This window comes from Schistocerca cancellata, chromosome 8 (genome assembly GCF_023864275.1).
Source record: "Schistocerca cancellata isolate TAMUIC-IGC-003103 chromosome 8, iqSchCanc2.1, whole genome shotgun sequence".
Classification (NCBI taxonomy): Eukaryota; Metazoa; Arthropoda; class Insecta; order Orthoptera; family Acrididae; genus Schistocerca; species Schistocerca cancellata.
This window is the reverse complement of record NC_064633.1, coordinates 165621586-165765764: the sequence shown is the minus strand read 5'-3', so window position 1 is coordinate 165765764 and position 144179 is coordinate 165621586. Positions and strand designations below refer to the sequence as shown.

Sequence of the window (144179 nt, the reverse complement as noted above, 5' to 3'; positions counted from 1 at the left end):
TTTTTAATTTTATTTTTTTTGTATTATTGAGACTCGAAGTGTTAATCAGAAACGATTCACTTCATGCACCGTGTGGGCAGTTAAAATTCATGATTCTTTTCGCTGTGAGTCAGAAGTCAGCTCTCACTATTTAGTCATTACTGTCTCCTCTATGAGTTGATCTTTGTGTGTGAGCGGTTACGTATCCACATTACGTTCCGGAATGAATCCAGTCCTTCCTTAACAATGATGCTCGCTAAATTATTACAATCTGTGATATCATAATGTTAGGTTTTTATGTGTTTTCTGTGTCGTACGCAGCTCAGGAGTACGTTCTATCTTTGCAAATAAACGTTTTTCATGTAGCAATTTAGTTCATTAAACTTCGCCACAATGTCCATACCAGCACGCCTTCTCCTATGATCTCTATCCTCACGTAAGAGAGAAATATTTAGTAAAGTGCAAACCTTGATCCATAGATAAGAAGTTCAGTAGCTAGATTTCCATTGCTGAAACTAGGGCTAAAATTTCACTTCATGTTTATGGAACTTTACCGATTTGGCACTCAGGTGCAATTAGACGTTGTTAAACACTGTAATGTTTCAGTACTAAGCTCACGGCTACGAAAAAACTCTGTTAAAGCATGGAAGCGCGACCCACCACAAAGAACTACAGATATGTAAGAGTTGTTAGCATCTTTTAGTTAATAAAGTATAAATACAAATATGCCAAAATCACATTGTTAAGGTAACACGTGCAATTTCATAAAACCAAAGTAAACCTCGACTTGATCACTCATCTTTTTAATACAGTGCATAACAATAAGTAAGACAAATGTAAAATTCGGTACTTGCTGTACATCATAATAGCCTCCACTGGATAACATGCTAAATCTTATATTTATTTTAAAACTTTTCCCACTGAGACTACACAAGCGGTACTGCACTTAAAGATTTTTATTACATCACTTTTACATTGAATGTTTATTTATTCTTTTTCTACAAATACAGTAATTAAACGGTTCTTTTATAAAAAGGTGTTGAGGAAGACCAGAGGAGTAGCGGGTGAGGAAATGTGCGTTAAAAGTCTCCTACTTCAATCACGGAGTGGGTACTGGAAAAGTGTAAATGGGCTCTCTTAACAACAGTGGGCGTTCAGCTTCCTTCAGATTTCGTACTTGAGCTGTCTAAGATGAGCCAGTATTGCTACAGACTCTTTTAAATTGCCTAGCAGAACTGACAATTTTTTCGCGAAAGGGTGCCAAAAATTATGACCAGCTCCAGATTTGAAACCCCCAGTATTATAATGTCGAACTAGCTATTTCAAGTTGGAATCTTAATGTCGAAATTGGTCCTGACGAGCTATATCATTTCACTAATGTGAGAAACAATCATTTTACGCTGTTACCAACTGGGAAAACAAAACTAGCACTCTAAATATGGGTGCACAGAATATCAGATCCCTTTATCAGGTAGGTAGCTTAGGGAATCCGAAAAGTGAAATGGAGAGGTGGAACTTAAGTCTGGTGGGGATTAGTGAAGTTCGGTGGCTGGATGAACAGGACTTTTGGTCAGGTGAGTACAGGTTTAATATACAAAACAGATTGAGGTAATGCACGAGTATGTCGAATAAAAAATAAGGGAAATAGGAATATGCGTAATTTGCTAGGAGCAGCGTAATGAACGCATTATCGTAGCTAAGACAGACACGTACTGAACACCCACCACGGTAACACAAGTTTGTAAGCCAACTATGAAAACAGATGAAATGACTGAAAGGATGTATAATGCGATTGAAAAAACTGTACACATACTGAAACATCCCCTTAGAAAAATTAGAGAATTACTGTGCTGAGAAACCTCTTACCTTATTTGATTTTCAAACAGCTGAGCAGAACTGAACGTACTCAGACATTTCTTTCTTTACTTATTCTGATGAACATTAAACCGACACACAATATTTTTAGCGCAACGCGATCTGACTTTCACTAATCCCTACAAAAGAATGGCCCTGACTGACAATAACCTATACCTTTCATGAATCACTTACCTCACAAAAATCTTCGTTACTCGAACTACTGCAATACAGCGAACTCCAATACTGCCAGTTAAATAAAGGATTCTGACTACTGAAGGCACTAACAACTGATAGGCATAATTAAAAATGAAAGCTTTTGATAGAGAACAAGCAATGTATTTACCTTAATAATATTCAAAAGTCATCATATATATATATATATATATATATATATCAAACACATTCCATGAAAACCCTGACATGATAATCAAATCCAGTAGTGTGTCACATAGCTCCGAAAAATCGTGACATTAAATTAACCAAAGTAATACGAGTAACGAGTGAGCAAATGGAATACCACAGACTAACACGAGAATGCCTAAATGCATGTCATACCTTCCCACCGTGAGACAGACGCAGTTCCGAGGGGAGAAACGTGAACAGAAGCCGAGAGCAGAACCGTGTTAAGCTAGAAGGCCCTACGATAAGGGACGGACACCCACGTCACCAGCTAACCACCAGGACCACCCCCCAGCCCATGTTAAAAGCTAGAGCCCTCTAGAAGAACAGTATAGATCTTATGATAACACTAAAAGGGCCACACCAGCTGCAAGTTTTAGCGTGAGACTTTTTCGCGTCTCTGTTACGTTGTAAACTTTAAAAACATTGCCCCACCACGAAAAGTCTGACGTTTCTCATTGGATAGGCAGAAGTTTTACAGGCAGAGCTTCAGGTTAACATTGAGACCCTGATTGGTCAGATGAAAACACAGCCAGATAGTATTTTTTTTAAACCAACTTCGATAAATTGTAGTAAGGAGAAGTTAGGAGAGTTGCTTCCGAGTTGGCGAGGTGCGTGGAGCTGTGCCGACCGACGCCCCCTGCCCTGACACTGCCTAACCAACGACAAGGTAATGAACGCACGCGATGCCGCATAACAGCGCATAAAGCTTCACTCAGAACTGCAGAAGTCTCATCTGTTACATCCCTGTTTTGCGTAATACTAGTGTCGATCGTCAGTTAAAGCTCATGGTATTCGCATTTGCTACGTAAGTTGAAATCTGAAACGCGATGATTTTTCTGTTATATAATTATTGAGAAGCCACATCAGACACTGTAATTTACGACAAGTTAGATCAGTAATTAAAGATAATTGAGGGTCACTGTAGACCATTTTGATACTTTTCTCTTTTGTGAAACTTAATTTAAACATAGATTATAGATGTCATATGGCATATGTCATCCTTCGATCCATTGTGAACTTGGAAACCCATTCAGGGTATATTCGTTCACATTTTTGTTGAACGCAGTTGGTTTTTATCATCCTGTATTAAAACATTTCCTTTTATCAATAGTGCAATTTATAAACAATGTTTTGTGAGTAGAATAAAATTTCCAATGGTAAACTTAACTGCTTTTTCGACGTTATTTTACCAGCTAACTAAAAATATGAAAGCCTTGAACCCCTTCCACTAAATTTAGTTAGTATTAAGATTCTTTTACAGGAAGTGCAGTGGAGCTGACGCTGAAATCATTAAGTATTTGGTTATATCATCGCTAGTCACACTGAACTCTTCTGAACTCTACATGTCATGTGTGGTCTGGCGTCTCCTTACCAGCAACAGTTCCCAGGTTCAAACTAGTCAATTCCATAAATAACACACTCAGAGCGTCGTTGCGCGAAAGTGGTAGGGAGACACGACTTAGAACAACAGACCCCACGCAGAATGTTAGAGCTGTTTACATCCAGCTGCCCAACACTACAATAGCAAATATTCCAACAATGCAAACCAGCCACAGACTGCACACAGCATAGCCAGTGATTTTCATATAGAGCGCTACGTGGCGTTGCCAACATAAAAACGTAAACAGCCTACTTGAAACACTTAAGGGAGAGGAAAACGTATCTGTGATGGCGGACTGGATTTCGGCAGTAGCAAGAAGAAGAGAAGGGAATAGATTACATGTATGGACCGGGGGAAGGGCATAAAAGAATAACCGATTATATACGAGGGCTATTCAGAAAGTAGAGAAGGTTTCCATCTGAAACCGATAGGCGCGCGCCGATCGCGTATATTTTGGTATGTGCGTGCTCGGCGGCTCAGTCGGCATCCATTTGTCACAGCGGGAACGTCTCTGCGTGTCTCGGTTTTTCGATATTCGAATTTGAAACGTGCGCTGCAATCTAGAATCCCATCAGTTGTGAGATACGGTCTGTGTTACGGCTTTTGTAGGCCAAAACCCTAAAACCTACAGAAATTTGTCATGAACTGCGCGATGTGTACGGAAACAGCGTAATGGGTGAATCTTCCGTCCGGAAATGGTGCATTCGGTTTAAAAACGGCCGAACCACCGTTCATGCTGAAGAGAAGAGTGAACACCCGAGCATTGTGACTGACGATCTTGACACTAAAGTTGGTGAAATGATTCGTGAAAACCGTCGCTTCACAACAACAGAGCTTTCACTTTGTTTTCCACAACTTTCACCGACTTCGTTATTTGAAACTGTCACTCAAAAGCTAGGCTACTACAAGTTTTGTGCACAATGCGTGCCCAAAATGCTTACAGAGCACCATAAAGAACAGCGAATAGGGACAACATTGACATTTCTGGAGGCCTACCACAAACGTGGTGATTCATTACTGGATCGAATCGTAACCGGTGACGAGACTTTGGTGAAACACGGCCATGGATTGGGGACACACAAAAACCTTGTCAGCAAGGAACATGATGGCGACATTGTTTTGAGATAGACAAGGTATGCTTCGTATTGATTTTCTCGAACGTGGAGCAACAATAAATTCTGCCCAGTACTGTCAAACTTAGCACAGCCATAGAAGAGCACTTCAAAACAAAGGCGGAAGAAAGATTACGTCCAAAATTTTGTTTTTGCACTACTACGCCCGACGTCACACAGCAAACAGCACTAAATAACTCCTTCATTCATTCAAATGGGAAATTTTCCCTCATCCGCCCTACAGCCCCGATCTTGCTTGCACCAAGTGACTTGCATTTGTTTCCAAAGATGAAGAAGTGGCTTGCAAAGGAGCGCTTTGATGGCGATGCGGAACTCCAGGCGGGCGTAACTCGCTGGCTGAAGTCTCAGGCGGCAGAATTTTACGACGAAGGTCTTTCAAAGCTTGGCCACCGCTGTTATAAGTGCCTCAATGTGTGTGGAAAAGTTGTATGTCAGTCGCTCTTTCCGATGCATATAATAAAATGTATTTCTTGTAGTTAGTTTTTTTATTGTTAAAAAGTTCCGTACTTTCTGAATAGCCCTCGTACAATCCTGAACAGAGCGTTATTTAATCCTCTGTAGTATCTGGTTTAAGAATCACGGAAGGTTGTATATGTGGAAGGGATTTTTTAGGTACTGGAAGCTTTCAGATCGATTGTATAATGGTAAAAGAGAGATTTCGGAAACAGGTTTCAAACTGTAACGCTATTCCCGAGGCATATTCGGACTCTGATCGTAATTTATCACTTATGAACTGAAGATTAAAACTGAAGAGTTTGCAAAAAGGTAGTAAATTATGGAGATATAGATCTGGACAATTTAAAAGAACTGGAGGTTGTTGAGAGTTTGAAAAGGAGCATTTGTCAACGGTTGACGGAAAGTACAGTAGAAGTATCACCTACAGAGACGAAACAATGGACGCAGCAAAGGAACAAGTACATAAAAATATTAGGTGTAGTAGAAATACTTTGATATCACAGGTGACATTGGATTTAATTGACAAAAGGAGATACTATAAAAATGCAACAAATGAAGAAGATGAAAGGAAATACAAACGACCAAGATCAGACTTTCAGAAAGTGCAAATTGACTAAACACGAGTGGCTAGGCGACAAATGTAAGTCTATGGAGACATTAGTAATTGAGGGAAAGGGAGATACCACCTACAGGAAAATTAAAGAAGGCTTTGAAGTAAAGAGAATCAGCTCAGGTGGGAAACCAGTACTAAGCAAAGATGGGTAAGCTGGAAGCAAAATATAGTAGTGCTCCAGAAGGGAAAGAAGTTGAAGTCAATATTATAGGATGAGAAGAGGACGTAGATGAAGATCAGATGGGAGATACGATACTGCGAGAAGAATTTAATAGAGCACTGAAAGGCCAAAGCCGGAACAAAGCCATTGGTGTAGATGATATTCCGTCAATACTGTTAATATCCTCTCGAAAACTATTACATCTGGTGTGAAGATATAGCAGACAGGCTAAACACTGGCGAACGCCGAGAAAAAATGTAGTAATTCATATTCCAACGAAAGCAGGTGCTGAGGAGTCAGAATATTACAGAAGTAATTGTTTAATAAATCTTGGTTGTAAAATATTAACATGAAGTATTTGCCAGAAAATGTAAAAACCAACAGAAGTCCACCTTAGGAAAATTAGTTTAGACTCTGGAGAAAAGTGGGAACACGTGAGTCAATCCTGTTCCTCCAACTTATCTTAGAATATATATTAAAGAAAGGCACACCCACGTTTCCAGTATTTGCAGAGTCGGATCTGGCCTCGAATACACACTTCAAAATTTTTGAACCTATCATGGGGAAAGTACTGGGAGAAAAAGGTTGCATATAACTTGTAAAAAAATCAGATATTACTTACAAGAGTCGAAGTGTATGAAAGAGAAGATGTGAGTCAAAGTGAAGTGAAAGAGATTTATAGTCTATCCCCAATTCAATTTGCACAATGAACAAGCTGTGAAAGAGAGTCATCAGAAATCTGGAAAGAGAATTATAGTTCAGGAAGAAGAAATAAAAACTTTAAGTGCTGCCTATGATTTTGTCATTCTGAGACAGCGAAGAATTTGGAACTGCAATTGAACAGAATGGACAGACTCCAGATGGCATGTTTTAATATGAACACTGGCAAAAGTGAGACAAAGGTAATGCAGTCGAATCAAATCAGGTGACCCTTAAGGACTCAGATTAAGAGATGAGACAGTAAAAGTAGTAGGCGAGGTTTCGAATTTGGAAGTAAACTAAGTAAAGTAATTTAAAATGACCGAAGTAGATAGGCTATGAAATCCACAATGGGAAGAAAATCGTTCCTCAAGAAGAGAAATTTGCTAACGTCGAGTTGAAATTAAAGTGTTAGAAAGTCTTTTCTACAGGTACTTCTCCGGATTGTACCAATGTGTGGAAGAGAATAGTGGATAATAAAACAGTTCATACAAAAAGAGAACAACATCTGACATGGCTCACCAACCAACTCCTTAAAAAAATTCACAGGCAAACAATTTGGATGAATTGGGTCCCAGGTTCACCTTCTTTTGCAACACCTTTCCCAGTTTTCAACTTCTCGAAGCACATACAATTTATTGAAACAATTGATGGATTTTACAAAATGCTAAACTTACACAATTAGACCAGTTAATATAAAACTACAGAATCTTTCGAAGGGGCTCTAGGGATAAACTATCAGCAACAAGAAGGTTTTTACATAACACAAAATTTATTAAATTCAATTTTACAGATTATTAAAATGAAGAACAATCAACCGAAATAATAATTAAACTACACGAATCTATGTAGTAGGTATCCAGATTAGATTTTTGACGACAAGAAGTTATTTACAACGTTCTAAATTTGTTGGATTCAGTTTTACAGAACATTTAAAATAATGAATAATCAGACTGGCCAATATTTAAATTTTAAGAATGTATGGTATTGATATTCAGAGTAGATATGAGAAAATATAAAATTTCCTTAGTGCAGTTTTTCCAAAAGCTTGAAAATCAGGGATAATCAGCCCCATTAATATTAAATACTGATAATCAGCAAGATAGGAATTTAATGTAGCTTTTCAGTAACCAATAACTCCCTGAGCCATGTGGAATGAAATTTCATCACTTGATATCTTTTTCGATCCTGAATAATCTGGCAGGAAGAGGCATTCAGCTTTCAACTGGAAAAATCCTCTAAAGAAATTGAGGCCCCATAGGAATAATTCTAAACAGTTAAAATCAATCCCAGACCCTAGAAGTTGAACAACTGTTGAACATAAACAATTAAAGCATGTATGTGCGGAATATAATCTGACCCATGAAGTGATTAAGTAGCCTCTGTGGCAACATAATGTACAGTAATAAATATTGCTTACTGAGACACAAGACAACTTAGGATAGGTATAAATGCAGTGAGCAGGTAACACAAGTATCCCAATCATAAGCTATCAAGCCATGCCATGCACCACGCCCACCCGGCTCTACTTCCACGAGAAAAATGCACATCTCAAAATCTGAAATAGGGATCAATGGGTGTTCCCCGTATTCAGATCACTCCGAACATATTGAAAGGTGGCTACACTGAGCCACAGCGCCAAAAATCGCGCCAGAGAGAGTATTGTTCCGCCGCCTCCACTGGCAGTGCGTGTTGAGAGGTAGCGGCAGACAGTTCTTGCCGAGAGTTCTTGCCGAGCAGTTGTGGTGGACACTGCTTGTAGCGGAAGTTGAGATGAGATAGTGCAGAGTGTTGTTCCATGTTTTATGCAGTGGTTTGATGGGAGAGATAGCAGATATTGATCCAATGGAGATATTGTAATGATCTGAGTGCTTTTCGTCAATATAAATTAAGGTAACTAACTACTGTTCTTTATTTTCTTATTATTGTGTGTCCTGAATAATGTGCCATTACAGGTTCAGTCAACAAAGCATCTGGCTTGTGTTCTTGTATTAGAGTGTAATTCTGCTTTCCTTACGCAATTGTAGTATTTCTAATTTTCTTTTATCACGTCAGTATAATTGGTATTTAAAAATTCTTGTTTTGTTGAAGAAGAACCGTGCCAGATGTGCGTTGAGTCACACTACCACACACAGAACAGCTACACTTGTGCTAGGTTGGCTTCGTAGATTTTATAGTTGCTGGGGACTTAATTAATTAATTGTGTTAATGAAAAGTTTCATTTCATTCTTTGTTGTGGTTCTATGCAGTCAGATAGCGTAATAATACTAGTCAGGGCCAGCCGTTTACGAGACTTGAGTAATCGGACAGACAGCTACTAAAATTATTTGCATTTTAATTTTTCATTTTATTAAGCCCCCATGCACGTGGCGACCGCTGCTTCGGATCGTTCCTTGGAATTCTTCTGATTGTGAAAATAGTAGACAGTAGTATTGTTGTAGTAATTTGTAGTTTAGTAATTGTAGTCTAGATTGCATGTGTAGATTTTGTAATGGTATTTTTCAAAATTTATTTATTTTTTTGTTGTCTTGTCTACGGGTTTGACAATTTAGTGCAATTATTTCAATTGTTCGATTAATCGTGTTTGAGGGAATCTTTTCATGTAAATGGTATTGTTGGAGATAAAGAGTCATTGGGTGTAATTTTCATATAGTGACGAGTTTTGTATGTTTTGTAAATGATTACGCGATCGATGAAACAGGCAAAAATGATGAATAGTGAGAATAACGAAATTGTTGACATGGCGAACTCGCCAACACAGGACAACAGTATGATGGATAATGAAGTGGAAAACAATTTAATAAGCAGGGAAAATAGTCCGGAAACAGTTCAAAATTTTTCACAATCGAAAAATTTTCAGAATACGAGATTAACGACAGAAGATTCTGTAATAGTATCGAACAAGGATAGCTTTACAGCTATGACGAAAGAAGTCGATTTCGCGGGAAACGTTAGGGGTGAAAAGAGTTTTGAACCAGTTACTAGGGAGCAGTTGATGAGTGCAATATTAAATTTAACATCTGAATTAGGTGCAATGATAAGAGAGTTACGCTCACAAACAGGAACAAGTAAAACCGAGATGGAAACAATGGAAACACAGTTAGACTCACGAACAGGGACATGTTTCAAAAACATGCAAGATGAATCAAAGAAAGAAATCAGAGAAGAAGTACAACCGATTTCGAATGCTCACAACAATAGTTTAATTGCAGTAGAGATTAGGCAAGAGGAACAGGACAGAGAACAGGAAGATAAAGATCGCGTGATAGTACAAAAATTTTCAGAGTTAAATTTACAACGTGCACACGATAAGGAAGAAATAATTGAAGGAATCGAGGAATCCGTACCAAATGACAGAATAAATAACGTAACGCAACAGTGTGAACAGTTAACTACTAAATGTGACAATACCGAAACCCGAGTCGCGACACTTACGGAAGACGTAAATACAAGTCTTAGTTTAAGTGGGGACAGAGATTCAGATGATACAGCACCATTGCCATTTGCAGAAACCGAAGAGTACCAGAACATAAACAAACATGTTGAAAATCAAGGAAAATGTAATGAACGCGTGAAAAGGGAATTTGAGGCTTTAAAAAAGCAAGTCAAACAGATCGAAGGCGAAATTGTAGGAAAAGACAGCAGAAGAAATTTAGAATCACAGATAGAAGGTTTTGAAGAAAATAATTTATTTCATTTACGAGATGCAACAAGAGAGCGCCAGGCGCGCGAACTTGACAATAATCGACATTTGGACTGGGACGGACGCGGTAGGTCTTTGTCGCCACGAGGCGAAAGCTTTGACTATAAACACTTTTTGACTGTTCGGAAATTTAAGATCTTTCGCAAATCTAAGAATGACATACATCCAGGTTCATGGTTAGCTCAATTTCTGTACGCACTTCCGCTAAAATTGCCATTAAGTCACAAACTAAAAATTATGTGCAGCTATTAATGTCCTCAGGGGATTCACTACTCTTAAGTGAATATGTGCCGTAGCGAGCATAGGGCCCCGAGCTGTAGTGGTGCTATTTCTCTTTTAGTTTTCTGTACCGCTGCCTACTCTTTCACTAGTCTTTGCATCTATCGAAACAACTCTTCGACTATCAATCTATCTAGAAAGCGTATAAAAAAATAACCGGATATGACTATTTTACCCAAAAGTGACTTCGGAAATTACTGTTTAGACTTACTGTATTTTCAGCAGCATTCATTCGTAGTTTAAATGAAATTTTACCTGTTTATCTTCGTGACAATATTACTTCATATGTTGACGACATTCTTATTGCTAAACATTCTTGGAGTGAGCACAACAAAATTTTGGATTCATTACTACGTATTTTTGCAAGAGTTGGCATTACAGTGAACTTAGAAAAATCTGAATTTGGTCGTTCACAGGTGAAATTTCTCGGTCACATTATTTCTGCAGAAGGTATTCTTCCTGATGCAAAAAAATTAGACGCTATTCGTAATTATGCTGCTCCTACTACAAAACGTGACGTTCGTAGTTTCCTTGGTGTCTGTAATTTTCTTCGAAGCTTTGTTAAATTGGACGATTTGGCCACACCTCGTTTTTGCGATCTATCTGGAAAGATCTTTTTAAACGAAAATCGGTCGACAACTCTGTTTGGTTAGTTTGTATTCCTGATGAGTGGGTTAATAAGCTGATTTGGTATACGCATTTCAGTTATGCACACTTTGGTCCCAGAAAATGCTTTCATAAATTACGAGAAAATTGCTACTTCAATAATATGGAAAAACGTATTCGATTTGTTCTTGCCAAATGCAAATGATGTCAAAAGGCTAAGCCGCCGACAGTTTCTCACAGAGCACCGTTGTTTCCTATCATTCCAGCAAAATTAAAGGACATGGCTGCAGTTGATTTGTTCGGTCCAGTGGTTCGTTCTACTAATGGTTTTGCGTACATTTTCGTAGCAGTGGAGTTGACATCAAAATATGTGTGTTTTACACCGTTACGCAAAGCAACAGCTTGTTCAGTATCTAATGCTTTCATCAAACATTTTCTTAAAGAAGTTGGTCATGTTGATAAGGTTATATCAGATAATGGATCACAGTTTCGTTCTAAAATTTGGCTTCGTACTCTACGGCGTCGTAAAATTAAACCAATCTTCATTTCACTTTTTCACCCTCAATCTAACGCTTCAGAGAGATGGATGAAGGAAATCACTAAATTGTGTCGTCTTTATTGTCATCAGAATCACAGGACGTGGGATCAGTATCTTCATATTTTTCAAAACATTCTGAATGAACTTCCTAACGACTCAACTTCTTTACCGCCTATACTGATATTAAAAAACAAAGCACCGACAAATCGGATTTCTGAAATCGTTCCTTTTCCGCCTTCACGGAAACTGCGGCATTCTGAAGTTGTCAACCTGGCTCTACAAAATATTGCATCTGCGGCTGCTAGAAGAGAGAAATCAGCTAAGCGTCCTGGTCGTTTAAAAATCTTGTCAGTTGGTCAGAAGGTGTTAATTAAGTCTCATCGATTGTCTCACAAAGGAAAAGGCTTGTGTCGGAAATTTTTTCTGCTTTATAACGGTCCATATAGAATTCGCAAAATTATACATGATAACACTGTAGAAGTAGAAACTCTTAAATCACGACGCTCTAAAGGAATACATCATATATCAAACGTTAAAATTTTTGTGGAATGACATACTTGTGAGAAACTAACAGCTACATGTAAACATGCGGAGAGTACAAGGACACCGCGCTGTGTTTTGGCGGCGGCGTATACTCAAAGCAACAGTCAAGTCTGCGCACAGGGCAGTCGTTGACCGCAAACAATCACTTCCTACGTCACGCGCCTACAGCTGATCGAGCGCTCAGTGCGAATGCACTGACAGCCGTAAATAAATACACAGTCTAATTTCTCCGAATAAAATCAGTATAAAGCTATAGTGACTTGATGAATTCTGTTATTAACATTCAGTATTTTTCAGGATACGGTTCTATAAGGTATTTAAGAACTTCAGGTAAATTCTGTGCGTGTCCGACGTTAAGACGACTTGCTATCGAGAAAATTTCAGGAAAAATGTCATTTCGAAGAAGAAAGTAATAAACTAAAAAGGTAATTATTAATTGAGTTTATTTTTCAGGTAACATATTTCCACTTAGGTACGTACTTTAGACGTAATTTGCTGCTCGCGATTACGTGATTCATACTTTGTGCTAATTACATGTTCTATGAATTTGCTTGTGAAGCGACGTGCTTGCGTACGTTAACTGATTTTGACAATGATTATCCATGAATTGAGTTGTAACTTGTGTATATTATGCATCGCTTGGCTGCACTGCTTTTTCACTGATGTCATATTTTTAATTATGTGCGTGCTGTGCCTATTTATTTAAATTATAATTGTCACCTGATTAATTGTGCTGATGTGGTTAGGTATGTAAGTTATACTTTGTGATTTATCTGCTTGCGCCTTCATGTTTACTTATTTGCTTGCGCCTTCATGTTTATTTATTAGCTTACATATGAACATTTATTTGCTTACGGTTATACGATGCTGATGACCTGTTTATTACGCTAAGGTATGTTTGCTGCTATGCGTATGGATTGCATATTTATACATTTCTGTTTGTTGTCACAACAACTCTTTAATTTTGTATATAGAAATGCTATTATACTGTGTATGAACATAGAGTTTAGGTTACACTATGGTACTAGTTACAGATTGTTCGCTTGGCAGAGCCTCGTTGTAAGAATTGTGCTGCATCCACTTGTTGACATTCTGTTCACTACTGGTATATTTACTCGCTGTTGCTTGCCTTGCTTACGCTCAGTGCCTTATATTTTTAAGATAAGAAAATGAACTGCAGTAATTCGACGAACGACATTAGTACAAGAAACTTCATAGAAGTCACATGAGCTGGAGGTTTGAGGAAAGCTGTATAAATGTATGCCAATAGGAAGGAAGCTAACGACATGACATACCAACACAGTTATTACACTGCATTTTTCGTGAGCAATTGAAATAGGAAGTGACACTTGACACAAGAAATACTCCACATGTTTGCTTCTGTTTGCCATAATTCTTGAAGTGGTGTACACACTGTGAAATATTAGGATCATTCACACTCCGTAATCGTACTTAATTACTGAGAGTTATTCGAACTAAGTCTGTTAGAGGTCATGTATGCATTCTTTGTTTATAATTCATAATGAGTAGAAGAATTTGGTCAGATTGATTACACAGTGGTTGTGTGTTGACAGTGTGTCTTCGGATTGTATGGGATGAGGAGGTTTGCATTAGGATTTTATCGACGAAACTGACTAGAGGAAAGAGTTATTATGGAAGTGAAATGAAACTGGCAATAAGGTTTATATGTAGCGACGTATTGAAGAGGTATTATAGAGGTATTGAGATTATATGAAGTTGATTTGAGTCTTAGTGGATAAGAGGCAAGTAAGTGAGGTGCATTTTTTTTTGTTGTTGGTCTATATGGAACAAGGAGGATGAAGATAGCAGACTAGAACACTAAAATGGAAGGAAGATTGTCTACACACACTTTGTTAAATCACTAAGCAGTATGTACTTTTTTTTGGAGAGAGGAAGCATTGCATATCTTGGCACACTGACAGTTGTTCAGCAACCATACATTTTGATCTGGCTTGGCAAACATTGGTCTTGACATGATGACTATGACGTTGACTTAACAATTATTGACTGTTATACATTGCTGTCACTACTACTTGATACACATGATGAACATGAAATTTGACAGAAGTGGATTCAGCCAGTTAACACTATACAATTACACAGTAGTACTTAATGTGGATGAAAGATGAGTGAGTGTGTTTTGTGTGTTTTCCTTTCCTAATCCTAGCCACCTATCTCCTAAATATTATTTTATTTGTTTGTAGTGGCTTGCACTGACACCCAAAAATATTAACTGATGTTTGTGTATTTGTAATAGTAATATAACAATTATCTGATATCATTTGTGTGTTTGTTATGATTTGTATGTTTAGTGTAAGAGCATTGTAAAAGCATTTGTATGTGTATTCAAACTATTGTTCATGCTTGAACTGTCTGATCAGTGATAGTAAATATTATGGACTGTTACTTGTACTTTTTCTACATGATTGGTGCCACTAGGACATGTTTAATTTCTGCTGAGGAACAGTGTGATCAGTGATAGTTGTTTAATGTCATTTGTCGGTGTCTGCACCTACTCAACAATGCTGGGTGCCACTGATGAACTGCTTCTACTGAGAAATGTGACTTGTTGCTGTATGTACCTCTTCAACATTGCTGGGTACCACAGATGGAACTGCTTCTACTGAAATGATGTTACTTCTTGCTGTCTGCACCTACTCAACATTGCTGGGTGCCACTGATGGACTGATTCTACTGAGATGATGTCACATGTTGCTGTTTGCACCTACTCAACATTGCTGGGTGCCATTGATGAACTGCTTCTACTGAGAAATGTGACTTGTTGCTGTGTGTACCTCTTCAACATTGCTGGGTACCACAAATGGAACTGCTTCTACTGAAATGATGTTACTTCTTGCTGTCTGTACCTCTTCAACATTGCTGGGTACCACAGATGGAACTGCTTCTACTGAAATGATGTTACTTCTTGCTGTCTGCACCTACTCAACATTGCTGGGTGCCACTGATGAACTGCTTCTACTGAAATGATATCACCTGTTGGAGTCTGCACCTACTCAACATTGCTGGGTGCCACTCATGGACTGCTTCTACTGAAATGATGTCACCTGATGGAGTCTGCACCTGTTCCACAATGCTGGGTGCCACTGATGGACTGCTTCTACTGAAATGATGTCACCTGTTGGAGTCTGAACCTACTCCACAATGCTGGGTGCCATTGATGAATTGCTTCTACTGAAATGGTGTCACTTGTTGCTGTAAGCACCTGTTCAACATTGCTGGGTGCCACTGATGGACTGCTTCTACTGAAATGAAGTCACTTCTTGGTGTCTGCACCTGCTCAACATTGCTGGGTGCCACTGATGGACTGATTCTACTGAGATGATGTCACCTGTTGCTGTTTGCACCTGTTCAACATTACTGGGTGCCACTGATGGACTGCATCTATTGAAATAATGTCACTTGTTGCTGTTTGCACCTGTTCCACAATGCTGGGTGCCACTGATGAACTGATTCTACTGAGATGATGTCACCTGTTGCTGTTTGCACCTGTTCCATAATGCTGGGTGCCACTGATGGACTGCTTCTACTGAAATGATGTCACCTGTTGGAGTCTGCACCTGTTCCACAATGCTGGGTGCCACTGATGGACTGCTTCTACTGAGATGATGTCACTTGTTGCTGTCAGCACCTATTCAACAGTGCTGGGTGCTACTGCTGGAACTGTGAACTACTTGTTGTGAATATTTGTATTAACTGATTTTTTGTGTATTACTGTTTGTGAAAAGTTATAAGACTCTCACCTGCTCAAATTCGTCATTGCTGACGTTATCGATTGAATTGTTTAACCACATGATATTTCTGTAAACTATTATGTAAAGTCACATGTATGAAAGAATTTGTATTGCTAAGTGTATTTTATATATTAGGCTATTGAAAGGTCAGTGCAAAGCCAAAATTTTATCTAGTTATATGATATTTACGTATTAATATTATCTTTTATTTTTGTCTGTATTTTTTTTTGACGAATTTGGTGGTATTTTCACCACCAATGCTGGCAAAAATACCATCAAATTCTAGCCCGTGGAGGAAGGGCATATGAAAGGTGGCTACACTGAGCCACAGCGCCAAAAATCGCGCCAGAGAGAGTATTGTTCCGCCGCCTCCACTGGCAGTGCGTGTTGAGAGGTAGCGGCAGACAGTTCTTGCCGAGAGTTCTTGCCGAGCAGTTGTGGTGGACACTGCTTGTAGCGGAAGTTGAGATGAGATAGTGCAGAGTGTTGTTCCATGTTTTATGCAGTGGTTTGATGGGAGAGATAGCAGATATTGATCCAATGGAGATATTGTAATGATCTGAGTGCTTTTCGTCAATATAAATTAAGGTAACTAACTACTGTTCTTTATTTTCTTATTATTGTGTGTCCTGAATAATGTGCCATTACAGGTTCAGTCAACAAAGCATCTGGCTTGTGTTCTTGTATTAGAGTGTAATTCTGCTTTCCTTACGCAATTGTAGTATTTCTAATTTTCTTTTATCACGTCAGTATAATTGGTATTTAAAAATTCTTGTTTTGTTGAAGAAGAACCGTGCCAGATGTGCGTTGAGTCACACTACCACACACAGAACAGCTACACTTGTGCTAGGTTGGCTTCGTAGATTTTATAGTTGCTGGGGACTTAATTAATTAATTGTGTTAATGAAAAGTTTCATTTCATTCTTTGTTGTGGTTCTATGCAGTCAGATAGCGTAATAATACTAGTCAGGGCCAGCCGTTTACGAGACTTGAGTAATCGGACAGACAGCTACTAAAATTATTTGCATTTTAATTTTTCATTTTATTAAGCCCCCATGCAATATTTACCAAAGGTGAAACTCAGATAAGCAGCGGCGGCGTCCTCATGGTACAAATTACTGCAGCAGCCCTTAAATACAGTACATAGTCAAAAAGTTAAAAAATATTATGAACTCAATATGATAAGATATATTCATGAATATTGTATTCCTGGTCTACATATAATCATAAGAGATTGTTTAGAGCTAATAACATAATTCCTAGATCTAAATATGTATGTAATAGAAAAATTACTGTATTGGATAAAGAACAGAAGGAAAATTATTGTAAACAATCTATAGCTTGATTAAACTACAATAATATTCAACAGGCACTCAGTAGTGGTAGAGTAAAATAGCTAGAGGTAGAGCAGATGTCTTTGATACAGAAACCAATCCGGTTTGTCAGTACCATGGCTGTTTTTGGCATGGTTGTAAAAAAGTTTTAAAACTGAAAGTTTAACAACAGAAATCGGGAATCAATGGACGATTTCTATCAAAAGACTTTAACAAGAAGTGCAGAAATACGAAATTCAGGATATAATTTAGTAGAGATGTGGGAATGTACTTGGATTAACTCAGCAGTTCATTAGAAACTTAGGAAATTAATAAAATTAACTGAAATTATCGAACCACTGGATCCAAGACACGCTTTTTATGGTGGTCATACCTATACAATAAAATTAAGAGGTAAAGGAAATGGTGTTAACATAAAAATAAGATATATTGATTTGTGTAGTCTTTATCCAACACTACAATGTTGTGATTATTATTCTGTAGTAAGCCGTGTGTACTTCCATCTTGCCACAGCTCGTTTCCTGAGCGTCGTGTGGAGCCAATATTTTTGGTAATCGACAGTGTTTGGTCGCGATCGGGCCCTAGCATCTCATTGCTGTCTTTTATTGATTCGCTTCTATTTCGTTTTTCCGCCGTTGTTCAGGGTTGGTCTTTAATGAAGCTCTTTCGTTTGGACTCCCGCCCATAGTGTACCCACTATCGATTGCGAGTTCTGTCTTTGGTGTACTTACAGGGTGTTTCAAAAATGACCGGTATATTTGAAACGGCAATAAAAACTAAACGAGCAGCGATAGAAATACACCGTTTGTTGCAATATGCTTGGGACAACAGTACATTTTCAGGCAACCAAACTTTCGAAATTACAGTAGTTACAATTTTCAACAACAGATGGCGCTGCGGTCTGGGAAACTCTATAGTACGATATTTTCCACATATCCACCATGCGTAGCAATAATATGGCGTAGTCTCTGAATGAAATTACCCGAAACCTTTGACAACGAGTCTGGCGGAATGGCTTCACATGCAGATGAGATGTACTGCTTCAGCTGTTCAATTGGTTCCGGATTCTGGCGGTACACCTGGTCTTTCAAGTGTCCCCACAGAAAGGAGTCACAGGGGTTCATGTCTGGCGAATAGGGAGGCCAATCCACGCCGCCTCCTGTATGTTTAGGATAGCCCAAAGCAATCACACGATCATCGAAATATTCATTCAGGAAATTAAAGACGTCGGCCGTGCGATGTGGCCGGGCACCATCTTGCATAAACCACGAGGTGTTCGCAGTGTCGTCTAAGGCAGTTTGTACCGCCACAAATTCACGAAGAATGTCCAGATAGCGTGATGCAGTAATCGTTTCGGATCTGAAAAATGGGCCAATGATTCCTTTGGAAGAAATGGCGGCCCAGACCAGTACTTTTTGAGGATGCAGGGACGATGGGACTGCAACATGGGGCTTTTCGGTTCCCCATATGCGCCAGTTCTGTTTATTGACGAAGCCGTCCAGGTAAAAATAAGCTTCGTCAGTAAACCAAATGCTGCCCACATGCATATCGCCGTCATCAATCCTGTGCACTATATCGTTAGCGAATGTCTCTCGTGCAGCAATGGTAGCGGCGCTGAGAGGTTGCCGCGTTTGAATTTTGTATGGATAGAGGTGTAAACTCTGGCGCATGAGACGATACGTGGACGTTGGCGTCAGTTAGACCGCAGCTGCAACACGGCGAACGGAAACCCGAGGCCGCTGTTGGGACACCTGCTCCACTAGCTGCGCGTTGCCCTCTGTGGTTGCCATACGCGGTCGCCCTACCTTTCCAGCACGTTCATCCGTCACGTTCCCAGTCCGTTGAAATTTTTCAAACAGATCTGTTATTGTATTGCTTTTCGGTCCTTTGGTTACATTAAACCTCCGTTGAAAACTTCGTCTTGTTGCAACAACACTGTGTTCTAGGCGGTGGAATTCCAACATCAGAAAAACCCTCTGTTCTAAGGAATAAACCATGTTGTCTACAGCACACTTGCACGTTGTGAACAGCACACGCTTACAGCAGAAAGACGACGTACAGAATGGCGCCCCCACAGACTGCGTTGTCTTCTATATCTTTCACATCACTTGCAGCGCCATCTGTTGTTGAAAATTGTAACTACTGTAATTTCGAAAGTTTGTCCGCCTGAAAATGTACTGTTGTCCCAAGCATATTGCAACGAACGGTGTATTTCTATCGCTGCTCGTTTAGTTTTTATTGCCGTTTCAAATATACCGGTTATTTTTTAAACACCCTGTAGAAACCGTAGGTAGGTAACACGACAGACTCACGTGTTTACTGCAGCAGACTCTTTGGCCTATACTATTTATAGGCAAGCGCGGTCACGCTGGAGGAGGTTGTCGCACAATGGCCTTCGTGTCTGCTCTGGTGACGTCGACATCCTGCCTTCCGCGTACGGGTGTTGTTATCGAACCCGCACTTCTACCCGTGGAGGAACGCCGGCCTGGTTGGTCCCCTCTGTCCGCTCTTCACTGGTTGTCCGCGGGAGGCGGATGGCAGTCTAATCATCGCCTGCGTCGACGAAGGCAAACAAACAGTAACCATCATGGGGCGTGTAGCCGCCGTTCGGCGAGGGTTTGAGTCCGGGAGCAGTTCGGCTGGGTCGGTGTCTGCCGGGACGACTGGGGACGGCTCAGAATTGTGCACAGCAGTCCCGGACAAACGACGAAGTGCGCCAAGGGAAAGGAGAAAAGAAGTTAAGTGGGAATGTTTCAAGTTGATCGTCCTTTGGAATTGAGTTCATCCAATCGTCTTTCCCGCCTTGTGCCTACCGCTGTGGTAATCCTCTGTTCTGTTCACTGGTGCAATTCTGACAGTGCTGATTCCTCCACTCATCGTTGCCAACCGGTGTAGTGGTGTATTTTGGTAGTTATCTGTGTACGTTTGCACTTCTATGTTTTGGTAGTTCATCCCCCCGCCCTGTGGTTGCAGAATTTCGGGTGGGGAGTTAGTTCCTTGTCTCCCAAGATCTAGTGCTGTATTATTAAGGTTAATTCTAGTTCAGTCTAGTGTTTTCATAATCCCTGGGTATATGTGTCCACCATACTATTTGCGCTGTATTTATTCTAAGTGAGTTGCACTGACAGTAGTTGGGGTTTCGAGTCCTGTCACGGGGCTGATAAGGGGTCACATTGGTTTCGGCTTGTCAGTTGGAGGGTGTTGCTTTAGAGGTTTGTTAACATTGGCATGTCAGCATTGTCTAGCGCTACCGGGACCTAAGGAAGAACATTGTGCTGATTAGGGAATGTTGTTACACGTTCTTGTTTTCATTTCGATGCCTGTATTTGTAAAGGCAACCGCATGAAGTAAGATCTGTTCTGAAGCTATGCTGGATCTTGCGCTCTTGGGATTTTTGGTTTTGTTTTGATCCCGACTAGTTGGGTGTCAGGAATATGGAACTGTGTTGTTAATGTTTGGCTTGAACAGCGGATACGCGGCTAGTTTAGTACGTGTGTAGCGGCATGGCGTCCTCGTGAAGGCGTGCCCATTAGATTGCTATTGCGTCTCCTCAATGTGTAATTTCCACCTTACTAAAACCCCCTTGTTAAAAGGGAGGAAGGACAAAACGTTAGAAATACCTTCTATTTGCATTAACTATCTTATCTGTCACTTAAGTAAATATCTGCTAAGTGATTACGCTAATGAGAGCACCTATCCCAAAAGCAACTAGCGCACTTCCGTTATGGTGGACCTCGTGCCTATTTTGGTCCGAAAGATTGTATAAACAGGCTTACTTGCTCCGTATCGAACTTCTGATGTTGTTTTTTGAGTGATTGTGGTTTATTAAAATTGATTATAGTATAAACGTTTGTATTTTACCAACCGTGTTTATAAGTTGTTAATGTGATTGGTGTTATGTGTGTCGACAGAAGTGCCGACACAGTGTTATTATGAAGGGGCCGAATAGGGCACGCGTCAACTCACGCCGTCCTGCGTTAAGTCTGAAACAGGATACTTCATAAATGCTATAAAGAAAAGAACGGAGCTTCTCGTATACTCAACTTTATTCTCCTGTGTGGTACATCTCCATGGTGAATACAAGTAAGACTCTCTCCAGATATGGTTAACTGCGCCTTGCTAGGTCGTAGCTATGGACTTAGCTGAAGGCTATTCTAACTGTCTCTCGGCAAATGAGAGGAAGGCTTCGTACGTCTAATCGCTAGCAATGTCGTCCGTACAACTGGGGCGAGTGCTAGTCCGTCTTTCTAGACCTGCCATGTGGTGGCGCTAGGTCTGCAAGTACTAACAGTGGCGACACGCGGGTCCGACACGTACTAATGGACCGCGGCCGATTTAAGCTACCACCTAGCAAGTGTGGTGTCTGGCGGTGACACCACAATTGGCTGGAATGGAATATGAAAGTTTTAGGAGCATATGTTGTCCAGATACAAATTTTGAAGCCATGCTGTGTTGTGAATTCATGTATTTATGTTTTATATTGTAATGACAATTTAAATGTGGTAAACCCACGCTTTGTGATTAATAATTAAGGATTTAAAATTGCGTTCACTTAGCGCTTACTTATGTGTTGTGTTAGTATTATTTTAAAAAATTATAATAGGCTTTTTAGTTTCTTAAATTAAAGCCTTTCCAATTCGTAAGTGGTGGCCCTCCCATTCTGGGCAATTGTAAGCATCGAAGTAGGATTTACGTAGTTGGTGTTATGTATTGTATGTTATGAATAAATTATTTATGTGTTAAATCACGTCTGATATACCAATTCCTTGGCCCCGTCCACACCTTGGTCGTAGTCTTTTAATATTAAATGATCAGACCACCGTTCCATGTAGGTCATCCAACAAAACGATATAAGCCTATTTGTTATTCTTCAAAATGATATGGGATTGTAAAATGTAAACTAGTGAGACCTAGAGGGTTATATCATCCAGTTTTAACATGGCGAATAAAGATTGATGAAAATGTAAAACTGTTGTTTCCTTTATGTGTAAAATGTGGAGAAGGGAAAATCAATAAATTTGGTCACAATGGTAATGAAAGAAGTTTTATTCGATCTTGGATAACTGATGAAAGAAATAAAGCTATACAATTTCATGTAAATTGAAGGTGGAGAAGGAAAGAAAGGGAAGGAAGTGGGAGTGATAACTGCTGTCAGCTGCACTACGACATTACGCGGAATCGGCGATGGCGAGTGAAAATGTGTACCGGACCAGGATTCGAACAAGGATCTCCTGCTCACTAGGCAGGTGCCGTATCCTATATAGCGCCAGCTATCCACGGTCCCTGTCCATTTCCTCCATATCCGCTCTTCCGAGATATCCAGAGGAGGTCGGACGTAACGCTCCTCAAATCACTGTAACACAGTTCTGGGTCCGAGACACAGACAGCTACACAGCTGGAAGACGATATCGCCGTCGGGGTAGACATCAAGTATGAAGGGTTGAAGATGGCTGGCAGATGTCAACCTGTCTTCGATTACTACCACAGATCCTACGCAAGCGCAGGAGTATGACTCTCATAGATTAACACTGCTCCCTCCAGCATGAGTATATGGTGCGCATCACGTTTCGAGCCGCCGATCACCTAGCTGACAGCGTTCGTGGAGACGACCATCGAACAATTGTAGCAAACATGTGACTCACCCGAAGAGCCAATACGTTTCCATTTATCGACGGTAGAATACCGATGATCCCACGCCCACTGCAATTCTAACTGATGATGTCGTTGTGTCAACACGTGAACTCACAACGGTGGTCTGCTGCAGAGCACCATATTCAACTATGTACGGTGACCGGTGCGCTCTGAAACACTTCTGCGTGCACCAGCATTGGTCTCTTTGGGCAAAGATGCCACAGATCCCCACCTATCCTACTTGATGGAGCAGACAAGCCTCATAACCCTACGTTCAGTGAAGAGCCGTGAACATCCAGCCATTTAGCGCCTAGTAGTAGTTTTACTGTCCTTATACCTCTTCACGTAGACGCTCATGACGGTAGCACCTGAACATGCGACCAACTTCGCCGGTAAGAGATACTCATTCATAGCCTCTGTGTAATAATAATCTACCCAATGACAAAGTCGCTTTCTACAATGGATTCCCACTTTTGCAGCCCATATTTTCGTTAGGATGACCTCCCGTCCGTGTCTGGTCTACTTACACACTTGTTACCAAGTCACGTGCCCGTTACGTCACCAGGAGGCATCCAACATGGCAGTGGGCAGTGGTCATAATGTTTTGGCTTATCAGTGTAGCCCCCTACCATCATGCATATCTTTATTCTAGATCTGGAGCTTCTGCACGTTATTCAGTGTGTTCCAAACCTCCTATTGCTCGCTATTATATTGCTGTTTCCTTGGTAGTCCATTTCCACACAGATGTCGTGATTTGATGTTAGATAGTCACACATCAACAATTTATTACAAATCCCAGTAAAATCTTGGTTGTATGCAGGTCAATTACGTAATATTTCCCTAGACAAACCTGTTACAATATCTCTGGCAGCTCATGCATTAAAATGGTCATTTCAAAGTAGGTCAATTCCACTTTATGTGGTATAGCTACAGGATGTCCATATTTCCTCCTAATGGTTTGCAGGGCTTCCATGCCATTTTCTCCAGAGTTGTTTTTGTTGTCATACTGTCGTTCCCATGTACAAGTAATGGAAATATCATCCTGATGCCATGTCTTGCAGAGAAAACTTGGAGAATTTGTCATGCAGGTAATTGTTACATTCACAGCAAATCTCCTTTAACATTACACATCATTCTTTCCTATTTGTTCTTGACAGTCGACTTTATCATTCAATCCACCATTATCACAAAGTAGATCTGTAATGGTTGCATGGGTGTAAGCAATCTCAAATTTTTCTTGCTCAGGGGCATACCATTTTCAGTGTACTTTGTATTACAAATGTCAGCAACACCGTTGTTCAAATGGTCACACTTTCTACTATGCAGAACTGATCATCTACTATTATAAAGGTTTGTTATAAAGATTAGATCCAAGACGTTCACACTTCTGCTTAAATGATCATGATGTCGCTTCCAGTTATACCTCATAAATTTATAACGCTGCCTCCTAAATTCACATAGTTAAAGGAATCGATACCTAGTGCATGTGTTGATAAAATGAAAGGGACAGCAATAATATTTTTAGACATTTCATTTTGTTAACGTATAGTTTATTAAATATGTGACCCTAAATTAAATACATGTTTTGAGGTAGTAACATTATGTATACAAAACATGTGCAGGTACCTAGCTTACCGTAATGTGGAAGTTTGATGACAGATCTGTGATTGCAAAAGAAAAAAAAACTCATTTTATCTTTGTACCATAGTAAACGGTGTTCTTTTCACATCGAAACTGTCTGTGTTATTTTGACATAAACTTGTCTTAAATCAGCTAAAACTGATATTAAAGTCATCCTTACATTATACTGACCTTCTCCCCCCCGCCCCTCCAACCCTTGCTGGAGTCACATCCGATGATGACATCTGTTTGGTATTACTTGTTTTCTTTACTTGGGCTGTTCTATACAACTCTGTAGCTGGGATGTGATGCACTTTAGGCCTACACATCACATAAAGGAAGACGTTATTCTGATTCTTTAATAAAAATACGATAACAACCCACCCTGGTTGAGTAATAAATTATGGTGACAATGGTCATAAATTATACTAACTGGGTAATGAAAATCGGTGCTAATGATAAGGGGCATAGCCGGCCGGTGTGGCCGACCGGTTCTAGGCGCTTCAGTCGGGAACCACGCGACCGCTCTGGTCGCAGGTTCGAATCCTGCCTCGGGCATGGATGTGTGTGTTGTCCATAGGTTAGTTAGGTTTAAGTAGTTCTAAGTTCTAGGGGACTGATGACCTCAGATGTTAAGTCCCATAGTGCTCAGAGCCATTTTGAACTGCAACCTACATCACTCTGAATTTCTTATTGTATTCATCTTATGGTCACCATCTACAATTTTTATTCCCTACGCTACCACCCCCCCCCCCCCCTATAGTAAATAGGTGATACGTTGATGTTTCAGAATGTATCCTATCAACCAGTACCTTCTTTTAGTCAAGTTGTGATACAAATGTTTTTCTCCATTATTCTCTTGAGTGCCTCCTCATTAGTTACGAGATATGCTCATCTAATCTTCATCATTTTTCAGCAGCACCACATTTCAATAGCTCCTACCCGATCTTTGTCTAAACTGTTAATCGTCATGTTTCACTGCCATACACGGCTACATTCGATAGAAACACCTTCAGAAAATACTTCCTAACACTTGGATCTATATTCTACCTACACAAATTTCTCTTCTTCTGAAAATAATTTCTTGCCATTGTCAGTCTACATTTTATATCATCTCTACTTCGTTCATCATCAGCTACTCTACTGCCCAAATTGCAAAACCGATCAACAACTTTGTCTCGTTTCCTAATTTAATTCCCGCAGCATCCCCCAGTTACTTGTATTACATTCCATTATACATTGTTTTTCTTTCGTTGATGCTCATCTTATATATTCATTTCAAGACTCAATCCATTTCGTTCACCTGCTCGTCCACGTCATTTGTTGTCTCTGATAGAATTACAGAGTCATCGGCAAACCTCATAGCTTTTGAAACTACCTGGCAGATTAAAACTGTGTGTCGGACCGAGACTTGAACTCTCTTTGCCTTTCGCGGGCAAGGTCCCGAGTTCGAATCTCGGTCTGGTACACAGTTTTAATCTGCCAGGAAGTTTCATAACAGCGCACACTCCACTGCAGAGTGAAAATCTCATTCTGGAAACATCCCCCATGTCTCCGCAATGTCCTTTCTCCAGGAGTCCTAGTTCTGCTAGGTTCGCAGGAGAGCTTCTGTGAAGTTTGGAAGGTAGGAGACGAGGTACTGGTGGAATTAAAGGCTGTGAGGACGGGGCGTGAGTCGTGCTTGGGTAGCTCAGATGGTAGAGCACTTGCCCGTGAAAGGCAAATGTCCTGCGTTCGAATCTCGGTCCAACACATAGTTTTAATCTGCCAGGAAGTTTCATATCAGCGCACACTCCGCTGTAGAGTGAAAATCTGATTCTGGAAACATCCCCCAGGCTGTGGCTAAGCCATGTCTCCGCAATGTACTTTCTTCCAGGTCTGCAGGAGAGCTTCTGTAAAGTTGGGAATGTAGGAGACGAGGTTGTGGTGGAAATACGACTGTGAGCACACGTCGTGAGTCGTGCTTGGTAACTCAGATAGTAGAGCACGTGCCCGCTTAATGCAAAGGTCCCGAGTTCGAGTCTCGGTCCGGCACACAGTTGTAAACTGCCAGTAAGTTTCATATCATTCATATCTCATCATATCATTCATATCTCATTCTCTCAAAGCTTTTATTTCCTCTCCCTGAATTTCAACACCAACTCCAAAGTTTTATTTGGCTTCCTTAACTGCTTGCCCAATGGACAGTTAGGCTACAAACCTGTCTCACTCCCTTCTCAACCACTGCTTACCTTTTGTTCCCCTTTACTGTTATAAATGCCGCTTGGTTTCTGTACAATTTGTAAACAGCCTTTCGTTCCCTGTATCTTAGCCCTGCTACCTCCAAAATTATGAAGAGGTTATTCTAGTCAAAAGATTTCCCTATCTTTGCATGCGCCTTTCCTTCTACGATTAAGTCGTAAGGTCAATATTGTCTCGGGTGTTCCTATGTTTCTCCAGACTCCCAACTGATCGTCCCCTAGGTCAGCCGCTGCCCGTTTTTTCCCATTCTTCTGTAGTTAATTCGTGTTAATATTTTGCAACTGATATTTCGATAACATTTACATCTGTCAGCACCTTCCTTCTTTGGAATTGGAACTATTACATCGCTCTAGAAGTCTGAGGGTTGTTAGCTTTTCTCATACAACTTGCACATCGGATGGAATACACTCCTGGAAATGGAAAAAAGAACACATTGACACCGGTGTGTCAGACCCACCATACTTGCTCCGGACACTGCGAGAGGGCTGTACAAGCAATGATCACACGCACGGCACAGCGGACACACCAGGAACCGCGGTGTTGGCCGTCGAATGGCGCTAGCTGCGCAGCATTTGTGCACCGCCGCCGTCAGTGTCAGCCAGTTTTCCGTGGCATACGGAGCTCCATCGCAGTCTTTAATACTGGTAGCATGCCGCGACAGCGTGGACGTGAACCGTATGTGCAGTTGACGGACTTTGAGCGAGGGCGTATAGTGGGCATGCGGGAGGCCGGGTGGACGTACCGCCGAATTGCTCAACACGTGGGGCGTGAGGTCTCCACAGTACATCGATGTTGTCGCCAGTGGTCGGCGGAAGGTGCACGTGCCCGTCGACCTGGGACCGGACCGCAGCGACGCACGGATGCACGCCAAGACCGTAGGATCCTACGCAGTGCCGTAGGGGACCGCACCGCCACTTCCCAGCAAATTAGGGACACTGTTGCTCCTGGGGTATCGGCGAGGACCATTCGCAACCGTCTCCATGAAGCTGGGCTACGGTCCCGCACACCGTTAGGCCGTCTTCCGCTCACGCCCCAACATCGTGCAGCCCGCCTCCAGTGGTGTCGCGACAGGCGTGAATGGAGGGACGAATGGACACGTGTCGTCTTCAGCGATGAGAGTCGCTTCTGCCTTGGTGCCAATGATGGTCGTATGCGTGTTTGGCGCCGTGCAGGTGAGTGCCACAATCAGGACTGCATACGACCGAGGCACACAGGGCCAACACCCGTCATCATGGTGTGGGGAGCGATCTCCTACACTGGCCGTACACCACTGGTGATCGTCGATGGGACACTGAATAGTGCACGGTACATCCAAACCGTCATCGAACACATCGTTCTACCATTCCTAGACCGGCAAGGGAACTTGCTGTTCCAACAGGACAATGCACGTCCGCATGTATCCCGTGCCACCCAACGTGCTCTAGGTGTAAGTCAACTACCCTGGCCAGCAAGATCTCCGGATCTGTCCCCCATTGAGCATGTTTGGGACTGGATGAAGCGTCGTCTCACGCGGTCTGCACGTCCAGCACGAACGCTGGTCCAACTGTGGCGCCAGGTGGAAATGGCATGGCAAGCCGTTCCACAGGACTACATCCAGCATCTCTACGATCGTCTCCATGGGAGAATAGCAGCTTGCATTGCTGCGAAAGGTGGATATACACTGTACTAGTGCCGACATTGTGCATGCTCTGTTGCCTGTGTCTATGTGCCTGTGGTTCTGTCAGTGTGATCATGTGATGTATCTGACCCCAGGAATGTGTCAATAAAGTTTCCCCTTCCTGGGACAATGAATTCACGGTGTTCTTATTTCAATTTCCAGGAGTGTAGTTTTGTTGTGGCTGGCTCTTCCAAGGCTATCAGTAGTTCTGATGGAATGTCATCAACTCACGTGGCTTTGTTTCGACTTTGTATGTCAGTGGTCTCTGAAATTCTTCTCGTTGTACCATACCTTCCATCTAATCGTCATCAGCGTCCTCTTCCCTTTCCATAGTATTGCCTTCAAATTACTCTCCCCTGCGCAAACAAATATAATCTTATTTGACCTTCAAATTTCAATTCCTTTCTTACTGTTGGTTTTACACCTGAGTTCTGGGTAATAAAGCAACTGTTTCTCCTTTCTCCAAAATCATCTTTAATTTTTCTGTAGAAGACGTCTATCTTTCGCCTATGACACACGCTCCCTAATCCTTACACCTGTCATACAGCCATTCCTGTTTTATCATTTTGCACTTAGTATCAGTTTCATTTTTTAGATGTTGGTATTTTGCCTGTTTCATCTGCTTCAATTTTACTTCTCCTTTTGTTAGTTAAATTCTATGTGGCCTCTGATATCTAAAAATTTCTGCTAGACCTTGTCGTTTTACCTATTTGATCTTCTGTGGCCGGCCGGAGTGGCCGAGCGGTTCTAGGCGCTACAGTCTGGAACCGCGCGACCGCTACTGTCGCTGATTCGAATCCTGCTTCGGGCATAGATGTGTGTGATGTCCTTAGGTTAGTTAGGTTTAAGTAGTTCTAAGTTCTAGGGGACTGATGACCTCAGCAGTTAAGTACCATAGTGCTCAGAGCCATTTGAACCATTTTTTTTTTATCTTCTGCTGCCTTTACTATTTCATCGCTCAAAGCTCTCCATTCGTCTTCTACTGAATTTTTTTTCCCTGCTTTTGTAGTCAATGAGTGCCTAATGCCCCCTCTCAAACTCCCAGCAACCTCTGGTCCTTACAGCTTATTTAAGTCCCATCTCCTTGTTTCCAACATTTTTGCCACTTCTTCAGTTTTAATATACAGTTCTTAAACAATAACTGGTGGTCAGAGTCCACATCTGCCCCTGGATATTTTTAATTTAAAACCTTGTTCCGAAATTACATAACGAATATGAAATCTTCAGGAGTCTCCAGGTCTCTTTCATGTTTACTTCCTTCTTTCATGAGCCTTAAATCAATTATTCTCTTTGCAAAATTCTACCAGTTTGCTCCCTCTTTCATTCTTTTCCCCAGGCCATGTTCAACTACTATTTTTTCCTGTCTTCCTTTTCCTACTATGAATTTCAGTCCCTCAATTATAACTCAGTTTTCGTCACAGATGTTCGTCTACTTTTACTATCTGAACGATTTCTTTTATCTCATTATGAATTATTTCAATCTCTCCATCATCTGCAGAGTTAGTATGCTTATGAACTTGTGCTACAGTGGTGGGTGTGGGGTTTGTGTCTAGCTGTCCATATTAGCTTACCCGCTCTCTTATTTTATTATTCAATATTAAACTTACTCCTGCACTTCCCATGTTTGATTTTTTATTTAAAGCTCGATATTTTCCTGAACATAACACCTGTTCCTCCTGCCACCGAACGCCACTAATTCCTGGTATATTAACCTTCAACCTATCCATTTTCCTTTCTAAATTTTCTGACCTTCCTGCCAGATTAAGTGATGTAACATTCCTAGTTCCTACTCTTAGAATACCATTTTTTTTCCTGATGACCACATCGAATGAGGGACTATTTTACCTTTGGAATACTGTACTCAAGAAAATGCCATCATCATTTGATCTTACAATAGTTCTACAAGTCCACAGGAAGAATTACTCTTATAGTTGTATCTTGCTTTCAGACATGCGCAGTACCACCACAGCATAGCTATTTGGTTCATGTTACAGGGCCAGATCAGTGCGTTATCGACATCGTTGCCCTTCTGAAAAATCAGTTATCCTTCTTCAGAAACCGCTTGTATGACTTCTCAACGGATTCTTCTTAGCAGAGGTTGAAAATATCCCTTCAGTTGTAAATTCCTTTTATTTTTGCACGACCGGTTTCGGGCTGTTACAAGCCAGTCTTGAGGTGTCGTAGCTGTTCTGTGGCCCCACTGCACCGCGGTAGACTTGTACTAGGCGCGCTGTCTACGACCGCAGAACAGGCTTCTTCTTAGTTGTCATTGCACCTTCGGTATGTTTACCTGTATCATTGAGGCACGTAAACCACCCCATTAAAGGCGAGGTCCATGGTTCATGGGAGGAGGGGGAGGAAATAAGTATCGGTGAAAAGATTTGGGTCATAAACTATGCTAACTGGAAAATAAATATCAGTGGTATTTATAAATATTATAAATATCAGTGATAGTAACCTAATCAAGCAAGTGATAAGGATATGTGTGACAGAGAGGCTGTAAGTTATTGCAAATGGAGAGATAAGGGTGACAAGTGGTAAGTCACTGCGACAGAAATCTCATAGCCCTCATACCGTCTTGATCCTAATCTACGCAGTGATTAGTTACTGTTGCTACTTCACCGGTTAACTCGAGTGTCGTATTTATGCGGCTTCACACGACTGTTCAGGAAAATTATGAGCTTTCCCTCAATTATCATCTTAGAAAATACGATAGACTGCATCCATCTGACGAGTTCAGTTTAATAAACTTTCCATTTCTTGAGTACAGCAGAATTACACTGAGGTGACAGTAGTCATGGGACACTAATATGCACGTATACAAATGGCGGTAGTGTCGTGTGCACGAGGTAGAAAACGGTGCGCGCCGGCGGGAGCTGTCATTTGTACTCAGGTGAATCACGCGAAAAGGTTCCAACGTTATTATGGTCCCACGAGGGGAATTAAGAAATTCTGAAGGGGGAAGGGTAGTTAGTGCTTGACGCATGGGACATTCCATTTCGGATATCGTTGGGCGATTCAGTATTGCGAGATCCACAGTGTTAAGACTGTTCCGAGAATACCACGGACCACGCAGTGGCCGACGAACTTCAATTGACGACCGAGAGCAGCGGCATTTGTCTAGAGTTGCCAGTGCTAACAGACAAGCAACGGCGCATGAAATAAACGCAGAAATCAGTGTGGAAAGTGCGACAGACGTATGCGTTAGGACAGTGTAGCGAAATGTGGCTTAATGGACTGTGGCAAGACGCCGCGAGTGCCTTTGGTAACAGCACAGCATCGCCAGCAGCGCTTCTCCTGCGCTCGAGACCATTTCGGTTGGACCCTTCGCGACTGGAAAACCGTGGCCTGGTCTGAGTTCCGATTTCAGCTGGTAAGAGCTGATGGTAGGGTTGGAGTGTGGCGCAGACCCCACGAAGCCATGGATCCAGGTTGTCAACAAGGCACTATGTAAGATGGAGGTGGCTCCATGGTGTGGGTTGTATTTAAATTGAAGGGACTGGTTCCTCTCGTCCAACTGAACCGATCATTGATTGGGAATGGTTATGTTCGGCTCCATAGAGACTATTACGAGCCATTCATAAACTTCATGTTCCTAAACAAAGATGTTATGTCACCGGGCCACAATTGTTCGTGATTTGTTTAAACACAATTCTGCACAACACGAGCGATAGGTTTGGCCACTCAGATGGCCCGGCATGAACCCCATCGATCGTTTGTGGGACAGTTCAGAGAGGTCAGTTCGTACACAGCACCCTGCTCCGGCAACACTTGAGTAAATCTGGACGACTATTTTGGCAGCATGGCTCATTATTTTGTAAGTAGATTGTTTAGGTTTTTATGTTGGTAACGCCACGTAGCGCTCTGTATGAAAATCACTGACTGTGCTGCGTGCAGTCTGTGGCTGTTTGGACTCATTGTCGGAATATTCGCTACTGTAGTGTTGGGCAGTTGGATGTGAACAGCGCGTAGCTTTGGGCAGCTGGATTTAAGCCGCCAGCATTGGTGGTTTGGGGAGAGAGAGGTGCCAGAGTTTTGAGAGGTCACTGTAAGCGAACGATCTGGACGTGTGTCCTCCAGAAAAAGGAAATTTGTGAAGCTGGGTGTCATTAACTGATAGATATACACTTCTGGAAATTGAAATAAGAACACCGTGAATTCATTGTCCCAGGAAGGGGAAACTTTATTGACACATTCCTGGGGTCAGATACATCACATGATCACACTGACAGAACCACAGGCACATAGACACAGGCAACAGAGCATGCACAATGTCGGCACTAGTACAGTGTATATCCACCTTTCGCAGCAATGCAGGCTGCTATTCTCCCATGGAGACGATCGTAGAGATGCTGGATGTAGTCCTGTGGAACGGCTTGCCATGCCATTTCCACCTGGCGCCTCAGTTGGACCAGCGTTCGTGCTGGACGTGCAGACCGCCTGAGACGACGCTTCATCCAGTCCCAAACATGCTCAATGGGGGACAGATCCGGAGATCTTGCTGGCCAGGGAAGTTGACTTACACCTTCTAGAACACGTTGGGTGGCACGGGATACATGCGGACGTGCATTGTCCTGTTGGAACAGCAAGTTCCCTTGCCGGTCTAGGAATGGTAGAACGATGGGTTCGATGACGGTTTGGATGTACCGTGCACTATTCAGTGTCCCCTCGACGATCACCAGTGGTGTACGGCCAGTGTAGGAGATCGCTCCCCACACCATGATGCCGGGTGTTGGCCCTGTGTGCCTCGGTCGTATGCAGTCCTGATTGTGGCGCTCACCTGCACGGCGCCAAACACGCATACGACCATCATTGGCACCAAGGCAGAAGCGACTCTCATCGCTGAAGACGACACGTCTCCATTCGTCCCTCCATTCACGCCTGTCGCGACACCACTGGAGGCGGGCTGCACGATGTTGGGGCGTGAGCGGAAGACGGCCTAACGGTGTGCGGGACCGTAGCCCAGCTTCATGGAGACGGTTGCGAATGGTCCTCGCCGATACCCCAGGAGCAACAGTGTCCCTTATTTGCTGGGAAGTGGCGGTGCGGTCCCCTACGGCACTGCGTAGGATCCTACGGTCTTGGCGTGCATCCGTGCATCGCTGCGGTCCGGTCCCAGGTCAACGGGCACGTGCACCTTCCGCCGACCACTGGCGACAACATCGATGTACTGTGGAGACCTCACGCCCCACGTGTTGAGCAATTCGGTGGTACGTCCACCCGGCCTCCCGCATGCCCACTACACGCCCTCGCTCAAAGTCCGTCAACTGCACATACGGTTCACGTCCACGCTGTCGCGGCATGCTACCAGTGTTAAAGACTGCGATGGAGCTCCGTATGCCACGGCAAACTGGCTGACACTGACGGCGGCGGTGCACAAATGCTGCGCAGCTAGCGCCATTCGACGGCCAACACCGCGGTTCCTGGTGTGTCCGCTGTGCCGTGCGTGTGATCATTGCTTGTACAGCCCTCTCGCAGTGTCCGGAGCAAGTATGGTGGGTCTGACACACCGGTGTCAATGTGTTCTTTTTTCCATTTCCAGGAGTGTATATAATGACTTTTGAACATTATTAACGGAAATACATTGTTTGTTCTCTATCCAAATCTTTCATTTGCTAATTATGCCCATCAGTAGTTAGTGCCTTCAGTGGTTAGAATCTTTTATTTAGCTGTCAGTATTGGCGCTCGCTGTATTGCAGTAGTTCGAGTAACGAAGATTTTTGTCAGTTAAGTGATTCATGAAACGTATAGGTTATTGTTAGTCAGGTCTATTCTTTTGTGGGGATTATTGAAAGTCAGATAGCGTTGCGCTAAAAATATTATGTCAGTTTAGTGATGATCAGAATAAGTAAAGAGACAAATATCTGAGTACGTTCAGTTTTGCTCAGCTGCTTGAAAATCAAATAACGTAAGAGGTTTACCAGCACAATCATTTTTAATTTTCCAAAGGGGAAGTTTCAATTTCTGCAGGGGCTTCCAACGATTTGTTGACTCCATGGCACGTCGACTTGCTGCACTACACCGTCTGAAAGGAGGGCCGACTCGATATTAAAGGGTACCCCATGATGTCTATAAACTCAGAGTAATGCTAAGAAGTGCGACCTAATGCTACAGTGCAGATAAATCTTTTCGTAAAGGCCTCTCTGTCACTTTTGGTGTAGGAAAAGATAAGAAACAGTCAAATCAGTCGCAATAGTACAAACCCCCAGACCTAAGTCTCGACGTCTTTAAAAAACATCTTCAGAATGATCTATGATTAACACCTAGAATGGATAACATTACATACATGTCAAAATATAGCTGTAAGGAAATAGTAAAAACAAATCACTTACTCACAAAGAATTTTAACACGCACTAGTTATGTATGTGGTTTTGTGGAGATACGTTAAAACGTAGCCTGAAGGAACAAATGACCAAATTCTGCTCCATAATTATAAAACCACAAAATATCAGGCTGACTGCCATTACAAAGTGCCTCACAAACGCAACTAATGAACTGACGTCATGGCGCTGTAACTTGAGTTGCTGAAAATTTAATATATGGTGGGGCAGTACATGTATGCGCGGAATAATTGCGCAAAACTGGGCGTAGGAAAAAATTGAAGTAGCTAGAAACGACATAATTAATACAGTAGTGATGCAGAAAATAAGGATTTAGTACCCATATACTAGTATAAAACTCAAACATATGGCGTTTTAATTGGTAACTGTCCAACAAATGTTTATGGAAACCAATGAATTGAGTCAGGATGAAGTACATTGCTTGTAAGTGAAGAAAAACGGGGAAAAAGCCTTATATAACCATAAAATATAAAAATTCGCTGTAAGGTAGTGCTTTGGCTTAGAATTTGCTATATAAATATGTTTTAACACTTATATAATATTAATCATTTTAAGCGTTCATCACTGATCGTCCTGAAGAAGACATTTTTGAAGACGTCAGACCTAGGTCAAGGGGTTTTTAGTAAAGCTTCCAGTACTGCAACTTATACAGCTGTTTTTCCACCTTTTACAACACGAAGTGTACATTACAGGTGCTGCTTCAGCTGTGTTCGAGATTTTTAAAGACTGAATTCATGTTATCCATTTGCCGATTTCTTTAATTTAGAAAAAATTGGTCTTCATTTTGTATTACACTTCTGGCCACCAAAATTGCTACACCAAGAAGAAATGCAGATGATAAACGGGTATTCATTGGACAAATATATTGTACTAGAACTGACATTTGATTTCATTTTCAAGCAATTTGGGTGCATAGATCCTGAGAAATCAGTACCCAGATCAACCACCTCTGGCCGTAATAACGGCCTTGATACGCCTGGGTATTGAGTCAAACAGCGCTTGGGTGGCGTGTACAGGTGCAGCTGCCCATGCAGCTTCAACACGATACCACAGTTCATCAAGACTAATGACTGGCGTATTGTCACGAGCCAATTGCTCGGCCACCAGTCACCAGACGTTTTCAGTTGGTGAGAGAACTGGAGAATGTGCTCGCCAGGGCAGCAGTCGAACATTTTCTGTATCCAGAAAGGCCCGTACAGGACCTGCAACATGCGGTAGTGCATTATCCTTCTGAAATGTAGGGTTTCGCAGGAATCGAATGACGGGTAGAGCCACGGGTCGTAACACATCTGAAATGTAACGTCCACTGTTCAAAGTGCCGTCAGTGCGAACAAGAGGTGACCGAGACGTGTAACCAATGTCACCCCATACCATTAGGCCGGGTGATGCGCCAGTATGGCGATGACGAATACAAGCTTCCAACGTGAGTTAACTGCGATGTCGCCAAACACGGATGCGGCCATCATGATGATGTAAACAGAACCTGGATTCATCTGAAAAAATAACGTTTTGCCATTCGTGCAACCAGGTTCGTCGTTGAGTACACCATCGCAGGCGCTCCTGTCTGTGACGCAGCGTCAAGGGTAACCGCAGCCATGGTCTCCGAGCTGCTAGTCCATGCTGCTGCAAACGTCGTCGAACTGTTGTGGAGATGGTTGTTGTCTTGCAAATGTCCCCATCTGTTGACTCAGGGATAGAGACGTGGCTGCACGATCCGTTACAGCCATGCTGATTAGATGCCTGTCATCTCGACTGCTAGTGATACGAGAGGCCATTGGGATCCAGCTCAGCGTTCCGTATTACCCTCCTGAACCCACCGATTCCATATTCTGCTAACAGTCATTGGACCTCGACAAACGCGAGCAGCAATGTCGCGATACGATAAACCGCAATCGCGATATGCTACAATCCGACCTTTACCAAAGTCGTAAACGTGATGGTATGCATTTCTGCTTCTTACACGAGGCATCACAACGTTTCACCCGGTAACGCCGATCAAGTGCTGTTTGTGTATGAGAAATCGGTTGGAAACTTTCCTCATGTCATCACATTGTAGGTGTCGCCACCGTCGCCAGCCTTGTGTGAATGCACTGAAAAGCTAATCATTTGCATATCACAGCATCTTATTCTTGTCGGTTAAATTTCGCGTCTGTAGCACGTCATCTTCTTGGTGTAGCAATTTTAATGGTCAGTAGTGTAACTTTACTTGTGGCAACGACAGTTACTTTCTTGAACAAATAGCAAAACTCATTTACTGCTTTTACACTCTCACTTCATACGCCATGACCTGACTTAATTTGACTACACCCCATTATTAGATTTATTTTTACTGAAGTTCATTTTACAGTCTTTTTCAAGACACTATACCTCTGGTTTACTTTTCTTCTAAGTCCTATGCAATCTCTGACAGAATTATAACGTCACGAATAAAGATTTCATCTTGGCAGATTTTTTAGTCGCTTCTTGATACGATAAGAGACAAATACAGTATTGTGGAAATTCTGTGATTTTAACGTATTTCATCAACAGGCCTTCATCGCACAAGGCTATCATCAAACTATAGCTATCTACCATCGACATAGCGGGTACAGTTCTGACGAAGAACAACTAAAAATATTTTCCAGAATGAGATTTTCACTCTGCAGCGGAGTGTGCGCTGATATGAAACTTCCTGGCAGATTAAAACTGTGTGCCCGACCGAGACTCGAACTCGGGACCTTTGCCTTTCGCGGGCAAGTGCTCTACAAACTGAGCTACCGAAGCACGACTCACGCCCGGTACTCACAGCTTTACTTCTGCCATTACCTCGTCTCCTACCTTCCAAACTTTACAGAAACTCTCCTGCGAACCTTGCAGAACTAGCACTCCTGAAAGAAAGGATATTGCGGAGACATGGCTTAGCCACAGCCTGGGGGATGTTTCCAGAATCAGATTTTCACTCTGCAGCGGAGTGTGCGCTGATATGAAACTTCCTGGCAGATTAAAACTGTGTGCCCGACCGAGACTCGAACTCGGGACCTTTGCCTTTCGCGGGCAAGTACTCTACCAACTGAGCTACCGAAGCACGAGTCACGCCCCGTACTCACAGCTTTATTTCTGCCAGTGCCTCGTCTCCTACCTTCCAAACTTTACAGAAGCTAGATGCTGCTCATCCACAGTGAAGTAAAAGCAAAGAGTAAATGTCATCGTTGATGATTTAGCTGTAACGTAATTTAAATTTTTAGACAGTTGACGAGTATTTAAAAAAACAGAGAAGCGTTACCACTAAATCTTGAAAACACACACATATGCACACAAAATTATTTCGTTATTCTGGTGTAAGAAGACAGGTGGTACTCAGTCTGCTAAGCTGTTTTCTTGTTGACATTGATTGGCCATTTTTCATCGACTGTGTTCGTCCCTGGCGTTAGTCTTCTGTTAACCTGTTGTCGGTCCCAACAACTGCAATTGTCTCCTGTATCAACGATGTTGTACAGTTTGCTTTCACTTCGAGATGATATGATCTCAAAACTAATGATTCTGTAGACTGTGAACAACACACAGAGTGAAACTGAATTCTATTATTCCACTTAGAAAGACGCCCTATTCTGGAATGGTTTAGCCAGCATGGTGTAGTCTGGAGGCACGTGTCGTGCACGACAGATGACATCCTCAACAGGTCGCTCCAGCGACTTGGTGACATCGGGTCATTCGAACAAGGATAGGGCACTACGGAAGCCCTCGGAAGATTGGCACTCCAGATATGCAGTGGCGAATGTTGCGCCGATTACAAGATAGCCCAGAAACAAATATTGTGAGGTCGATTGTAGACGAAAAGTCACTTTACCCAAAAAACTTGCTGTATTTGCTGCATCTTCGACCACTAGACCTCCAAGTCAGGTTGTAATTCCGTCAGTGGATACTAAGATGAAACACTGAAGATCATAGTTATCACTTAATTTCACTCACGAAAGAAGTGTAATCCACGCAGAACGGAATGTTAAATTACCGCATTAAGCACGTGTTGGCTGATGCTAATCCCCAGATGATTAATGAAGCAAGCTATCACCGAAGCGGCAATGATTGGAAGACAACAATTAAGGAAGGAAGGAAGGAAGGAAGTTTGGGTCTAACATTCCGTCAACATCGAGGTCATTAGGGACGGAACACAAGCTCTGATAGTGTCAAGGGTGGGGAAGGAAATTGGCCGTGCCCTATCAAAAGAACCATCCTGGCATTTGCCTACAACGATTTAGGGGAATCATGGAAAATCTGCATCTACATGGCCGGAAGGCGGTTTGAACCTGTGTCTTTCCGAAAGCGAGTCCAGTCTGCTAACAGCTTCACCACCTCGCTCGGTAACCCAGTCAATTAGTCCTGCACGCATCTATCATTTGGTTTAAAGACCCTCTATGGCACACAGTAACAGCTATGGGCTGGATCTGATTGGAAAAAAATAAATGCTATTTCAGTAATATCCATGCATCTGCGTATGAAAAATAACAAATTTAAAGAGTTATTTCGTAGTGAGCAATAGTAATTATTTCAAACTACCCATGTAGAAATGGGGATTAATTAAGATTATGCCCAAACATTTTTTGAAATAAACACATGATGCTTATGAAGTCATTCTGGTCCATTTCAACCAAGTACAGTTCAAACATTAGACCTATTTACAGTTTCACTTCAGGCTGTTTCTCCATCATTTATCCCCGCAGAAGAGGCTTGTAATGTTTTACTAGGAAGTGCGGAGGTTCACAGGCTATAAGCTCTTAGCTTTAACTATAGAATGTTTTTAGAAGCTCCGAGTTAACAAAACACTTTTGCTTGAACTAATTTGTTTCACAATCACGTTTCAAAACCATAATGAATTCTCAAGCAGCGGCTTACCGTGCGCTGACTCAACATTTTCTGGCAAATTAAAACTGTATGCTTTTCCAAGACCCATACCACGGATCTTTGCTTTTGACGAGAAAGTGTTCTACCAACTAAGTTATCCATGGGAGACTCAGGGCCCGCCCTCACAGATGCCTGCCAAAGGCAAAGGTCCCTCATGTATCACACAGTTTTCACCTGTCTGGGAGTTACATAGTTCAAAGCATTTGCATAATAGTCGTTCGACAGTAAAATATTACTATCACTTATACGTTAGGAGGCGTTATCTTTGAGTGAAATGACCGAACGTCGGATATATGTATAGATTAATACAAAGTAATAATAATACGTTGATAGGAGAAAGACTATATCGAATCCAAGTGAATGATCTGTTACCATAAAACAGTGAGAATTAAATTTGCGTTCAACAAATAAAGAACGATCATTACTTTTTAAGTATCTTTGGGCAACACGTAAAAGGCGAAACCTATCTTTTGTAAACGAGGAACTCCATAAATATGTGTGGGGTGTTACCGTTATGTTAGAATCGCTATACGCTTCACAGGGCCTTCAGCAACAACAGGGATTCAGCAGCAAAAAGAATCAAAGTAGTATCACTTCAAAACGGTCTAGCCCTTCTGTGTGAACTCCCAATCACAGAACGTTAGATTTCCTGTATACCCTTTTCAGATTCGAAACTCTTCTCACCGTACCCCTCAGAATTCCCGCAAGAGCATCCGAAGAGACATCTGTCGGCAAAATCCGCAGGAAATTGGAATTTGTCTGCAGGCACTCCGATGTTCCGAGGTCTATAACGCCTCCTGAGTGGAGTCAGACTTTTGTGACCGAAGCGGTACACAGTTGCTTCTCGTACAGACTCTTCTCCGTTCTACAGCTTCTGAAAGGCACAGTAGAGACAAATCTTGTGTTCGTTTGACGTATGTTTCTCTCACTATACATGGGCGGTGCTTCATTACGTGCAAAAAGTATCGGAAGCTGTGTGCTGATGTAATGTATTCTAATTATTGTCTTTGTAAATATAATCGTGGACGAATCTGTCTCCTAGTTACTGTGGAGGTTAGCGCTGTCCGGCTATCGTGCGACGTCGTAGATTAACTGCAGGTCTTCACTAACAAACTGTGTTGGCTCTCTCAGTGCAGATGAATGTCGTACACTGCTGACGGACTAGAAGCAGTGGTTGATTTTATTTTACACGTGATGTGAAAGAGAAAGTTTGTCGACCTGAACAAAGACATGTTAGTACAACTAAAATATTAACTGGCGTACCTCACATCCAACAATTTTAAAATATTAAGAAATTGAGCAATATGTGATGATGTAGTTTAAAGTGACTTATTTTAATAATGAATACCAAAGCACAAAATTAGTGATTATGGTCCAATAGCATTTATGAACTGTTTTAATTTCCTGAACGTTTGTTTCATGGAGATCTACCTGTCAACGTGTTAGATTAAGTAATTAACAGCTATTTGCATTTTGAATATTTTGAAAAAAAGAGGATACTAAAAATTTGAATAAGAATATTGGAAAGTGACTGGGCATGCAGAGATAATAAAACGAAAGAAAGCCCATAACCGGGAGGCTCCCTGAGTACCTTCACAGCTACTGAGAGTAATACCACATCACCTCTCGTCTTCGGGTTGTGTGTCACCGACTACGTTTAGTACTTTTCAAGTAAAAATACTACACATGGCATACAATCACTGGTTCAGCAGAGGACTGATTAAACACCAGATATCTTCCACTAACCTGATCAATGTTTTACTATTTTTTGTAGTATTCACTCTCTTTACAAAAGTAGTCTACATCATTAACTGACAGCCGTCCTGGAGATGCAGAAAGGATATAACTCATTAACTTGAATACACTGGCATCTTCATTCCACTCCCATGCGGATAAATGTTGAAAAGAATTTGTGACTGGCCCTTAATTTTAAGCGAAGAAAATTCTTCATGTTATCGAAATTCACAATTAAATAGACACAGTCACTTAAAGTACTGATAATGTCAATGGCTGACTTAAGTAGTAAAGGTGTTTTAATACATGTTATATGAATATGCATCAATAAAGTGAATCATATTTCTTCGTAGTCATACAAATTCATCTGGGATAAATTTATAGTTACTTGTAAACATACTTACGTTGGATATTATGGCAAATTTTACGGTCGTATGTATGGATAATAAGAGAATAAGACCAGAACTGAAATGTGCAGATTAGCCAGATCATGTACACATTTTAAATAACTTCGTCCCCGAGAAAAAATCTGCAGCCTGTCTTAAAAATTATTCCAGAAGTATTGTGTTTCAGTCCAGTGAAATCGTATTCCATGGTTTCTACACCATACGGTGCAAATAAAACGTGTATTTAGAGCAATCGGGTTTCTTATAGTAGTTTTAGCACATTCTTTCGCATATCTTCTCTCATCATACCTTTTCTTCATAAACATAAATGCACTGCAAGAAATTCATTTAATTTTAGGAAACAAAACTGAAAAATATAAAATAACGAAAACTTATTTTAAGTATCTAGCTATACATTTCTTCTTGCGATATCAGAATGCTTCTGGTAATTTTTATTCTACTGCTAAGTGGACCATTTAATTCTTTCCTTGTTTAAAGTTTTCATTAGTTCGTTTCCAGAATCATTTACATGAACACGCTTAAGCAAATGGTAAATAGGGGTAGCTAATAACTGTAATAACTAAAAGTAAAAACTTATATTGATAAATATCTCTCATACATATATAGCCCATAGCTGATTTTATTGTGTGACATCCTACTGACAGTTTACCTATTGGAGGAGGCGAGAGAGTACGAGAATCGCATGAAATGTTTAGTTTATCAAACAACGCAATGTATACTACACTTAGAAATATCTTTGAATTCTCATGTATTTATCATCCTGTCCCCTCACCTAATACGAAAAGTTTCCTCTGCACATCACTGCTGAATATGCCATGAGATTCATATATCGTAGTGCAATGCTTACTGCCATGATTGTCTGAACATACAGTGTACTATAGATGAACTGGTGATTTTGGCTAATGGTTTAGTTTCAATCCGTAGAGCAAGAAGATAAAAATCTCAGGGCAATTGACTTTTCTTCTTGTCCAAAGTTTGTGTCAAGGAGCTCTAGGAGCATAAATGCAAAATAAAAAGTGATTTATGATCATACTTAGCATCACCATGATATCCTTTCACTAAGTGCGCAGATCTGCTAATGTCCACTACATTTAATGAAGGAATATATAGTCTTATATATTCGATCTTTACATTCTTTGCTCTCCCTCCATCACTACTGTAGTATCGTAACTGGCATGTGGCACAAAATGTACTACAGTAAGGAATGTAATTTATACATAAGTAATGGAAATAACGCACAAGTTATAGAACAATAATTTAATAGAACCTGTATAAATATCTTTTCCAATTATCTACCATTATACACAAAGTCCAGGCAATGGTTTGGAATAAATAATCATGGAACTCAAATGACACAAAGGAAAATACCACATTTGGTTTGTACGACAGGCAGACGTGTACAGTAACAATGAAAGAGTGGCAGGTGAGATATATAAAATTCTAAAATATACGGAAAGATTAATATTTTTATAAAGAGGTTAAAAACTAGTATATAAATTTTCTTTGTACAGTTTAAGAGCGGACTTCAGAGGAATACATATATTAAAATTAACTGTAGAGTTACTTTCTTGCAGGATTTAATCGACACACAAAAGCGTACACATAAAAATTTTCCTGTCACGAATATAAGTAATTGATTCACGTGAAAATGATGCAAGACAGCGGCAAACGTATATGGAAAAGAACGGCAAAACAATATGGAGTTTTTTATACAATTACACAAACTTTCTTTTCAGAAACAGACAATATTTACTGAATCAGTATCATTCGTTATGGGTACGTTTCCTACATGGTTCATTACACACTTGCTACCAAGTTCGGATGAGGGAAATACTTCAGATTGGGCTCTGTACCTGAAGCAAATTCCTCACCATTGGCACCAGACTTGATTCCATCATACAAAACCCTTCCTTCTTCTGCCTTTCTTAAATTACATACGAGTCAGTTCTAAAATTTTCTTGGCGTACATATTGTGACACTGTCCTGGAAAGCAAAGGCAGTATGAAGGGACTATCACATCAAATGTTTTATTTCATTCCACAGGGAGGTACAAAGCAGAACATGCATTCCAATGAAAAAATCCAAATGTGTATAGTATATTTACAATTATATTTCATGAAATGCTAAGCATCTACCATTAAACATATATTACGAGATCTCTCGTGTGTTACAATGTGTAAAAATATGACTGTAATATAAATGACCGATGTGACGAATAAAACGAAATATTTATACAACTGCATGCTTTAAGTATGATGAATACTGACAGAGGTAACTCACAAATGTTTCCCTTTAAACCCCACAGTTAAAGTGACATATACTGGCAGAGAAAAGTTGTGGCCACTACGAAATGTACAGTTACGCCAGATCGTCACAGAAAACATGAAAATTTCTCAATGAAAGTTGAGAAATTGAGATAATTAGGTTTTGCGAAGCGTTACCAGGTCACAAACAAATGTATTTTCACTTGTGTAATTTACAGTGCTATTAACCGCAATGGTTAGTTAGGTGCTTCTTCGCTATATTCTCACACTTTCCATCTGAACGAAATAATGAACGTGCACACATATATTTAAATGTTTTGAACTTTACTCGACGAACAATTACATTTACACTTACGGGAGTGGCCTTTTCCATACGACTGGTCTCTATTAAGACAGTTTATGTGATTTGTCGTTGAAAATTATGTATAAGAAAGTGACAATAGTTTAGAGCAATAACGAAGGACGTAGCAATGCTCGAAGAGGTAGCAAGAGCGATAATACTATCATGAGGTAGAAATGTATAACCAACGTACGAAGGTCGAAGATGAAACATTTAAATATATCGTGCTTTCCATAATTCAGCGTCATAAATCATATAAGGATAGCATACTGATAAATTTAGGGCCACGTGATAGTTCTAGCATGCCTGATTATGGGTCAAATTTTCACCGATTTTACACTGCAGATGTTATAACACAGTCAACTGAGTTATTCACTCTAAATAACGGACAGTTGAAAGTATACATTGACGTGAGATAAATCTAGTTTCCAAAGTATTCTAACAGGAGACTCTACAAACTGTCATAATTCTCAATACTTCTTCTGTCAGCTGAAACATTTCTCATTATTTCGCAGCCTTTAGTGTCCATAACTTTAAAATTGTAAATTTACTGCGCCACCAAACACAGAAATAAACAAAAGGTAATGGTAAATAGTAAGCATCATTCTCGGAAACCTTCTACGATAAACGTAGTTTAAAGGGCATGTAACAACGTCTTTCAATGGGAAACGTTATTTTCACTTCAAAGACGCTCATTTACGATTTATTTCAGGCTTGATTGCATACAATATTTGGCAGCATTGTCAGGGCTCGATTTTTGTGCATACAATAAAAATTCTATATTTACTCTGAACACTAGAGTTCATATACGAATGGCCAGCTGTACATACGGACGAGATTGGGAGTTATTTATGTAACAATGTCAGCGAAAAGAAATGATAAAGGCAATTAAACGTCGAAGAGTGACCAATGTTTAAGGGTATATATATGATACAGCTTCACAGGAGATACCTTACAACACCATCATTCCACTGGTTCATGCGTACTGTTACAAGGTATGGGTCTGCTATCAGTTTAAAGTGAGCAAAGGGAGATTGAGAAGTTCCACGAAAGTGCATCACGGTTTCGTTTGGTTAGCTCTAGTGTATTATAGCGTAGTGCAACCAAATGCAGTGACAGACGCTACAATACAGTAATTGTACATCATAGAAAATAACTATTTAAAAATAGCACGCTTTCACGTGAGTCAAAAAACACATTACGAAATTGGGAAATGGCTACAATTATAAAATTAGAAATACTGTGGTATGAAAAGTCTCTGGCACAGACCTTCTCTATACCCACAGTTCACGAATGGGTTGGTCGAAAGTGTCGCTGAAACGGTGGCACACAATATGCATTTGGCTAGATACCACGGTGATCTTGTAAAATATAAATTTAGATTTAGTTGTTGCACGCGATAGGGGAGTGAAAAAAAAAAAAAACTTGCCAGTTTCATGTGGAGTGACGTCGATGTGAATGAGTTCATGTGAACATTGACAGAAATTGACATGTATAAGTGATTGCTATTTAGCAAATGCACAGGGTTCTGACAACGTTTTCAAAAATAGAGATTCGACACAATGGCTATATGACATTTATTGAGACTATCTGTTTCGCTCAAACAACAGATGGTCCTCAAGTGTAAAACAACCACATCAACTAATGCGTCAAATCCTGATCATGTATCTGGATCAACGTTATAGCCCAACCGCATCAAAACTGGAGAATGCAGCAAAGTACACTATTTTTACATAGTGCGATATATTGACAGAGAAGTGCATGGCTAGAGAAAAAATAGTTCAAATGGCTCTGAGCACTATGGGACCTGACCTCAGGTCATCAGTCCCCTAGAACTTAGAACTACTTAAAGCTAACTAACCTAAGGATATCACACACATCCATGCCGGAGGCAGGATTCGAACCTGCGACCGTAGCGGTCACGCGGTTCCAGACTGAAGCGCCTAGAACCGCACGGCCACACCGGCCGGCATGGCTAGAGAGGCAGACATCATAAGTTCATGTGCTTCGCACTGTTATCATTTTATGCACAAATTGTGTACAGTACTTTCTTGGTTACTGTAATTATGATGCAGTTAAACTACAACACTGATCATTAGTGCCTGTTTTTAGTGTATCTAATGTGGTTTTCTTTATGCCTCATTATAGGCTATTTTTGACTGAAACTAGATAGGTGCGCACATAGGGAGGTGGATGGCAGAGCAATGGGCAGTGGCAAGGAATAGTGCACCACGTGTCGATTTAACCAGTAGCGTCATTTCACGGTGTCTGTGTGTAGCGTGCTCTTCGGACTACACGTGTAACACGTACCATCGAGTTTCATGTCAGTTCAGGTTAAGCAACAGTAGAAGCAAACACGAAAAGTACCGAGTTAACAAGCGACGTCGAGACCTTTCCGATGGTACGCATCTTCCTAGTGAGAGAGAGCAGCAGAAATGCTGGGGCGACACGGCACTGCCACGGCCGTTGCTAGCTGCCAGGGTAGCGACAGCTGCAGCGTGACACGTACTACACACATAGTGAGTGCACTGTGACGTCTGCAAAGTGCCCTCCGTCTGTCTCCGGGCAGAACGCAAAACGCAGCCGCCTCCACACTTGCACCCTGCTACATGAGTTTCAAAAAAATCGCACCAAATCACGATATATCAAAAAATGTTTTCTGCCATATGTGCTCTACGGCTCAAAGTACTTAAGAAAATCATCACGAAACATAAAATTTTGTACCTATATTACGAAATAGCTAAAACAGTCGCCTGAGCGCAATTTCAGGTTGCCTACCTAACAGTTTCCAGGGGCGTCAGGATACATCGTAAATCGCGGTGCATATATTATTCAGACTATGCTCGTGCATTCTTTCAGAATGACAGCATGATAGCATTAGCGACTTTCAACAAACAATACACATAATTTGAACCCTTTTCGAAACTTTTCTCGCCCAGAACCAACGCCACCCCCCACCCCCGCATTAAATAAAGGGAGAAAAAGCTTGTCGTTTACTACATCTTCAATTTTCATGCAGTAAAACGTCAGTATCAAACATGACGTTTTAATTTCCATCTTCATTCCAGCGAAATACACGTACAATAGATTTTAGATATAGTAGCCACATATTTCTCTGAAAGAACAAGTAAAAGTAATCATTGGAGGATATGAAAATAAGCAGATACGCAGTCATAGACACTGATACGCTTGAGACGGATGTTATATACATCGGCGTTCGATTCATTAAGAAATCTGGGTTGTGTCGGGAGATGAGTTCGGTTACTTATTGGTCAATAAATGGACAAACTGACAATCAGCTGCTGAAGACTGTCAACGCATGCACTATGTGAAGTGTACAGAGAGATTCCGTAATGATGTTACAACCTTTCAGGGATGATGCAGAGGGGTTAATATGTCAGTTTGAGGTAAGATCCCTCATCCGGAAGCGGTTTGAGTCGAACGTTATAAGCGAAAATCGTTCTGACACCTGTGTTAATCAATCTCTTCTGCTACAAGCTCTTTGCTTTCCATATTGTGAGGTAAGGTAGTATGACTAAAACAAGAGATATTAGTAGGGTCTTCACTTACAATTTCGACTCGGTCGTTTCAGGATCAGACCATCTTACCTCAAGCTAAGACATTTACCTTTCCGCATCATCACTGAAAATTTGTAACAGCGTCACGGAATCACGCTATATGCATCAATGGAGATAGATCACCAACTAAAGACATAAAAACGAAGAAACGATATGCAAACGATTGTTTTTGATCCAGTTTTTGTTGAGGCAATATGGCTGAGTCGGAGCTTTGACGTATTACGTCAAAAGCTGGAGAAAATATCCGACTGTTTCAGGAGGGAGTGGGCGAAAACCATTCTCTATCTTACTCTCTCAATGAAAGTTAAAAACAGGGATTACTCGGAACTGAAAAAGTTCTTTACAAAATAGGCATTATAAACAAAATTCTGTAGAACACAGTTGCGTTAGAAACTGTAACTGACAAGCATCAGATTCAAACTAAGTGAACCCGAGCTGAACACCGTAAGAAAAAACAAATGAGATGATGAAGAGATTAGCCGGCCACTGTGGCCGAGCGGTTCTGGGCGCTTCAGTGTGGAACCACGCTGCTGCTCCGGTCGCAGGTTCGAGTCCTGCCTCAGGCCTGGATGTGTGTGATGTGCTTAGGTTAGTTAGGTTTAAGTAGTTCTACATCTAGGGGACTGATGATCTCAGATGTTAAGTGCCATAGTGCTTAGAGCCATTTGAACCATCTGATGAAGAGATTTTTGGGAGAAGAAGAAAGCGAGCACATCAGCTAAATATATGCAACTATGGTGTCTGACCGGGCATAGGGATGTATAGCGTACTGGTCACGTGCGAGTAACACTCGCACGCTTAGAATTACGTGCAAACTATGTACTTAGTTAATCCAGGCCGGAAATCGAAGGTAGTGACGATTTTTGCCTGTTATCGCCATTGATATTGGCCAGACATTGATCGTAGGGATTCCAAGACTTCTGAGATGATTTTAATATCAAATCTAATAAGAACTGATAAAAAATATTTTGGTCATCCTATAAGTACAAACTACGAATTTCACATGTTTCCTTTTATTTGCTCTGCGAAACCTCGCTTCTCGCAGAATTTCATGATTCTACGTCAAAGGAACGTAATGTACAGGTTTCGATGAGTGGGTTTCCGAATATCCAAACACATGATACAAATGGCCGAATATTTTGATTGAACTGAGTAAGAACCTTAAAATTATTACACCGCCAAGCACCGTAGACCTTACTATGTGACATAAGTTTCAACTTGATACGTTAGCTCGTTCCTGAGGTAAAGGGTTCTTAATAGTCGGACAGACAGACAAGGAGAGGGACGGACAGCAAAACGACGCTATGAGGGTTCCGTTTTTACAGTCTGAAGCACGAAATACTAAACAGAAATATGGACCCATGTATAAGTGAAATATACCGCTGATGGGAGTTATTTTTCTGCCACAAAGGAACCTCCCTTTAAATTGATGGAACGATATCCGCGGTTTGAAGTTGGTAGCCAACTCAAACTATTTTTCCATAGATAAACAGTGCAGCAGCTAATGGTGGTTTTATGGATCCCTTCTTTATAAGTACTTAGTACTTATGTAGGACACTAGGGCTGACGCGGAATTGGCGGCTCGTGCAGATATTGTGATTATTGCTACCTTAATATGTACCCGCTTCATTGTGTTACCTGTTTTTCTTTTTCTGCATTTATCGGTCTTCCGGCAAAGACGTCACATAATTAACTACACGATTTTTCCTGCACGCTCGTAACTGCACAGTTAAGTGGACCACACAAGTGAGTATAGACTTCCAGTTTTGCGTCCACGCGTCCACCCTTCAACGCATGACATGCTGCGCAGGGGAAAATAATGAGTTAGTGGCTTGCTCTAGGCACTTGAACTGAGAGGTACTAATCATTCTAAAGGCTTGCTACTCGTAACAGCTACAATTATTAGTCTGGAAATGAAGTAAGTACTGATGAAATGTTGTTCAGTATACTGTTCTCAGTAATCAATAAAAATATCAGCCATTATACACCGTTAGTGCGAAGATAACCGACAACCGCTTGGGAACAGCCGCAGTATGGAGACGTGTTGTTACTTGACTAGAAGGAGGCAGAAGTGGAATAGAGCGTGGACTGTGGACAGGTAACTGAAAGACCTGCTCCGCACGCCGACGTCAGCACTCGACGTCACGCACGGCAGGTGCCGCGTGTCGCCCGCCGCCACCGCCGCCGCTGCGACGACCGCGGGGCCGGCACGGCGCTGCACAGGCAGCGCGGAGCGCCGACAGCTTGCCCGCGCGCTACAGCTGCGTCACCTGCGTCGCGTTGTTGGTGGTGGTGGCGGCGGCGCCGGTGTGGCCGTTGTGCGCCGTCGTCTGCACCGGGATCCACCTGTCGAGCGCGCGCGGCCGGAACAGCTGGCAGAAGGTGACGCGGAACTGCCGGCTCATGCTGCAGTACAGGATGAAGTTGACGGCCGAGTTGAGCAGCGCGAGCGCGTCCATGAGCTCACCCAGCGGCACGTAGCACTCGGCGAAGAAGCGCTGGCCGAGCAGCCCGCTGAGGAGGCCCAGCACGCCCTGCGGCAGCTCGGTGACCAGGAAGAGCAGCAGCACGGCCAGCAGCATGCGCGTCGTGCGGTCCGTCTGGCGCTCCTTGTCCTGCTGGCGCGACGACGCCGACACCGTCAGCTGGCGCCGGCGCCGCTTCGTCTCCACCAGCGCGGCGACGATGCGCAGGCTGAGCACCGTCAGCGCGGCGCACGGCGTCAGCTTGACGACGACGCCGTACACCCAGAAGTTGACGTCGCTCAGCAGGCCGCCGGCCGCCTGGCTCAAGCGGCTCATCTGCACGAAGTGGAGCGTCGCGTTGCCCTCGGACAGCTCGGCCACCTCGAAGGCGAGGTAGTGCGGCGCGCACAGCAGCGGGCCCAGCACGTACGCCGAGCCGACCACGGCCAGCGTGCACGGCATGCCGATCTGGCCGCGCTGCGGGTGCGCCACGGCCAGGTAGCGCCACACGGCCAGCGTCACCGTCAGCAGGATCGACACCGTGTGGCACACCTGCGCGAAGTTGGAGTGGAACAGCACGAACACGGCCCACGCGTACGTGTACGTCTGCGCCCGCGGCCGCCGCAGCAGGTACATGTGCAGCGCGTACGGCACGTACTCCGCCATCACCAGCAGGTCGGCCACGGCCAGGCCCGTCAGGATGCTGTTGGTCGGTGAGATCATCTCGCGCCGCGTCAGCACGGCGATGTTCAAAGAGTTCGCCACCGAGCCGAAGATGCAGACGAAGAGGCTGAGGTACCCGTGCACTTCCTTATAGCCTGCTTGGAAGTGTTCCAGACCCGAACCGCAGAACTGCGGCTCTGACGTCGTATTTACATTTTTCACTTCGCCCATCAGGATACCATTCATGCTCGTCCCATTCACGACACTCTCGGAAACCACTAAAACTGTCTCGGCAGCCATCCTCGTGACCTACACGACTGTCACTTGTTTCAAAGTAACAGTCCTTATAGAACCCAAGTATCAAAAATATGCGTCTCTCACACACCTGACAATTCTATATCCTTCCATTCCTCTACACCAGTATTTTCTCAAAAGATCACAATCGTCAAGGACGTGTCTGTTAGTTCATACTCCCATCGTGAAAAATCCCAGCAGTAAAGTTTTAGAATAACACGACTCTTCTGTCTAAGTTTACATCGGCCTCGATCATTTTCTTCAAATCCCCACAAAGATCTGTGATTAGTCTACGGCCTGCTGAGAGGTGACAACAAGATCACTTTCATAATTCATACTCAAATTGTTAATTTTTGCCACTGTAGATTTTTCAGAATCAACGCAATAACTTATACATATTTTTATCTAGTCTAACACGGATCAGAAATATGCGCTAGATTTTGCATGTTACTGGCAAGTTTATTTCTAAATTACCTCACTTTTCTGCTGCGAGATTCCCATAACATGCAGTTGTAATCTGTGATACACTGACCATTTCTCTGTAGCAGAAAACTCCGATATAAGTAACCGGGAAAGTAACATATCTGACGATTTATTCTATTTTCAAATATTCTTCATACGCTATACACAGACTCTTTCCAATGTGTTGCACGCACGCGTCATAAAGCGTAGAGACCCTCGGAAACTCTAATAACGTTGGTCGTGAAACCGTAGTAGTAGAGTGGATGTTATATAAAGCGTTATCATGATGCACGACGCCAAATAAGTTTTTTGTAAGTGAAAGAATTTTGGTGACAATACTGTACTAACACTGTAGAATTGAAGTAAGAGTAGGCTAATAGAAGACCAGAATGCGACGTAACACGCACGGCAGCCGAGCGAAACCGCCTGCGTCGGCGCCCGTCTCTCAGACGGCCGTCCCGTTGAGGCGCGCGTGCTGTGCTGTGGTGCGAGCGCTCCCACACTACCGCGCCCTCTGCTGCTGGCGTCGGCGTCGGCTGCCGGCGTCGGACTGCCGAGCGGCGCGGCGCCACGCGACTCGGCCACAGCTGCAACCGCGCATGCGCGCCGCCTCTCGCGCCGGTGTTCCGTGGGCAGTGTGTGACGGCAGCCAGCGGCAGGGCGCCGCCGGCGGATGACGCTCCCGCGTCCCCCACACGTTCTCTTTACGCGCTCTTGAGCACACGTCTGTTTCGCACACCATGGCGCTCTCTGCTTTACAGCTGCGTCAGTGGCTAACGCCTCTGCATACCGGGCAAGTAAACAACCATTTTTTTCCTTTATACAACACATCTACATCTATGTGGTAACTCTGCTATTCATAGTAAAGTGCCTGGCAGAGAGTTCAATGAACCACCTTCAAGCAGTTTCTCTACCGTTTTACTCTTGAACGACACGCGGGAAAAACGAGCACTTAAATTTTTCTGTGCAAGCACCTGATTTCTCTTATTTTACCGTGATGATCATTTCTCCCTATGTATGTGGGTACCAACAGAATGTTTTTGCATTCGGAGGAGAAAAGTCGTATGAAACTTCCTGGCAAATTAAAACTGTGTGCCTGACCAAGACTCGAACTCCGGACCTTTGCCTTTCGCGGGAAAGTGCTCTACCAACTTTTTTTTTTTTCACGTCTTCAGCATTCAGACAGAAGAGGCTATAAAAATATTTTATGCCAGCTGCTCTCGATCCACTGACATTATGAACAGAAACAACGCACGCTACCGCTTTTTTTTTCTTTTCTTTTATTTTTATTTTTTTATTTTTTTTCAGAACATAATAAAAACGAGAATGTTAGGCAAAAAATTACACTTTTTTTATTTTTTTATTTTTTAATCCATCTTTTTTTATTTTTTTTGTTTTTTTTAATGTCCCAAAAGAAAAATCATATATAAGAAAGAAGGAAAAGAAATATAGGACTGAAGTGACATCCTCGTCACTTCACTGGGAGTACATCCTATCCCTCGAAACAACGTAAACCTGGGACTCCCCACCGCTTCGGGGGGTTATGAAACATGGTGCCTAGAAAGTTCGCAAAGTTCGTTTTATATTTAGAGTGGCGTCGGATGATTTCGTGTTGTTCTAGTAGATAATGCCAATAGTCCATGCCCGATATCAATGTCCGCGAGAGCACGTAGTGCGATGCGTGTCCACCAATCCATCGGATTGCCGAAGTTTTTTGTGAGGGGAAAAATACAGCGTCAGGGAAAAATAAAGCGTCCGTCGTGATCGTTGATTCGTCGGTGCGTCTGAGGAGGGCCATGATGCGTTGCGTCAGCCCCCAAACATCCGTTGCCTCACCGCACTGCAGAGAATGTTCGTCGGTGTCCTGCATGCCACATATAAGGCAGAGCGGGGAATCTACCATGCGAATGTCGTACAATCGTTGGCGGTTGACTGTCTTGCGGTTGATTAGTGTATACCATGACGATCGCGCTGCTGTGGTAAGGAGAGGTGTATGGACTCAACTGAGCCACCCAAGCGCGACTCAGGCCCCGTCCTCACAGCTTTATTTCTGTCAGTACCTCGTCTCCTACCTTCCAAACTTTACAGAAGCTCTCCTGAGAGTTCGAGTCTCAGTCCGGCACACAGTTTTAATCTGCCAGGAAGTTTCATATCAGCGCACACATCGCTGCAGAGCGAAAATCTCTTTCTGGAAACATCCCCCAGGCTGTGGCTAAGCCATGTTTCCGCAATATCCTTTCTTTCAGGGGTGTGGTTCTGCAAGGTTCGCAGGAGAGCTTCTGTAAAGTTTGGAAGGTAGGAGACGAGGTACTGGCAGAAGTACAGCTGTCAGGACGGGGCGTGAGTCGTGCTTGGGTAGCTCAGTTGGTAGAGCACTTGGCCGCGAAAGGCAAAGGTCCCGAGTTCGAGTGTCGGTCCGGCACACAGTTTTAACCTGCCAGGAAGTTTCATATCAGCGCACACTCCGCTGCAGAGTGAAAATCTCATTCCGGAGGAGAAAACTGCTGACAGAAATTTCATGAGAAGATCCCGTCGCAACGAAAAAACGCCTTTGATTTAATGATTGCCACTCCAATTCACTTATCATGTCTGCGACACTAATTCCCCTATTTCGCAATAATACAAAACGAGCTGCCTTTCTTTCTACTTTTTCGATGTCATCCGTCAGTCCCACGTGATGCGGATCCCACACCGCACTGCAATACTCCAGAATAGGACAGACAAGCCTGGTGTAAGCACAAGTGTTCTGCCAATGAATCGCAGTCTTTGGTTTGCTCTACCCACAATATTATCTGTGTGATCGTTCCACTTTAGGTTATTTGTAATTCTAATCCCTAAGTATTTTTTTAATTTACAGCCTTTCTTTTAGTACTCATGTGAATAACTTCAAAAGTGGCTCTGAGCACTATGGGACTTAACTTCGGAGGTCATCAGTCCCCTACAACTCAGAACTACTTAAACCTAACTAACATAAGGACATCACACACATCCATGCCCGAGGCAGGATTGGAGCCTGCGACTGTAGCGGTCACGCGGTTCCAGACTGTAGCGCCTAGAGCCGAACTGCCACTCTGGCCGGCACGTGAATAACTTCACACTTTTCTTTATTCAGGGTCAATTGCCACTTTTAGTACTATAAAGGTATCTTATTTGAATCATTTTGCAAGTCGTTTTGATCATCTGATGACTTTACAAGACGGTAAATGACAGGATTATCTGCAAATAATCTAAGACGGCTACTCAGATTGTCTCCTATGTCGTTAATATAGATCAGGACCAACAGGGGACCTATAACACTTCCTTGGGGAACACCGGATATTACTTCCGTTTTACTCGATGACTTTCCGTCTGTTACTAAGAACTGTGCCCTTTTATGGCAGGAAATCACGAATCCAGTTTCATAACTGAGGCGATACTCCGTAGGCACGCAGTTTCGTTAGAAGACGCTTGTGAGGAACGGTGTCGAAAGCCTTCTGGAAATCTATAAATATGGAATCAATTTGACATTCCCTGTCGATAGCACTTATTACTTTATGAGTATAAATAGCTACTTGTGTTTCACAAGAACGGTATTTTATGAATCCGTGCTAAGTGACATTAAATCGTTTTCTTGGAGGTACTTAATAATGTTCGAATACAGTATATGCTCCAAAACACTATTGCTAATTGACGTTAGTGATATAGGCCTGTAATTCAGCGGATTACTCCTACTCCCCTTTTTGGGTATTGGTGTGAAATGAGCAATTTTCGAGTCTTTAGGTACGGATCATTCTGTGAGCGAGTGGTTGTATGTAATTACTAAATATGGAGATGTTTTTTCAGCATACTCTGAGAGGAACCAGACTGGCATACAATCTGGACCGGAGGCCTTGCCTTTATTAAGTGATTTAAACTGCTTTGTTACACCGAGGATATCTACTTCTACGTTTCTTATCTTGGCAGTTGTTCTTGATTGGAATTCAGGAATATTTACTTCAACTTCAACTTTTGCTCTTACCTGTTAAGGTTTCCTTTTTACTTCTATTTTTCACGACACGTTTCACAACTTGCGTTTTTCGTAGGCTACAGCATTTACTCGTGATGCTTTCAATGTGTGAGGTGCTGCATCCACCTTTCGCAGCAATGCAGGCTGCTATTCTCCCATGGAGACGATCGTAGAGATGCTGGATGTAGTCCTGTGGAACGGCTTGCCATGCCATTTCCACCTGGCGGCTCAGTTGGACCAGCGTTCGTGCTGGACGTGCAGACCGCGTGAGACGACGCTTCATCCAGTCCCAAACATGCTCAATGGGGGACAGATCCGGAGATCTTGCTGGCCAGGGTAGTTGACTTACACCTTCTAGAGCACGTTGGATGGCACGGGATACATACGGACGTGCATTGTCCTGTTGGAACAGTAAGTTCCCTTGCCGGTCTAGGAATGGTAGAACGATTAGTTCGATGACGGTTTGGATGTACCGTGCACTATTCAGTGTCCCCTCGACGATCATCAGTGGTGTACGGCCAGTGAAGGAGATCGCTCCCCACACCATGATGCCGGGTGTTGGCCCTGTGTGCCTCGGTCGTATGCAGTCCTGATTGTGGCGCTCACCTGCACGGCGCCAAACACGCATACGACCATCATTAGCACCAAGGCAGAAGCGACTCTCATCGCTGAAGACGACACGTCTCCATTCGTCCCTCCATTCACGCCTGTCGCGACACCACCGGAGGCGGGCTGCACGATGTTGGGGCGTGAGCGGAAGACGGCCTAACGGTGTGCGGGACCGTAGCCCAGCTTCATGGAGACGGTTGCGAATGGTCCTCGCCGATACCCCAGGAGCAACAGTGTCCCTAATTTGCTGGGAAGTGGCGGTGCGGTCCCCTACGGCACTGCGTAGGATCCTACGGTCTTGGCGTGCATCCGTGCGTCGCTGCGGTCCGGTCATAGGTCGACGGGCACGTGCACCTTTCGCCGACCACTGGCGACAACATCGATATACTGTGGAGACCTCACGCCCCACAGTGTCGAGCAATTCGGCGGTACGTCCACCCGGCCTCCCGCATGCCCACTATACGCCCTCGCTCAAAGTCCGTCAACTGCACATACGGTTCACGTCCACGCTGTCGCGGCATGCTACCAGTGTTAAAGACTGCGATGGAGCTCCATATGCCACGGCAAACTGGCTGACACTGACGGCGGCGGTGCACAAATGCTGCGCAGCTAGCGCCATTCGACGGCCAACACCGCGGTTCCTGGTGTGTCCGCTGTGCCGTGCGTGTGATCATTGCTTGTACAGCCCTCTCGCAGTGTCCGGAGTAAGTATGGTGGGTCTGACACACCGGTGTCAATGTGTTCTTTTTTCCATTTCCAGGAGTGTACAAAGATAATTACAGAATAATAAATCATCTTACAATCACACACCTAGCATCATTTTAAACACCGTGCATTTTCAACTTCTCGCGGCGTAATGAATAATCCATTAAATGTCGGGCATGCAGCCGCGCAAATAAAATTTCTTCTACTGATATTTCGGCCGCGTATCGTCCGGCCATCTTCAGAGCGAGTCACGAGACTGACGACAAGGTGCCAAGCGCGGCCTTATATGCTCCACCGCGGCGGTACTGCGCATGCGGGTCACAGATGCTGCGCCGCCTGTGGCGAAGGCGTACGGACGTTCGATGTGCTTATCGATGTTTGATCGGCGGCGGTGACACGGTGACGACTTCTCTGCAATTTAATTAGTCCAAGAGCCGGATTCCATGCTTTGTCCAAATTAAAACCTTTATCTCTGTTTATTAAATTGTTGGCTAATCGAATTTCTATGGCTTCCTTGAATACAGATTCCCAAAAAGAAGAGGTGGATGTTAAAATCTTCACATCACTGTAATTCATGGAATGACCCGTATCAATACAATGTTCGGCCACAGCTGACCTGTCTGGTTGTAATAGTCGTGTGTATCTTCGGTGCTCCACACACCTCTCATGAACGGTGCGTGTTGTTTGACCTATGTATGACTGCTCACAATTTCCGCAAGGAATCTGGTACACACCCGCCTTACGAAGCAGTAAATCGTCCTTCACAGAGCCGAGTAAAGCCGCAATCTTCGTGGGGGCCGGAAGATCACCTTAACACAGTGTTTCTCAAGAATACGGCCTATCTTTGAAGAAAGAGCACCCACATAAGGCAGAAACGCCCTAGATCTGAAGAAATTACTATCTTCTTCCGCATCGTATACCTTCTTTTTAGGTTTTGCATCGAATGCTCTACGAATTTGTTGCGGAGAATATCCATTCGATTTAAAAATACTCTTGAGGTATGTTAGCTCTCCTTGTAAATTGTCTTCATCGGATACACAGTGCGCCCGATGCACTAAGGTCTTAAGGACACCCATGCTCTGAGAAGGGTGATGGCAGCTACTGGCATGAAGGTATAGATTTGTATGCGTTGGTTTCCGATGTACGGCATGTCCTAATGTGCCATCACTTTTACGGCGAACGACAACATCCAGAAAGGGGAGGCACCCGTCTTTTTCTATTTCCATGGTAAATTTAATGCTAGCATGGATGGAATTCAAATGCTGAAGAAATCGATGTAATTCATCCATACCATGGGGCCATACCACGAATGTGTCGTCCACGTACCTCCAGAAGACCGTAGGTTTAAAACATGCTGAGTCCAGTGCCTTGTCCTCGAAGTCTTCCATGAATAAATTAGCTACCAGAGGGGAGAGGGGGCTTCCCATGGCAACACCGTCAATTTGCTCATAAAATTCACCATCAAACTGAAAATAAGATGATAAAAGCACATGTTCAAATAAGGCCGTAATGTTCTTATCAAAATGTTGGTTGATAAGAGCTAAAGAGTCCTTTAAAGGTACCTTGGTGTATAATGATACTACGTCAAAACTAACAAGAACATCCATACTATTTAGCCTGACATTGCTAAGTCTCTGAATAAAATCCATAGAATTACGAATGTGGTGACTACATTTTCCTACCAATGGTTTTAATAAGGAAGCTAAATATTTGGCAGAAAAATATGTTGGTGAACCAATAGTGCTCGTTATAGGTCTCATAGACAAGTCCTCTAGACGCTCATCCTTACCCATCTTGTGAACTTTAGGAAGACCATAAAATCTCGGTGGTACTGCACCTCGTACTTTTAAACTTCTTATGACTTCCTTCGGTAGTGATGAAGCGTTCAGCAAGGCAGCAGTCCTTATTGTCACCTTGTTAGTAGGATCTTTGTGAATCTTCCGGTATGCACCAGAACTAAGTAGACCACATATCTTTTCCTTGTAGACTTACTGAGGCAAAAGGACGGTAGCATTTTATGAGCAAATTGACGGTGTTGCCATGGGAAGCTCCCTCTCCCCTCTGGTAGCTAATTTATTCATGGAAGACTTCGAGGACAAGGCACTGGACTCAGCATGTTTTAAACCTACGGTCTTCTGGAGGTACGTGGACGACACATTCGTGGTATGGCCCCATGGTATGGATGAATTACATCGATTTCTTCAGCATTTGAATTCCATCCATGCTAGCATTAAATTTACCATGGAAATAGAAAAAGACGGGTGCCTCCCCTTTCTGGATCTTGTCGTTCGCCGTAAAAGTGATGGCACATTAGGACATGCCGTACATCGGAAACCAACGCATACAAATCTATACCTTCATGCCAGTAGCTGCCATCACCCTTCTCAGAGCATGGGTGTCCTTAAGACCTTAGTGCATCGGGCGCACTGTGTATCCGATGAAGACAATTTACAAGGAGAGCTAACATACCTCAAGAGTATTTTTAAATCGAATGGATATTCTCCGCAACAAATTCGTAGAGCATTCGATGCAAAACCTAAAAAGAAGGTATACGATGCGGAAGAAGATAGTAATTTCTTCAGATCTAGGGCGTTTCTGCCTTATGTGGGTGCTCTTTCTTCAAAGATAGGCCGTATTCTTGAGAAACAGTGTTAAGGTGATCTTCCGGCCCCCACGAAGATTGCGGCTTTACTCGGCTCTGTGAAGGACGATTTACTGCTTCGTAAGGCGGGTGTGTACCAGATTCCTTGCGGAAATTGTGAGCAGTCATACATAGGTCAAACAACACGCACCGTTCATGAGAGGTGTGTGGAGCACCGAAGATACACACGACTATTACAACCAGACAGGTCAGCTGTGGCCGAACATTGTATTGATACGGGTCATTCCATGAATTACAGTGATGTGAAGATTTTAACATCCACCTCTTCTTTTTGGGAATCTGTATTCAAGGAAGCCATAGAAATTCGATTAGCCAACAATTTAATAAACAGAGATAAAGGTTTTAATTTGGACAAAGCATGGAATCCGGCTCTTGGACTAATTAAATTGCAGAGAAGTCGTCACCGTGTCATCGCCGCCGATCAAACATCGATAAGCACATCGAACGTCCGTACGCCTTCGCCACAGGCGGCGCAGCATCTGTGACCCGCACGCGCAGTACCGCCGCGGTGGAGCATATAAGGCCGCGCTTGGCACCTTGTCGTCAGTCTTGTGACTCGCTCTGAAGATGGCCGGACGATACGCGGCCGAAATATCAGTAGAAGAAATTTTATTTGCGCGGCTGCATGCCCGAAATTTAATGGATTTTAAACACCGTACATTGTAAATTTCGAAATGTATTTGCTTATTCACGGTGTTCTCGTAAGAGCATGCAGAGATGTAAGAGTGGATAGAGAATACTGCACTGAACAATTTGAGGTTGGGCACCTGGTTCGGAGAAGCCAGCTTGTGGCGGCATGCAAGTAAACTTGTCTACCGCTTTGTCTAGCGTTACAGTTTTCCTGCCTATTTACAGCTGACACGCATACATGTTTACACGTACTGTGCTCTTTACGTACATGCCGGCCGCGGTGGTCTAGCGGTTCTGGCGCTGCAGTCCGGAACCGCGGGACTCCTACGGTCGCAGGTTCGAATCCTGCCTCGGGCATGAGTGTGTGTGATGTCCTTAGGTTAGTTAGGTTTAAGTAGTTCTAAGTTCTACGGGACTGATGACCTCAGATGTTAAGTCCCATTTGAACTATTTTCCTGGATTGGAAGAGAAGACTGCGAGGTAACCGGACCTGAATCCCCTTGATTATTTACAATGGATTTCTGCAGGAAATGAGTGTGTATAGACCCCAGTGCATACGGAGATGGAATTAGTTGCCAGAATTGTAGCTGCCTGTCATGCCATTCGAAACGCACCAGTGATATTTGTCAGGATGCGTCAGAATCTTATTCGCCGGTATCATACTTGCACTGAGGCTGATGACCATCAGTTTCAGCACATTGTGTAGGATACAGTACAAATGCTGCATTCATTATGCCAGTGATGGTGTTTGGAGATATCTGAAACTAATGTAAATAAAAAAGTACATAGTACTGTGATTTTATTCTTATTATCTCCTTATGGTGGCTTTTCCGACACCAGGTTCCTTACCTCAAGTCGTTCAGCGGGGTATCCTCTATGTCATGATACATTTTTTCTCGCTCTTACGGAAACACACTTAATGTAAGGGTCCCAAGTTTCGTCACTGTAGCAGGTTAGGACGTCTATAACCCTGAACGGTTATGGAAAGACTACAAATTGTTATATACATTCCCGAATTTCTTCTGCACTTGTAGGCAACTTACAGTTAAGTTGTTACAACATACTAAGGCCACTATTTAAGATAAATTTTAGCGCTGCATGAACAGTGTTCGCAGTTTCGTCCGAACAAAAATTCTCAAAAATGCAGTTACTTTTAAATGAATTTTTCCATTATAACGTTACCAGACCCTTTCAGCATTATAAACAACTTCAAGGTCATGAATAAATAAATGTCTTCAGGTTGTTTTCAGACTTCCAAATTTGTGTCGCATTTGAATTTGTATGTCTGGTTATATGAAGAGCATTGATAACAAACCAAGTATATCCTGCAACAAATCCATTTCCCTCCTCTCCCCTTTTTCGTTAGGAAAAAGTAAAATAATCTCTATAAATATGAAATAAAATGAATTTTAAAAACAGTTCCAAATTTCGTACGCGGAACGGAAGTAGTTATTGCAATGGGGACCAAATTATGAATATCTCAGGGCATCTTCAGACATTACACCCCAGAAACTACCACAGATGACTGAAGTAGAGCCCAATACATGAACAAAAACTAGTGCTAGCAGTAGGAATAGTAGGTTGTTAATTTGACTGCTGTACTAACTCACCTGAGCGTAAAATGATGAGTTCCCTCATACACAGAAGCTAAACGCGCTGCACACAGCAGTCTCTCTAAAGGAAACTATGGACTGAGGTGACGCATGCACGCACAGTTACACGTTTCCTACCAGCTTTGGAAACCGGAAATTCCGAAGGGGACAAAATTAGAAGCAGGGACGACATCTGGGCCCATTACCTTACATGTTTCCATCAGTACTGGTGTATTGACGTTGCCAGGAACATGAAAAATCCTCCCCCGCTCACAAATTTAAATAAAGAAATATCTTCACAAGTGCATATTTATTTCATGCTTAGTGAAAAAGAATGAGAAGATGTAATTTATACATAATTTACTTCCAAATGGTGGTCTTGAAAACATTGCGATACACGAAGTCCGGCACTGCAGCATTTGTGTCCACATCTGCTTTCTTTCCTTATCGACTTGCCACTCTATTTCATTCTTTTGTCAGAGCAAACCTTAAAGTAGCACATGGCGTTTGCTTTGTTGGCAGTGGGTGGCTCGTTTTCTGGAAAATGATCACCAAGATTTCAATCTAGGCTAGTGTTTGGTGTTGGTTCCTATCGTCAAATTTCTCCTGCAGCTGAGGTAGCCGTGCTAACTTTTTCTGTATATTCTACTAGAGCTATCTTTTGCTTTGTGCCATCCTTGTACAAAATTAAACCCCGAAACCATGTAAACGTGAAATTAAAGTTTTTTCCACCACTTCATTGTTTTTTCTTACGAATGGACAGTAGCTGTACAGCTTACTGACTTTGTACACAACAGTTTTGTTCATGTTAAATGATGATAATGTTTGTATTTATTGTTCTTGTACAACAACCATTTGAAAGTACAGACACGTTAGTGGTTGAACGATGGTTTGCGAAGAAATAATACACATCACCCATCCTAAAAATGTTATTTTGCTTGGCAGGCCGCTTCTCTTCTTCATGACAATTCCGATAATGAGTTTATAAGTGCCTACAACATCTTCAGTAATGGCAGACCTGTAAATCGACTCCTGTGGCCCTCCCTCAGCCGACAGTCGTGTGGCATGCAGAAAAACACATTTCAGAGGATGGGAAAGCAGTGCCCTTGCGGGATGCAAGCAGCGTCCACAGGGCCGCATCATGCACGCCTGTATGACGTAGGGCCACAGTGCTGGAAATGTTAATTAATGACCGATCTTCATACAGAGTTGATGACAAATTTGAAGAAACCTCTACTGATGGGCTCCCTGTTATCTACTTGTTAAGAAACACATCTCCTGTGCAAATGAACAGTATATCATACCAAGTGAACAACCTGTAGAGCTATTTCTGTTGACTATATGTAAAAATCGTTCCAAAAAATAAAAACACCTACAGCCGTCCTTATGATTTAATTTTATTTTGTTGCTACCAGTTTCAACGCTTCATTGCGTCATCTTCAGGCTGTTTTGATGCGGTACAGGTTGATACGATCCCTATGCATAACCCATTAGTTGCCAGCATTACTGGATATGCAGTTGGCAGTTGATGGTTGGAGTGCTGACAAATTATCTGCGTATCCAGTATTTCTGACAACTGATGCATTATGCATGGGGATCGTATCAACCTGTACTGCATCAAAACAGCCTGAAGATGACGCAACGAAGAGTTGAAACTGGTAGCGACAAAATAAAATAAAATCATAAGGACGGCTGTAGGTGTTTTTATTTCTTGTCACGATAGTAAACGGCCGTCGTCCCAGAGTCCTCCTGCTCAAAGGATGGACATACAAAAGCTGTATCTAAGATTATCTTTGTAACTGTTTTGTTTTATAGGTCTGCTGTTTTCATTGAACACTACGTACAGAAAATTATGAGCGAAGTATAATTTGTTTAGCCAACGGAGCCGCCTTGGTAGCAACAGTTCCCGTCAGATCACCAAAGTTAAGCGCTGTCGGGTTTGGCTAGCACTTGGTTGGATCACCGTCCACGTCTTCCGAGTGCTGTTGGCGAGTGGCGTGCCTTCAGTCCTTGTGAGCCCAATTAAGTATCTATTTGATTGAGAAGTAGCAGCACTGGTCACAGAAACTGACAACAGCCGGGACAGCGGTGTGCTCACCACATGCGCATTCGATGAAGCCTAAGTGCTGTGGATCACACGCTGGCCGGTCGCAACCGTTGGTCTACATCTACATATACATCTACATTTATACTCCGCAAGCCACCCAACGGTGTGTGGCGGAGGGCACTTTACGTGCCACTGTCATTACCTCCCTTTCCTGTTCCAGTCGCGTATGGTTCGCGGGAAGAACGACTGCCGGAAAGCCTCCGTGCGTGCTCGAATCTCTCTAATTTTACATTCGTGATCTCCTCGGGAGGTATAAGTACGGGGAAGCAATATATTCGATACCTCATCCAGAAACGCACCCTCTCGAAACCTGGCGAGCAAGCTACACCGCGATGCAGAGCGCCTCTCTTGCAGAGTCTGCCACTTGAGTTTGTTAAAAATCTCCGTAACGCTATCACGGTTACCAAATAACCCTGTGACGAAACGCGCCGCTCTTCTTTGGATCTTCTCTATCTCCTCCGTCAACCCGATCTGGTACGGATCCCACACTGATGAGCAATACTCAAGTATAGGTCGAACGAGTGTTTTGTAAGCCACCTCCTTTGTTGATGGACTACATTTTCTAAGGACTCTCCCATGAATCTCAACCTGGTACCTGCTTTACCAACAATTAATTTTATATGATCATTCCACTTCAAATCGTTCCGCACGCATACTCCCAGATATTTTACAGAAGTAACTGCTACCAGTGTTTGTTCCGCTATCATATAACCATACAATAAAGGATCCTTCTTTCTATGTATTCGCAATACATTACATTTGTCTATGTTAAGGGTCAGTTGCCACTCCCTGCACCAAGTGCCTATCCGCTGCAGATCTTCCTGCATTTCGCTACAATTTTCTAATGCTGCCACTTCTCTGTATACTACAGCATCATCCGCGAAAAGCCGCATGGAACTTCCGACACTATCTACTAGGTCATTTATATATATTGTGAAAAGCAATGGTCCCATAACACTCCCCTGTGGCACGCCAGAGGTTACTTTAACGTCTGTAGACGTCTCTCCGTTGATAACAACATGCTGTGTTCTGTTTGCTAAAAACCCTTCAATAAAGCCACACAGCTGGTCTGATATTCCGTAGGCTCTTACTTTGTTTATCAGGCGACAGTGCGGAACTGTATCGAACGCCTTCCGGAAGTCAAGAAAAATAGCATCTACCTGGGAGCCTGTATCTAATATTTTCTGGGTTTCATGAACAAATAGAGCGAGTTGGGTCTCACACGATCGCTGTTTCCGGAATCCATGTTGATTCCTACATAGTAGATTCTGAGTTTCCAAAAACGACATGATACTCGAGCAAAAAACATGTTCTAAAATTCTACAACAGATCGACGTCAGAGATATAGGTCTATAGTTGTGCGCATCTGCTCGACCACCCTTCTTGAAGACTGGGACTACCTGTGCTCTTTTCCAATCATTTGGAACCTTCCGTTCCTCTAGAGACTTGCGGTACACGGTTGTTAGAAGGGGGGCAAGTTCTTTCGCGTACTCTGTGTAGAATCGAATTGGTATCCCGTCAGGTCCAGTGGACTTTCCTCTGTTGAGTGATTCCAGTTGCTTTTCTATTCCTTGGACACTTATTTCGATGTCAGCCATTTTTTCGTTTGTGCAAGGATTTAGAGAAGGAACTGCAGAGAGAAGGAAAGGCATGTTCGGATAGTGTTTATTAGTTTAATGTATGCGTTCCTGTAGAAGCAGAGCTCAAGAAAACTGGAAGTAGTGTTTTTTTCCTAATTCTGTCATTAAGATACAAAATAATTAACAATTGTACTTGCTTTATATATTACAGTAAGAACGACAGAACACAGCGGCACTTGAAACATCGAACACATCATGATTCAGTGGTACAACGTACAAAATCAGCCCTCGAGAATGGGATTAATTTTCCAAAACGAGTCATGCAAAATTTAAATAAAAAGAAAATCGTATGGTGTAGCAGAATAAGGTGCTTTTGCAGGTCCAGGTTTTCACTAGCCATTTTAATGGATAAAATCAACTCTTGATTTCGATTTTTTGGTTCATTAATTTCCGTGTATGCGAAGAAAAAGTTGGAGACAGTTCCTTCATTATGGATGACAAATGAGGTGCCTTATTAACACATCAGACAACAACTTCATCATTACGTTTTCATGGTCCAATAAAGGTCGAGTCATGCGTTTGTAATAATTACAATACTATAGCGAACGAAATAGCTCCTTTAATACGCGTATAACAATGATTAACAAACAGTCAACAACATAAAGAATGATATACAAATTGCCGGTTAATGTAGGGTGTAATACGCAACAAGTCGCTCTTCGATGATGACACAATTTATTTTATCACTAACTATAGTTCGAACCACTGCAGGTTCATCATCAGATCCAAGTGTTACGGGTCCATATCTTGTGGACCGTGTGCAGCTAGACGCTTTCTCGACCTGACTGGAGTACAACGCCTCTTACCATGGCTAATTACTTCCAATATATTGAGTCAGTGCACAGGTTCGTAGCGTTTTTTCACTCTGTTAATAAAATCAAACACTACACAAAACAGAAAATTAAGTCAAATGGTTCAAATGGGTCTGAGCACTATGGGACTTAACTTCTAGGTCATCAGTCCCCTAGAACTTAGAACTACTTAAACCTAACTAACCTAAGGACATCACACACATTCATGCCCGAGGCAGGATTCGATCCTGCGAACGTAGCGATCGCATGGTTCCAGACTGAAGCGTCTAGAACCCCTCGGCCACACCGGCCGGCAAAATTAAGTCATCAGTAATATATTCTCCTTCACGTCAGTCTGACAATGCTGTGGTAACTTTTCTGTTCCGCACCTGTAGAAATCACCCGGTTTTGAGTCGAAGAAATCGTCGGGACATGTTCAGAGGGTATTTTCATCCGAAAAGGAAGTTTCTTGAAGATTGTTCGACGGGGAGCGGGTCAGTTGAAAATCTGAGGGCGTAAGATCAGGTGAACAAGGTGCATGCGAAATGACTTCCAACGCAGGTTCTGTGTGGTGCTTTTTGTGTCAGTCTGGCAGAATGCGCGACGGGGGGGGGGGGGGGGGGGGGAGGTGGGGGAAGGCGTTATCGTAGAGTAGTATCCTGGTCTTGTTTTAGGCTCGTATGTGTAGGACGTCTCAGGCGTAAAAAATGTCAGGGATAGCAATTCGTGGTACACCACGGCGTTGTTTTTCCACCGGGAGCATAACATTATCTTTTGTGGATACGTGCAGGTCTTTGTGCAGAGAGTTCCTGCTTTATCTTGTCGTCAGTAACGATGCAGGATAAGAATGGTCGGTGTTTCTCATGAGCTAGTTGATGAGGAGTACTCGTGGAGGGTCACTAACGTCAAACCGATCCTCCTTAAAACGGAAAAAAATAAACAATTTATTGTTGTGCTCTGTTCAGCTGCATTATCACCACACACGGCGCAAATGTTTCTGGCATCCTCCGCTGCTCTCACACATCTACTGAACAGCAAAAGTTGAATACGTCGGAAATGGTCCGATTTCCCCACTTGGCACTCCATGTTCTAGCGTCCACAGCTCTAGTCACTTTTTCCAAATGAAGAAATGACGACACGTAAACTCAAACGAACCCCCCCCCCCCCCACACACACACACAGAACCATATTTTTTGGACCACGTGTTGCTAGAGGAGGAGGAGGAGGAGGAGGTTAGTGGTTAACGTCCCGTCGACAACGAGGTCATTAGAGACGGAGCGCAAGCCCGGATGAGGGAAGGATGGGGAAGGAAATCGGCCGTGCCCTTTCAAAGAACCATCCCGGCATTTGCCTGAAACGATTTAGGGAATCACGGAAAACGTAAATCAGGTTGGCTGGAGACGGGATTGAACCGTCGTAGGGGGAGACCAAGAGATGAATACACTAAGCAGATTCAGAAGGATGTAGGTTGCAGCAGGTACTGGGAGATGAAGAAGCTTGTACAGGATAGAGTAGCATGGAGAGCTGCATCAAACCAGTCTCAGGACTGAAGACCACGACGACGACGACAGACGTTATGCTTGTGCTGACTGGATTAGTGTCTCGTGCCAGGGCCAATTCATTCCGATATAAGGTGTGCCAACTTACACGCACACAAACACACACACACACACACACACACACACACACACAGTAAGGCCAACAGATGCACGAATCCTGTACGGCCCTCGCGAAGAGTGCTCTAGTGGAGGTGATTCGCCGTTGTGTTTTTCCGGCCTGTAACAATGCGTGAAAATGGTTCAAATGGCTCTTAGCACTATGGGACTTAACATCTCAGGTCATCAGTCCCCTATAATTAGAACTACTTAAACCTAACTAACCTCAGGACATCACGCACATCCATGCCTGAGGCAGAATTCCAACCTGCGACCGAAGCAGCCGCGTGGTTCTGGATTGAAGCGCCTAGAAACGCTCGGCCACAACGGCTGGCTACAATGTGTCATGTGTGTGCTGTGTGGTATGGACAGTATTTCGTTCCGTGTTCTTAAAGTATAAATGGAAGGGAGAAGGAGAAAATCGGTGCCAGCACATCGAACATTCCTCTCGAATAGCACTATGGGTGCCAGTCGCCCCATCGCGTCGGGTGGATCACCATCAACAGGGTCACAACACTGACTGAGGTTTGGAATATAATCCAGGGTATTGAATCTGGTGATCAGGATATTTACGCCATGACCTCTCCTCCCCTTGCCGGCCAAACACTACAGTGAAAATAATCCACCACCAGAACTCGAAGACGCTCACCACGAAGCCAACACCGCCGAAAGATCGTGCGTTAGACATCTCGCTCCGGACGCAAGTGACGAGCCTGCAGCGGCTCTAAAAGTAGTTTATTGTCCAATAAATCGTATAAAAATCAACAAGCGACGATATAAACCACCAATTTAAGTCACGTACGTCGTGAAGGTCTGTAAAGCATGTTTATTCGCCCTAACCATCACGAAAAACTACTGGGATTAAGGTCGGCAGAATAATAATAAAATCCATGGAACATACCACGTACCGTGCTGAAACACGTGTTGGAAAAATAAATTGCGTAATGGGGAAATTTTGTCCAATCAGGAAACTGAAATAGCGAGTTATCATCGGTATTATTGAATCCACGGCACTGATACTGAATACACTGATACTGAATGCACGGGCGTTTTTTAACGCAACAAATTTACGGAAATAACAAAAAAGTTTTGTTACCGCAGACATTTGGATACACTATACGTGAGATAACGCACCGTTTTATGAGGTAAGTAACAAAGGTTTTTGGATCACGCAGGCTACGCTGTGTATTGTTAACGAAGTTTCCTTTGAAGCATGGTTTATTCTTGACCGACTGGAGTCAAGTATGTGTGTCGAGAATTGAAAAGTAGAATGACAAAACTGAGCGAAACATCAAAAGCGATTACTTCGTGGTTGGTCGGCAAACGACGGAAACAGGAAAACAGAGAACGCATTGCATACATACAACAGTCGGCCTCATAAAGGAAACTCCACAAATACACATGAGAAACCAAAACGTTTTCCATTTTTCCGGTTATTATCATATGTCAAAACAATTACTGGAATATCGCCTTTCTAAATTACGTAAAAAGTTTGCATGCAGAGATTCCAATATCCGAGGAAAATAGCAGCTGGAACAAGTTTTTCATGCACATAAAGCAGCAAAAGCAACCAGGAAAAAAGTTAACATCTTTCAAAATCTCTTGTTGAAGATGCGTGAACAAGGACAAAGTACCTCTAAGAAATGTGACTGCGAAAATCTAGATAGAATATTACTCCTATCATTATTGCTAACGTTTATAGAACTACGAGTATATAGACATCCCAATTCATTTTCAAATTAAAGTTATGCAGTTGTCACAAACTTAGGTTGATCATCCTTTCTCAGAATGTAATATCATAAATTTTCCCTCTCATGATCAGTCTAATTCCATAATGTGTGTGTAGCCCGCAGCACCACTTAATTTTCCTGTTTCAAATGAAAGAGTCCAATCTAGTGATTCTTCGATGTCATATTTCGATCTGTCATAATTATTGAATTGAATTGCACTGTCAGTATCTCAGAGCATTTGATAAATCAATTAAAGTTACCTGAAATTTATACAGTAAATAGCAGTACAGCTATGTTAATGTATGACCAGTTTTTTATTCTTATCAGATACGAATAAGTCTTATCTACGTGTAACTAGCTTTCTTTCATCTCCTGTACGAGCTCGCCTGTTGGTATCTCTGCCGGCAAGTTTTTCACGTGCGTTAGAAAAGAGATACCCAAATGATTTTATTGACATACGACGATAATCAAAAATCAAAGGTGGATAATTTTTCAGACATTCGTGTATATTTATGAACTCTCCTTTGCGAGACAGATCCATAATTACCGTATGTTTCCACTACTTTCTCTGTTTTGCTGTTTCCCTCGTCTGACAACCAAACTGCTTTTAATGTTATGCTCAGTTCTGTCATCGTTCTCCTCAATTCTTATCACGCATACTTCATTCCTGACGATGTAGAATGGATCGTGCTACAGAGGAAACTACGTTGTTGAACACAACGAGAATTACACACACGAAAGAATGGTGTTTTGTCTACACACCCTATTTTCCACGTAATCTCCATCCCGTTCTATGGCCTTCCTCCAGCGCGAAACAAGGGCGTGTGTGCCCTGTCAGTACCACTCCTTGCCGTGGTGGCGGAGCCAGTGCTTCACTGTGTGAGTCATCTAATTGTCCTCAAAATGTCTTTCACGAATGGCCCAAACTCGCGAATGACAACAGCTCGCCGCAAAATTTCGGGTGTGAGAGCTGTAGATGGTCCCTCGGTGGAAATCGTGGAGTTCCGCCGAACCGCCTTCTGATGACATAACCCTCCGTGCCCAGCGACTAACTGTACTTCTGTCGACAGCAGATGCTCCATAGAATTTGCGCAAGCATTTGTGAGAAATTCAATGGCGTTGCGTTGCTTGTAACGTACATCACCTTGAAATGTCCCCTTAGAAAAATTTTACACGACTGTGCTTAACCTGACACACAATATTATTTAGCGCAACGCAATCTGACTTTCAAAAATCCCTACAAAAGAATGGCCCTGACTAACATTAACCTATACCTTTCACAAATCACTTACCTCACAAAAATCTTCGTTACTGGAACTACTGCAATACAGCGAGCGCCACTACTGCCAGCTAAATAAAAGATTCAAACTACTTAAGGCACTAACTACTGATAGGGATAGTTAGCAAATGAAAGATTTTAATAGAGAACAAACAATGTATTTACCTTAATAGTCATAATATATATAGCAGTTCATGACAAATTACAAAACTCCGCCATCTCTCTCCCCACATCCACCATTGCTGGCGGCTCACTTCTAACTGTGCAACGCTACGCGCTGTTCACATCCAGCTGCCGCTGCCTAACACTACAATGGGAGACAACAATGCAAACTAGCCACAGGCTGCACACAGCACAGCCAGTGATTTTCATACAGAGCGCTACGTAACGTTGCCAATAAGAAAATATAAACAGCCTACTTACATAGCCCCCATGGTCCCCACAAAAAAATTTACAAAATATTTTTGGGCAGTGGCCAATAATGATTAGAAAAAATTTTTCATAATTACAATAACAAAGGTATCAAATGCACACACTTATTTATACAATGTTGGTCAAAAGCTAAAATTTTCTCACAGTCCATAAAGACAGTCCTGATTATTCACCACAGTAAAACTTCCGTTTCTTTTATCAAAGTCTGAGCAGTAAAAGACAATGCACACAGAAGTAGTGGATGTCCATGCAGTCTTGAAGAAGTAGTGTTGTCCTTCCAACAGAAAGACAGTGCTGACTCTTGACATGCTGACAGGTAATGGGCCACAACAGAGCAAACCCACAGCAGAGTCAGTCGACGTTTTGAAGAAGATTGGTAGGTAGGTCATCACAGAGCAGACCCACTGCAGTCCTTGTAGAAATAATGGTATTGGTGAGTCAGCAAAGGTGTAGACCCACTGCAGTCCTTGTAGAGATGGGCAGCAGCCATCTGTTGTGACTGTGCAGGTGCACAATCACCATCGAAGAGTCTTGCGGACAATATAGCAAGTCCATGAACCACCACTTGTGCACTCACAAAGTTTTTTGGAATTGTCCTTAGAACCAGCAATGCTGTTATCCAGTCCCTTGCTGAACTATTAACACACGTGCAAACACTAACAGTCCCTACTTCTCACATATTGTGCATTACTATGACCAACAGAAATATGTGCAGTGAAATGAATGCTTACAAGTTACTTAATTTGATGAACTGGTGTCAATTACAATTTTATAACATAAGAATAAGATTACAAAGGTACAAAATACATCATTAAAGAACATAACAATACAGATAACATTTGTAGTACAGGCTTTACAAAAGAATAGAAATAGACATATACATCAATGTTACAGGAATTATGACATGAGTACATACATAAAAGATCAGAATAACTTTCGAAACATCAACTTTACACATGAGCATTAAAACAAAACAGAATAAATAATGTCTAAACATCTTTACAAGGTAAATAACATATTATTAATGCCAATTATATTCGAGGATAACAGTATTCCTCATCATAGTGAATGTAGCTTAGTATTAGAAGAAAAAAAAATTCTATGAAACTACACAGAGACAGGAAGAAAACAAATACACAAGAGTACACAAACACATAGTGGGATAACTCAAAAGGAAAGGACAGGGTTTTTTTTCAGTGTAACATTTGGTACTTCATTCCATAGATCTTTCGTCTTATTTCAACCTTTGCTTCCACCAAATAAATCCTATCCAAGCATGCTTTCTGTATTTATATGTTCACATATTTCTTACCTCATTATTTATTTTCCATTATCTTACCCCATCATTTATTTCCAAGAAAATCCTACCTATACCTGCTTTCTGTACTTTTTTCGTATAACTTCTCAATGCATTTCTCCCAATTCATCGCAACTCATTCTCTTATAGTCTACCCCCTCATAAGCTAACTTAAATCTACTGAGCTCAGATGCTAAACTAAGGGACGAGGCAATGCAGCAGCATAAAACAATTAACACAAACATCAAGGACAAAAATTTTAAATAGGCAAAGCAATTGCAGTACTACAACTAATATAAGGCACTGTGCAGCAAACAAGAAAAATAAAACAGTAGCACTATGCATGGCAAACAGCAGTAACCTATACCTAAACATGACATAGGTCAAGCAGAAAAAATATTACAGTAAAAACAACAATGCAGACAAGGGAAATGTATATTCACATCTTAATGTCTATGTAATTAAAGTGGTGCACCACAACTATTTCTACAAAAGAAATTACCAAGTACTTGAAAAGAAGATTATATATGCAGTTACTGTTATTAGTCCCTTCTTATTGTTCTTTCCATTCCAAGAGCTCCTTTTTCGAAGAATGTGGGTCATAAAATAATTATTTAATAGATCTGTTGACAGAAAGTGTTCACATTAGCAAATGCATTTAATTTTATTTTATGAAACCAATGCTGCAAGACAGCTGGAAACCAGATATCAAATGAAATAAGCAACTATGCACGAAGTAAAGCATAAGAACATCATTCAGTAGTCATGAGGCATTTCATAAGTTAGTAGAAAAATCTCTCAACTAGAGAGACAGTAGTCATAATCAGGTGTATAGACATAAAAATATTTCTCGTCATTTCATTAGGCATTTCAGTAAATATCATAAATTAAGAGCTCCACAGTGTAATCATATGTTTTCAAGTTCGACCATGTCGTTTTTGCGATGCTTTCTACAAAGGAACGTCAATAGCGAGGATAATGGCCTCCCTTTTTTTTTCTACCTGTGCCTCTGAAAAGGACACTCACTAATGATTTGTTCTCCCGGCGTCTGACACAGCTGGGTGCCCACGGCACATTACGTGCAGGTGGTCACTTAACTTTCTTACTGAAATATTTACGACAGCAGTTTCCGCTACAGTGACAGTGTCAGATAAAAATATTTCACAGGTCAAGAATTTGCGTTGCAAATGTGTAGAAACAAAATCTTATGAATATAACAGTGTCCAAAAAATTTTCGCCGGCATTGTGATACATTCACGCATTTACACACATTTCATAACTCTTAAAGTACGATTCTTGGTTTCCAACATCCTTTTCATAAATCAGAGTCCCTAACCACCACTCCTTATTCCTTACCTTACTACACATATACATATTCGTCGACACTTCTTCGATATTTCATCTTAATACATATGTAGCATAATCAAGTTTCTCATATAAAATCGGCTTATTGATCATAAACATACCTCAACAGCATAATACACATCGTTGTCGTAAAAATAACATCATAACACCTCAGTCAAATCTCAAAAAAGTCGTAGCTTTCTGCAATAATTTCAAACCATAAAAAATATTCTCTGCTCATTTCAATAGTGTCATCTGCCTCAAACGTACTTTAAAAATCATAATCTCATACCAAATACATCATTCAAAGCTCTCATAGTATCACAATGGTTCCGAAAAAATATGAACAGTTCACAAAGTACAGACAGAATACAATTTCGTAAGTGTGAAATTATCCAACTGTGTAATTGCGTAAACATGTGTCACTGACGTAGTAAAAAACATGTTTATCTCTCAGTTAAATGATCAGATAGCTGTGTAATTTATGTTTTAGAGAAATATGGTACCGATGTGTAAAGTTGTATAAGCAAATACCATATTAGCTAGGGTTCCTTGTGCTTGCCAAACACATGGTACACAAAGTAAGCATGTACCCCCCTGAGGATTAATGTAATTATACCCTCAGGTAATACAGATTACAGCAATGGAATGAAATGTATTACAGAAAACTTTCTTAGTATTTCAAAAATCTTGAAAAATAAATGTTTTAAGTACAAAATTAATCACTCAAATACGTGTCCTGTAGCGCTAAATGTGCATCTTGTTGTAAGATAATCTCTGTGGAAGTGTCGTAGTTATTTTCCTCCGAAAGCTAAGTTCTGCAGAAGTCAATGTACTTACCTCATGATAAACAAAAGTGAAATGCTTTGCGTATAGATATCTTACTTATTACGCTTATTGCCGTGATGAAGAAAGTACTGTGCTGTAACGTATTGTTGTGCTACAGAAAAGGCTGTCTCCTTGTAGCTATACCACAAAAGTTACTACTAAAGCATGTTTTGCTTTCCAGAATAATTCAGAAAAACCGTGCAGATATAAAACAGATACACCACAAAAGCAACAATGTAAGTTATGTCACACATTAGTAGTGTCGTAATATAACCGTGTAGCTGTCAAAGAAACCAAATACTAAGTCATCTTTAATCTCACAGGAAGTACTTTAAATCTCAAATGTATTTTCCAGTAAACTAAAATGTTGCATTAAAATCTCATTAGCATTACTGGTAAATGTTCTAATCGTGCAACTAACAAGCAAGAATGTACACACACAATTACACTGTGTCGTCTGTTCGCAATAACAATGCATTCGTAATTTCTGTTTAAATAAGTTCTCTTGGTTCTTGACTAGATATTTAACTTTAAATATTGTTGCATGGTAACAGTTTCTAAAGCATACTAGTAGTGTGAAGTGAAACGTTTTATGGCAAAGACAAAGTTAAAAAGCAGATTATCTTTCAATAAATGGTTTTACATGTGAGATGTGGTGTAAACCTTTACTCTTCCTAGTACGCAGAGTTTCAACTTCAACACAATTATCATGCGGTATTCGTCCGTAAAGAATACGGGAATTTTGCTCAAGGTTAGCGTCTATGTTATTTTTCCCTGAGCCAGCGGGCGCAGGTGGCTGCCTGCGGTGCGAGTCATTGTCTGTTTCTTTGTTGGCGCGCGTCGTTACTGGGATTAGGAGACCTAGCTTCTAATAATTCACGTTGTCGAAAGTGCCCTGCTCTATTTAATTCCCGCCAGTTATGATGAAATTCAGGTCTGTTATTATGATTATATCGTCTGTCGTCATGTCGGTAATTCCTGTGGTTTCTATCTTGTTGGTTAAGTAGTGGAGAATTTCTCCCTGAATTGTAACTGCGCGCTGGACCGTTGCGTCTGACGTTATTCTGTCTCCCGTGATAATAATAGTTCTGGTTGCCAAATTGTCTGTTTCTCTGATTGTCTCTGTGATAGTCATTACCACAGAAAGGTGATCTTTCCCTGTAACTATTACTCTGCCAGTGGTTGTCATATGGGTGGTGTCTGTTTTGGTCACGATTTACGTTGTAAGAATAGGCTTGTCGTGGCCATTTATTGTTTCTGTCGTCACGGAATTGTGACGGATGTGACCTGTAGTGATTGTTTTCCTGTTTTCGCATCCCGAGACAGTCTGTGTCAATTTCTAATTCTTGTAAGAGTCCCTGAAAAGCTTCAATGTCGTCTTTGCAACGTCCTGCCAAAATAATATGCCGTAAATGTTCAGGTAATTTGATTAAGCAAATGCGGATGAGTTCTGAGGGGCTGTATGGGTTTGACAGGTACTGATTCTTGTGCAAAATGTCTTCAAAATATTTGACAAGAGTGGAAAATTCAGATTGTTCAAAGTGTTTCATCATCATGATGCTATGTTTTACTCGGTCTTGTGTAGCTTGAGACCAATACGCTGAGAGGAAGGCATGATAAAATTCTCCTTCACTGTGACAATTGTGAATGACCGATGGCATTCTTACAGCTGGTTCATTCGCCAAGTAGCCACACATAAATTCTAATCTGTGTTCTAATGACCAGTTGGGAGGAAAACAATGAGAGAATTGATGGAGCCACACTTGTGGATGAATGTCATTGGCAGAATTCTTAAATGTTTTGAATTTACGTGTAGTAATGAACAGCTTATAGTCAAAGTCATCGTGTCGGCGAGTAGCATATTGGTCATTGTTACGTCATGTCGGAGGTTCCATCTCAAAATTCGGTCCACCTTGCCAATTCCTTTCATAATTACCGAAATACCTTGTGTTATTATTTTGTGGCTTTTCCGTATTTCTAAGTTCCTCTTCCCGTGTTGGAGCGCGAGTGTCCTCTGAAATATGTAATTCTTGCATCACCTGCATCAACTGATCTTGTACTTCCCGGATTTCTCTTTTGTACTGTGTATTGATTTGATTTTGATTTTGTTTGAATTTTCTTATTTGTTCATACTCTTCTGTGTCAGTGTAGGCTACGGGTCTTGTGTCATTCAGATCATCATCTACCTTTGTAGATAAGTTAGTGACCTGATCCGAAAGTTCAGCTACTTTCTCCGATAGTGAACACATTTCCTCAGTGTGTTTTTCTGAACCAAGTTTCAGAGTGTCCATTTGTGTTGAAATCGAATCTACTGTGTCCTTTAAGTTTTCCTGAGTTTTTGCAAGTTGCGTAACCGAATCGGTAGATGCAACTGAGTCAATTTTAGCCCACAAGGTCTCACGATTTTCATGAACAATGGTTTGCAGTTCTTTTATGGCTGCTTCGTGATTCTGTAATGCATTTTCATGCCGCGAAAAAATAGGTTGAAAATGCTCACAAATTTGTGTTGTTACGTCATTACAGACTTTTTGACATTTCGATTCAATGTTATGTAACTCAGTAGTTAAATCTTCACGTGTTTGTTCAAGTGCGGTGTGAAGATTTTGTTCCATTGCGTCTAACTGTTGCTGTGTTTCTCTCTGGTGTTGTTCCATTGTGTCTAACTTTTGAAGCTTTTGCTGTGTTTGTCTCTGATTTTGTTCCATTGTGTCTAACTTTTGAAGTTTTTGCTGTGTTTGTCTCTGATTTTGTTCCATTGTGTCTAACTTTTGAAGATTTTGTCCCATATGTTGCATTAATTGTAATAACAATGCATTAGTGTCTGGAATCTGTTCCTCTACGCTTTTCGGCAGTGCATTTGCACCAGCAACATTCACATTTTGACAAGCAGAAAATGTGTCTTGACTTATTTGAGAAAACGGTGAGGACGCAAAACCTGAATCTACAGTATTTGCAAGATTGTGTCCTGTCATTTCGGATTCCTGAGGCGAGCTGTTGCCGACCGATCGATCGATAATGCTTCTCTGTTCACTAATTGTTTCACTGTCTACACCATTGTTTGCAGCCCACTCCATTTCCCTATCTACAATTACCAAATTACTACTTTGAACATTAGTTAATTCATTACTCGGTGACGCTAACACACTGCTTTCCTCTTCACTGTCATTTCTCAGTTTACTTTGGAGCCTAGTATTACGTTTTTCACACGCCATTATTGTCACAATATTTCACACGACAACACAAAAAAGCACAATTTGAAGAGCAAAAATTAGAGAACACATTAACATAGAACTGAAAATAATATCTAGTTAATTGCAAGCGCAGCTGCGAAATACTTGGTGCAAATCTACATGCATGCCACAATTGTTTTACTGTGCAACAATGAAAAACCACAACTACCAAGGAAATTCTCTCTATAATTACGCGCTAGCAATAAACAAAAGCTACACTAAATACACAAACTACAAGAAAAAATCAGAAGATTCCAGTGAGGTATCCTAGGCTAGTGTCGACATATGAAACGTCCCCTTAGAAAAATTTTACACGACTGTGCTTAACCTGACACACAATATTATTTAGCGCAACGCAATCTGACTTTCAAAAATCCCTACAAAAGAATGGCCCTGACTAACATTAACCTATACCTTTCACAAATCACTTACCTCACAAAAATCTTCGTTACTGGAACTACTGCAATACAGCGAGCGCCACTACTGCCAGCTAAATAAAAGATTAAAACTACTGAAGGCATTAACTACTGATAGGGATAGTTAGCAAATGAAAGATTTTAATAGAGAACAAACAATGTATTTACCTTAATAGTCATAATATATATAGCAGTTCATGACAAATTACAAAACTCTGCCATCTCTCTCCCCACATCCACCACTGCTGGCGGCTCACCTTTAACTGTGCAACGCTACGCGCTGTTCACATCCAGCTGCCGCTGCCTAACACTACAATGGCAGACAACAATGCAAACTAGCCACAGGCTGCACACAGCACAGCCAGTGATTTTCATACAGAGCGCTACGTAACGTTGCCAATAAGAAAATATAAACAGCCTACTTACAACCTTCAGACGCCATTTTGAAACTGTTCTGCAGCTACGCTATCTGTCGGAAGTGACGGAAACATGGTGCGCACACTCAGAAGACTTCAAATAATACATACGTAACGTTTCGTATGTGTAACATTTTTTTTCAGCCGAGCGTAAAAATGCTGTTCATAACTTTCTGGCAACCCTCGTACGTTAAGGGTACGTAGTGAAGCCGGCGTGCTCCCAAACTCGCGTCACTTTCCGCACAAAACGTTGCGTTCTTTAACGTATGTTATGGCCAGCCGTCTGTGGTGAGAAACTGTTGCGGTAAATTTCGTCGAAAGTCGGCCACATAGCCGTATCCTCAGTCGGTGATACCAGGACCTGTGACTCACCTTAGAGCAGTGACGGATACAGAAAATCCTGAAGGAGGAGGCGCTAAAGATATCTTGAGCTATCTTTACTTTTACTGTAACTAAAACTGGTTATACACATATACAAGACAGTGCCATCTTATGATATAAAAAAGTAACTAGTATGGTTATCTTCCTTAAATGATGAATTCTACGCACCTATTCTTAATGGCAAAAAGGTTACTTATGTCGTCCATAGGACAATCAATGACATGGTGAGTGTCAAACAGAGCTAAGCCATTAAGTCGGTCGTCCTTCATTGTCGACCTCAGCCATGTCTTTGTGCAACGCAATGCTGAAAAACTTCTTTCCGCTGTAGCAATAGATACAGGTAGACAAGCAAATATTTTTTACAGCGTGTGCAAAGTAGTACAGGCAGATCTAGGGCAAACAGACTACGCTTGCATAACAGAATCACGATCGCTAAGGTCGTTTATGTTCATATCGAGATCACTAGAATGGCCGTAAATCGGAGAAAGACGAAGGTAATGAGAAGTAGTAGAAATGAGAACAGCGTGAAACTTAACATCAGGATTGATGGTCACGAAGTCAATGAAGTTAAGGAATTCTGCTACCTAGGCAGTAAAATAACCAATGACGGACGGAGCAAGGACGACATCAAAAGCAGACTCGCTATGGCAAAAAAGGCATTTCTGGCCAAGAGAAGTCTACTAATATCAAATACCGGACTTAATTTGAGGAAAAAATTACTGAGGATGTACGTCTGGAGTACAGCACTGTATGGTAGTGAAACATGGACTGTGGAAAACCGGAACAGAAGAGAATCGAAGCATTTGAGATGTGGTGCTATAGACGAATGTTGAAAATTAGGTGGACTGATAGGGTAAGGAATGAGGAGGTTCTACGCAGAATCGGAGAGGAAAGGAATATGTGGAAAACACTGCTAAGGAGAAGGAACAGGATGATAGGACATCTGCTAAGACATGAGGGAATGACTTCCATGGTACTAGAGGGAGCTGTAGAGGGCAAAAACTATAGAGGAAGACAGAGATTGGAATACGTCAAGCAAATAATTGAGGACATAGGTTGCAAGTACTACTCTGAGATGAAGAGGTTAGCACAGGAAAGGAATTCGTGGCGGGCCGCATCAAACCAGTCAGTAGACTGATGACCAAAAAAAAAAAGAATGGCTGCGACTTTTCTCGTACGTATTGTGGCGAAATAAATAAACAAAATTAAATTTATAGATTTTTTGAAAAGAGAAAAAATTATGGATATGGAACTTTAACTTTGGGACTTTTGAAAGGCTTTTTATTTTTATTGTTTTTTTTTACGGGCTGTATTGACCGGCTTGAATGCGGACAAATTCAGTGCTGCGTGAAATTTACTTGTAATATAATTTACAATTGCGATTGATTACATTTTTGAATTCTATGTCATTGTTGATTTAATCAGAGTTCTCACCTTAGACGTAGAATTAGTCCTTCTTCCACAATATTAATTCATTAGTCGCCATCGATGTTCTTCTCTTTGTTCTTTCTTTCTTTCTTTCCTTCTTTCGCTTGAGTCTTTGTCTCGCAGGTAACAGGGTCGACTGTGTGTATCTTTCTAAGTCGGCATCGGTTTACTTCACGAAGACGGTGGAAACCAAGGAATACAATATTACGTCGCTTTAAATAATTCTCGTAAAACTTAGATACTTCTCACTATTTTTTTTCACAAGACAATAAGACTTGCTCTTCTCGTCGCACAAACTATAAATATTAACGAGATGGCTGCCTTTCCGCACACATCCCCTACAAGATAACAATCGAAAATGTATCTTAACTCCTTCTTAAAGTATGAAACAAAAGAATATCCAATATGAACAATACAGAGATTATATTCTACATTCCTCTCAATGTAATCTTTGGAGCAGACTTTAAGGTATTGTATGTCTCTGCGTCGGAATGTGTCATTACAGTATGTGTTGGCTACCCATGTGCTAGACAGAAACGTATAAAATACAATGACGCGGACGCGCGTGCTGCATAGGAAAGTACAACTACTCGATAACTCGATTCAGTCGAGTCGATTGACGAAAGAAACGAACGAATAGGTTGCGGGCTGACTGGCGGGGTTGGCGAGGGTGGCAATGTGTCGGCCCCTCAAGGGGGAAGGGGGGGAAGGTGCGTACCCTGCGCGCCCTCTCAAAGGTATCCGCCACTGTCACTGCCTTAGAGTAACACACACATTTGGACAAAACGTTTCCATTGAGAAATGTTTCGTAGTACGTCATCGGTAAAAACCAGTAATGTTATGTTTGAGCATCCGCTTCCACTGTTGTAAGGAGAAAAATACTAACTATGATTTAGGATTTTAAATCGAGAGTAACGAATTTAATTGTTTCTTTATGACAGTAAACAGCAGCAACGTTTCATGACTTCAGTAAGTCTTGAACACAAACAAAGGAACAATTAATATTTAATCGTTTTTTATTACCCTTCAACATCTCCTTTGTCTACAGTTTTGGTACTCATTAATTAATGTCTGTTCTTCAAAATTATTCTGAAGCAAATTAATTGAGTTACAGAGTCAGGACCCTAATAGAGATTCTGTTCAGTGTCTTTCAGTTCCATTAGGCTAGCGAAGCCTCGGAATTCCCTCCATTCTCTTTTCAGTAACTGGCAACAATGAGATAATTACCTATTTCGAACAGTGACTGTCGATATAAACTGGTATTATCCTAAATACGTTAAAGTATGACTTTTTTGCTGTGTTTCTGCGCTTAAAACCGTCTGTTTGAAAGTCCTAGTTTCTCGCGCTACGTGACGCCATTGTCACATGTCAATTCCCCGTAATATGAAAGAGAAGCGTTCTATCGACAGTTTAAAACACTCGAACGACAGCTTTCCGTAGATAATCCTATATGTGACATACTTAACTAATTTTGAAGAATCTATATTCCCTTTAATTATAGTAAAAGATGAAGCATGATGCAATATTCCCAACACGTATCTAATTTGCACCATAATGACAAGAGTTAAGACCACATTTGTCAAGCACGGGAGCCGAAGGGAGTGTACGACTCTACACAAAGGTGGTATGATAAATGACACTCATATTTTATTAGACTATTAAAACAAGGGGTGTAAATTTGATGCTTAGTTCTGCAGTTTTAAAACTGGTATGATGATAGCCTTCATTTATTTTAGCAATCTGTCCGCATAAATTTCTCTCTTAATGTATTCAAAACGCCGACCAATAACGGAAAAATATATCGTCTTGGGGCGACTCTCTTTGTTGAATTTAATTGCATGTTATTCAGTGTCCTCACATGCCGAGTGACTAAATTAAGTAATAATTTTGCCCGAGAGAACCACCGCTATATCTCTTGGAAAACTTGTTACCAGTATAAACAGCGTAACTGGGTCCTAGAATACGCATCACTGCCTTCAATAACGTTCCGCCGCACCAGGTGCCGCTAACAACCATTGAATATGAAATGAGAAAGCAAAGAGTAAATAACTCTCAACTTCTGGCAGCGATTTCTAAAAAGACTGCACCCTGCATGTTGATTAAAAACAAATAATCTCACTGTCACGTCAGACCGTTCGTAAAGGAAATGACTGACTGCTGACAATACAGCATAATATATGCGCTTTTTTTAATAACAAAAGGGGAGACAGGGAAAATACCGAAATACCAACCAGTACCAACACCATATTTTTTTCCAGTTTAGTCTTGGAATCAGTGGGAGTTAGTGCCGCAGCATAGCGGACGATGCCGAAGCAGGGTGCGCAAGCGACAATTTCTTGTAAAAGAGAGTCTCACTGTGGCGCTAAAAATTAAATTTAATTGAATATTGAAGTTATTGTTTGTTTATGCTTAAATTGAGGCAAGCGTTTCTACATTTTTTTAACTGTAATAACTATAATGTAGGTAAGCAGTATGTTTTCTACAGGGTCTTTTAGCATGGGTTTTACAACTTTTCGAACATTAGTGAAGCCTTTAAATTCTTGTATCCTCCGTCGTGTCCCGGTGGGGTGAATAACAATAAAAAACACTCAATATTCAATAACCATTCAAATTAAGTCAAGAATGATGAGGTGTTCCCTAAAGCCGCATAGCTGTATGAAGGTGCTTTATTCACAAATACCGGTTTGACGTCAGTGTAGATGCACCTTTAACTTTATGATGATTGTATTTTCATAACGTAGACAGACAATTACGAAGTTCCAGCATTGAGGAAATTAACCGCGTTAAAGGTCAAACCACACTGGTGGGCTGCCATAGTAAAATTGAGTACAAAAAGATGCTTGTGAGAATGCTGAATGAGCCACGACGGAAAACATACCGTAGGATGTATACAGGATTAGGTAGGTCCAAATACCAGCTGTGTAAAACCAATTATAGTAAAACTCAGCCGCGCGGAGTGGCCGCACAGTTTGAGGCGTCATGTCACGGATTGCGCGGCCCCTCCGGCCGGAGGGTCGAGTCCTCCCTCGTGCATGGGTGTGTGTGTTTGTCTTACCACAAGTTACTTTAAGTAGTGAGTAAGTCTAGGGACCGATGACCACATCATTCTGGTCCTTAAAGAAATCACGCACATTTGAACATTTTTGAGTAAAACTTAGAATCCTGTGACATGTACGTGCTTCCACCGTATGCTAACAAACCGATACAGGAGCAATGCCGGCGGGGTTTCGATACTTCCCCATGTCCTGAACTTCAGAAAAAATTTCATGACAAGTAAATCATGTATCCAGTTTCAAATATCGTGAACGAGAGAATAAAAATTACGGGGGGGGGGGGGGGGGGGGGGAATGGACTGAAAAAGCAATATAAAAGGCTTTATATTTTGTGAAAGCAGGCAGATTACTGAAAAGCATTTCAAATAAGCCGACATACAAAGTATTACGCTTTATGATAGATTAGAATTAAATTGAAGACAAGATACATTCCTTGGGGAGAAAATCTATTTTTCCTTCTAAACAACAACATAAATTAGTGAAACACGTGACTACATTGGAACCATTATTGTACGGTATTTACGTTGTTAAGTTCTGGCGAATTTCCTATGACTTTGCCAGATAACTAGGCCTTAAGCAAAACTTCAATAAAATTTCCAAGATACCAGGCGAAGACTCAGTTTCTCTTTTTAAATACAGAAAACCTTAAACAAGCTTAAGAAAATCACCAGCAACAATTATCAGCAGAGCTTTAGGTTTCTGTAAACCAGAAATTTATTATTTTTTTCCGACTTGGACATCATTTTTAAAAAGAATTTGTGTAAGCATTTTCATTTATGTTAAGATAGTAAAATGAGTTACTTTCATAGAACACGATGCTTATGCTACCTTGTATTTCATACTGCTGGCATTACCCTGTGAGGATGTCGTTATTATCCAGGTAGTCAGGACAATATCGACAGGAAGCAGACTTAAGGTAATGTTTATTAGATTGGCGTGCAAGTTCGTAGCGTTTTTCCGCAAACATCGGAAGCTTCAGCCATATTCCTTCTCTATTTGCAACAGTCTGCCAACGCTGTGTTAAATTTTCGATTCCGCAACTGTAGACGTCAGGTGGTTTTGAATCGAAGAACTCGTCCGGCCTAGTTTGGAGCCCATTTTCGTGCGGAAAGGAATTTCCTCAGAAGTTGTATGCTAGAGATCGGAAAAGGTAAAAATTTTAGGATTCAAGATCAAGTGAATAACGTGGGTGCGGAATGACTTCGCAACCCAATTCCAGTGTAGCGTTTTCTGTCAGTCTACCAGAATGAGGGCGAGCGTTATTGGGGAGTAGTATAAGTCCAAGCAGTCTTCCTGGTCGTTGTTCTTGGACTGTATGTGCAAGACGACTCAGTTGCAGACAGTAGCTGTAAGCAGTAATAGTTACACCTCGGGGAAGGAATTCGTGAAGCGCAATACCGTCGTTCTTCCACTGGGTACGTAACATTACCTTTTGGGGATGCACGCAGGTCATTGTATGGGGACTTGCTGTTTTGTTTAGGCTAAACCATTCCTTTCTTTCTTATGTTAGCATAAAGGCACCATTTCCCATCACCAGTAACAGTACAGGATAGGAATGGTGGGTGTTGTTTACGAGCCAATTGATGATGAGCAAACAGAGACGCACGTAGGGCCAACCGCTTATGAGGTGTGACAACAAAGTAATGAGACTGATTTTCTTTGCAAGATGTGGCAACGCTGCAGGCTTCTGTAGGCACAATATCTTTGACCTTGGTCTATTAGCAGCTTCTAGTCCAAGCGGCACATCGATGCAAATGTTCACTCGTGAGTTGTGCTGTAATAAGCTAACATGTGTTTGTGTCTCTAGTCACACAAATAGAACTGCATAATATTGCGCAGCGGTATGCCACTTCTTTTTGCGTTAAATTTGGTGAAAACGCGACGACAACTTTCAGTAAGCTTCAGAATGGTTTTGGAGAGGAGGTTATGTCAAGAGCTCAAGTTTTTCATTGGCATAAAATGTTTAATGAAGGCAGAACGAATGTTGAAGATGAAGACAGCATTGGACGACCATCAACCTCATTGACAGGTCTCAACCAGGGTGCGAGAATTCGTTCGATCTGATCGAAGATTATCCGTGAAAATGATTGCAGAAGAACTGAACATCAATCGAGAAACGGTTCGTCTAGTAATAACTGAAGATCTTGGTATGGGAAAGATTTGTGCAAAAATGGTCCCCAAAAATCTCACACCACAACAGCGAGAAACACAAAAAAAAAAAAAAAAATGTGGCAGCCGATCTATTAGAGCAAACGGAAATCATTCCAGAATTGTTGAGCCGTGTTGTCACTGGTGAAGAAAATTGGTTTTTTCAGCACGATCCAGAGACAAAACGCCAAAGTTCGCAATGGTGTTCTCAGTTATCACCTAGACCAAAAAAAGCTCGCATGTCAAAGTTAAAAGTGAAATGCACGCTTGTGTGCTTCTTTGATTCCAAGGGAATTGTTCGTAAAGAGTGGGTGCCTCCTGGACAAACAGTTAACCAATATTACTACAAAGAAATGTTAGAAAGAGTTCGTAAAAGAGTTCTTCGTGTCCGTGCTAACATTGCTGACAATTGTATTTTGCATGACGATAATGCGCCAACCCATACTGCTCTGTCAGTAAAGCAATTTTTAACCTCAAAACAAATTTCAGTACTATCACAACCACCTTATTCGCAAGGTATCGCTCCGTGCGACTTTTTTCTATTTCCAAGAGTCAAAACGGCGGTCAAGTGACACCGTTTTCAAACACCACAAGATGTCCAAAAAGCTGTGACGAGTGTTTTGGAGGATATTACAGAAGATGAGTTCCAGAAATGTTACCATCAATGGCAGAAGCGCTGGAAAAAGTGTGTGCACTCAGAAGGGAACTACTATGAAGGAGATTACACTAAACTTGACAAAAACGGTGAGCAACATTTTTTTCACATCGGTCTCATTACTTTATTGTCGGACCTCGTATTGTCGTTATTCTGGCATGCAGTAACCAAACACGCGATTTTGGAACCGTCCTCATTGCATACAAATGTCACACGATGTCGGAATGATCACAGTTAATCACAATTGCCAGTTGTTGAGTATGCTGATGTGGATCGCTGTGGATTATGGCGTCTAAACTATCTTCATCGAGCCCCGAAGGTCTTCCTGAGCGTGGTGCGTCACTAATGTCAAAGCGATCCTCCTTAAAACGAGAAAATCATTTACTTACCTTGATGCGTCCGATGGCGTTATCCGCAAACACGGTGAAAATGTTTGAGGCTGCCTCCGCTGCTGTCATTCCTTGCTATACTCCAATTTCTAGCTTTCACAGCTCCACTCACTATCCCCAAATGACAAAATGACAATACGGGTAAACTCAAATAGCAGCAGTGAACTACAAATGAAAAATGACAGTCGATAAATAAACCCACATGAACCGGAATACCAACATACAAAACAAAAACGCTACGAACGTATGAACCAACCTAATATATAGCTATAAAAGCATTCAAGAATTTTAATTTTTTTCTGGCACGGCTATGCATATAACGCTTATGGGTCATACAAGAGGCCATGAGTTTATCCATGGACGTGACGCATTCCAAAACAAAACGAAAAATGTCTTAAGGTTTCTGTATTCGTCCGGTCTCTTCTATATGTGTCGTATGTCGCAGAATTGAACTTCCTGGCAGTCTTTTCAAATGTTGATCATTACAGCAATAATCGCAGTCTAGCACCGGTGTATGCACGTTAGTCTAGAACGAAAACAATTTGAAAAACTACTATAAATCTCACAGTTTTCTTCTGTCTTACGAGAACAGATTATTCTGCCTCCTAGACCATCGTTCTGCTCCTTCATCGCATCACACTTTAGATTGCTTGTGCGGCTACTGCATTGCCCGTAACTCGAAGCTGACTGGAGGTTCGGATGTTTCAGCATGAATTTTTTTTTCCAAAACTGACAAAAAACAGTTTTTCTCACTCTCGTCCTTCTTCCCTCACAAAGCAATAATTACAAAAATTATCTTCTTTTATCTGAAATTATTATTTCATCAGTCTTCTGACTGGTTTGATACGGTTCGCCAGGAATTCCTCTCCTGTGCGAACGCTTTCATCTGGCAGCAGCACTGGCAACCCATGTCCTGAATTATTAGCTGGATGCATTCCAATCTCTGTCCGCGTGTACAGTTTTTAACTTCTATACGTCCCTCTGGTACCATGTAAGTTATTCCCTCGTGTCTTAATAGATGTTCTACCATACTGTCCCTTCTTCTTGTCAGTGTTTCCCACATATTGACACATATTGATTTCCTCAGCTATGGAGGGGAGGGGAGAGGGGACACCTCCTCATTCCTTGCCTTATGACTCCACCTAATTTTAACATAGTCCTGTAGCACCATGAGTCATGAGCTTGGGTTCTGTTCTCTCCCCATTTTCCCAGAGTCAATGTTTCACTACCATACAGTGCTATGCTCCAAATCCACATTCTTAGAAATTTATTCCTCAATTTAAGGAATGTGTTTAATACCAGCGGACTTCTCTTGGTCGGTACTGCCCTTTTTCCCAGAGCTAGTCTGCTTTTTATGTCCACACTGATCCGTCCGTCATGTATTATTTTGCTGCTAATGTAGCACAATTCCTTAAATTCATCTGATTCGTAATCACCAAACTCCTTAACTTCATCTTAGTTCTGGTCACCAATCATTATATTGCCAAACAGATCATCATCAAATAGACTCCTCACTTTTCTTTTGCATTCTTCTGTCTATTGTTCTCATCAGTATTTCGGATGTATGAGACGCTAAAGTGACTGTACAATATTTCTGCACATGGAGTCTTCTTCACTGTGGGGATGGCTGAATGGCTCTAAGCACTATGGGACTTAACATCTGAGGTCATCAGTCCCCTAGAACTTAGAACTACTTAAACCTAACTAACCTAAGGACATCACACACATCCATGCCCAAGGCAGGATTCGAACCAGCGACTGTAGCAGCCGCGTGGTTCCGGACTGAAGAGCCTAGAACCGCTCGGCAGCAGGGGCGGCCACTTTGGGGATGACTTCCCCCCTTTTGCCTGATGGTATACAAACGGTCTCATACTTTCTACACAACAACGCGAATAGTCGTTTTCTTGCCACTTGCCCCAATGATTCCAGAAATTCGGATAGAAAGTTATCTATTGATTCTGTGTTATTTGGTTTTAACAGTTCCAAAGCTCTTTTAAATTCTGATTCTAGTACTGTACCTCTTCCCTATCGCCTCCTTTTTCTTCTTCTGTCACGTCATCAGATGAGTCCTTCTCCTCATAAAAACCTTTCATGTGTGTAGAACTTACGGGATATCCCCACGGACCAGATCTTGACATCTCGCACGTGTTGTTCTTCCCTCAAAGCGGCGACTGGTAAGTGAATTCCAATCCGTCGTTTAGAGAGTCCCCAGAGCAATGCGAAATAAAATTGCAAAGTATTTCTTTCTGCGACCACATTGTAACATCGTGCAACGCAAAGAAGTCTTTACATTAATAGAGCCATCATCGAAGACTTGAAGGTTATGTCGGAAGGCATCTTCGGCAGGTGGTCCATGTCACCTCTAATAATTGCCTGCACTCCGTATCCTAGAGATGTGCTGCATTCATATTACACGTGCTTCTATCGCGCCACATACTCTGCCGTTAGAGAGAAGCAGTTTATTCGTATGTATCAGCGTCAATTGCAAGCATGAGACCGGGGAAAATGTAGGCACGATAAAGGGGACTCACAGAATGGCTCGCAACGTAGGTACATCCACGTCGATCACCTTGCAAGATACATCGTGTGGGGTAGGGGGGGGGGGGGGGGGGGGAGAAAGAGATTTGAATTTTATTTAAATTCTATAAATTAAATGCGAGAGGTGCTGTTCAACATATAGGTGGTTTGTTCAGTGAAACTGCATTAAACTGCATATGCTATAATTATTGAAATTTTTATCAAATTCATTTAACAATGACTCACAAATTATTCAAATTACGACAAACAAAAAACAATTTTTGGTCGCCAGATACTGTAGAAAATATAAAAAAAACAACAAATAGAATTGAATTGGCACCAAGAGCTCATAACAAGTGAATTATATAAGGTGGCTGCCCTGGTATTTGCCTTTCAACATGAGCGTTGTATGACTTCATTCTAATTTAACATATAAATAAACTCCACGAGACGGGTTGACCTGGTGTAATAAATGAGGAAGGAATAAAAAAAAACTGAACGTATGACTCTCTTAACGGGCACCTACATCTACATCTACATACATACTCCGCAATCCACCATACGGTGCGTGGCGGAGGGTACCTCGTACCACAACTAGCATCCCCTCCCCCTGTTCCACTCCCAAAGAGAACGAGGGAAAAATGACTGCCTATATGCCTCTGTACGAGCCCTAAACTCTCTTATCTTATCTTTGTGGTCTTTCCGCGAAATATAAGTTGGCGGCAGTAAAATTGTACTGCAGTCAGCCTCAAATGCTGGTTCTCTAAATTTCCTCAGTAGCGATTCACGATAAGAACGCCTCATTTCCTCTACAGACTCCCACCCGAATTCCTGAAGCGTTTCCGTAACACTCGCGTGATGATCAATCGTACCAGTAACAAATCTAGCAGCCCGCCTCTGAATTGCTTGTATGTCCTCCCTCAATCCGACCTCATAGGGATCCCAAACGCTCGAGCAATACTCAAGAATAGGTCGTATTAGTGTTTTATAAACGGTCTCCTTTAAGATCTTCCCAGAATTCTACCAATGAAACGCAGACGACTATCCGCCTTCCCCACAACTGCCATTACATGCTTGTCCCACTTCATATCGCTCTACAATGTTACGCCCAAATATTTATTCGACGTGACTGTGTCAAGCGCTACACTACTAATGGAGTATTCAAAAATTACAGGATTCTTTTTCCTATTCATCTGCATTAATTTACGTTTACCTATATTTAGAGTTAGCTGCCATTCTTTACACCAATCACAAATCCTGTCCAAGTCATCCTGTATCCTCCAACAGTCACTCAATGACGACACCTTCCCGTACACCACAGCATTATCAGCAAACAGGCGCCCATTGCTATCCACCCTATCCAAAAGATCATTTATGTACATAGAAAACAACAGCGGACCTACCACACCTCCCTGGGGCGCGCCAGATGATACCCTCACCTCCGATGATCACTCACCATCGTGGACAACGTACTGGGTTCTATTACTTAAGAAGTCTTCGAGCCATACACGTATTTGGGAACCAATCCCATATGCTCGTACCTTAGTTAGGAGTCTGCAGTGGAGCACCGAGTCAAACGCTTTCCGGATGTCAAGGAATATGGCATCCGTCTGATACCCTTCATCCATGGTTCGCAAGATATCACGTGAACAAAGGGAGAGTTGCGTTTCGCAGGAGCGATGCTTTCTAAAGCCGTGCTGATGCATGGACAGCAACTTCTCTGTCTCAAGGAAATTCATTATATTCGAACTGAGAATATGTTCGAGAATCCTGCAACAAACCGATGTTAAGGATATTGGTCTGTTATTTTGAGGATTCGTCCTTCCACCCTTCTTAGAAACAGGCGTCACCTGCGCTTCTTTCCAGTCGCTCGGGACCTTACGTTGAGCAAGAGATTCGCGATAATTGCAGGCTAAGTAAGGTGCCAATGCAGTAGAGTACTCTCTGTAAAACCGAATTGGAATCCCATCAGGACCTGGCGATTTACTTATTTTCAACCCATTCAGTGCTTCACAACCTCAGGGATGTCTATCACTATGTCCTCCATCCGGGAATCTGTACGAGACACAAACGGCGGTATGTTTGTACGATCCTACTGCGTGAATGATTTCTCAAATGCTAAATTTAAAATTTCAGCTTTCGTTTCGCTGTCTCCCGTTGCCAGGCCAGACTGATCAGTGAGTGACTGGATGGAAGCCTTCGATCCGCTTATCTATTTTACGTAAGACCAGAATTTCCGTGGGTTTTCAGCAAGATCTTTTGCTAAGTTATGATGGTGGTAGTGGTTCTATGCTTCGCGCATCGCTCTTTTTACAGCAGCACGAATCTCTACTAACTTTTGCCTGTCCTCATTCTCCCGATCTTTCTTGTACCACGAGTGCAACTGTCTTTGCTTCCTGAGCATTCTCCAAATTGCGCTGTTAATCCACGGTGGGTCTTTTCCGTCTGTAACCCACTTTTTCGGCACATACTTGTCCAATGCGTGATTTACAATGTGTTTAAAGTTTGCTCATAATTATTCCACGTCCATCGTATCGGAAGTAAATGAAGTCGATTCTAACAACATCTTATCCGCTCTTTCTTGTAAGCTTTCTTGACCGACTTTTTAACTTTCGTAACCATAGTCGTAATGACAGCATCATGATCACTAATCCCGGTCTCAACACTGACACCGTCGATGAGGTCTGGTCTGTTCGTGGCTACCAGATCTAAAATATTTCTATTACGCGTTGGCTGTCGATTTAGCTGCTCAAGACAGTTTTCGGATAATTTGTTCCACCAGTAATGGATCCATAGACATCCCAATCTATACTAGGTAGGTTGAAGTCGCCTCCGTCTAATAAAGCATTATCCGGGTACTTCTGCGATACAGAGTGTAGACTCCCTTTGAATGATTCTAGAACTGTCACGGTGGAACCTGGTGGCCGGTAATAACACCCAACAATTAGCTAGCCTAGCCCTATTAAACGTGTCATGATAACTTCACAATCACCTTCTACTTCGACCTCAGTAGACACAATATTTTTGTCAACTGCAATGAAGACACCACCTCCTACGGTGTCTAATCTGTCTTTCCGATACACGTTCCAACCCTCACTAAACATTTCAGAACTTCCTTTCTCAGGTTTCAGCCAGGTCTCAGTCCCGAGAATAATTTGCGCGCCACACGCTTCCTGGAGAGCAGTAAATTCAGGAACTTCGTTCCGAGCACTCTGAAAATTTACTGCTAATATCTTGATAGCTGAAGTGTCTTTACACTGAGCGCGTCCTGATTTCCCTGCCTGCACGTCGACTGGTGACTGTTCATCAGGACACCTCGCACTACTGCCTCGCCTAAAAAAACTCCATGTGCATGCCACAAGTACTCTGCTACCCGAGTAGCCGCTTCCTTTGTGTAGTGCACCCCTAATCTTTCTAGGGGGAAACGGTGAATACTTTGCCTTGCGTCTTTATGAGTATCTAACACATTGCCAAGAAATTAAAAAATCGAAAGAAGAATGCGCAGCTAGGAAAGCGGGCCTTTTCTGTATTACCATGTTCATAGCGTGGTCGGCGTGGTGGTGGAGTCGGCTGATTGCGTGCGACGTAGTTGATGGCGTCTAACATGCCCTACGCTGAAAATAGTGACCGAAACCTGCTACTGGAAGTTATCATTACTGGACAACGGTATGTGTCCATCTGCAAGTGCAAACCTACGTGAAACTGCATTAAACAAAGCTCAAAACTGTTCTAACAGTACTACCATCATCGGGCATGTAGTAAATCAAAATTTGATCCTCAAGTGAGTTCTTGATAACGGGCACAGTGAGTGAAGCTCGCCTACTTGGATGTAGCAAACTTTGCTCTCCACGCTGTTTGCGACAATTGCAAAGTGCATTGTCTCATGACAAGCGATAAGACAATCCTTGGAACTTATCGGAAGCAGCCAAGAGTGAACTCCTGCCTCCTCAGAAGCAATATTCGGAATGCCAATACTAGTGCGCTCCTCGCACCTGGAGAGAGAGAGAGCCGCTCCCCTGCAGCGTCTTGTCTCCGCCCTTCCGCAAATTACGTAGCTCGTACTATTTTTCAAAGCGAACATTAGATTCTTGCCAGTGAAGAGGTCCCTTTCAAAATTTCCTCCCTCCTTGCTGTCGCATTCCGCGAGGAAAAGAGAGCGATACTCTGTGTGAGACAGAGTATACAAATAAACCAATATTTCTCCCTTTGAGTATTGCCGCTAAGTTCCCAGGTGTTCAGCTCGCGGGAAACGGCCAAAATTCACCGGGCCACTTGAGATTCTTGGACACCCAAGTGGTGTTGTTTTTAACTCGCCGCTCTGTCCGCGTTACTTAGAATCGTGACAAAACTGTTTTCCGCTCTAAGTTTGTAGTTTCCGCTGCCTCGGGCACACGTGCGAATGACCACGGCTTCCCTTGGCAGCGTGTTGATGTATGCAGCGTCTTCACCTGTCGCTAATCCTCTGGGGGCTGCCCACTGTGAAGCGTGCCGACATAGGCGCGCGACCGCCGCTCGCCCGTGGGCGCACTACCTGTGTCCACCTGGTCGCCGGGCTTCCCAGCTAGGAACGCATCAAAAGAATTCCTTTCATGCACAAAGTGTACCAAGTTTGCAAAGAGAAGAATCATAGCCCTTTACCGATTCTTAATGACACAATAATTCACCTCCATCACACTTCATATATTTCAATAAATTAATGACTGAGTTTAAAAGCAATTATCTCCTTTCATTATAAATATGAAAAGCTTTGACGCTTTTCAACCTTGCACACGCTCCTACGTATCAGCGAGATTCAAGTCCTGAAGCAGTAATTATAGTTCCAGGTGTTGTGTATAATGGAGAAATTAATCCTTCTGATGTATCACATAGCTGAAGTCCCCATCAAGAATAAAATGGTCGTAGATGCTCCCAAGCAAAGGCGGGAACTATTCTGAATAAAATCAGGACCGTTATGTCTGTATTCCGAGCCAGAGGGAACATAAACATTATGATTCTGACACCATGGAAGGTCAACGCGAAACTCCAGGCAGACGCCAGGTAAACCATATCTTCAACGACGATCTCCTCCCGTACAAATATAGCTGTCCAAATACCGCCGTCTGCGCACGTCGTAGCATAGACATCGCATCCATGAAAATCAGTAAGCTTTTTGAAGCAAAGTTCTTGCAGTAGGGCAGTACGGACAACGGACGCTTGCAACCTTTCACGGAGCATATGAAGCTTGGCTACGTACCAATCGTGTACCAGCTCAGTTATTCGTGCATGCTCCGTAGGCCGATCCAAACCTCCTCATACCACACTGTCCACAGCCCTTGTTGCCCATACAGTTGATTTTCGCAACAGGAAGGGACAATGTTGTCATCATTGTGTTTAGCACGTCGACACATCTAATGCTTCTCTGAAGGACACTATAAAATAGCTTACAGACAGTGTAAACCACTGACATTGTAAACTAACATATAAGAGAGTATTTAATGGTATGCTGGATTCTACTTTAATTGCTAACGGTATTCCATCTTTCCACATAGTAACTACGTCTTCAGTGTATAAATTAACTGAAATGGGTGATAAACTGCACCCTTTTCCAACACCTTGCTGTTTCGAAATTTCATCCAAAATTTTCAAACTTAATATTGTAAGCAATTTCGTATTTATGTATAGACCCTGAAACATCCCCTTAGAAAAATTGTACAGGACTGAGCTTAAACTAACACACAATATTTTTAGCGCAACGCAATCTGACTTTCAAAAATCCCTACAAAAGAATGGCCCTGACTAACATTAACCTATACCTTTCACAAATCACTTACCTCACAAAAATCTTCATTACTCGAACTACTGCAATACAGCGAGCGCCACTACTGCCAGCTAAAGAAAAGATTCAAACTACGGAAGGCACTAACTACTGATAGGCATAGTTAGCAAATAAAAGATTTTAATAGAGAACAAACAATGTATTTACCTTAATAATCATAATATATATAGCAGTTCATAATGTCCAGTATTACCAATTTCAAAACTCCGCCATCTCTCTCCCCACATCCACCACTGCTGGCGGCTCACCTCCAACTGCGCAACGCTATGTGCTGTTCACATCCAGCTGCCGCTGCCCAACACTACAATGGCAGACAACAATGCAAACTAGCTACAGACTGCACACAGCACAGCCAGTGATTTTCATACAGAGCGCTATGTAACGTTGCCAATAAGAAAACATAAACAGCCTACTTACATAGCCCCCAAGCTCCCCACAAAAAATTTTACAAATTGTTTTGGGCACTGGGCAATACATATTTGTTAAATTTTTTCATCCTGGCAGGGTCGCCATATGAAACATCCCCTTAGAAAAATTGTACAGGACTGAGCTTAAACTAACACACAATATTTTTAGCGTTACGCAATCTGACTTTCAAAAATCCCTACAAAAGAATGGCCCTGACTAACATTAACCTATACCTTTCACAAATCACTTACCTCACAAAAATCTTCATAACTCGAACTACTGCAATACAGCGAGCGCCACTACTGCCAGCTAAAGAAAAGATTCAAACTACAGAAGGCACTAACTACTGATAGGCATAGTTAGCAAATAAAAGATTTTAATAGAGAACAAACAATGTATTTACCTTAATAATCATAATATATATAGCAGTTCATAATATCCAGTATTACAAATTTCAAAACTCCGCCATCTCTCTCCCCACATCCACCACTGCTGGCGGCTCACCTCCAACTGCGCAACGCTACGCGCTGTTCACATCCAGCTGCCGCTGCCCAACACTACAATGGCAGACAACAATGCAAACTAGCTACAGACTGCACACAGCACAGCAAGTGATTTTCATACAGAGCGCTACGTAACGTTGCCAATAAGAAAACATAAACAGCCTACTTACAACTCTACATGGCGTTATTATGGTGTTTTATTAGAAATTTTTATTTCTAATAATTTCAACAAAAGTTTTGTCAGCTCAACAGTTTATTTGCTTCTCGACAGTGTTCTAGTACTTTGCAAAAACAGTATCAATTAACTGCTACAACTGAACACAGCGGACGAAACATGAGACACGCTCAGACGGCGTCACGCGAATACCGACTAACGTCAGCTACAGCCTCGAAAATGACCTCAGTTTGCGGTGACGTCAGTCCACCAGTTCTTTCAGGTACTCCAAATCTATCTGCAGCCAAACATTAATCAGCTGCTCCTATAGAGCCACCGGATTGCTGTTATAAGAGTTGCTAAGTTCCACCCACATTTCCTAACAGTGACATAAGTATTCTATAGAATTTAAGATCGTTTGATTTAGTGGAACAGATCAGTTGCTATAGGGTGACAGTATTCGGCAAACCAGAAACATACGCGTGCAGTCAGACGATCACGGCTGTTGTCACGATGATGTTGAAGAAAGGGCGACATTTGTTCTCCGATAAGGTCGCCATAAACATCCGCGTTCATATTCTCAGTAACATGAATAATTGGGTAGAAGTCATAGTTTACAAAACACCTCGAAACATAACATGATCCCCGGTCGTACCTCCACTCCCAATCACCTCACAGGGCCGTCGGTAAACTCGATACCATGCATCGCTTGAAAAAGAGACAAAATATCGACTCGTCTGGCCACTCTGCACACCCTACATCAGTCTGTGTGTAGTTTCAGTGTTGTTTGGCCAATTGAATGGGAGTAGCTTTTAGTGCCGGTGTGGAAAACGCCTCTTTGAGCGATACCCTACTCCATTTCACCACTGCTTGCAGTTTCTTTCGTAATATAAGATCTAAAATACTCGAGATGGGCCTACGTTCAGTGACACCAGCAATTCCTGTTGGTTTTCGGACCAACGGTAAGTTACCAGTCGTGACACTAGTTCCTGGTGCCTGTACATGGTACACAATTCCTCGTAGGTACAATGGCCGATCACGTAGATGCACCAAGATATCGTATAACTTCGTTCTCGGTGTGGTCATAGACGTATCCAAACATGCTACTTCCTTTCTGCCAGTGGGTCAGGTTTCCAAGTCAACCCATCTCACTGCACTGATGTTACGCACCTGGCTGACACATTCAAACGTCTCTACTGCCATAACTTACTTCCGCTATGGAGAGCCAAATTCTGCCTCAGACCGGTCACCGGTCACCGGTCACCATCTAGAGCGGCTCTGTCAGCTTTTCTAGGAAGATTCCTAATATTTTGTGCTTTCGTCTCATGCAAAGTCCAGTCGTACAGTATAATAGCTTTAAAAAGTAAATGGCTTTTAGTTCTTTTCGACACAGCCTAATGCTTTTCCGAGCTTTGAAACATAATATCAGTTACTAATTTATTTATTATTGGTTACTGATGACCAGATATGTCATTACCACTTGCAGACGCTTCTGTAATATAACTGTCTCCAGCCTCATCACGAGCGGTAAAAATCACTGGTTGCAATATAGATGTTTTCTACCCACGTCTGAATTACGTTTAGCCACACAATTTTATCCCGTGCTTCTTGTCGACTACCTTACTTTCGGCCTGTTTTGCAGCAAACAGTAACATGGTCCCCGTATCTCTTGCTTTACTAGTATTCAGAAACTGGCTAGAATTTTCGTCAGAAAGAAGTTTTCCGAACTATTTCCAAATTTTAAAATAATGCTGCAGAAAACTAATCTTCGCTTCCATTTTTAGTAGACAAATTGATGTTTATCTCTCTTTCCGTAAGAACTGAGTAGGTAGAATTACGCACTTCGCATTACCTGTCCCATGTTTGCTACATTAGTAACTGACCAAGGGCATCTAGTGTTCATTGGCTGCTGAAATTTGGCCCGTTGATTCAGTTTTAACAGTATATAGCAAAGAAAAAGAAAGTAGGGGTAATCGGTATGGTATGTCGTACCGTTGCCTTGCCTACTGTGACAAAGAATTCTCAGGGACATTTTTATTCCATCTTATCTTCAGTTTTTTGATTTTTACAGAATAACTCCACAAATAAATTTAAATAGGACAATGCAACCACCAAGTCATGCAGCATAGATAACATATGCTATTCCTCAGTGAGAATTAATAACGAGACGATCCAGTCACATATTAGCATCTGATGCTACACTTACTGCCATTAGTCGAAAGGCAGCCGCATCCATCGCCGAAGCTATAGAATTCTTTCTCAATTTGATCATTTGATATAGCCAATAACTTCTTACAGGTAGACTCAAAGTTTTAGTAAGTACGTATCGTTCATCTCTTGCCACTCTTCAATCCACCTCAGAGAACACGGTGCAAAGCTCTTGAAATTTACCCAAAAGATCTGGTACTTACGAGAAATTTATTTCTTTGTTTTGGTTCTACATTAACATGAATATGTATTCTTCGCTGTCACATACAGAACGAAAAGAGCAGAAAGTCATATATCTTTCTCTCAGAGCAATTTAGGACAGCAGCATCACCAAAATATACATATTACTCTTTCCAGCCTAAGATCCTGCCGCCATGGTTGCGTCAATATCATTGTAAATTGTAAACAATGTATATCTTTCATTGATAACGGAATAACTGTGAATGTTTATTCAGCCGTCGAGGATTAATGGGAGCAGTGTAAACATTTGCACTAGGCACAATAGAGGGATCAGCGTCAAAACAACGATACGCAGTGGAATGTAAACAAGTGTTACAGTAAGGGAATGTGACACGTTTGATGGTAATCCGTGCGTTAATTCAGAGGCATGCTGTTGTGTCGGAGTGGGCTTTACGCCGGTGTTGCGTTTCACACTCCACGTTTCCTCGTCATCCTCATCGTCGTCGTCGCGGTCATCGTTGTCGCCTTTATCGTTAGCGTCGTCGCCACACAAACCAGACGCTACCCTGCACACGCCATCATTGCGGTCAGCTATACGAAACAGTTACATTTATGTCATCTAAGGTGCCACGACATCAACTAGAAAAGTTTTCACTCTACCGTGACACAAACGGCAAAATAAAAAAAGAGAGAAAAGACCAACGAGAACTTTATTAACACCAGAGCTAAGAAAATTGGTCTAGTGAAGAGTGCTGTGCCTTGGAACGCTTCACAGGCCTTCGCCTCTGTTAAGCCCTTCAATAGATGTTGAATACAGTTTATTGTTCCGTATTTAATGATAACATTTGCTTTGTGTGGGCTGCAGTCTTTTACCGAAATTAAAAGAAATACGATTCTTGATGTATATTGACAGAAGCGGAGAGCGAAAATTTGTAACAAGGTCGGCAATCGAACCCAGAACTTCTGCTTAGTACGCAGGTGGGGTAGCCACTAAGCCACCTTGCTACACCTATTCACACACCTTCTCTGATTATCCTTGAACGCCTTACTCGTCGGTCCAAATTCTCACTGCCGCCCCAGTCTACTTTAAATTCCACCTCACACATGAATAGAATTGCCGAGGCTGTCCACGTTCTGAAACAGCATCTCAGCATCGAACATAAATGGGGGATCCATCCTGAAATGCAATGCAGGTACTTACACAAATGAATTGACACAATTTTAGAGACTATTTACAAAAAATCATATTCCAGGTAATGGAGAGCCCCATCAGTTCTACTGGAATATGAAGTATCCTGGGGCAGCAGTGAGAATTTGGATGGAGCATGGAGAGGTGTCAGCTTAATCCGTGCAGTTGTGTGAACTGCTGGGCCAACGTGTCTTAGTGGCTAACCGACCTGTCTAGAAAGCAGAAAACGCGGGTTCGATTTCCAGCCTTAGTACAGATTTTAACCCCTCCGCTTCAGTCTATATACATAAAATCATAGCTGTATGAGACCATTAAAGTCTCTGAAATTGTGTAATTTCATTTGTGCAAAAATGACTGCGCAAAAATATTGTTTTTCCAAACGCGAAAACTGTCCAAGGCACAATTCGGTCATGCTCCAAGGAACAAAACGAAGAATCTGGTGAAAGAACCAGGGAAGTCTTTTTATGTTAAACTCGAGAAAAAGCGATTCTAGTGCTTGAATTGTGATCACACATCTCAAACAACGTGCAATAATTTTTGTTTCATAAACTAAACATCTTGTGTGCGTCGAATATGGAAATAGCGTTATTAGCGTACGGCGTGTTCCCGGACTGAAGTAATTTCCCAAAATGCAGTCAAACTTCACTGTGCAAGAGGATAGAAATAGGCAAATTAAACGAAACACACGCCATAATTTCGTAATAATTAAGACTAAACGAATTTCTGGTTGTGATAATACAGCGATAATATCACACCACCTACATTTAGCTGTGAAGCAGCTGACTAAAGATTTGCACAGCACTTGCGGAAAGATTTAACATTTTTCTACTTCTTGTACCATGGCCACACATCTGGGCTAGGCTGGTATGGCTATTAACGGCTTTTACATGGTTAGTTTAAGAGGTGGGCGGATGCCTTTCCTGTCGCCACTTTGTTAGACCCCCCTCCAACTCCCCCTCCCGTACCACGCCCTATCTCCTCAGCGCCATACTGCATGCATGCAATGTGCTTATATTTTCTGTCTGCGTATAGAGTGAAAGTGTGCGAAAGTTTTCTAAATGTTTTCTAATTGTGTAATTCTAGATGGACTCGGGTACCAGTAGTCGGATATGGGAAACCGCCTAAAAACCACATCCAGAATGGTCAGCCCGACCTTCGCCGTAGTTAATCCGTAGCGCGGATTCGTTCCGGGATAGAAAATTTCAAATGGCTCTAAGCACTATGGGACTTAACACCTGACATCATCAGTCATGCCCGAGGCAAGATTCGAACCTGCGACCGTAGCAGCAGCGCGGTTCCCGACTGAAGCCCCTAGAACCGCTCGGCCACAACGGCCGGCGTTCCGGGACAGGTACACGTCCCCGTCCTGGAAGGGCCGCTTTAACACGCGTGTCTCATCGGGCGGGTGACGGCAAAACTTCATCAGGCTTTGTAAATATTTATTTTTTAGCTCGAAAATTGGAATGAGATGTAGCACAACGAAAAAGCCAGTCCAAAGCTGGAAATTTCGCGGTAACTGTCCTTTTACACATTTATGACAATGATACGATGACTTGGAAATTGGTGCTGGCCCAAAACTATTCTTCGACTGAATAAGAAAAGTGAAATTTGCAAGTTTCGACTGGTTTTTTCGTAGTACTGATTAACAGAAGTTGCTGACCTACGGCTATTGCAGCATGCTGGAAGTTCTTAAAGAACGGAATTGATCGAGTTATCTTACAGCGAATGGAATATAACTACAATGCTACTGCTCACTAGACAAATAGAGGCAAGGCCTCCGGTCCAGTATGCATACCAGTCAGGTTCCTTTCAGAGTATACTGTTATAAAAGCTCCATATTCGTCAATTATATACAACCGCTCGCTCACAGAAAGTTCCGTATCTAAAGACTGGAAAATTGCTCAAGTCACACCAATACCCAAAATGGGAAATATGAGTAATCCGCTGAATTGCAGGCTCATATCACTAACGTCGATTTGCAGTAAGGTTTTGGAAAATATACTGTGTTCTAACATTTTGAATTACCTCGAAGAAAACGATTTATTGACACATAGTCAGCTCGGATTCAGAGAAGATCGTTCTTGTGAAACACGACTAGCTCTTTATTTTCGTGAAATAATGACTTTTATCGACAGGGGATGTCAAATTGATTCCACATTTGTATATTTCCAGAAGGCTTTCGATAGCATTCCTCACAAGCGTCTTCTAATCAAACTGCGTGGCTATGGAATATCGTCTCAGTTGTGCGTCTGAATTCGTGATTTCTTGCCAGAAAGATCACAATCCGTATTTGTTGTTGTTGTTGTGGTCTTCAGTCCTGAGACTGGTTTGATGCAGCTCTCCATGCTACTCTATCCTGTGCAAGCTTCTTCATCTCCCAGTACCTACTGCAACCTACATCCTTCTGAATCTGCTTAGTGTATTCATCTCTTGGTCTCCCTCTGCGATTTTTACCCTCCAAGCTGCCCTCCAATACTAAACTGGTGATCCCTTGATGCCTCAGAACATGTCCTGCCAACCGATCCCTTCTAGTCAAGTTGTGCCACAAACTTCTCTTCTCCCCAATCCTATTCAATACTTCCTCATTAGTTATGTGATCTACCCATCTACTAGACAAATAAGGAATTCTCTGTGTTTACTCTCGTGTGTGTGTGTGTGTGTGTGTGTGTGTGTGTGTGTGTGTGTGTGTGTTGTGTCTGTTCTATCGGAAATGCCGAGGGCGGCCAATGATATCTTCATATCAGAACCACGCCAGGCTCAAACTGTTACGGGAATCAGCGGAATGCCGCGAGGTATGAGAATAATGGGCAAGGGGCATTACGTTAGTAGTGTGTCAATAAACTAAGAATTTTGGTCCGACGGGACTCGTGCTAGGATAGTCCGTGTAGGTGCGATGGGGACTGTACCCGGATGGCGCAATTGTGAGCGCATTTGCCTAGTAAGCAGGAGGTCCCAGATCGAATCCCGGTTGGGCAAAGCTTTTCAATTTTCCCCATTGATTTAAATGAATGCCCACGGGCAGCCAATGGTTGTAATTCCTTTGCGACTTATGTTAATAGCGTGGGTTACAAAAGGGCATTTTTCATCATACTTTGAGTCCACCATGCCACTGACCACAGTGAATGGGGATGGCTCACATCTGAACGCTTCGATCATTTCGTTGAAATTTTCAGTTGCTCCCATCAGTAGTGCGTTTGCATTTGATAATCTAACATTGTTATTGAACTATAAGTACCAATAACCACACCCAGGGCATGCTGTTTCGATCTTTTTCAGGCCACTAATTTGACAGAGAATTATACAATGAATGAAGCGGAAGACGATCTAGTTTTCATTTTGACCACCAGATGAATCACAAAACAGGTAGAACTCTTCGCTGACCTCATATAAGACATGAGCGAGGAAGTGAAAAGGATTGACGTCGCTTCAGTTGCGTCCATTTTCACAGAGCATCAAGATAAATGTGAAAAAAAGATTCACCTGTTGCACGAACACAGATATTTAATGAATACATCGAAATTTGTTTCTTAAAGTAAACGTCATTAGTTGCTATATTTGGCAGGAATATGTTTCTTACTAAATCTATGCAGATAGAAATCGTATTTTTGCTTTTCCTTGCCCCTGTTTACTGGGGAGAGAGACTGCTTCATAATTCATTTTGTTCTGCTCTCTCGTGACATGATGAATCACCACTGACTTGCCTGTTTCTTATCTCTGAAAAACGGACTTAAATGTGTTTTCCCCTTTGCAGCAACATTCAGAGCGCAACTACCTTTGGATTGTCTTTGGTTCTTCAGTTTTTATTTACTCAACAGATGCGAATGGTGAGTCGGAATCGGGCTGTAGCAGTAACTCGGAAAAAGAAATTACGTACCTGATTTTTTTCCCTGACCATATATTCTGTTCAAATTTAAAAGTGTTGCAGTCCAGAAGAACTTGTCACTACTATATTTAATAGGTAATGTGTAGTTATATTACTACTCTATTACACGCCACTGATCAGTAAGTGAAACGAAGTAAAGAAGAAGCATTATTAAAACCAGTTTACATTAGAAACATTTTGAAATAGAAGTTTTTCACAACGACTACATTTTCATTTGAAGATAGAGACGTTTGTTAAAGATATTAAACAAACGCAGTTCATTTGGCAGTTTCAGGTGTACCATTGTAGAAAGTCCTCTCTTTCAATGGTACAAAGTGCTGTGGAATTGACGAAGTATGGCTAAGCTGTCCATACGTCATGTATTTATTAAAACTAATTAGAATTTTATTCATCACAAACTATGTAACTGAAGAATTAACAATTGCCTTTAAATAGCTTTAATCTATTGTACAAACGCTGCACGAAGCACAACATATTGCCCCGCAACAACAAAACATATAAAAAAGCAGAAACTGTTAATGGTAGTCTCCAGTGCGTGTTCTTTCATGAGATTCTAAAATCTGTCTGTTGACCGAAACACGGACCAAAAACATTATTTGTTCCTTGGTACATCATCTTCCAGGTGTAACACTCTCCCCTACTGCTGCGGTGAAAATGGACTGATATTAGAAGGTACCGATTGTCTCCCAGAATCGTAGGGTGCCTTCAGCGTTTCTACCTGGGAGTAAATAATTCCTTAACAATACATCGTACTTTAGCTTCCTTAAGAAATTATAAGTGGTACGTGGGTGATGTCAAGCGGATTGTAAGCACAAAAGATATAGCGCTAAGTAACAATTCTCCTTAATCACACTGTGATGACAAAATTCAGGTAAAAAATGTGGTAACGTGGTGTCATCAAAAATATTCACTATTCATAGGATTGAGGACTTAACTGTAATTTCTCGGTTATTTGAGAACATTCAAACAAGAATAGAAAGGATGGTATCTGTCCAGATGACGTTAGCATGTAGAGATTGAAGTAAGTGCCAGTAAAGGACAAAGGCTAAAGCCGGCTCGACGTTCCGAATAATTCTAAGTACATCATTTTCTTCTAAATAACCAGACTTTTATAAGTTGTAAGGCTCCCTACGTGAATCCGAGAGGACAATGAAGAGCCAATTTTGCGGGAATGTGAAAACGACTAATCGAAAAGAATCATGGCCAACTACAGATCTATTGCCACAACAGGACATAATTTGTAAAAGGCACAGGTATTTCAGTCAAAAATTACGTGTGTGGCCAAATACAGCTAGTAAATTACATTTTATTACGATACCACATTAAATTAAGCAACTTATCACGTTACCAGTTTCCTGCGACGGTCCTGACACATTTACTTATAATCAAACTGAAATATTTGGACAGATCATCACACAAAAACACGTGAAATGTATTCGCATTTGCCAATATGAACCACCACCGGCTGTGTACTGGAATGACGAGAATAAAAAATTTGTGGCGGACGGGGCTCGAAACTGGATTTCCAGCTTTACGGGAAAGGTCGCTTTAACACCTTCGTCTCTAGGAGCACGAATCACAGCCAGACCCAACTTCTATAAGTCGTCGTCGATGTGTTACAACCTGCGCTCGTACGTCATGTACATTTTTGTCCAGGAAGGACATATTTATTCAGCGTCTTGAGCCAGATGCTGGCTAGTAAATAAGAAATAGAGGTGCGTGTATTATTAAGAAGTACGAAGCAATGTTCATTCGAACATGCATGCATGTTCGAAGGATCATTGCATCGTACTTCTTAATACCACAGGAAATGCAGTTTCACATCAAACCTACGGCTGCCGATAATAATACTGTAATCAGGTCGCATAGTTACATACCCGTTCAAGTCAGCCACGTTTACGAGATAGGTTATACAACAGTCATTAGAACGTCCTTAAACCGAAGCTCCGTTTAAACATCGCAGTGATTTTGTAGATGTGATTCTATTGAAGACGGCATATCTTGTCTTCTTTCCACCAGTCTACAGGCTTCCTCAATCCACTACTGGAGAGCTATGCAGCACGAACGACTTAGTATCCTTCATATAAACAAAATGTCGACAGATGTTCAAGAAATCGTCGAAAAACCGAACGATGGTCGAACAAAGATTACGCTTAATATCTGATACCACTCATTGTCGTACAGAGCCACACTACGGAAAACAATTTTGCCCTGGACGGCCTTCCATGTGTGATCAAAAGTATTCTGACACCCCCAAAAACATACGTTTTGCATATTAGGTGCATTGTGCTTCCACCTTCCTGCCAGGTACTCCATATCAACGACCTAAGTAGTCATTAGACATCGTGAGAGAGCAAAAATAGGGGGCTCCACGGACCTCACGGACTTCCAACGTGTCAGATGATATGGTATCATTTGCGTCATACGTCTGTACGCGAGATTTTCAAATTCCTAAACATCCCAAGGGCCACTGTTTCGGGCGTGATAGTGAATTGGAAACGTGAAGGGACGTGCACAGCCCAAAAGCGTACAGGCCGACCTCGTCTGTTGTCTGACAGAGAGCGCCTACAGCTGAAGAGGATCGTGATGTGTAATAGGCAGACATCTATCCAGACCATCACACAGGAATTCAAAACTGCGTCAGGATCCTCTGCAAGTACTGTGGCAGTTAGCGGGGAGGTGAGAGATCATGGATTTCATGGTCGAGCAGCTGCTCATAAGCCACACATCATGCCGGTAAATGCAAAACGACGCCTCGGCTGGTGCAAGGAGCGTAAACAATGGACGATTGAGCAGTGGATAAACGTTGTGTGGAGTGACGAATCACTGTGCACAATGTGGCGATCGGATGGCAGGGTGTGCGTAGGGCGAATGGTCGGTGAATGTCATCTGCCAGCGTGTGTAGTACCAAAAGTAAAATTCGGAGGCTGTGGTGCTATGGTGTGGTCGTGTTTTTCGTGGAGGGGGTTGAAATCACTTGTTGTTTTGCGTGGCACTATCACAGCACAGGCCTACATTGATATTTTAAGCACCTTCTTGCTTCCCACTGTTGAAGAGCAAGTCGGGGAAGGCGACTGCATATTTCAACACAATTGAGCACCTGTTCTTAATGCACAGCCTGTGGCGGAGTGGTTACACGACAATAACATCCCTGTAATGGACTGGCCTGCAGAGAGTTCTGACCTGAATTCTATAGAACACCTTTGGGATGTTCTGGAACGCCGACTTCGTGCCAGGACTCATAGGGCGACATAGATACTTCTCGTCAGTGCAGCACTCCGTGAAGAATGGGCTGCCATTCCCCAAGAAACCTTTCAGCACCTGATTGAACGTATGCCTGAGAGAGTGGAAGCTGTCATCTAGGCTAAGGGTGGGCCAACACCATATTGAATTCCAGCATTACCGATGTGGGCGCCACGAACTTGTATGTCGTTTTCAGCCAGGTGTCCGGGTACTTTTGATCACATAGTGTATGTACTACCATGTAACTCTAGAAGTAGAACCAAGAGAACATGGATTAGAAGCTTCAGCTATATGGGTAACTAAGGAATATTAAATCTGATCAAATGTAGACTGCGGTTCGTATGCCTTTCTCCCAACAAAAATTAATACCACTGACAAGGGGAAGGCCTCAGACACGGCCAACCGATTCGGCTCAGATATAGCAGGTCGCTTGTGTATAAGCTAAAACGAAGGAATCTAAGATATTTTGGGTCAACACCCCCGCGTTTTTTAGAAAATTACCCCTAAAGGTTATAACGAGCAATCTACTCAAAATTGGAGGGATCGACAGATAATTGTAAATACGACATTTTTCATCATCAGGTATGGGGTCCGCAAACGCATACTTCTCCAGAAATCGAGGTAAGAATCTTTTACAACTGTCGCTTCTCTACCCACATGGTAAACGCTTTTTGCCGACAGCACCGATAGTACAACGGCCAAGGTAACTGGCTGGGAATCGGAGAACCCGGGTTCGAATCTCGAAGAAACCAAGCGGATGTACTTTTTTCCGTTTGTATTTTTCCATATCTCAATTGATAGCGATAGGAGGGTTAATAAGGTAAGTAAATCAATAAGGAATGATAATAACTAGGCAAATAAATTTCTCAAACCTCCTGGGATAGTAAACAACGAAAACGTTACTCCAGGTCACTTTACAGTGGCTCTTCGAGTCACTGTTACGTGTCCTCACTTTCCTTCGAACAACTAGATGGATGGTACTTGTCATATAAACATTCGAAACAAATATACTCACTGCACCAAGAACATCTAGTGAATGCAATCTTTCGACAGCTACACTGTTCCTTCCGAAGAGTCGACGGATAGCAATCTTAGTTTACATTTAAAAAATGTCTTTTTCGGGAATTAATATTGATGCGTACTACGCATACGATATCATTGCCTGAAAAATCGGTGCTGAAGGTTGGTTATGAATTATGCTGTGAATAGTTATTGCATCCGTACGGTAGTGCAATTCCCGCTGGGTTTCCGGAAACACTCTGCAAGTCTGAAGCCTGGAAATAAAGTTTTTAACCTGGCGACAGAAATAAATATCACACGGCTGGCACACAGGTGTGCAGTTTGGCGGTATTACTTTTACTGTGCATGTCGGCTGACCCTCGCCATCTATAAACATTGTGTCATATATTGTAGTATTAATTTGTCCACTCCAGGAATCGAATATTAGATAAAACTTGTTATCAGAAACGTATGGTTTTAAAACATTCTCAAGAAATGTTCTGTAAATCGCATTCGTCAGTTTCCCGGACTTGGAAAGGTAATGTAAACATTTTTCAACGAGCCGGTTAAACGATTGACCTCTTTATAACCCGAGGACCAAATGTAACATTGCAAATTAAAGTAACATTTTAGTTGTTTACTATCCCAAGAGGTTTGAGAAATTTATTTGCCTAGTTATTATCATTCCTTATTGATTTACTTATCTTATTAATTCTCCTATCCCTATCAATTGAGATATGGAAAAATACAAACGAAAACAAGAACGTCCGCTAGGTTTCTTCGACATTCGAACCCGGGTTCTCCGATTCCCAGCAAGTCACCATTTTTTTTAAATCTCATTTTGTTCGATTCATTTGCTCAGGGCGGACGTCGTAAGACTTCCGTTTAAGTTCGTTGTTGATCGATTAGCTCAGTTTTTTTATTACAGAGGGCAGCTAACCCTCTGACCGAACACACTGGGCTACCGTGCCGGCTATTCACCTTGGCCGTTGCGCTATCGGTGCTGTCGGCGAAAAGCGTTTGCCATGTGGCTACAGAAGCGGCAGTTGTGAAAGTTTCTTACCTCGATTTCTGGAAAAGAATACGTTTGCGGACCGCATACCTGATGATGAAAAATGCCGTATTTACAATTACCTATCGATCCCGCCAATTTTGAGTCGATTGCTCGTTATAAACTTTAGGGGTGATTTTCTCAAAAACGCGGGGGTGTTGACCCAAAATATCTCAGATTCCTTCGTTTTAGGTTGTACACAAGCGACCTGCCGAATTTGAGCCGAATGGGTTGGCCGTGTCTGAGGCCTCCCCATTGTAAGACTCATGACATCTACCAATTGGGGAGTACAGTTTTTAACGTATAACAGGTTTCGTAAGGACTGCACACTCAGTAACTATTGTAACAAAAATTAAGATTGTATTTAATTTCTTTGCTTAAGACCAAATTTAATTTACTGTAGCATTGTTCGTAATAAGCAGCTTTAGGAAATGGTAGAAGTATGCCTGATGATTAGTCAATACAGTACAACAACTCTCTTCATGTTAGTATTTGCACGTCACCCATAGACGATGCACCAGAAATTGAATGCTGGAGGAGACAAACCTTCGGGTCTATTTTTAGTAGAACCTGGGAATTATATCTTTCTCTCAGTAGTACTAGTGAGTATTATGCACCTCGCATTACGCGGGCTACGCTTGCTGCGTTTGCACCCGCCTAAGGGTATCCAAGGTTTATTATTAAAAAATACTAATCTGCCCCTAGTGTACTCTTGCGAAACAACATTACGTAAACAGCTTGAGACGCGTGCACTTAAGTTGCTGCCGTTTCTTTAAAAACATGATTGATTATATCTGTTACTATTTATTAAAGTGATAGGACTACTGTTCTTAAACAGCACGGTTTAGAAAAACTAATTTTATTCATGACTAAGTGCAGTTGTTATTTCAGTCCCAGATGTGTGGGTACGTTTCCGCGCAATAAGTGAATGCAGTACTCTACTATGGACAGAATCTACTGCAATTTAGACCTGCTAAATACAGTTAAGTATATTAAATAACTAAATAATCCACAACGAGATCCATTTTGCTATACAACAAGCTTTTAAAATTAACATACCTGCTATCACTATCGTATTCTTCTCATTCTATCTCCAACACTCCGCTGGCAGAATCACAGCTACTCCATTCGAGTGAAGCAGTGCGTGTTACTTATACGAGTCACTGATTTATGAAAATACCGAAAGTGATACTTCTATCAAAAAGATCTGCGGGTGCCCTTCCTGCTGAAAACCCACAGCAATGTGAACGAACAAATGTGCTGTTAAATATAATAAAGGGAAACCGAATGGTTATTGCCTAACATCAAAAAAACTTTCATGGTTCGGGAAAGCAAAATTCATTGCGTTTTTCTGAACGTGGAATTCTCAAAATATGTTTATTAATGGCCCTCCACTTCAGACAGCCGAGGTGGTCTGGCAAGTATAGCATTAGACTGCAGTACGTGATCTGTCTACCAGCTCGTGAACTTACTATCGATAGAGGTTTTCAGTCAGTTCTTCCTTTCTTCGTAGTAACCGAGCAAGAAATGCTATGGAGTTCCACCACTGTGGTGCGGGTTACATTTCGCCCCCGAGTTAAAAGTGGTGTGCACACAGTTCAGTGTGTGTTCCTTGACTACCGTCTTTGTGTCTAAATATCTACCGTCAATCAAGTGCTGCGATGGAGACGTATTTTCATTGTGCTCGATGTGAAGCCTGATATTCTTGCCTGCCCTGAGGCTTATATCTTCCTCTCAGTTGAGCACAACGCAATAGGAATATTGCATTTGAGGATATCTCGGCCTGAACATTCTATATCCTGAAGGATCGGGCTGGTAGGAGACTGACGGCAGATGCAAGTAAAACGATAGCAGTTTTCTTCTTCGCTCACTGCTCCACGAGATAAGCACCGAAGGAAATTTAATCTGCTGAGAACCATTGTGTTGTTGCAGTGTTCTCCGCCTTTTATTTATTCCATGATGAAGGTCACATTTTCAGCTACAGTATTTACAAATTTTGTGCTGTAAACTTAAGCTGTCACTGGGTTCCAGATATGTCCCTATATTCAAATATATGTACATGTGTAGGCGCACACTAGGTTACACGCTTTTCTGAGTGTGTATTCTTGGTGGCTGTGTCTCATAGGGCACTTCTTCTAAACTTTCTCCTTTTGTGACTACAGACATGTCCGTAATGGTAATACACTCCTGGAAATTGAAATAAGAACACCGTGAATTCATTGTCCCAGGAAGGGGAAACTTTATTGACACATTCCTGGGGTCAGATACATCACATGATCACACTGACAGAACCACAGGCACATAGACACAGGCAACAGAGCATGCACAATGTCGGCACTAGTACAGTCTATATCCACCTTTCGCAGCAATGCAGGCTGCTATTCTCCCATGGAGACGGTCGTAGAGATGCTGGATGTAGTCCTGTGGAACGGCTTGCCATGCCATTTCCACCTGGCGCCTCAGTTGGACCAGCGTTCGTGCTGGACGTGCAGACCGCGTGAGACGACGCTTCATCCAGTCCCAAACATGCTCAATGGGGGACAGATCCGGAGATCTTGCTGGCCAGGATAGTTGACTTACACCTTCTAGAGCACGTTGGGTGGCACGGGATACATGCGGACGTGCATTGTCCTGTTGGAACAGCAAGTTCCCTTGCCGGTCTAGGTATGGTAGAACGATGGGTTCGATGACGGTTAGGATGTACCGTGCACTATTCAGTGTCCCCTCGACGATCACCAGTGGTGTACGGCCAGTGTAGGAGATCGCTCCCCACACCATGATGCCGGGCGTTGGCCCTGTGTGCCTCGGTCGTACGCAGTCCTGATTGTGGCGCTCACCTGCACGGCGCCAAACACGCATACGACCATCATTGGCACCAAGGCAGAAGCGACTCTCATCGCTGAAGACGACACGTCTCCATTCGTCCCTCCATTCACGCCTGTCGCGACACCACTGGAGGCGGGCTGCACGATGTTGGGGCGTGAGCGGAAGACGGCCTAACGGTGTGCGGGACTGTAGCCCAGCTTCATGGAGACGGTTGCGAATGGTCCTCGCCGATACCCCAGGAGCAACAGTGTCCCTAATTTGCTGGGAAGTGGCGGTGCGGTCCCCTACGGCACTGCGTAGGATCCTACGGTCTTGGCGTGCATCCGTGCGTCGCTGCGGTCCGATACCAGGTCGACGGGCACGTGCACCTTCCGCCGACCACTGGCGACAACATCGATGTACTGTGGAGACCTCACGCCCCACGTGTTGAGCAATTCGGCGGTACGTCCACCCGGCCTCCCGCATGCCCACTATACGCCCTCGCTCAAAGTCCGTCAACTGCACATACGGTTCACGTCCACGCTGTAGCGGCATGCTACCAGTGTTAAAGACTGCGATGGAGCTCCGTATGCCACGGCAAACTGGCTGACACTGACGGCGGCGGTGCACAAATGCTGCGCAGCTAGCGCCATTCGACGGCCAACACCGCGGTTCCTGGTGTGTACGCTGTGCCGTGCGTGTGATCACTGCTTGTACAGCCCTCTCGCAGTGTCTGGAGCAAGTATGGTGGGTCTGACACACAGGTGTCAATGTGTTCTTTTTTCCATTTCCAGGAGTGTAGTTCCTTTGCTTAAGTTTACCAGTTTTATGGATTTATACGTCTTTACTCATAGTTTCTAAACCAGTAACAGTGAAACCTTGCACCTATTATTTGATTCAGGGAGCAGTACTGCTGTCTGAATTATGATCAGTACCGTAAGTACCAGGATATATGCAAATTATCTCTATTCCAGACGCTTCGTCTGCAGCGTCGGACTGTGAAAGGACAAGTGTTGCCATTGGCCAGTCATTTACAGAGTCTTCTTCTTATTTTCCTTCAGCGTTTGTCCCGCGTGCTACGTGGGTCCGTTGTCTCCATTACTCTCTATCACGGGCTGCATCTGGGTGGATGTTCACGTATTTAAGGTCTTTATTAATCGTAACAGCCCAGCGTTCTTTAGGTCGTCCTTTGGGTCTTCTGCCAGCGACTTCAAGTGTGTAACCCGCTTTCGCAATAGAGTCATCACCGACCCGTAGAACTTTCCCAGACCATCGAAGACGACTCTCACGCACCTTGTCTTGGATCGGTGCAACACAACCTGTTTCCTAATGCTGTCATTGGAAACGTGATCTATCTTAGTGAGGTTTGCTGTCCACCTTAGCATCTTCGTTTCCATTGCACTTAGGCGGCGTTCTGTCTCAACTGCAGTCGGCTAGCATTCACAACCATACAAGGCGACTGGTCGGATGACAGTGCGATAGATTTTTGATTTTAAATTATCTTTCATCCTGCGGTTGCAAGTGACTCCGTTTGTTTTTCGCCACTTCATTCAGGCTGCCTGAGTTCTGGTGTTGACCTCTTCAGCGAGTCGGCCGTCAACAGTGATCATGGAACTAATCTTCACCATTAATCGTGAAGGCTCCTGTGGTGTCACCGCCAGACACCAAACTTGCTAGGTGGTAGCCTTTAAATCGGCCGCGGTCCATTAGTATACGTCGGACCCGCGTGTCGCCACTATCAGTGATTTCAGACCGAGCGCCGCCACACGGCAGGTCTAGAGAGACGTCCAAGCACTCGCCCCAGTTGTACAGCCGACTTTGCTAGCGATGGTTCACTGAAAAATTACGCTCTCATTTGCCGAGACGATAGTTAGCATAGCCTTCAGCTGCGTCATTTGCTACGACCTAGCAAGGCGCCATTATCATTTGCTATTTATCTTGTGATACATGTACCGTCAGACCGATGTTCACCAATTATGAATTAAAGTTAAGTATTTCAATAGTTACTTACGTTCTTTGCTACTATAAATTCCGTTAACTGTTCCAGACCTCACGCCAGCCTGCGTGAGCTTAAACGCGTGCCTTTCGGCTTCCTCGTAGTGGCTTGGCTGTCTTGCCCAGTCACAACAGTTCCCGTTTCATGTCTGTCTGATGTAATGTACACTATTTTCTTCAAATTAAGGAGCAAACCGTGTTGCGCCAAGCGATCACTCCGTTTTTGAGTTTACACAGTATTGTAAGAATTCGTGGTTTTTTAGGACCAGTCAGTATTGTTGTTGTGTAGGATCTGTTCACTAGTGCTTGGTTAGTGCATGGCCTTATGATGAGGACTGCCTTGGTTCTTGATGATTCTGGGAAGGATTTCTGTTCTCAATTCCAGCTTGAGAAGATTTGTCGATTATGTAATCATAACTGCAAAGAGGAGCGAATAGTTTTCAGTGAAATTCTGTTAAATTTGAATTGGCTAATTTGTAAGAAGCAAAAGCTAAACATATTTTAAGGATTATCAGTCAGTTTCCAGATGTACTGACTAAAAGATTGGTGATCAATGATAAGACCGTGTATCAGATCGAGTTAATCGATGATGCACACTTTACTAAGCACCGTCTCGATTATACTCTCCAAAAATAAATGATTTACGATAGATAATTGACAAGCTACTGGCTCATGGTGCCACAAGGCCATTCACCTCGCCCTATGATTCATCCATCTTTCTGCTATCCAACAGCGAAGTCATGGGCCACAGGCCAATGGTACATTATCACGCTTTCAGTGAAAACTTTGTCTTGCAGTCGGTTCTCCTTACACATTTGTTTCATGCAGTTTGCCGGGTACATTATTTTACTGTGTTAAACTTCAACCAATCCCATCACTATATCCTCTTAAAGCACACCACTGGCAGTATTATGTACTGATTGAAATGCATTTCACTTCAACAGCAGTTCCAACTGGTTTATTGACAGGCGCAGCAGTTATTTCACTTTCAATGGACGCTATTGTGGACATGCTTAAGTTTATGTAAGTTGGTAATTACTCTGACGATATAATGATATACAGTAAAAGAACATCTAGAGCATTAAGCCAAGTTTTGGTTGGCTTGCAAAAAGTGGGCTTAACTCTTAAATCATAAAAAGTTAGTCTGACCCGTGACGAAATCTCCTTTTTAGGGTACTTAACTTTCTACCGACGAGGTGAGAACTGGTCAAGAGTGAACCAAGGCTATTCAGAACTTTCCTCCACCAAAAATAAGAAAGATAAGAAAGATATAACTGGATTTACCAGTATGAATACCTTTTTTCCAATATTCATACACAATTTGGCCAAGTTAGCTGTGCCCTTGAATCATCTGTGCGGTAAAGGGGAAGTTTTTCTTTAGACTGATAGCAGAACGCCTTTGTTGCACTTATACTTGCACTGTGTAGTGCTTCCGTTTTGGCTGTTTCCGATTTCGAATGTGCCTTCACAGTGTAAAGCAAAGTCTCCAGTTATGGCTGGCAGCTGTACACCTCCAAAAGCATGACGATGGCAGAACTCCTGTCGCATACACTTGTAGGGCTTTTTCTGAGGATGAAGTAAAACAGTCCCTCTACGAGTTGGGCGCTAGCGGTTCTTCTCTTGGATAAATTAAATTTTTATCTCGAACATTAGGAATTGTTGCTTGGAAACGATAACCAGGCCTTGAGCTGGGTGCTTGTCAGGTGCCATTAAACTTGTAGGAAACTGTATTTGGGTGTCTGCATTTTCGTCTTTAGGATTTCAGTAATGTTTAGAAGGGTATCAAATAGATCGAGGATGTCTTCACCCTTTTGTTTGAGGTCGACCACACTACTCCAGAGGTGGTTAAGGATACCAAATTTAAGACGTGAGTTTCCATCGCTTTAGCCGAAATATCTTCGTTATTCGGTAATTCGACAGAAAAACAGGGTCAGAACCGAGCTATAGACGGACTGAAAAAGAGGCCTTTTCACTGGTGATCAAATTTAGGGAAATCAATTTAATAAAAGACTCCTTTTTTATCGCTCCCATTCTGATGGAAGATTAAAGTTTTGTCTCCTTAACCCTGCCAGTTTTCGATATTATCATGGATCTTTGCTTGGGGAACATTTTGGAATTGACAGCACATTATTGAAAATTAAGGAGCACTTCACCTGCCTACAGGAAATAAAGCTTTGTGAAGGCCTGTCAAGGTGTGTGTGAGGTCTTTAACATCGCTAACTGTAATCCTAATACTCGTCATGACCTTCTTTATTCAACCCATGAACAAAAGCCCATGGAAAAGTTTACTGTGTTTTATTTTGGGCCACTTCCTCATTCGAAAGATTTCAACAGATATATATTTATTGTTGCCGGTGCATTCCACCGTTTTGTGTGGCTTGTACGCAGTAAGTGGAAGAAAGCCGGAATAACACTTCAAAATGTTGTTAATATTTCTTCTTTTTTGTTTTAGGACCTATTAGAGTATCTGTTAGTGATAACGCCTCTGCTTTTGTGTCTAGAGAGTTTAGAAACTTCAGCTTTGGGAATGTGATATTTTATACATTACCACCATTCCCTACTACCTGAAGCCTTCCTTTGCAGACCAGGTTAACTGTAGCCTTAAATCCGCACTAATTATTTTCCATGCCCACTTTCAAACCAAATGGAATAAGTCCATAAATGTTTTGAACTTTGCCTTTATTCATGCTGTTAATGAAGCCCATAGGGAAATTCCGGCTAGCCTCATCTTGGCTTGCCTCCTTAATTCACATCACTCTCCTCGTCTAGTAATGACCACCTTCCATAATAGATTAATCCAAAGATCATCCAAGTAATATAGGCGTGCAAAGAATAATAATGATGTGCTGCGCAGAGAAATTGGAAGGATTTCGGACCCAAAGCCAGTGCTATGAGAATATTTCCAATAAACTATTGTCACGTTTTGTTAGATCTTCCAAGTTTGTTAAGATTTCTCACCGTGGTTAGCCTCTTATTAAACAGTTTGCCTCCCAATAAAAACAGACGTGTTCATGTTAGTCTGGATAATTTTATTCGCTGTAAAAATCATTTTAAGGCAGTGGGAGTTCTCTACCGTTACCTTTATTAAGGCGAAGATTGATACGTTTACCAGCCCCCCACCCCCCATAAACCATGGACCTTGCCGTTGGTGGGGAGGCTTGCGTGCTCAGCGATACAGATGGCCGTACCGTAGGTGCGACCACAACGGAGGGGTGTCTGTTGAGAGGCCAGACAAACATGTAGTTTCTGAAGAGGGGCAGCAGCCTTTTCAGTAGTTGCAGGAGCAACAGTCTGGATGATTGACTGATCTGGCCTTGTAACACTAACCAAAACGGCCTTGCTGTGCTGGTACTGCGAACGGCTGAAAGTAAGGGGACACTGCAGCCGTAATTTTTCCCGGGGGCATGCAGCTTTACTGTAAGGTTTAATGATGATGGCGTCCTCTTGGGTAAAATATTGCGGAAGTGAAACAGTCCCCCATTCGGATCTCCGGGCGGGGACTACTCATGAGGACGTCGTTAGCATGAGAAAGAGAATTGGCGTTCTGCGGATCGGAGCGTGGAATGTCAGATCACTTAATCAGGTAGGAAGGTTAGAAAATTTAAGAAGGGAAATGGATAGGTTAAAGTTAGATATAGTGGGAATTAATGAAGTTCGGTGGCAGGAGGAACAAGACTTTTGGTCAGGTGAATGCAGGGTTATAAATACAAAATCAAATAGGGGTAATGCAGGAGTACGTTTAATAATAAATAAAAAAAAGGAGTGCAGGTAAGCTACTACAAACAGCATAGTGAACGCACTATTGTGGCCAAGATAGACACAAAGCCCATGGCCTACTACTATAGTACAAGTTTATATGCCAACTAGCTCTGCAGTTGATGAAGAAATTGATAAAATGTATGATGAGATAAGAGAAATTATTCAGGTAGTGAAGGGAGACGAAAATTTAATAGTCATGGGTGACTAGAATTCGAGAGTAGGAAAAGGGAGAGAAGGAAACATAGTAGGCGAATATGGATTAGGGGTAAGAAATGAAAGAGGAAGCTGTCTGGTAGAATGTGGTTCTAGAAACATAAAAGAAGGTTGTATACCTGGAAGAATCCTGGAGATACTGACAGGTTTCAGATAGATTATATAATGGTAAGACAGAGATTTAAGAACCAAGTTTTAAACTGTAAGATATTTCCAGGGGCAGATGTGGAGTCTGAGCTGTAGATTAAAGCTGAACAAGCTGCAAAAGGGTGGGAATATAAGAAGATGGGACCTGGATAAACTGACTAAACCAGAAGTTGTACAGAGTTTCAGGGAGAGCATAAGGGAACAATTGACACCGAAAGAAATAAAGTAGAAGAAGAATGGATGGCTCTGAGGGATGAAGTAGTGAAGGCAGCAGAGGATCAAGTAGGTAAAAAGACGAGGGCTAGTAGAAAACCTTGGGTAACCGAAGAAATATTGAATTTAATTGATGAAAGGAGAAAATATAAAAACGCAGTAAATAAAGCAGGCAGACATGTATACAAAAGTCTCAAAAATTATATCGACAGGAAGTGCAAAAGAGCTAAGCAAAAATGGCTAGAGGACAAATGTAGGGATATGGAGGGTAACTTCACTAGGGGTAAGAAAGATACTGCCTAAAGGGAAAATTAAAGATACCTTTGGAGAAAAGAGAGCCACTTGTATGAATATCAAGAGCTGAGATGGACACCCAGTTCTAAGCAAAGAAGGGTAAGCAGAAAGGTGGATGGAGTATATAGAGGGTCTATACAAGGGCGATGTATTAGAGGAAAATATTATGGAAATGGAAGAGGATGTAGATGAAGATGAAGTGGGACATACGATACTGCGTGAAGAGTCTGACAGAGCTCTGAAAGACCTGAGTCGAAACAAGGCCCCGGGAGTAGACTACATTCCATTGGAACTACTGACGGTCTTGAGAGGGCCAGTCCTGACAAAACTCTTCCATCTGGTGAGCAAGATGTATGAGACAGGCGAAATACCCTCAGACTTTAAGGAGAATATAATAATTCCAATCCCAAAGAAAGCAGGTGTTGACAGATGTGAAAATTACCGAACTATCAGTTTAATGAGTCACAGCTGCAAAATACTAACGCGAATTCTTTACAGACGAATGGAAAAACTGGTAGAAGCCGACCTCGGGGAAGATCAGTTGGAATTCCGTAGAAATGTTGGAACACGTGAGGCAATACTGCCCCAACGACTTAGCTTAGAAGAAAGATTACGGAAAGGCAAACCTACGTTTCTAGCGTTTGTAGACTTAGAGAAAGCTTTTGACAATGTTGATTGGAACAGTATCTTTCTAATTCCAAAGTTGTCAGGGATAAAATACAGGGATCGAAGGGCTATTTACAATTTGTACAGAAACCAGATAGCAGTCATAAGAGTCGAGGGGCATGAAAGGGAAGCAGCTGTTGGGAAGGGAGTGACAGAGGGTTGTAGCCTCTCCCCGATGTTATTCAATCTGTATATTGAGCAAGCAGTAAAGGAAATAAAAGAAAAATTCGGAGTAGGGATTGAAATCCATGGAGAAGAAATAAAAACTTTGAGGTTCGCCGACGACATCGTAATTGTGTCAGAGACACCAAAGGTCCTGGAAGAGCAGTAGAACGGAATGGAAAGTGTCTTGAAAGGAGGATATAAGATAACATCAACAAAAGCAAAACGAGGATAATGGAATGTAGTCGAATTAAGTCGGGTGATGCTGAGGGAATTAGACTAGGAAATGAGACACTTAATGTAGTAAAGGAGTTTTGCTATTTGGGGAGCAAAATAACTATCTAGCATTCTGCGTGGTGTCTGTTTGTTCTAAGTCGTGTCTCCCTATCACTTTCGCGCAACGACGCTCTGAGCATGTTTTTAGGGAATTGACTAGTTTGAACCTGGGACTTGTTGCTGGTAAGGAGACGCCAGACCACACATGACATGTAGAATTCAGAAGAGTTCAGTGAGACTAGCGATGATATAACCAAATACTTAATGATTTCAGCGTCAGCTCCACTGCACTCCCTGCAAATGAATCATAATACTAACTAAATTTAGTAGAAGGGGTTCAAGGCTTTCCTATTTTTAGTTAGCTGGTAAAATAACGTCACAAAAGCAGTTAAGTCTACCATTGGAAATTTTATTCTACTCACAAAACATTGTTTACAAATTGCACTATTGATAAAAGGATATGTTATAATACAGGATGATAAAAACCAACTGCGTTCAACGAAAATGTGAACGAATATTCCCAGAATGGTTTTCCAAGTTCTAGAATGGATCAAAGGATGACCTATGCCATATCACATCTATAATCTAGGTTTAAATTAAGTTTCACAAAAGAGAAAACTATCAAAATGGTCTACAGTGACCCTCAATTATCTTTAATTACTTATCTAACTTGTAAATTACAGTGGCTGATGTGGCTTCTCAATAATTATATAACATAAAAATCATCGTGTTTCAGATTTTAATGGACGTAGCAAATGTGAATACCATGAGCTTTAATTGACGATCGACACTAGTATTACGTAAAAAGGGGGGGGGGGGGTAACGGATGAGACTTCTGCACTTCTGAGTGAAGCCTTATGCACTCAAAAATGCGGCATCGCGTGCGTTCATTACCTTGTCGGTGTTCGTCAGGGGGCGGCGGATGGCACAGCTCTACGCATCTCACTGTCTCGGAAGCAACTCCTTCCTAACTTCTCCTTACTACAATTTACCGAAGATGGTTTAAAAAAAACTATCTGGCTGTGTTTTCATCTGACCAATCAGGGTCTCAATGTTAACCTTAAGCTCTGCCTATAAAAATTCTGTCTATCCAATGAGAAACGTTATACTTTTCGTGGTGGGGCAATGTTTTTAAAGTTTGCAACGTAACAGAGACGCGAAAAAGTCTCACTCTAAAACTTGCGGCTGGGTGGCCCTTTTAGTGTTATCGTAAGATCTATACTGTTCTTCTGGATGGCTCTAGCTTTTAACATGGGCTGAGGGGTGGTCCTGGTGGTTAGCTGGAGACGTGGGTGTCTGTCCCTTATCGTAGGGCCTTCTAGCTTAACACTGTTCTGCTCTCGGCTTCTGTTACCATTTCTCCCATCGGAACTGCTTCTGTCTCACAGTGGGAAGGTATGACATACATTTAGGCATTCTTGTGTTATAAATAATTACTATTAAAAACAGTCTTGATCATGATTTATTTAACAAGGTGACCGGTTTCGACCACTACTGTGGTCATCTTCAGACCATTGAGTAGGAACCTCTTTCTGTTGGAGAATCACCAGATTCTCCAACAGAAAGAGGTTCCTACTCAATGGTCTGAAGATGACCACAGTAGTGGTCGAAACCGGTGACCTTGTTAAATAAATCGTGATCAAGACTGTGTTTAATAGCAATTATTTATAAGACATTGATCTCTGCGGTTCCCGTAATGCATTCAAAAGTAATTCTTGTGTTAGTCTGTGGTATTTCATTTGCTTGCTCGTTAATCGTATTACTTTGGTTAATTTAATGTCACGATTTATTTGGAGCTTTGTGACATACTACTGGATTTGCTTATCACGTCAGGGTTTTCATGGAAGGTGTTGGATTTTTCTGACACCTTACATATCACCACCCTTAGAACTTAATTTTAGCACTGAATTTAGGCAATGATTGAATAGTTGTCTAAGTCAGTAAAAAATTATTCCTTTATCTAAATTTTTTTGCCTACTGTCCAGCCACATTATTCTGGTTCTATGCTAGTTTGTATTACTAATTTATATTTTTATATTCTTCCATATTATTTCTATTTTATATTCTTCCATATTATTCTCAAAAATATGTTTATATTGACAAGAGAAGAATATTTTTATTATATTATAATTATTATTTTTTAATTAATTTCTTTCTTTATTTAAGTGTGAAGTTTGTTTTTTAAGAAGTTAGTTATCGATTTTCTTGGAAATATTTTTTTAATGTAGTAATTAGGTAAAATCTATTCCTAACACAATTTCTAAATATCATGTACAAGTAGAATGATTTAGTTTCTAGACACTCATTTCAACATTGTTACACTAACAAATAAGAATTATTTCCAAGCATTGCTTTGACAAAGAAATATACATACACAAGTATTGAGATATTATCCTAACAAATGGTACAAATGTTAAAAAAAAGGGAAAACATCCAACAAGATAATTTTTTATTCTTTGTTTTTATAAGGAGAAAATAAGTAAAATATAGTTATTATTTTATTTTTATGAGGTGAAAATAAGTGGCATATAGTTTTAGTGTTTATTATGCCTTACTTTTTGTTCTTTATATACTGTCCATTTCAGACTAATGACTTATTTTTATCGATAGTCTATTTTTTACTTAAGTCCATAGTCAATGACTTATTTTGTAGTTTATTAGCTGTCTGGTGTGCTTAACATATTTAGTTTTCCACACGTTTCTTTTGCACAGTTCCTACATCACATAATTTGATTTCACACATTCACACAATCCTATGAATGTTTAAGCATGAGGTTGGCGAATATTTTTGCTCGAAGGTGATAGACTTGAGCGAGATGGATGTGGGCAAGTATTTGATGTACAGCTTCGTTCGTCGTTCCTTGTTGGCTTTGCAAGTGTGTGTTGCTGTTGTGGAGGTCCCATAATGGAATGGAGCTGTGAGTGCAGAATCTCGTGGTTTACTGGCTTTGCGTGTGTGAAAGTCATCGTTATGTGTCACTGAAAGCAGTCTTTTTTTTTTTTTAGTAATTCTTCGCAGGCGACTAGTTCACAATAGGACAGGGATTTGGGAAGGTATGTCATCTATTCTTCACCCATCTTCTTTCTTGGTCTCAATCTTGCGAAACTTCCACTTCTGTTCTTCCTGCTTTTTCTCTGCTTCTTACTTGATTCTTGGTTCTTCTCTGGGTAGGATATGGAAATATTTATTGATAACTAGTCGCTTTGAAGTTCTCCTCTTAGTAACAGTTTGATAAATTGTTTCTGCATGTCATTTTTACTTTGTGGAAATTTTCTTCAGTTTCGTGCATCAGCGTGCTGTTTAATAGCAGTATTGTGACTTTTACACATATTTTTTTGCCAGTGGCAGGTTGCCCAAGCAGTCTTCTCGTCGGGCCGTTTTTGCTCGCTCCGATGAGTCGGGGCGTCCCAAGACCCTCTTGACCATCCGTGTTTTGTCACAGCAGGGTTCCGCTTAGTGGGCAGAATTACTGCCCACATCAGCTACAAGGGCCCTCTGTTGGTCTCACTGGCCTTTCCCTTCTCTTGACGCTTCTGCCTTGTAGGAATCGTGTCTTGCTAATTACGTTCTTTTCTTTCTTGGTACTTCTCACGTTACAACTTGTGGGTCGTAGCATCTGGTCTTTGCTGGAGTTTTTACAATGGCTCTTACAAAAAGTTTTACTTATAATCATCTAACATATGTCTAGTACCTACATTGTTTTGCGCCTTCTTAAAAAGCTTTACAAATTTTGGCACCCTTTCCATGTTACAATTCTAAGATATTTTGAGTCTTAACTTCTACAACAATTCTCAAATTCGTTTTTTTATTTTTGTGTAGTGTTGTGGTGTATAGCATTTTATCCCTTCACCTTAATCTATGGTACTATTGGTGTTATTTTTGTTTTTGTTTTTATTGGAACTACTTTCTTTTTCCCACCTTCCTCTCTCTTCATTCTTCTTTCTCCTGACGATCTTATCTGCAACATAATCTTGAAATATTGTGCTTATTATTTACCAGTAATAAAATTAAACTTCAGACTTTTTGATATGACTCACATGGTGAAGTCCTGAGGTTTTGCCTGTTTTTGGGTTCAGTAGTTCCACAGCAATTCGGCTAATTATGACAGGTCCTTTGTATGCAGCATAAAAATTATGTATTTTGTGTTTCTGTTTGATGGAGAGATGGTGTGTTTTTACAAATGCTTTCTGGCCTACTGAGAATGTTCATTTAATTGCTGTTCTATCTCCTCTTTCTTTTCTGTTAATGGCTGCCTTTCTTATGTTGGAGAGTGCTGTTGCTATGACTTGTTTGTGCTGTCTACGTGGTGCAACATGAAATCCAACATTTTCTCTGGTTATGTTTGGGGGTTCAACGTTTTTAAGTACAGTAACTGGAGGTAGTAGTGTAGTGCTATGTGGCATTTCATTTATCACTTCTTGAAAATCTTTAAGGTATAAATCCCAAGTGTTGTGTCTTTTGCCTGCATATAATCGGCATAAAGTGTCTATGTCCTTCATAGATCGTTCTGCTGGATTTACGCTAGGTTTGTACTTAGATATGTAGATGGGTTTTATTTTGTGTTGTTTTAACATGTTCTGCCATTGCACTGATTTGTATTGTGGGCCATTATCCGAAATTATTCGTTCCACTTGACCTACATGTCTGAGAAAATCTTGTCTAATTGCTTTATTTATAGTAAGACCTGTAAGACCTTAATGGTGTCAAGGTAACATATTTTGAAGTAAGTTCCTAAACGACAAATATGAAAATATACCCATTTTTTGTGCATGGGAGGGGCCCCATCAAATCTGTTGCAGCTATTTGTTTTAATTTTTTAGCGATTATTGGGAACATAGGTGGTTTGGTTTGGAAAGTGACGTGTTTAGCCGTTATACATTTTTTGCATTTGACTAATACTGTTCTAATTCGTCTTTCCATATTAGGAAAATGGCTTGTTTGTTTTATTTTTAAAAAGCATTTCTTTGGTCCAAAGTGGCCATTACTTAAATCTGCATACCATATGTACTTATCTGGGATATATATTAACCATTCATTCGTTGCAACATTTCGTCTAAAAAATAAAACATTGTTTTTTAACGAGATAGTGCTGTTGAGTGTCTGGAAAATCCTTACTTCTCCACTTGTGTTTGATTCCTAGTATTTCGGGATCCTTGTCCTGTACTTTGCCTATGTTTTTCAATGCTGTCGTAGTTTTCGAAAGGTACTTGTTTCGTATAGTACATTGTAAACTGGTCTTCTGCTGCTTCCAAACCTATGTCATTGGATGCACCCTGTGGACACAGTGATAAAGCATCTGCTAATACATTCACTGGTCCTGGTATGTGTGTAATAGTGAAGTCAAATTCTTGTAGTATTAACCTCCATCTGGCTAGCCTACCATGAATTAGTTTGACGCAAAACAGAAATTCTAATGCTTTGTGGCCAGTGTATACTTTTGTTTTTCTTCCGAACAGGAAGTATCGAAAACGTTGGAAGCCCCATACAATAGCCAATGCTTCCAGCTCCATGACTGAATAGTTTTTTTCGCTTTTTGTGAGTACACGACTGGCAGATGCAATTGTTCTAGATGATCTTAGACCTGCCTGTTCGCATTCTTGGAATAAAACAACTCCTAAACCTGTTTTCGCACTATCAGTGGCCATACAAAAATTTTGTGTTAGATCAGGATGTGCTAAAATCGGTGCTGTTGTTAGTTCGTTTTTCACTTTTAAAAATTCTTCGTTGGCTTGTTGATCCCATACCCATGGCGTGTTTTTTCCAGTCAATGCACATAGGCGTGGTGTTGCGAGAGAGCCGATCGAAATAAATTTTTTATGGAATCCGGTGGGACTTAGAAATCCTCTGAGAGTTCTCTTAATATATGGAGTACAGAATTCTTTGATTGCCGTTAGGTTTTCTGGGTCGGGCATTACCCCTTTCTCTGAAATTATGTGTCCTAGAAATTTGACCTCTCGCCTTCCAAATTTGGATTTTGTTATGTTTAATGTGACCCCATGCTCTTTCATGATCTGTAAAAACTGATTTAATGTGTTGTTGTGATGTTCCCGAGAGGGTTTGCTATAATCACATCATTAACATAACAAGTAATTTTTTGTAAAATATCAGGACTGAGTATAGTATTAAATCCCCCAATAAACGCTGCTAATGATATGTTTAAACCAAATGTCAATCGTTTAAACTGGTAACATCTACCGAATACGATAAATGCTGTAAATTTTCTACATTCTGGGGCCAATTCTATTTGGCAGAAACTACTCTGTAAATCAATTGATGAAAATATCTTAGCACCATGGAAGTTTTGTATCAATTCCTTTAATTTTTCTGGGCGATCTGTCTCAGTGATTATGACTGTGTTGATCTGTCTGGAATCAAGCACTTACCTAATGCTCCCATCTCGTTTTTGTACAATATGGAGCGGGCTGTTATATGTGGAGGTAGCTGGTTCAATAATATCGTCATCTAACATTTTAGATATCTCCTGGAATACTTTATTCCTGTAGCTTAATGGGATTGTATAGGGTGGCACTCTAAATAGTTTGTACTGTTTTACTTCAAACTTGTACTGAAAGTGTTTAATACTGCCAGTCTTAGGTAAAAATACCTCTGCTTTATCTCGTAAAATACCCTCTAATTCTCTTTTACTGTGTTCCGAAATACCTTGAACTTCTTGGAATTTTTCATCGATTTCTTTATGGACATCTAACATGAGTTGAGGCGATTCCCCCTTTTGTGCATACCATTATAATTCTTCATTCTCTTTATCTCTTGTCATTCTCAATTGTTTGTTTACAACTCGTATTTCTTCTTATTTTAGCTTTTGCTCAAAGAGAAGTGTGACATTCCCGAATGTTACGCTACCTTTCCCCATATCTATTATCGCTCGTCTCTCATTTAAAAAATCTGCACCTATAACCAAATCTACAGTTAGTTTAGGTATAATCACGAAGTTGGCTTCGATCTTTTGACATTGACACGAAAGAGTTAACCTTGTTTGTCTCGTAACTTCCGTAGCATTGTTTCTAATAGGACCTCTTACTTTAATCTTACGTGTTTTCAGAACTGGCAATTCCTCATTGGCATTACACTGCATGAATAAATTTTCTGAGATCGCAGTCAGTTCACTTCCGCTATCAATTACAATATTTACTGGGATATGCTTTACCATGGCCTTCACAATTGGTTGAATTTGAAAGGGTTGGTGGTTCTGGTCTTCTTCTTGCATCAACTAATCCTCCACTGAATCATACATGAGTCTTTTTAGGAATTTCCCTTGTGAATTCGAACTTTCTGTAGGATAAGCTTCGACTGCTACTTCTCTCTCTTTTATTTCCTCTTCGCTATTTCTTCCTTCATTTACGCTTTCTTCAACATCCTCTACTTTTTCCTCATCCTCGTCTATCTTCTCTTTCTTCGTCGCTGCTTCCACATAATCGCATCTAAATGCTCTAATTATCGCTTCATAACTTCCTTCATTATATACGTTGGGTTGTGTGCCCACTAGTAACTTATTTTCAACGTCTGTCGACTGCGCATTATCCTCATTGAATCCGCTTTATCTGGTTCCCATCTCAAATAGCTCTGCAATACTCATTACTTCGTCCTTTCCTCCTACATTCGTTGTGCATACCTCTGGTAATTCATCATCCTCGTCAGTATTCTCCCAATTAACTTCGTCCCAACACGATATTGTTATTTTCTTGTCTTCGTTTTCATCAGGTCCCTGCGCATTTGTTTCTTCCTTCTTCTCTTCTCATGATAAGATTTTTAATTCTCTGTTCAAGGTGCTGCAATTGTCCTGGGTCGGTGCGTCATTCTCTTTGCCGTGGGCGCTTAGCTGCCAATTCGAACGTTTATCGGGGTTTGGTGGTCTTACCTCCACCTCTTCTATCTGTATTCTCTTTTCTTGTTCAGCTTGTTGATAGTGGTTTCTTTGTTGATAATTTGTCGGTCTATTGGTTCTCCAGTACCCGTTCCGGTTGTCGTTATTCCCTCTGTAATAGTTGTTGCCGTTCCTGTGTGAATTATAGTTATTGCCATATTCTCTTCTAAATCCATAACCGATTCTTTGTTGAAATCTATTGTTTCTTGTTGCGAAGTTATCACATGGTTCGTAATTATTGTTTCTTCGTACTGTGTCTTGTGGATTCCACTGCTTTTTGCTTTCGTTTTCACGTGCGCTTCGTCTTTTTCTTGCGTCATCTTCCGAAAATATGAACTCTAGTAATTCCCTTAGAATACCTTTAAATGCTTCGACGTCATTGCCTCCGCGACCTACTAATGATTGGTATTTCAATGGTAACTTCATCGCGCATAATTTAATCAACTCTCCGTCATTGTATGGTACATCTAAGCATTGATTTTTCTTTGCCATTAATTCGAAAAATTTCACGGGACTCTTCTCTCCTGAATTTTCAAAATATGGGTTCTGTAATAATTCGTACTTCACTCTGTTCTGTGCTTCGCTGGACCAATATCGTGAAAGAAACTTCTCTCTGAAATCTTCGTACGATCGGCATGTCGCTGCAACATTGTGCATGGTTTCTGCGACTGTTCCCTGACATGTGTGCACATATAATGTCTAATTTGTGTGCTAGCGTCCAGTGTTCTGGTAATCCTACTCGGAATTGATCAATTAAAGTTCGTGGATGTAATGAGTTTCCTTCTCGAAAGTGTTGAAATTTTCTGACTGTGAGGAAATGATCGTTGTCGTACTTCGTCATAGTTCCATATGAAATTCGCGATTCTTCGCCACTTATGTTTCTGATCATTTCTCCCGTCGTTCTTTCCGGTTGTGGATCCATTGGATATTGTCCACTGTAACTTTCGCCTACCCTTGCGTAGTATCGTTGGAGTGGTACGCAATCATTTTCTTCCACCGGTTGTGTACGTGTAGCTGAATGCATTGCACTGTACTCTTCGCGACCTGGCTTTCCATTGTCAGGTATTGGTTCGGTATCTTGCCTGGCTAACCTTGCTGCTTCATTGCACGATCCAAACTGTCTTGAAACATACATTTGTGGTTCCGCATGTGTTTGTGATGACGTTTGTTCATCAAGAATTTCGAAACGTGTTTGTTGCTGTGCAGGCTGTCTGATTTCACGTATGTTACCTTCCGCCTGTGATTGGAATCACTAATGCGTAATATCTTCGTTAACTGCTTGTTTCTCCGGTTCTGTTACAGATACGGATGTGGTAGCAGACTCAGTGCTTGTTCGATCCTGTTCACTACGCTCTTCGATGGCTTGCAACAACTCTGTTCGCAATTTCTGAAATTGACACTTCGTTTGCGCTTCTATTTTGACTATGTGGTTATCATATCTTTTCAACGCTGCTTTTGTGATACGTTTGTGTAACACACTGTTTTCAACAATTTCACGCGCTGTACCTGCTGCTTGTCTAGTAATTACGTTTATCTGTTTCTCTAGTTTCTTGACTTCTCCCTGGGTGTTGTTACGTAATGTTTTGATCTCGTCCAGAATGTCATTACACAATGTTTGTACGTCCACTTGTACCTTGTCAATGTCTGTTCTCAATTGATTGTGACCTGTTATTAAGTTTGTAAGTAGGCTGTTTATGTTTTGTTATTGGCAACGTTACGTAGCGCTCTGTATGAAAAATCACTGGCTGTGCTGTTTGCAGTCTGGGAATAGTTTGCATTGTTGTCTGCCATTGTAGTGTTGGGCAGAAATCCCAATAACGACGCGCGCCAACAAAGAGACAATAGGCAATGACTCACACCGCTGGCAGCCACAAAACGTACTTACGAAACTGACGACGCAGCTGCCGTAGCTAGTAATTACGTAAAAATGGAAGACATTAGGGACATCTTACTCCAGGAACACGACGTAAAACATAACAACATTGCATATCCTGTGATTCACATTACTGTAAATGACGTAAAATTTACAGCAGTACTTCACTCTGGCAGTCCCATTTCAGTAATTAGTGAAACAGCTTTTAGCAAATGCAACAAATCGAACGATTGCCCCACACTTCCGTTACGTAAGGTTAAATTACAAGGTACAATCTTTGGAAAAAGTGTAGATGTACGCCAACAAACCAATTTAGAAATCTTTTGCCAAAGCCACAGCTTCTCTATGAACTTTCTTATTGTTCCATTATTGTCGACGGAAATTATACTGGGAGTAGACTTTTTGAATGGCTACAAAGCAATCTTAAGCTTTCACGATGCTGAAATAAGTTTAGAGAAAGAAGGTAAGTCAATAGCTTTGAAATTTGAAGACTGGCTCTCAAACCATGACGAGGAAATTAATCGGCTTTACCTTCTGTTTGACAACAGTTCGGAATTTTCTACAGAACTAGACACTAACAATCACTCTGCAAGTACTGACAGGGATGATATCGACGGCATATTTGAAACTAATGAGTTAATTCAGAATAAAATTCAAACAATTGAGAATTGTAATGACACTGATAGGCAGGACCTTTTTGAGATTTTACAAGCACATTCCACAGTTTTTACTCACAAAACAGGAACAATCAAGGGATTTCAATACCAATTTCGTGTTCGTGAGCATACTAAATTTTGTGTTGGACCATACGTAATTCCAGCACATTATAGGGACCGTGTTAGAACAGAAATACAATCTATGCTTGACGAGGGCATTATTGAGCCTGCAGTAAGCTCATACAACAATCCGTTACATGTTGTTGAGAAGAAAAATGGATCGATCAGGCTTGTCTTAGATTCGAGACAAATCAATACTATCATTATTCCTGAAACAGACAGGCCGCAGACGATGGAAGAACTACTTCAAAATTTTAATGGTGTAAAAGTGTTGTCTTCCATTGATCTCAGATCCAGCTTTTATCAGATCTAACTTCATCCAGAATGTAGAAAATACACAGCTTTCCTTTGTTTCGGCGTTTGTTATCAGTTTTGGAAACTTCCTTTTGGTTTGAACATTTCTTCGGCAGCATTCATTCGCGGGCTAAATTCCACATTACCTGAGTTCTTAAAATGTCACATCACCTTATATGTGGACGATATTCTGATAGTAGAAGTCTCATGGGAACAATACAATCGCATCCTCAACAGCGTGTTACATAATTTTGCAGAATCTGGAATTACAGTTAACTTGGAAAAGTCTGAATTCGGTAGGTCAAAGGTGAGGTTTTTGGGACATATTATTTCTTCTGAAGGCATTCAGCCGGATCCTGAAAAGTTAGAAGCAATCAGAGCCATTCCAGTTCCATCCACAAAAAAACAAGTCCGCAGTTTTCTAGGTCTCGTAAATTTTTACCGTCGTTTTCTGAATATGCAAATTCTTGTTACACCAAAACTTTGTTCTCTCACTGGAAAAAATACTATTTGGAACTGGGACGAACAAGCACAGTTGGAATTCAATTCTTTGAAAGAAGCGTTACTTCACCCGCCAATACTAGCTCATCCAGATCTGTCACAAGATTTCTTCCTTAGCACGGATTCTTTTAAAGTCGGTCTTGGTGCCCATTTATTTCAAGAAGCCATAGAAAATGACATTACTGTTCAGAAAACCATTGCTTTTGCTAGCCGAGTGCTAAAAAAATCTGAAAAAAAAATATTCTGTTACTGAATTAGAAGCTTAGCTATCGTTTGGACAATTAACTAATTCCGCTTCTTTCTTTCTGGTAAACACGTAAAAGTATACAGTGATCATCGTGCATTACAATTTCTTATGTCTTCAAAATTAAATCATGACAGGTTAAAACGTTGGGCATTGTTTCTGCAAGAATTCCGCTTCACAATAGTCTACATTCCCGGCAAAGAGAACATTGTTGCGGACGCACTGTCACGCGCACCGGCTGGGCTTGAGAAAAGTAACACAGAAGGCAACCTCGAGAAAAATTTCAGTATTCTTTATATTCAGAAAGTCGCCTTTGAAAACTTCATCACCACATCTTTAAAGGACATTGCTCATGAACAAGATAAACATCCGATTTGGAAAGACATCAAAAGTAAATGGCATGAAAAGAAACACACTCAAATTCGGCATTATTACCTGGTTAGAAACAACATACTCTTCAAACGCTGCACTGTTGATGACTAGCTATGGGTACTTTGCATTCCAGACGATTTTGTTAATAAGCTCATTTGGTACATTCATTTCAGCTACGCACATTTTGGCCCACGAAAATGTTATCATATTCTTCGAACGACTTGTTATTTTAACAATATGGAAAAGCGAATTCGAAGAGTCTTGTCTATTTGTAAACTTTGTCAAAAGGCGAAACCATCTACTATCTCACATCGTGCTCCGTTGTTTCCTATTATTCCTTCTTAATTAAAGGAATTTGCTGCTGTTGATCTCTTGGGACCCCTTGTCAGAACATCGAATGTATTTTCGTACGTTCTAGTCGCTGTTGAACATACTTCAAAATTTGTTTCTTTCACTCCGTTACGTAAAGCCACTGGACGGTCTGTATCCAACGCCTTTGTTAAAAATTTCTTACATGAAGTTGGCCACGTTGCTAAAGTCATTTCAGATAACGGACCGCAATTCAGATCTGCTGTTTGGTCACGCATGCTTCGGAATCATAAAATCAAACCTGTTTTTATTTCATTGTACTAACCACATTGTAACCCGTCCGAAAGGATTATGAAGCAAATCAATAAGCTTTGCAGACTTTATTGTCACAGAAAGCATCAGCATTGGGACAGATATTTACACTTATTTCAAAACGTGCTGAATGAAATGCCTCATGACTCCACTGCTTTACCACCTACTCTTGTACTGAAGAATGAAGAACCACCGAACAGATTCAGAGAGCTTGTACCTTTCCCGAATACACGTAAACTTCGACACAAAGACATAATTGATTTGGCTCTCAAAAATATAAAATATGCAGCCGACAAAAGGAGAAAACTACACGGTAAAGCAAATGCAAAGAAATTATGTATTGGTCAGAACGTTCTCATTAAAGCCCATTCACTGTCACATAAGAAGAAAGACTTGAGTCACAAATTCTTTCTAGTTTACAATGGACCTTACAGAATCCGACGTATATCACACGATAATTGCGCCAAAGTTGAAACACTGCGTACTAGGACGAGTAAAGGTTTACACCACATTTCACATGTAAAACCGTTTATTGAGAGATAATCTGTTTTTAATTTAGTCTTTGCTATAAAATTTTTCACTTCACGTTACTAGTACTCTTTGTCGCACTTACAAACTGTTAACATGCAACTTTGTTTTAAAGCTAACTAACTATCCAGTCAAGAATATAGGTAACTAGTACAAGTAATTGCGAGCGCATTGTTATTGCGAACAGACGACACAGTGTTGTTATTTATACATTCTTCCTTGTTAGTTGCACGATAACGTAACGAATATACGGCTTACATACTTAGAACATATACTGCTAATGAGATTTTAATGCAACATTTTGGTTTACTTGAAATACATTCTGGATTTAAAGTACTTTCTGAGAGATACCATATGACACAGTGGTTAGTTTATTTGACATCTACACGATTATATCACGACGCTACTAATATGTGACGCAATTTACATTGTTGCTTTTGCGGTGTATCTGTTTTATACCTGCACAGTTTTTCTGTATTTTTTGGAAAGTAAAACATGTTTTAGTAGTAACTTTTGTGGTATAGCTACAAGGAGACAGCCTTTTCAGTAGCACAACAATACGTTACAGCACAGTACTTTCTTCATCACGGCAATAAGCGTAATAACTAAGATATCTATACGCAAAGCATTTCACTTTTGTTTGTCATGAGATAAGTACATTGACTTCTGCAGAACTTAGCTTTCGGAGGACAATAACTAAGACACTTTCACAGAGATTATCTTACAGCAAGACGCTCATTTAGCGCTACAGGACACGTATTTGAGTGATTAATTTTGTACTTAAAACATTTATTTTTAAAGATATTTGAAGTACAATGATACAAAGGTTTTCCGTTATACATTTAATTCCATTGCTGTAATCCGTAACACCTGAGGGTATAATTACATTAATCCTCAGTGGGGTACATGCTTACTTTGTGTATCATGTGGATGGCTAGCACAAGGAGCCCTAGCTAATATGGTATTTGCTTATACAACTTTACCCATCGGTACCATATTCCTCTAACACATAAATTACACAGCTATCTGATCATTTAACTCAGAGAGACAAACTTTTTACTACGGCAGTGACAGATGTTTACGCAATTACACAGTTGGATAACTTCACACTTATGAAACTGTATTTTGTCTGTACTTTGTGAACTGCTCATATTTTTTTGGAACCATTGTGATACTATGAGAACTTTGAATGATGTATTTGGTATGAGATCATGATTTTTAAAGTACATTTGAGGTAAATGACACTTTTAACATGAGCAGAGAATTTTTTTAATTATTGCAGAAAGCTACGACGTTTTTGAGATTTGACTGAGGTGTTATGATGTTATTTTTACGACGACGATGTGTATTATGCTGTTGAGGTATGTTTATGGTCAATAAGCCGATGTTATATGAGGAATTTGATTATGCTACATATTTATTAAGATGAAATATTGAAGAAGTGTCGACGAATATGTATATGTGTAGTAAGGTAAGGAATAAGGAGTAGTGGTTAGGGACTCTGATTTATGAAAAGGATGTTGGAAACCAAGAATCGTACTTTAAGAGTTATGAAATTTATGTAAATGTGTGAATGTATTACAATACTGATGAAAATTTTTTGGACAATGTTATATTCATAGGATTTTTTTTCTACACATTTGCAATGCAAATTCTTGACCTGTGAAATATTTTTATATGAGACTGTCGCTGTTGTGGAAACTGCTGTTGTAAATATTTCCGTAAGAAAGTTAAGTGACCACCTGCACGTAATGCATCGTGGGCACCCATCTGTGTCAGACACCTGGAAAAAAAGACATTAATGTGGGCCTTTTCAGAGGCACAGGCAGAAATAAAAAGGAGGCCATTATCCTCGCTATTGACATTCCTTTGTAGAAAGCATTGCAAATACGACACGCTCGGACTTGAAAACATATGATTATAGCGTGGAGCTCGTAATTTATGATATTTATTAAAATGCCTAATGAAACGATGAGAAACATTTCACGGCTATTGTCGTGCTAGTTGAGAGAAATGCCATATGGCTTGCTTTATGTATTTATTTACTCATTTTGTTTAATATCTAGTTTCTAGCTGCACTGCAGCATTGGTTAAGATAAAATTTATTAGATGTACTAATATAAATATTTTATGCCTACAGATCCAGTAAATAATTTTATGATCTATTCAAAAAAACGAAGGAGCATAAAAAGACGTTTCCCTTCACAGGAATTGCATATGGAATTTTCTTTTCAAGTACTTGATAATTTCTTTTGTAAAATAAGTTGTAGTGCACCACTTTCATTACATAGACATTAAGATGTGAACAGACATTTCCCTTTTCTGCATTGTTGTTTTTACTGTAATATTTTTTCTGCTTGAGCTTTGTCATGTTTAGGTATAAGTTACTGCTGTTTGCCAGGCATAGTGTTACTGAATTTGACATTCTGTTGCTCTTCTAAGCCAGTTTACTACTGATTTATTTTTCTTGTTTGCTGCACATTGCCTTATATTAGTTGTAATATTGCAATTGCTTTGCCTATTTAAATTTTTTGTCATTGATGTTTGTGTCAATTGTTTTGTGCTGCTGCATTGCCTCGTCCCTTAGTTTAGCATCTGAGCTCAGTAGAATTAATTTAGCTTAAGAGGGGGTAGCCTATAAGAGAATGAGTTGCGATGAATTTGAAGAAATGCACTGAGAGGTTATACGAGAAAAATACAGCAAGCATGCTTGGATAGGATTTTTTTGGCTGGAGCAAATATCGAAATAAGACGAAAGATCTATGGAATGAAGTTTTGGGTTGGACTGCAGTACCAAATGTTACACTGAAAACGAACCCTGTCCTTTCCTTTTGTGTTATCCCACTATGTGTTTGTGTACCCTTGTGTATTTGTTTTCTTCCTGTCTCTGTGTAGTTTCATAGAATTTTTTCTTCTTCTAATACTAAGCTATCACTATGATGAGGAATACTGTTATCCTCAAATATAATTGGCATTAATAATATGTTATTTACCTTGTAAATATGCTTAGACATTATTTATTCTGTTTTGTTTTAATGCTTATGTGTAAAGTTGATGTTTCAAAAGTTATTCTGATCTTTTATGTATTTATTTATCTCATAATTCCTGTAACACTGATGTATACATTTCTTTCTATTATTTTGTAAAGCCTGTATTACTACAAATGTTATCTGTATTATTATGTTTTAATGATGTATTTTGTACCTTTGTTATTGTATTCTTATGTTATAAAATTGTAATTGATACCAGTTCATTAAATTAAGTAACTTGTAAGATCCATTTCACTGCACATGTTCCTGTTGTTCATAGCATATGGACAATATGTAAGAAGTAGGGACTGATAGTGTTTGCACATGTGTTAATAATTCAGCAAGGGACTGGATCACAGCATTGCTGGTTCGAAGGACATTTCAAAAAAAAGTTTTGTGAGTGCACAAGTGGTGGTTTATGGACTTGCTATATTCTCTGCAAGACTCTTCAATGGTGATTGTGCACCTGCATAGTCACAACAGGTGGCTGCTGGCCATCTCTACAAGGACTACAGTGGGTCTGAATCTTTGATGACCCACCAATACCATAATCTCTACAAGGATTGAAGTGGGTCTGCACCTTTGATGGCCCACCAATACCATTATTTCTACAAGGACTGCAGTGGGACTGCACCTCTGGTGGCCCACCAATACCGTAATCTCTACCAGGACTACAGTGGGTCTGCTCAGTGATGACCTACCTACCAATATTCTTCAAAACTAGGGCTGACTCTGCTGTGGCTTGGCTCTGTTGTGGCCCATTACCTGTCAGCATGTCAAGAGTCAGCACTGTCTTTCCGTTGTAAGGACAACACTACTTCTTCAAGACTGCATGGAAATCCACTACTTCTGTGTGCATTGTCTTTTACTGCTCAGACTTTGAGAAAAGAAACGGCAGTTTCACTGTGTTGAATGATCAGGACTGTCTTTATGGACTCTGAGAAAATTTTAGCTTTTGACCAACATTGTATTAATAAGTGTGTGCATTTGCTATTTTTCTTACTGTAATTATGAAAAATTTTTTCAAATCTGTATTGGCCACTGCCCAAAAGAATTTGTAAAATTTTTTGTGGGGAGCGTGGGGGCTATGTAAGTAGGCTGTTTATGTTTTCTTATTGGCAATGTTACGTAGCGCTCTGTATGAAAAATCACTGGCTGTGCTGTTTGCTGTCTGTGGCTAGTTTGCATTGTGGTCTGCCATTGTAGTGTTGGGCAGCTGGATGTGAACAGCGCGTAGCGTTGTGCAGTTGGAGGTGAGCCGCCAGCGGTGGTGGATGTGGGGAGAGTGATGGCGGAGTTTTGAAATTTGTAAAACTGGATGTCATGAACTACTATATATATTATGATGTTAAGGTAAATACATTGTTTGTTCTCTATTAACATCTTTCAATTCCTAACTATGCCTATCAGTAGTTAGTGCCTTCTGTAGTTTGAATCTTTTATTTAGCTGGCAGTAGTGGCGCTCGTTGTATTGCAGTAGCTTGAGTAAGGAAGATTTTTGTGAAGTAAGTGATTTGTGAAAGGTACAGGTTAATGTTAGTCGGAGCCATTCGTTTGTAGGGATATCTGAAAGTCAGATTGCGTTGCGCTAAAAAAAATATTGTGTGTCAGTTTAACACTCTCTGTACCAGGCCTATTTTATGCACCCGTCCCTAGAAACCGGGCAATTTTACCAATATTAAAAAAATTACTGCATCAAATCTACTGTTTGGATTGTGGCAAATTTGGTACCATCTTGAAGCTGCACATTTCTACTTTAATTCTGAGTGAAAGAAACTACTTTACAATGCACAGCTTTAAGGTACAGTTATAGAAATCACTTAGATGTTTTAAGAATTTAGAAAAAGTCATACGAATAAGGGAATACAATTGTGATTTATTTTTAACCAAAATTGTGGCACTACATTACATGTTTCTGATAGTATACAGTATTACATATAAATTTCACACAGAATCATATTGTTTTTTAGTGTGGAAAATTTTAAAGCAAGGTTCCAGGCAGAGTGCAACGCCACACTGTTCACATTCGTATCGTGTCTCTTTGCGAGAAGCCTTGCCACTCTGTTTCTTGCTCCTGGAACTGCACACGTGACACACACGAGCAGCATACTTCTTAGTAGTTGCAGGTATGTGCTGCAAAAAATGTCTCTTTGTTAGCCGACCTACAGTTCCTTCATTTCTTGGAATGAATTCAAGTGTGTCGTCTTCAACAAGCTGAACTGCAAGCACTGTTATAAAGTCTGTTATTGTAATTTTCTTCCTGTGCACTGCATTGTACAGCCAAAATGCATTTGATACTCCCATAAGCAGCAAATGGAAATATAATTTTCGCCACCATTTCACAGTTCTGTGCTGGAACGGATTGTACTGCAGGCGTTGGTCTCCAATATCCACTCCAATTTTATTGAGGTTGTAATCAAGTACCTGAAGTGGTTTCAATACTACAGACCCATTTCTCTTAGTATGCGTACCAAATGTTGCTTGATGCCTTGTAGACAATGTATACACATCTCTCTTATCTTTCCACTTCATTGCCAATACATTATCTTTACGCCGAAAAGACATTTCGCCCTTTTTCAGCTTAGCAGATACTAAATCTTTAGGCAATCCTTTCCTGGATTTGTTCACAGTACCAACAGCTCCAGTGCCTTTCTCTGCCAGTTGCTGAAATAGCTCTGGACTGGAATAAAATCGATCTAAATACACAGTGTGGCCTTTGTTCAGCAAGCTGCTGTCAGACAACAATCGCAAAATAACCGCAGACGAAGAATTGTCAACAATATGCTTACCAGCATAAACTTCAAAATTTACAACATAGCCACTACTGGCTTCAGCAACAGCATATACTTTCAGTCCATACTTATGAGGCTTATTTTGCATGTAAACACGGAAACTCACACGACCTCGAAATGGGCAAATTCCTTCATCAATTGTCACTTTTTCTGAGGGACGATATGCCTGGATACATCGCTCCTTCAAATTATTATAATATGGCAAAACTTTGTAAAGTGGATGAAATCCATCTTCGCCTGGTTTTTTCTGATTTGAATTGTCAACAAGATGCAAGCATGACAGTATCTGAGTGAAACGCAAACGGCTCATGACATGGGGACAAAAGTTACAACTAAGAACAGGATTAGTGCTCCAATGGTCCGCAATTTTGGGCTTTTTCGAAACACACATGTGGAAAATAATACCCAAGAAACGCCTCATCTCACTTATAGTCACTGGCTTCCACGAACTCAAAACTGAATGGGGCTTCAGATTATTTCCTCTTCTTTTCTTCTGTATTGTCTGTGATGCATACAAATTTGTCTGTCTCTTGAGTTCATTTACGTCACTGTCAGTAAGGAACACTTTACTGCAATCCAGTACAGAACTCGACTCATCAATATCCACTAGTATCTGCCTGGGTGTCGTGTTGACAGGCAGAGGTCGGTAGGTGTCAACTGCAGTCCACTCACTGTCTTTCGGATACGGCACAGCTGCTGGATTTGAAGCAACACCTTCAACATCATTCTCGTCTTCATCTGAAGACAAACTGTCATCAATCTCGTCTTCTAAAAAGAATATCACATTATGTGTAACTACATACATCGTTTACACATGTTCAACAGATATGTGCGTACTGCACAATTACGTGGAAAATTCGGAAATACGTACCTTCAAACACACCATTGCATTCAGAATCGTCTGAATCACTCTCTACATTATCCAGAGTGTCGCTATGATTGATCAAATCCGCAATTTCTGCGTCTGATAAACCGCGCCGAAACATGATGACAAACAACTGAATGATATACAGACTGAGAACGCAAAGATAAGTTTTAACATGAATTACAGCGCTGCCGTGACATCTATGGACGCATTTTGTTAATAAACATCTGAAAAACGTATAGCGCTGGCCAAACCCGTAGAAATAACGTTGCAGTGTTTTGAATGAAATTAAATGTAGCGGCCCGTAAATTTTACGGGCTTGGTGATTTTCGCGCGATCCCAGGCCCGTAAATTTTACGGGCTTGGCGCTTAGAGTGTTAAGCACAGTCATGTATAATTGTTGAAAGGGGACGTTTCAAGTTTCCTATCACTTCTCGAGAATCTTGTGCCTCGTCTTCAATATGACTTAGGTGTAACTGAATTTTTTTTTGTTTTCTTCTTTAATCTCACGCATTTGTCTCGTGGTTTCTGCATTCTTAATTTGAATTTGGTTCGCTATGTCTTTATTTTGCCTTGTCATGGTTTCCGTAATTTGTTGTAATAATTCTGCCAGATTGGTGGTCCTATTCGTTTTCTTCCGACGTCCTACGCTCTGTGTTTTCGCCCAAGTGTTGGTTCGCAACCGATTGCATTGAACTGTGCTGTGACACGTTTCTGCTCGCATTCCTTGTACTCTGTGGTGAGGGAGCTCTGATTACTTGTACTATGGGTTCTACGTATTCAAGACGCAAGTTAGAATCCTCATCGACTGTCTCTCTACTTTCCTGCTCCTCTGTCGTATGCTTACTTACGTTTTCTATGCCTTGACGTATATTATCCTCGTTATGGTGCGTTATATGTCCTATTTCTCGCCATTTTCATGCTGGGTCTCTACCTCAATTCGGTCAAGGTCTCGATTTGCCATTGCTTATCTTTCCGAATCCCTTATTTTCTGTTTTAAAAGCAATTCACGCGCCCTACTTCAAGTCAACATGCGCTCATACGATCTCACGCGTTTCATGAACTTTTTGTTCACACGACTTGACACTAATTATACCCAAGACTGACAATCCATTCACTTACTTGTTGGGTCAGAACCAACTTGTCAACGATGTATCCGCCACCTGTGCACCTGCATTGAGGAGAAAACTTAATCCTAACAATTTTTAAAATTCATAACTTAATTATGCTATTGTCTCTGCTAGAATGTCTCACTATCTATCACTGCAGCTACTGTTTTCAACTATTTATGCCTTTCAAAAAAAAAATTTTTTTATTACGAAAATTTTTAACAGGATATTTTTCTGACCTAGTTAGGCATGTGGTCGACCTTCAATCATGGCATTTTACTATCCTGGCAGGGTCGCCATTTTCTAACATTCTGTGTGGTTTCTGTTTGTTCTATATCGTGTTTCCTACCACTTTCGTGCAACGACGCTCTGAGCGTGTTTTTTAGGGAATTGACTAGTTTGAACCTGGGACCTGTTACTGGTAAGGAGACGCCAGACCACACATGACATGTAGAGTTCAGAAGAGTTCAGTGAGACTAGCGATGATATAACCAAATACTTAATGATTTCAGTGTCAGCTCCACTGCACTCCCTGTAAAAGAATCTTAATACTAACTAAATTTAGTGGAAGGGGTTCAAGGCTTTCCTATTTTTAGATAGCTGGTAAAATAACGACGAAAAAGCAGTTAAGTTTACCATTGGAAATTTTATTCTACTCACAAAACATTGTTTATAAATTGCAGTATTGATAAAAGGAAATGTTTTAATACAGGATGATAAAAATCAACTGCGTTCAACAAAAGTGTGAACGAATATTCCCTGAGTGGGTTTCCAAGTTCTACAATGGATCAAAGGATAACCTATGCCATATCACATCTATAATCTAGGTTTAAATTAAGTTTCACAAAAGAGAAAACTATCATAATGGTCTACAGTGACCCTCAATTATCTTTAATTACTTGTCTAACTTGTCGTAAATTACAGTGGCTCATGTGGCTTCTCAAAAACTATATATCAGAAAAATCATCGCGTTTCAGATTTTTACTTCAAGCGGCAAATGTGAACACCATGAGCTTTAATTGACGATCGACACTAGTATTACGCAAAAAAGGGGTGTAACAGATGATACTTCTGCAATTCTGAGTGAAGCTTTATGCGCTGTTATGCGTCATCTCATGCATTCATTACCTTGTCGGTGTTCGTCAGGGGGCAGCGGGCAGCACAGCTCTGCTTACCTCGCCGTCTCGGAAGCAACTTTCTCCTAATTTCTCCTTACCACAATTTACCAAAGTTGGTTTAAAAAAACTATCTGGCTGTGTTTTCATCTGACCAATCAGGGTCTCAATGTTAACCTTAAGCTCAGCCTACAAAAATTCTGTCTATCCAATGAGAAACGTTATACTTTTCATGGTGGGGCAATGTTTTTAAAGTTTGCAACGTAACAGAGACGCGAAAAAGTCTCACGCTAAAACTTGCGTCTGGGGTGGTCCTTTTAGTGTTATCGTAAGACCTGTACTGTTCTTCTGAAGGGCTCTAGCTTTTAACATGGGCTGGGGGATGGTCGTAGTGGTTAGCTGGCGACGTGGGTGTCCGTCCCTTATCGTAGGGCCTTCCAGCTTAACACGGTTCTGCTCTCGGCTTCTGTTCTCGTTTCTCCCCTCGGAACTGCGTCTGTCTCACGGTGGGAAGGTATGACATGCATTTAGGCATTTATGTGTTAGTCTGTGGTATTCCATTTGCTCACTCGTTACTCGTATTACTTTGGTTAATTTAATGTCACGATTTAGTCGGAGCTATGTGACATACTGCTGGATTTGCTTATCATGTCAGGGTTTTAATGGAAGGTGTTGGATTTGCCTGACACCTTACAACATTTATCTTTTGACTTTTGAACATTATTAAGGTAAATACATTGTTTGTTCACTACCAAAATATTTCATTTGCTAACTATATGCTTATCAGTAGTTTGTGCCTTCTGTAATTAGAATCTTTTATTTAGCTGGCAGTATTGGTGCTACCTGTATTGCAGTAGTTGGAGTAACGAAGATTTTTGGAAGGTAAGTGATTCACGAAGGGTATAAGTTATTGTTAGTCAGGGGCATTCTTTTGTAGGGATTATTAAAAATCAGATTGTGTTGCGCTAAAATATTGTGTTTCAGTTCAGACATGATCAGAATAAGTAAAGAGAAAACTGTCTGAGTAAGTTCCCTTTTACTCAGCTGTTTTAGTATCAAATAACGTAGAAGTTTACAAGCGCAGTCATTCTTTACATACGAAGGGGAAGTTTCACTGTAAACAGATTCAAAGTAGCAGTTATGGTTCAAAAGTTACAAGACATTTTGGTTCCAATTACAGGCTGTTCTGTTCTCCGTAAAGGGCAATCGTTTCATGTGTTCAAAACGGTGTCCCTCTCTGTCAACACACATTTGAAGGCGCTGAATCCAATCGTCATGCACTCATAGAAGGATTTCTGTAGCTATGCTGGCACACACTTCTTCAGTGCGTTGACTGAGATGTTATCAGTTTCTTATTTTCCTGAAGTTACAAGTTGCATTCATTGAACCCACGGGCAAGCGTCAAATAGCGTGATCTGGGTGGCCATTCCACAGAACAAACTCGGCCAATCCAGTGACCAGGAAATTAACCGTCTAGCCACTGACGAACAACTGCTCCGTAGTGTGGCGAAGACCCTTTCTGTGGGAAATAATAGGGAAAGCTGCTATTTTCATTCAGGAATAAGGGAAACACCATTTCTTGCAGAATTTTCCGGTAGAGTTGAGCATTAAAGTTCTGAAAAAGGGTCCAATTACACGGGTACCCCATATTCTACACGACACCATAGCATCACCAACTGCCTTGGAAGGTTACATCCAGTGTGAATACCGTTCATTCCAGTATCTGTGGCTGTGACGATTGACTTCGCCATTGACAAAAAAGTTTGCCTCATCACTGTACAAGATAACTTGTGCGAAAGAGGGAGTCTGTTGAGCTTGCTCTAGGGCCCACGTGCAAAACTGAATGCATCTGTCTGGGTCATCTTCTGCTAGGTGCTGGAGTAGCTGAACCTCGAATGGACGCCATTGGTAAGCCTGTGTAATTCGTACGATAGATGACTGACTGAGCCCACGTTCTGATGACAAATGTCGTGTGCCGCGGTGTGGGTTCTTGACGAATAATGCCAAAACCATTGTTGAGCTTGTCTCATCAGTAGAACATTTTGGACGGCCACTCCGTGCCT

At 41.5% G+C, this 144179-nt stretch overlaps 2 protein-coding genes across 2 annotated transcripts; both read right to left on the bottom strand.

The window, feature by feature from the left end:
* Positions 1-50403: 50403 nt before the first annotated feature.
* On the bottom strand, positions 50404-51576 carry LOC126095449 (G-protein coupled receptor dmsr-1-like). The gene has a single exon (XM_049910242.1). It carries the CDS (start codon positions 51574-51576, stop codon positions 50404-50406), a length of 1173 nt encoding a protein of 390 aa, XP_049766199.1.
* A 958-nt stretch (positions 51577-52534) lies between these two features.
* LOC126095448 (piggyBac transposable element-derived protein 4-like) lies at positions 52535-140013 on the bottom strand. Its single transcript, XM_049910241.1, has 3 exons — positions 139899-140013; positions 139025-139795; positions 52535-52758 (listed from the first exon to the last, which is right to left on the bottom strand). The coding sequence occupies exons 1-3, from the start codon at positions 140011-140013 to the stop codon at positions 52535-52537; spliced, it is 1110 nt and encodes a 369-aa protein (XP_049766198.1).
* Between the last annotated feature and the right edge of the window lie 4166 nt (positions 140014-144179).

Coding starts and splice junctions, on each gene's coding strand:
- LOC126095449 (XM_049910242.1), bottom strand. CDS start 51,576: ATGGCTGCCGAGACAGTTTTAGTGGTTTCCGAGAGTGTCGTGAATGGG.
- LOC126095448 (XM_049910241.1), bottom strand. CDS start 140,013: ATGTTTCGGCGCGGTTTATCAGACGCAGAAATTGCGGATTTGATCAAT. Junction 139,796..139,898: donor ATGCAATGGTGTGTTTGAAG/GTACGTATTTCC, acceptor TATTCTTTTTAG/AAGACGAGATTGATGACAGT. Junction 52,759..139,024: donor AAATTTTGAAGTTTATGCTG/GTAAGCATATTG, acceptor TGTGCGAAACAG/ACGTGTGCTCAAGAGCGCGT.